Consider the following 122,204-nt stretch of genomic DNA (forward strand, 5'->3'; position numbering starts at 1 on the left):
ATGATTACAACTTCGGAGAGCCTTTCACAATAAAGTGACTGCCATTGGCATTCTGGGGTAGGCATATGACATAATGATTAAAGTATATATATATATATATAGAAATAGGATCCGCCAGCACGACCGGTTCACAAACAGTGAAATAAATTGCACACTAAAAATGACTGCCACTGGTTTTCTGAGGTAGGCATGAGATAAAAAATAAGAAATTTATTATAATTGCATCCACCAACCCAAGTGGTTGACAAGCAGTAAAAAGCATTGCACATTGAAGGTGACTGCCACTTGCTTTCAGACACTATTGCCGGTAGCAAATAGCATGTTGTCGGCGATCGCTGCCCACCTTTCTCGATCTTCAAAACCCCGTCGGCGTCGGCGTAACCGCGCGGTGCATGATGGGTAATTTTCCCCGCTAAAGTTAGCGGAAAAATTCCCAGCTAAAGTTAGGGGAAAATTTTCCCCGCTAAATTTGGCGAAAACATTTCCCCGCTATATTTAGCGGAAATTTTTCCCCAGGGAAGGAGAAACTATCTTCTCATAGCTAACTCCTTTGTGGGTTCTAGACTCGCCCAAACGTTGCTATTCTCCCTCTAGCAGACTAACCTGTCACTCAAAATTCGTACAAGAACAGCTTTATCCTCTCTCTCTCTTCTGTGGTGGTGCGAAATGGATGATGCGAGGTCAGTGCAAGGCATGTGGGCGTGTTGGAAGCGTTGCCAAAGCTTGCCGACAGTGGGAGCTCCGCAGCAGCGAGCTCAGCTATGACCGCCAGTGAGTACCAATTATTGCAGGTTAGCAGTGTCAGTTCTGTATTTCTCGTTAGCCTTCTGGTCTCCGTGAACATGCCGAAGTTCCTATGCGCTTTAATTTCTGCCTCATGCGTTTTCTAGGATCCAGGTATTCTGTATATTAATAATTAGCAAAATATTAAATTTGAAAATAAAGTATTGTTTTTGTTCACCTTTGATTATTGTGCTTAGTAATATTCATTTTTGTATTTAGATGCTGATCTGAGATTTTTATTACGTTTATTTCTCATTTCTCTTTACTTCATATTTTCAGGCTCTCTAGACAGCAACAGATTCCCGATCCGGCCCCTTAGCCAAAAAGTGTGGAGACCCCTGCAGTAGGCTAATGAAAAGATCGGTGGGTTGTACACTCCAAAAAAAGGGGTGTCATGGGGTGCACCCATAGGGGGTGTAAGTGCTTGTCACATACACTACACCCTTTGGGGGAACACTTGCACACCCCAAATATGGGAGTATGTGTACACCCGTTGGTGCGGTGCACATGTACACCTTTTTCTACAGAAATCTCACTCGAAGGGAACACAGGTGCACCGCATTCAGTGGTGTACGGCTATACCTCTTTCTACACCCAATGAAATGAAAGGGAACACAAATGCACCCCGTTCGAAGGTGTACCATTGCACCGTTTCATTAACCCGCCTCACTCAAAGGGAACACAGATGCACCCTGCTCAATCGTGTACCTTTACTCCCCTTTCTACACCTACTGCTCTCAAAGGGAACACAGAAACACCCCGTTCAGTAGTGTACTGTTACACCTCTTTCTACACCCACTGAATTCGAAGAGAACACAGATGCACCCGATTCAAAGGTGCATGGTCACACCACTTTATGCACCCGCTTGATAACTAACTTCATAAGCCTATTTAAGACATCGAGGAAACCCTTAAAAAATCTATGCGTCCCGGTGATTGCAAAAAGGCAGGTAAACAGACACACGGGATTGTTTTCAAATCTCATAGAAGTTTATTACACAGCTTATTTCGTAAACATGTACAAACTTGCAAGCAATTCGTGAAATGCGAAGACGTACGAAGAAGCTCTTACGCAACTTAGAAGATTACTAAGCAAACAAGAACCGGGTGTGAGTCTTAGGTAGTGTCTATTCTCCAAGCAGCCGGCAGAATTATTTCCACAAAATTCCACCGTCAGTCGCCCTTCATTCATCGAACGACGCTTCATCGACAGCTCAGATTAGCTTTCCTATTTTAGCTTCCCTTTTTTTTTTTCCTGTAACGAGCCGCCCCAGATTGTATCCACGAAGTGACGGGTACGGGTGGGACAGGTGGGTTAACATGTTCGTAATGAGCCGCCGCAGACTGTCGCCACGGAGCGGCGTGAACTAGAGTTCCTGTATAGGCTCCCTACGGGAGCCGGAGTTGCGCGTTCACCCCCGGAGTGCCAGCTTTCCTGTACGGCTTGCGGAGTCTGCTCCTTACTTGACTGAATGGACTTCTTCCAAAACCGACGCGCCCCATCGCCGCGCAATACCACGCAGTGCACGCTGGGAACTAGTTGGCCAATCGGTTTCGGTTTCGACTGAGCAGCTTCACCTCATGCTATGACGCCGCGACCGAAATCGCTGCTTGCGTTTTCGATTATCTGACCTTTCACGAACGTACAATACTCTCATTCTCGAGCGATACAAAACGAAGACGTGGGCACTTTCCTTGGTTTCCGGTCCACCGGACGTACCAGACGTGGCTTAGTCACCTCACCCCACGAGTGCATCTTTGAGTCCAATTTCAATAATCCCGTTAGTACCAGTAAACTACAACTGAAACTTGGTCACCTGAAGCCTTACAGTATTTTGTTTGCCAAACGTCCGCTTCTTGTTACTTCATTGGGCGAAAAACAAGCCGCATCCTCACAGCAGTATCAAGGTTGAGCCCAGCGTTGACGCATGAACTTTTAAGTAAACGCCATAAATTCGACCTCACTACTGCACAAAAGTTACTATGATGTCTTCCTCGTGTCATCATATATCTCCCATTCAAATTTTATGCTGATAGAAGATTAAGTTTTTGCAAACGCTGAGATCGGCTAGCTACGACGGAGGCCCCAACAAGCGTCTCCTACTCCTCCCTAAGCCTTTTTGGACGAGCTTTTACTGACGCCCATGATCTGTGCTGAACGGTCTGTCTGAAATTATCTCGGCATACTCAGGCAGGAAGAAAGAAAACACATAACAAATATTATGGCCATTAGCAACCGTCAAATGCGCTTTGAATAATTTCGTTCGTTTGGCGCACCGCATAGGGGTTCATATCCGTCCGGTGCACTTCCAGCGAACGGTGCGAGATTCTCCACACAAGTGCTCGACTTTTGCTTTCTTAAAACGGTTTGTATGTGCGAATGTGCCTATATGATTGCAGGATAACTTTACGCGCATACGCGATGTTGAATATTAGTGGAATGCAAGCGGGTGGGGACTTCGTTTCGGTGCAGTGCTGCGGGTCAGTACCGATAAGAGACAAGTGTGTTTAAATTGAGATTCTTCATGGCGCTTCCGAGTTTTACCCAGCGTACTCAGGATTATTAAGAAAAACAGTAATTGCAAAAAAGTTATATTTCGTCTAAGCACACGAACTTACTGACCAGCAACACTAATGTAAAGGTGCGAGCTCGATGTATGCATGCTTATTGGTTGTTGCAGCTTGTTGACTCGTACACAAGCAATATCCCCGAGCTTCGCAGCGTCGAGATTCTCAGCAATGGCTAGTCCACATACCTCGAAACGCTAACAGAAAGGCTCAAGTACAAAAATACAACGAGCATGTACTAAGACAAGCTATAAGTCTCGGGCTTGTGCTAAAGCTTGGAGGTCTGGCCATTTAGGTTATGTTTAAAGACCACAAATGACGCTCTCAGGACCAGAAAACATGAGATAACGGCCATTAATAGTCCACGCTATGTGTATAATCTCTTGTCGACGTGTCGATCGAAACCGAAACCATGCCACTTTCTTCCCTGGCCAACTAGTTCCCAGAGTGCAACGTGCGCCGTGTTGCATGCAGGGCTTTATGGAAGTAGTCTAATAGCGGTGCCGCGCGTTCGAGGCGCGCGGCGCGCTCTAAAGCAGGGGAACGTACGTCGGGGCGCGTGCAACGTCTACTTTCCTGCACGGCACTTGATCCGGCTCCTCACGTGATCGAATCTCGCCGAATAGCGGCGCGGCGGCACGTGGGAAACAGTCTACAGATGCGCAACTCTGGTTGCCATAAGGAGCCTATGCAGGAACTCTAGCGTGAACGGGTGGGCGGGGTCGGTTAGCACGCGCCCTCAGAGATACACGCGCGGAAAAAATGTCCATACAGCGTGCGTTTTGCGTAACGAGTGACGATGAAACGTTAGTGTCGATTTAACGTATATACAAGACGTGTATCAACGAAAACGTGTTTTCACAAAACGGCAGGAGAATAAGAAAGTCAGTATTCTACCTGCGGTTGTCACATGATTATAGTCAGCTAATGGCAGGCGACTGCTGATAGAATTTCGGGGAAATTATTCTCCCGGCTGTTAGAAATTAGACACTGCCTAATTCCAGAAGTAATCCGGAACGGAACGGTCAATTGTTGCAAAGAAGTAGGTTGCAGAGCACTTACGATGTAAACGCCGTACTCGAAATATGTAATCCGAAATATATATCGACACGGGCACTGCAGAACACCACAAACACAAAAACGAAAGGAAAGGGGTCCGTGAAGACTCAACACAATGTAGCAGACGCAGTAGTTTGTCGAAACGAACACTAAACTCATCACATGAATTCCTTGGGCTTTTCTGAAGAACTCACTTGTTGCCGATATACGCTTAGGACTTTTCAAACGCTAGAAATCTTGGTACACTCGAATACGTCGTCGCGAACGAAATCTACGGCAGCCCCGCTGGTCGCGGCACAGCACACAAGAAACTAGGCCGGGAAGCACCAAGATCGAAAAAGCTACTAAGTCATCCGTGAAACCTGCACCTTCTTCCATGTTTTCAGCTTAGGGAGAGAGAAAAAAAAAGAGTATGAAAATTGCAGCTCTTTCAAGGCCAAAAGAGGGGCGCCCTCGCAAAGGCTTATCTTCAGTGGCAACCCAACAATGAACACAACGATTTGTCCCTTATATCCTTTTGAAAGTTCGACCCAGCTAAATAAGCTCGAATGAGGGATATGATGACGTCAATTTCGTTGCATGTGCAAGTTAATAGTGCAGTGGATGCTATCCGTAGCCTTGGCCTTCAGGCAGGTGCAGTGCTGTGCCTTATCTCTAGCTTGGAGACTGTAGTCACGTGATCCTACACGGAGACCCGATTGGCCTAAAACCAGGGTTGTAAAAGTTCCTTAAAAAATGTACCTAAGATACAGTTACAGTTATTCATACGAAAATGTACTTAGGTACTCACCTAGGTACTTGCTTAAAGATGTACCTAGGTACAGGTACAGTTACTTTCAGGATACTGTCTTTATTATTTTTTTAATCCAAATTTCTCCAACTATTTGGAAGTAAAGCTTTTTATACTAAGGATACACTCGAAAACGAGCTCGATAAGTGTGCTTTATTGGCGTCAATGCGATGCCCACATCGGTGTTGAATCCTCACGTGCCTTGTCCCCACGCTCCAATTTGTTCACCGAGGCCACAGCTTCCACTGTTTACCATGTCACACCAAAACCGCCGAAACTCGCTTATTGAAGTTCTTGCCCTCAGAGCCGGTGCTGACGCCGACGGGCCCAGAAGACGTCGGCCACATGAAGAAGCGCATGAGTCGAGTGCATATGAACCTTACCTTCGCGACGACGAGCGAAAGGCTTCAAGCTTCCTCGTTTTATTTTTTCTTTCGTTTGTCAGAAGAAAAATTAGTTTTTTTGTTTTTTTTTTCTTTCAGAACTTTTTCAGTTTTGATAAGTGCAAATTTTGAGTACGATTTATTGAGTGGAAACGGTATTATATACGCGATGTTACACTGATGTACGATTGTAATTATAATTTATTTGCAATTATATTTTATGTTGTATTTATGGCAAAACAGTGTCACCACAAGGACAAGATACGGACAACAGAAAAGGCGCACATCGTTCAAGTTATCTCCTTCCTTGTATAGCTGTCAGAGGAACTTCAAACACGTAGTGAAGTCGATTTCGGTTTGAGATGAAAGAAGCAGGTCGCTATTTTTTCTAAACGGAGTTCCGAAGCGATTAAATAAGTTGGTGTCGATAGAACGGCATCGCTAATCCACCGTTCGCTCAAATGAACACCTACATTCACTAAAGTGTGTCGTTCGATGAAACATCATAGGCGGGGCTTCGTTTGCTAAAACGTCGTTCGATCAAGTCAGTGACTCCGATGTCGTGTCCAACTCAACGTTAATCACGGCACATGGTAGTGTGTTAATATTTCAAGATTTAGAGTTTCTACGATTTTGAAGAAGTGATTAGAAAAGTACCTGTAAAAAGTAGCTTCACTTAGTTACAAGTCACTGAAAAATGTACCTAAGATACAAATACAGATACCGAGAAATGTAAGTACCTAGGTTTGTATTTCAGGCACAACAAACGTGCATAGATACCGATTTCCAGTTACTTGTACCTAGGCACTTTACAACCCTGCCTAAAACAAGCATAGCGTCCACTCTAGTGTCAATATCGAGTGAACAGGATAGCTGTATACTTCCTAAGAAACTGCCAAACCCAATAAGTGACCCCCAAGGGGGAATCCAAGCACAAGCTGATCGGGGCGCACGGCTAGCGTGGGGGTGCACTGATACACCTAGAGGAGTTTAGGGGAGAGGAGGATGCTTATTGTCGGTGTACAAGTACACTGGCTGGGCGACGCAGGATGCATCTTTCAGAAAAAGGGTGCATGTGCGCCCGATGCACCCGACTGCACACTTTTTTTCTCAGAGTGTTTTTCGTGTGCGCAACCTCGTTCCACTTCTCCGTCCCGGTAAAATATTCGCTGCGTATTTTAAAGTTCGCTGTAGGTGTCCCCGTTGTTGCATCGTCGCCAGAAGAATTTAATTGTATTATTCGTCAGCAGCTTAAAGCGAAACTCGAACTGCAAGGTGAGAAACGCCACTTACTTGAAACTAAACATCTTTGACAGACGCCTGTCTGGTTGGGAAGTGATAATGGAAAAATATTTGACTCCAACCAACAATTAAACTCGGACCCAACGTTTCAAAACCAGTTCGGGTTCTTCTTCAGGGGCGACTGATCTCGTGCGTGGGAGCAGCCTCGTCTTCTTTGGCGGTATGCATATTTTTTAATCGCGCTTCCGCCTTTCCATCCAGTCTTTTTCTAATCGCGTGTCGTAGTCCGCTCACATAAACAGATGGTAAGGTACCCATAGATCTGTTGATATTTCCTGGTGTATTTTGGATGTGCCATGATTTAAGGTGATGTCTTTTTCGGAGATTGGTTTCAACATCAAGAACGGACGCGTTCGCGAAGTCTATCGGATAATCAAAGGTGTCACAGTGCTCCGCACTGTGACACCTCTTCGCTCCGGGCCTTGTCAAACTACTTACACCGGATAATTTCGCCTCTCACTGGAAGAACATCCACCTATGTCCGCAATGCCGGTGACTTCGTTGAACGCATGTCGGAAGTGGAGGTCATCAGGGACCACTGCATAGTGTCGTTCGATGTCGTGTCCCTCTTTACCAGCGTTCCAGTACACCTGGCAGCCTCCACAGCCAGAGTGGTTCTCGAATAAGATTCCGAACTCAGAACCAGCCTCAGCGTGGACGAGCTGTGCCGCCTTCTTGATCTTTGCCTCCGCGGCACCTACTTTTGCTTCAAAAGAGACTTCTACAAACAAACCAGCGGAACTGCGATGGGTGCGTCCATATCTGACACCACTGCAAATTTGACAATGGAAAGCATCGAACAACGAGCGGTATACACTCCTTTGCCAACAAACCTAGGTGTTCATGCGTTATGTGGACTACTGTTTTTGTATATTGAAAACATCACAAGTTGATAAGTTCCTGGCTCACCTCAACTCCATCGAGCCCGACATCCAGTTCACCGTGGAACGCGAAAACGACAACAGTTTATCATTCCTTGACGTACTGGTGAAGAGGCTGCAGGGGAGGAGATGACGTTTACGGTATACAGGAAGCCGACTCACCCCAGACGCTACCTTAATTTTAAGTCGCACCATCCATCGAGGCATAAGGCATCAGTCGTTGCAACACTCACGTCCAGGGCGGCTGTTATCTGTTCTTCAAAAACTGACAGCAAAATCGAGGGGCAGAGTGTGATCGCTGATCTGAGAAAGAACGGCTACCCTACAAGGTTTATCCGACAAGTCACAAAACGTACGGTTCACGCTCGCCAAAACCCACAACCAAAGGGAGCTGCGCCGCATCGCCCCATCACGCGCATCAGCGTTTCCTACGTTCAAGATACTAGCGAAGCACTACCACGGGTACTGGCAAAACAAGGCATTCACGTGGCTCACAAACCGGTATCCACTCTTGGACGGTTCATGCCAAGACCAAAAGATCGCCCCCCGAAGGAAAAAACACCGGGAATTTGTTTACCGGATACCCTGCTTAAAATGTCCTGTATCATATATTGGCGAAACAAATAACTTATGGAAAGGTTACACCAGCACAGGAACGATGTACGCAAATTCGACCGAGAACGCTATGCTCTTGCGGAGCACTGTGACACCTTTGACCATCCGATAGACTTGTAAACGGAGCGTAGGTCTATAGGACTAACATATAGTACGCTTTCTGGGGCGCGTGTTTGAATGGTGTGTTCAGCGTCCTATCCTACCGATACATAAAAAAAGACCCCGAAGTGGCAACGAATGACGCCACAGAAGCCAGAGTGTCACGCTGTCGGACGTTGCGATCCTCGCGGTCGTGGAAAGGCTGGCGGCAAGCGCGAGCGAACGTGGGTGTCGCCGTCTTCGCCGAGACCAAACTCATTGCTGCCGAAGCTTCCGTGGCCTCTCCCACTGAACTGAAGGGCGACCTGTAGCGGAGCAGGCGTCTGCCGCATCCACCATTGCTGCTGGGATACCACCAGGATCGCGTCCGGCGCCAGTGTGACACTTTTATGACGTCACAAGGCGGAACTCGAGGGTCCAATTTTTGTCTTTTTTTTTTTGGGACGCTGTAGACGCAAGTTGGGAGCGCGTGCGAGGCACTATACTTTAGTAATACTGCCCAAGCTTCGTCGCTACTCGCCACACATTGAGAACCGCGATTCTGTATCGGCGTTTAATTTGCGCGAGCAGGAATTTCACGCCAGTCCCGCGTCTTTTGCCATGGCGAAGAAAAGACCATCCTTCATTTCCAGCAACTCCTTGGGTGAACCTTGCTCGAGCACGTTTCCCGCGGCTAGAACCAGAATTCTGCATTAAAAAGAAAAGAAAAACGTATGTTAGTACGAGTGATTAGACGTTAATTTTATTCTTAGTAGGAACAGAGTCTATTTTGATCACCGTTCCATTGATGCGCGGTTTTTGTTTTTGTGGGATACATATCTTTTTAAAGAAACTTGAAATTGTAAGATTCGGGTAATGATATGGCGTAACAATAACTATATTATTTCGATCACTTTTTTTAATCTTTTTGAATTAGAAAAGAAAGCACACCCTCTATCTCGGGATAACTTTTTTTTTATTCGACACATATAAAAAAAAAGGGATCGACCGTTCCGTGCTTTTAGCTTCCACTGCGTGTTTACGGGATAAACACGCAGTTGTGGCGCTTTCGAAATTTCAAGAATGGGTGGCATAGCAATGAGGCAGACACTCAGCGTTTTTTTTTTTCTTCTTATCAGTAACTCTTTATAATAAAGCTCCAGCGTGACAAAACTATGAAACACTAGTTGTAGTTATACCTGAGATTATTCCATTCCGAGGTTAAAAGTAATTAAATTACAACTATAATTACTTCTAGCAACTTACAAATTGCTGAAATGTAAGCAAAAATGGCAGGAATACAAATACTACTGATTAAAATGACTACCAAAGTAGTCATCTAATATCCACCGAGTCCAATAAACAAGTGACGACTATTACAAAAACATCAGTCTCCTAAAAAATTGTATACATTAATAACATTTGCTTAAAAAACTATAACACTATTTTGCACTTATTTTAAAATGCGTGTTAATGTCAGGGCTGTTGATTATTTATTTTTAATTTCCCATTAATTTGATTTGTTAAACGACACCAGTGATAAATCCTTTTTACGTATACAAAGAATGCAGGTAAGGAAACAGTCTCGTTACTTCTCCACATACTCACCGCTAATATTAAGTCTGTTATTACGACGTGAAAAAAGCTTTTGGATGGTCTCCTAAAAGAAGGTTGCTTCTAGGGTTCCTTCACCAGTTAAACGAAACTGTCAGTCACAGCAGACGTTATTTTCTGACCCCCATTATCAACGACCTCTGTTTATGCTTCCTGTAGCTTCATGCAGTTTGTTTCCTTTAGTTTCCTCCACACGCATTACATGTCTGGCGCGATTGACGGTCTTTATGACATATGGTGTAATGACAGAAGACCCAGGCGGCAAGCTTCTTCAGAGGGAGCATCCAATTTTAGTGGCATAAGGGCAACTAAAGCCATCGTGTGCGAGGGGGTGTACAAACGCAAGTGCAAAGTCATTATAAAAATAGAGAAGCAGCTATTGAATTCGTATCAGTGTGTAGATTAAAATATTTTTCATCGTCTTGTTTCTGAACTTACAAAGTTCACCAGAAGTTGAAACAATTACAGCCCTTGTACGTATAACTTTGAAAAAATGATTGAAGTAAACCTTTAGCCATCAATACGATTATAAACTTCCCGGTTAGTATTATGTTGTTTTCGCTTTTCAGATTCTCATTGAAACAAGAAGTTAGCAACACATCCTCTGATTAAAGTAAAAATGTTAAGCCATTTGGTCAGCCGGAAGGCTGCCGCCTAAGTCATATGCTAGGCGAGTTTGTTTCAACTTTGAACATGATTAGAACATATTAGTGCCGAGGGCACCGTACAAAAAGCTTCCAAGGTGCTTGACTAAATCCGGAGTCCCCGCACATAAAGAACACAATACAATAATATATTAAAACAACAACATTATTGCCCAAGCAAAATGAGTGCACACTTTTTTACTTAAATAATGAATATCAATCTTATCGATGACGAACTTGTCAGGCAATGCGGGCAAGTAATGAACGAGGGATTGAAGTGCATAATCAGTACGGATATGGTGAACAATCCGCAATTCCTGGCGTAGGATACTGTGTATACATTCGAGTTCAGTCAAGTTACAGAAGCTGAGACTAAATGATACACTCTACACTTGAGAATAAATGTAAATATGGGAAACGATAGTCATACACACTGACCCCTTTCCCGATATTGTGTCTAAAAACCAACGGTTCGGCATGAGTGTCCTGAAAACGCTTGCAATGAAACTTTGTACTATTTTTGAGAATCATTGCTTTGTTTATGCAAGTTTTAGCCGTGGGCCCCGAACCAAATGGAAATAGTAAATTTGTGACCTCAACAAAGCGTGATAAATTTTAACTTTACTATTTGTAACCGAACGAGAACGAAAATGACCGGCTATACCAAATATTTTCGCAAGTTTATGAGCTAAATATTCTACACGCTCATCCCATTACATATGTTCCAAAAAAATGTCAGATGGAGTTTGTGCTGGTTTAACATTTCAAACTGGCTGCTATCAATGCTTAAGGTGCAATTTTTAACAATGCACCTATTTAGTCGTTCGATCGAACTATTATCGCACTGCAAGTGTCACATCAATATATATTATTTTATTTTTACCAATATCTTCATCAGCGTCGTAAAAATTTCACGTTTATTTCTAATCATCGCATCTTACACGATCAAATTATAGCTCTTCCCTTTTACCTCCTATTTCGCGTGCATCATCAACATAAAATTTGAGTCCTAATCTCAATGAAAACAAAATTTCAATCATTCTTCCTTCCTCGCATAGCAAAAAAATAAAAACACCTCCCCAGTTATTGCTACTAATATTGACCCGAACCTGTTTCGAAATGCTGATACTAACCGTTTCTACAATGACCCATGATTGTACGATTGTTTTATTTTGCTTTATTATTATTACTGTTCATTTGCTACAGCTTTGCTACCTGTTTTTTGTAATTTATTTATTCAGAGAAGAACCTGCCTCGCCGTGAGGCATTAAAGCAGGGGTCACATACTTTTTTTTAGGGACACAAGTAATAAAAATATCCAATAAATTTTATGAAGACTGTAATATAATATGAAAAACACCACAGAGTGCGTGAGAGCATCTTAACAATATGCCATGAACGCTTCTACCAGCAACCTATTCCACTCTTCAATGGCTGTCGGGAAAAAAGTACAGGGTGTCACAAAAGAAAATTTACACGGTCTTTTCTAACGCAAAAAATAAACTAGGCAACGCCGAACGCTCACTCTCCACCCAAAGGTAGCGCTAGAGATCACAACCAGATGCCAAAGTTTCAGCCCGATCCGATTCCTTAATCAAAAGTTACAACTAATTTTCTGAAAATTGCAATGGGAAAATGGCGGCCGACGGAGTTTTCGAACACATGGGGCTCTATGGCAGCAGAAACCGAAAACGGGCAAAAATGGGCTCCATTTTCCCATTGAAATTTTCAGAAAATCAGGTAACTTTTTATTAACTTATCGGATCGGGCTGAAACTTTGGCATCTGGTTGTGGCCTCTGCGCTACCTTCGGGTGGAGAATGAGCCTTCGGCGATGCCTAGTCTATTTTTGCGGTAAAAAGACCGTGTAAAGTTTCCTTTGTAACACCGGGTATAAGCGAAAGTATATGTGTGGCAGGGGTATGGTCTGATTTTGTGTGGGTGATCCGTTCTTCCTGACACATAAAAAGGTTTCTGTAAAACCTTTTGTTCACATAAAAAGGTTCCTGTAAAAAAGTGTGTATATTGATTAGTAGTTTATTATTGTAGATATCACTAAAACATTCTGCCTAAAAAGGTTCCTTTCTTCACTCAGTTTCTCTCAGTATATGACCTACTTGGTATAATGAAAATTTAGCACTTTAATTTTGTATCCTTTCGGGTTTGTCAAATAAATAAATTTGATGCGGATCCCATATAACTGAAGCGTATTCAATACACGGAAGAACAAATGTAAAGTATAAGCTATCCTTAACTTGATTGGAAGCCTGTCGAAAATTTCTTTGTATAAAATTTAGCATGCGCGTATGGTCTTCAGAGCTATCATTAAATTAATCTTCCATACAAAAACATTTGTCTTGATCACCTTGTCAATATATAGGATAAATATAAAATTAGTAAGTAATTTATAAATAATGCAATCGTCTGTAAACAACATTATACTTGATTGTATATCAGTGATATTATCGTTTAAATAGACCAGGAAGATAAGAGGACCGAGCGGAAAGATTTAGCTGTGGAACCCGGACTCAAATTTGACATACTAGGATTTTTTTCCACAAAGCACGGCACACTGCTTTCGTTCACTTAAATAATCCTTAATCCAAGCCAAAACATTGAAGATACAAAGGAAAGTGTGTATACTTCAATCATGCCCTCGGACCCAGAAGATATATACGAAATAAATAAATAAGCAAATAAATATGCATAGAAAAAAATGAAAGTTGTCGGCTAAAATCACATTTCATCGGAGAGATCCGAAGGGGCTGCCACTTACTTGTCACAGTCCATGACGGTATGTAGCTTGTGTGCGATCGTGATCACGGTTGTGCTTTTGAATTCGGAGTGGATGGTCTCCTTGACAAGCTGGTCCGTGGCCAGATCCACCGACGACGTGGCTTCGTCTAAGACCAGCACTTTGCTCTGTCTCAGCAGGGCTCGCGCGAGACATACCAGCTGCCTCTGTCCGGTGCTGCAAAGTGCGACGCCATGTTATCTTAGCTTTCCTGTCACATTAGAAACTTCAAACGCGTTGTACATTGGCGTTTAACTTAGTGTAGACAATAACCTAATCCCTCGTTAGCAATTTTTCTCGTCATATATACATTGAGATTTTAAGAGAAGCAAGATTTAGCGAGAGCCACGCACCTTATTATTCCTCTGCAGCCGGGGGGGGGGGGGGGGCGACATTATCCGAAAAGAACGGCGAAGAACAAATGGCGAAGCATGAAGCATGAACAAAGTCCTGCGAGCTCCCAAATAAAACCCACCGGAGCATAGGAATGCAGGAAAATGAGGAGTAAGGGATGGGACAAAGTAGTTAATTCCCACAAATTTAGAGCGGTCTTGGAGCGATTTTTTTATGGTATCTTGTTGCGCGTGCAGACCCGCGTTCATATTTACCGCACTAATGGCGCGAGCATGGGGCGCTTTTGGATCGCTCAAGTCACACTGCTCATACTTCATACAAACGACACGGCGATCCCTGCACACATGGTGACAGAATTATCTAGGGATGTGCCTCACGCACTTTCAAAGCACGTTTGCTCAGAGGGGGAACAAAACCCGGGGCAAATGCGGCAGTTTGTGTTTAGCGTCATCTGTCTCCAAGACTAGCAATCGGAGTACGTTCAAACTCCACCGAAACGTGTCGTGACCTCCATACTTTGCGCTTGTAAAGTTTTCTAAGCTGCTGGCAAAAGTGTTCCGGAGAAGAAAAAAGATGCGTTGTGGTTGATGTGTTTACACCACGCCAAAAAGGCGAAAAACTCATCGCGAAATTTCGCTTCTAGACGTGCACCCCTGTTGGCACCGGGTGTTCTACCAAGGTAAGCTTTAATTTCATTGGTATGCTTTATTAGCTCTATTCGGACCGAATTTGGGCGATATGAGGTTTTGTTTGTTTTTCTTTTTTTTTTGTAAAAAACATTATTTACATAGTGGGACACGCGCGAGGCAAAACGCGACAATTTTACATTTTATGACGAGCATGCCAATAACGTACGAGTGTCCTGTTTGTTCCTGAGCCATATTCTTTTTCTCCTGGTGCCTAGGATTGTCCGAGCGCATAAAAACAACAGCAAGGGCATCATAACGCAAAAATAATATAAATAAAGCTTTAAAAGGTGTCAGGCAGCAGCATCACTCCCTTCGCAGTGCTGTGCACACTTCTCGGAGTAGCAAAGAATGCGCTTCAAAGACGAGCCAAACGACTCGGGAATATAAAAATCAGCAGCTCTACAAAAACAAATACAAAACTTGAAAGTATAAAACAGAGAGGACGAGGACGGGAACAGGACATCTTTCATCCTCGTCCTCGTCCTCGTCGGACGTCCTCGTCTTCTCAGTTTTATACTTTCAAGTTTTGTATCTATTAACCAACACGCTCGTTTTCAATTGTAACTACAAAAACAGAAAAACAAGAGAAATGCCTGGGCAACAGAAGCCGTGTTCTTTACGACGTTTTAGGCTTCAGGAACACTTCTTTTGTACCTAACGTAGGACAGAAAAAGGAAACAAGACGGACGGACAGCAGTACTATTCTAACGTGATGTCCCCACAAGGCAAAGCTGACGCGGGCAAAGGCAACAGAGAAATGTGCAACTGAAGGGAAAAAAATATAAGTTTCCGAAAGTTCTGCGGACTGTGCGATTTATACTACTAGAGACTGTCAGTGCCTAGTTTGCAATGAGCATTTAAGCGAAGTAGCCCCTGCATTCAGTATAGATCGAGTGCATGGAATGCAAAGAGTTGGCTCATGAAAAGGGCGTTGGAGCTCACACAGTGTGTTTCAAGTGTTTTTATTGGAAAATTGAACGCGTATCAGGTTTTTATCTGTGTCTCGTTTTGCCACCACGTTGTCTCCTTTTGCCCCACAGGGCGGGGGAAACTGAGACATTGAGTTACTTTCAGATGTTGCAGTTTAGTTTAATGCTTCGAATGCTCCAGTTAAGTAATATTTAATGAGCATAACTTCAAGACATCTAAGATTATCCCCATGCCGAGTGTTTTAAATATTAAACCAAAAATTAAAATCCCAATTAAAATGAAAATGTTTGTCTCATTTGGCCTTACCTTTCCCTATGTATGGTTATAACTCACTCTATAGGCTTTATGCACCATAAGAAACCGAATATTACATTCATACCTGCCCGATTTCTTAATTGAAATTAGTGTCAAAAGATGGACTGCCTCTGAACTACCGCTGACACCAGATGGTGCCTGTACGCGAAGAGGGGCAACGCTCTTCCGATTGATGGGTGAATGGATGGACGAATGGATGGCAGTTACTCCCTCTGAATCGGGCGGTGACTGGCGCTACCTAGCCAAGTAGTGTTTTTAGTTCAACGCCGAATTTCGAATAAGTCAATTTAATCAAATTTAATTCTTCCGTTCGTTCATTTTCGCAACCATAGCTCTAATCTTTTGTTACTAATTTCTACTCCCTTAAAACGGTTTGTTCCATAGTTCTCATCGAATCCCAGAGCCCTGGAGAAGTCAGCCCCTTCGCGGGATGTTCTTGGTGGCGGAGCACCCCATATACCATAATGACGTGCTCTGACCTCCTTTCCAGTTGACGCCATCTGGTGTCAAAGGAGGCCCCAGGAGATTCGAAAAAAACCTGACCCATGCGCTCTACATGTAGGCGCGTGGCAGCCAGAAAAAGTCTCTCCACCTGGTTCAGACACTCTGCCAACTGTTCCAACAGCAGATGGTGGGTCAAAAGAAGATTCTCTCTCGAACACTCTGTTGGAACCACCAGACCAGAACGTATGGAACAATAAACGTCAAAAGTTACGTGATAGTGGAAGATTAAAACAAAAAAAGTATAAAAACAAACCCCATAAAAGACATGTGAGTGCCAAACCAATAAAAATTAAGCTGCTCAACCTGCAAGAAGGAAGCCGACTGAAATGGGAGGAGTTACAAAAAAAAATCAGTAATCGGAAGATATTAGCTATACGGAAACACAGAAGCGCACCTGATAAATGACGAAAGAACCCCACTATCCAAAGTATGAACCTGGATTGGAACAAATAGAACAACAACCCGCGAGAAAGGAGGCAATGTGGGGCTCATGTACAGAAAACGTCCAAAAAAACCGGATAAGGAACAACTGTAAGGAGCATATGTGGGCGTTCTTTGAATTTACAGGAGTGTTTGTCACATAGGACGTGAGATAGAATACATGGCCACCGCAGGCGTAGCAGAATCCTGGAATAAGAGAATATAGAAGTGCATGGAGAAAGATCTAGAAGAACGCAACATGACAATCCCAATTGTACTGATGGGAGACTTTAACTGCCATCTAGCGGAGATAAGCGGTAAAGACGAGAGCTCACAGTCTAAACAAAACTGGTAGAACACAACAATTTAAAAATAGTGAATCTGGAGGAATGCTGTGAGGGACAAATAACATGGAGAATAGACGACCAGCATTCATCAACTACGTTATCGCCACCCAAGACTTGTTCATACACGATGTCACCTTCAAGACATGACAGTATACGAGGAAAAAATGTTCAGCTGCGGAAGTGACCATAATCGGATTAAAATATCTATTGACCATGTCTAGAAAACGTTTCTCCAAAGGTTGAGTAAAGAGAGACTTCACAGGAGAGTAATCTACAGGAGAATTGGGGACGAGGCTAGATTGGTGTGATGGCTTTTAATGTTGAGTTTGCAAGAAGACCCCCGTTAACGTACAGTGAGTTCTACGTGCCTTTCATGCAAATAGCACACACTCACATACAAAAACAAACGAGAGCCAAAAGCGATAAGCAAACATTTTATTATGATAAGGAGGTGAAGGAGAAAATCAAAGTACGACAGGAATGTTCCAGAAAACATCGAACAGGCAAGAATAAAAAGCAACATAACATTTTTCGAACGTAGAGTAACCGCGCAAGGTCATGGTGTGTCATAAATGTGTACATAGGTGACTGGAATGTTTGCAGAAAAGATAGGAAAAAGAAAATATTGTTTTGTTTTTGTTTGTTGTGTTAGTTGGTGACGACCTTGGATTCAAAACTGTATATAGAAGGCTTACTGAATAAACTTATTGGTAGAGTTTGAGACGTAGTCTGACTTCTTTCCCTGCCTCTTCTACATTTGGTTGTTTCAAGGTTTTTTCACGCCCGGTCTCAGGTGTTTTAATATAATTGTATACCAAAAGTAAAGCAAATTTAGGACAACTATAAGCTTCAGAAACAAAAAGCCAAATACCTAGTGGCGACAAAACTTCTGAATATACACACTAACCATTAACTTTTCTTACAAGAAAGTTGCAACAAAATTCGTTGCTTCTGGAGGTATGTAAGATATCTCCGACCTCACAAGGAACTTGAGCACGATGCGGTGGGGAATGGAGTAGACACATGGACCACTGAGAAAGCGATCACCGAGGGAATGATTATCTACTTCCAAGGGCTTCACGCCTGCTCCCACAAAACGCCGAGGACAGAGGAGGAAACTCTCCTGCGAACTTAGAAACAAATTGACCTCAACATTCTTGAACCAATAGCGCCTAGTGAACTTCAGACATATCAATAAACTCGAAGCAGGAAAGGCAATACGTTCTGACGACATCCGCAGCAAGTTCATGAAGAAGCTTAAACCGCTAGCACATGGGCACCTCAGATACCTTTTAAACAACATGCTGGCAAAAAGTGCCACACCTTAAGCCTGGAAACAAGTTAGAATAAAACTAATTCATAAAAAAAGATAAAGGCAAGAAGGCATTTGTATGATACAGACCGTTAACCATCCTGAGTAATGTATACAAACTGTTTACAATAGTTTTGCAAGACAGACTACAGAGACTCTGCATGAAATGCAATACTTTCAGTGAGGCACAGAACGGATTCCGTAGGAACAGACGGGGCAGTGACAATTAATTCACTGTCACAAAACTAATAGGACTCGAAAACCTAGAAAAGTCCCCATTCTATTTGGCCTGTCTTGTCTTGGGAAAGGCCTAGGATACAGAGCCCCATGAGAGGATGTAGACAAAGTTGGAAGCAACGGGACTGGAAACTTAGACAGTATCGCTCCTCAGAGACATGTACATACACCGGGTGCAACGCTAGATAAGTTTAAGAGAACACTCATCGGGACAGGTGAACATGAATGTTGGCCTGCGCCCGGACTGCCCTCCCTCTCCAACACTGTTCAATGATCTCAACCTGTAACTGCAAGCCAAAGGCGAGGGTGTTGCTTTCACAACCTTTACCACCAACAAGCACATGGACAGCACCTATATGCCGGTACTGGCCTTTGCTGACAATATGCTACTGCCATTAGAGTGTAAAACTGATGTTCAGGACTCGCTCGATATCAGCACTCGAATTGGGAATAACGAAGGGTTCCAATTCAGTAAAGAACAGTCTAAGTGGATGGGATATAATTTTCAACAGCATAACCACACATTTAAAGTACAAGAGGTGCAAGTCATAGAGTTATTATAATAAACGCTAGAGGCTCAGCTAGCGCTAGTGTCTACGGGACTTCCGGTTGCAAATTGAAGCAGACAGCATGCAGTCTACTTTTCCAGTCTTCCTGTGTATTCCTGTCGGAAAACGCGTGTGGATTTTGTCTCGTTGCCGGAAAATAACATTAATAATGCCGTGTATTGACGGGGCAACAGACACAGTAGACCGGAGGACCATGGCCCGAGGTTTATTCCATGGAGCGTGGAACTAGAACGAACCTCTCGTGCTATCAAACTGACACGACGATAAAGAAGAAGAGCGAAGGAACTAAAGCGCCGCCACTATAGTCCCAGTAGCGCGCGCTTGGCGGTAACTACACAACACTCCTCCCCCTTTAATTACGTAGCAGCGCCAACGGCAGTATTATACAAAAGTTAGGAGCGAGCTTGGTATCTGTCAGGCAGACGCCGTTCTCTCGATGGGTAGCGTCCTTCAGAAGTAGATCGGCCTGTAGGAGGTACAGGATCCCGTTGCGGGATGGTGTGAGGCTGCTGTGGCCCAGGCTCTTGTACCGTGGTCGGGACACTTGACTCGCCTGGTGAAAAGACCAGGAACCCCTCAGCGTCGTCGGTGTCCGAAGGTACCGGCGTTGCCGTTGGCCGTGTTTGGCTTAAAATTTGATCGAGGTGCCGACGCCAGATGAACTTGCCTCGAGGCGTGGTAACCTGGACTTGGTAAGATACTTGACCAGTCTTCTTAAGGACGGTACTACGTAGACACCTCGGCGAACTCCTGTAATTTCGTACTAGAACATTGTCACCAGGGCAGATTTCTTCCCTGCTTCTCCTCCGTTGCTTACTTTGTATAAATTGCTTGTGGATCACTTTCCCCTCTACCGTAGGCTTGATTACATCCGACCAGGAACGCAATCTTCTGCCCATCAACAAGTTTGCTGGCGTCTCTCCTGTTTTTGAATGTGGAGTATTCCGGTACGCGAGTAAAAAGTGTTGCAATGCTTCTTCCAGAGACTCACCAGCGGATGACTTGCGTAGTGCAGACTTCAGTGTCTGCACAAACCGTTCTGCCAGGCCGTTTGTGCTCGGGTGGTATGGGGCGCTCACGACGTGTCTGACCCCAATGTTCCTCATGAACACCTTGAATTCCTCGGACACCAGCTGCGGCCCGTTGTCTGAAACGATTGTTTCCGGAATTCCGAACCTGCAGAAAAGTTCACGTAGGCACCTCACAGTGCGCTCGGTCGTAGTGCTCTGCATGGTGAACACCTCTGGCCACTTTGAGTGCGCGTCCACCACGACTAGGAACATGGTTCCGCGGAACGGGCCTGCAAAGTCCAGGTGTAGTCGTCTCCACGGTGCTGTCGGCCATGCCCAGGGGTGAAGAGGCGCTTTGCATGGATCATTACGCTGTTCCTGGCATGCTTGGCAGCTTCGTACCTTTCTTTCAAGGTCTGAGTCAATTGATGGCCACCAAACATAGCTGCGAGCCAGCTCCTTACTTCGCACGGTGCCGGGATGGCCTTGATGCAGTTCGTCGAGCACGGGCTCCTGCAGCTGGGACGGAGCAACAACCCCCATGCCGTACATTAGGCACCCTTGATGAACACTAATCTGCAAGCGGCTGTCAAAGAACGGTCTGAGTTGTTGTTCTTGCACGTGCGTCGGCCAACCCATGCTTGTGTATTCAAGCACTTGACAAAGTAACGGGTCGCGCGACGTAGCGCGTGCAATCTCTTTAGAGGACACCGGCATTGACTCTAGGCGCAGTGCATAGAAGGACTCTTCGCCCTCGCAACTATCGTCTTTCCCACTTTCGAGAGGGAACCTTGAGCAAAAATCGGCCTCTGCATTGTCACTGGATCTCTTGTACACCAACGAGTACTCGTACGCTGACAAGGTAACAGCCCAGCGCTGCAAACGTGCTGCCGCCATAAACGGAATGCCTGTCTTTGGGCCCAAAATAGTCTGCAGCGGTTTGTGATCCGTGACGAGAGTGAAAACTCGGCCTTAGATGTATAAGTGGAACTTTTTGATCCCAAAAATAATGGCTATATTGCCTCCTTTTCAAGTTAGCTGTACTTCTTTTCAGCTTCGGTCAGTGTGCGTGATGCATACGCCACAGGACGAGTGCTTCCATCTTCAGTCACATGAGACAGAACAGCGCCTATGCCATACTGGGATGCGTCGCACGCAACTTGCAATGGCTTACTTGGGTCGTAGTGTGCCAGAATCGATGGTGTTGCTAGCGCTGTCTTCATTTCCTCGAACGCTGCTTGACACGCTTTGTCCCAACACCAGCGCTGGTCTTGACGCAGCAGCCTGTAGAGCGGGCTCGCCAGGGTGGATAGTCGTGGAACAAGCTTTCCGTAGTAATTTATCATACCCAGAAATTACTGGAGCTGCTGCTTGCTTGAGGGTGAAGCAACCTTCAGCAGAGCCTCGATCTTCTCTGGCGTCGTGCTGACACCTGCAGCACTGATCACGTGGCACAGATAACGCAGCTCCTTCTGGAAAAACGCGCATTTTTCCTTCTTCACACGAACTCCACGCTCTGACAACCGCTTTAGGACTGCTTCCAAATTGGCCAAATGCTCTTCCGGCGTCCTACCGGTGATGAGGACGTCATCCAAGTAGCAACTGACGCCTTTCAGATCTTTCAGCATTGTGTCCTTGATTCTCTGAAAAAAGGCTGGTGCCGAGGAGACTCCGAACGGTAACCTGTTTACGGCAAACAGTCTTTTGTGTGTATTTAAAGTTAGGTACTTGCTCGACGTTTCAGCCATCACCACCTGGTGATAAGCCCGGTTTAAATCAATCTTCGAAAATTCCTGGCCTCCTGAAAGCGCTGCGAACAAGTCGTCGACTCTCGGGAGCGGATACTCGTCAGTGTCAAGGCAAGGATTCACGGTGGTCTTGTAGTCGCCGCACAACCTTATTCCACCGTCCTTCTTCACTACTGGCACAACCGGCGTCGCATAATCACTCGTTGTGACTGGTGTTATGACGCCCATGTCTTGCATCTTCTTTAGTTCAGCCTCGACAGCAGGCTGTAGGGCAAACGGCACGTTTCTTGCCTTGAGGAATTTCGGTACGTGACCTTCTTTTAGCGTCAGCTCTGCCCTTTCTTCAGCAATAGTTCCCAGGTCTTTATTGAACAGATTTTGGTACTCGTTCAGAAGCGCACTAAGCTTTGTGGGTTGTTCGGAAAGCGCCAAAAAATCTGACCTGGCATTCTGTTGATCCCGAAGATCCGGTTCCAATCCAATCGGATCGCTTGCAGCCACTGCCGGCCGAGCAGAGGTGGTCCCTTTTCTCTTGTGATGTAGAGGGGAAGCTCGGTCCTCTGCTGTCTGTACTGCACGTCGACGTGAGCAACCCCGACGGGCTGAACGATGTCTCCCTTGAACGTGCGCAGCTTGAGCGTCATCGGCATGATCTTTGTTGAAGGAGATATCTGACGAAACTGTTGCAGTGACATGACAGAAACAGTTGCTCCTGTGTCCAGTTCCATTTCCAAGGCAACTTCCTGCACGTTTATTGTTTTATTGGTTCCATACCAGACGTGGTCATTTCCTTCATGCCAAATGGGTCTTGAACAGGAACCAGTTTCTTCATCGCCTTACGTGGCGTCCACTTCGATTTCTTTTCTTTGTCAGCATGACACACTCTTTGGACATGCCCCTTCTTGTTACACTTGAAACAGATATCCGCAATGTGCGGGCATACCCGGCTTCCATGTTTCGCTGAGCCGCAGCGGTAGCAGTCTCGCTGCGTCACGTTCGCCTCCGCGACGGCCTTCACCTTGTTTACGTCCGAAACTCTAGGTTCTGACGCATGTGTTTCAGCGACGTTATTTTTTTCTGCTTTCATGGCTAGCGCTTTTTCGACGGCTCTCTGGAAAGTTAGCTTGTTGTCCTTTGTGAACAACACACGCTGAATGTCCTCTCTGCGTAAACCGCAGACGAAACGGTCCCTCAAGGACTGGTCAAGTGCGGCTTCGAAGTCGCAGGTTTGCGCCAATTTGCGAAATTCTGCAACGAAGGCTGCTACAGATTCGTTCTCGAGCTGCATTCTTCTGTGAAACTTTGCGCGCTCGCTGATTACCGATGGCTTCGGTGCCAGGTGATCCCCCAAAAGCTTCTTTAGCTCATCAAACGTTTTTCTTGCTGGCAACTCCGGTGCGGTCAACGACTTCAAAAGACTCTACGTTTTCGGGCCTATGAGACTCAAAAATGCGTGTACCTTGTCGTCCTTGGCGATCCGGTTGACCAGAAGAAACGACGTGAGTCGTTCCTCATACGACGGCCAGTCGCTCGTCGATTCGTCGAAGGGCTCGATGTGTCCCAATCGGCAGAAGACTTGCGGCACTTGACCCGTCGCTGCCGGATCTCCCGTTGCCATGTAGGCTTCCGCATAGCAGTTCAGCGAAGCCTCCTCGTCGCCAAGTTGTCGTGTCTTGACGGGGCAACAGACACAGTAGACCGGAGGACCATGGCCCGTCAATTCCAGCGCTGAAATGCGCTGGAATTGACGTAACGTTAGGCACATCGTTGCACTTTGAGGTCTAACTTTATCGACCGGTACGCGCAGCTGTTTGACGTGAGGGGGCACTCGAGTATGCGCTAGCCTTACATTAGGCCTAACGTTATGCCTCACGTTAGGCCTAACTTTAGGCCTAATGTTACGCTTTGAGGTCTAACGTCGTTAACAGGTATCCGCATGCAGCTAGGGCGATAATGATGATCAGAGGATGCGTGATATCAGAACGCGCCGCGCCGAGCTTCGCACTCCCGTCGAAGCCTCACCCAGCGGCTCAACAGTCACGGGTGAGCCAGGGCGGTCTGCGCGCGCACCGCCGCACTTCCTGGCGGCGTTCCGGCCGCTTCTGCTCGTCTCGGCGCCGAGAAACATGGCGGCGCCTTAGCATCTATATCGTCGGCGGCAGCATGCTCGGCAGTGGTGAAACGTGGACGTCCATCGTTGTCAAAACTCCGAATACACAACGGGCGGAACGAGCAGCCGCGCAACACGCTAGGAGACAGAACGAAGTCATTCGAAAGCGTGACGCGAAAGCGGATCGCGAATAAAATCATTTCAAGTGGTACGAAGCATCTATATCGACGGCGGCCGCAACCTCGGCAGTAGCGAAACATGGCTCTCCACGCCAGTAAACCGCAGACGAGCTAAAGGAGCGTACATTAGTCCTTTCGCATTCTTAACAAATAAAATGCTTAGGTGTCCTCGGATTTTTTTTTTTTTTTTTTGCGATTACCGCTTTATAGAAAGAAAAACTATGGCAAGTTTATTCAGTTCTTAACAATAGGAAGTAATCTAAGTAGAATTTAGCGAAAGCAGAAAAATCGTTTTATGACCCCTTTAAAAGATGTTACCACGGTTCGAAGTGAAACTTTACTGGTCGGGAAACTTCGGCGGTTTCCGTATTTAGCTATTGAAAGTGTTCCTAGTTCGTTTCCTAGTTCGTTGTTCGGCATTTTTATCGGCAAATGTTGCAATCTCATCGGCTATAAAGTGATAAGAATGAGCTCGGGACCCATCACAACCCGCCTTTCTAGAGCTATCCGCGTCTATACCACAGTGTGTCCACATAAAAGGCAATAATTTATGTAAAAATAAAAATAACCTGTTCGCAATTTTTTGTCAGGTCGATAGTTTTTTGAAGCAGATGTACCGTCCTCAAATATTCTTAATCATATGACCCTTAGGTGTCAACTATAGGTGGTGTTCCTAATCCTCCATCTTCTCGTTGGGTCTGTAGGGTTTTGGGAGAGAGAATAGACGCCCACAGCGATTTTGTCTGCACTATCTTCCCCAAACCAAGGGCCATTCGTTAGGTACTCGGAGCTATACGATGATGGATTGACTCAAAAAGTGTACAGCCTGCCTCTGTTACTTAAATTATTCCCCAGGAAAAACGTTTTCATTGCGCGACGACAATATTATAAACCAGGAAATTTAAAGACCGTAATGCGAGCTGTCTTTGTTTGACAACTTGTACTTTCCTGATACTGCACTCAGGGAAACACAGCGTCATAAAGAATGACTCACCTTAAGTTATCTCCTCCTTCAGAAATGTCATATTCGAGTCCTAAATCATCCTCGACGACGTGATCCTTCAGATGCGCTCGCTCCAGCGCCTTCCAGACAGCGTCATCCAAGTGCTCATCAAAAGGGTCCAGGTTCCAGCGTAACGTTCCAGCAAACAACACTGGGTCCTGATTGTTTTTAAAAAAAGATATAGTGCATGAAATGAGAAATTCTGTGGTGATATCTGTCTTTTATGGCGCTCTTTGTTCAAAAATAGAAATTAAAGTGAGTTAAAGAAAATACTGTCAAATTGCAATCACTGGCGCCTGCCCGCCTTGAGGACAATATTTTCATTGTCCCTGACGCCTGCTTTTCGACGTCCCCAAAGTAAGTTCGAAAGGCCCTCGAAAATGTTAAATTGACTAAAACTATGCTTTTAAATTTCAAAGATTATTACAATCACAAGCATCTCATTAGCCTCCAGAAAACCTAAAATATTGCGACTTCAGAATGCTACATATTTTAGACGCAAATTTATTTGACAAGCGAGCAGTTTAATGTTACTCATGATTCTAAAGGGGAGACGAACGGACAACAACGGGACAAACACACACAGTTGATTCATCTGGGTTTGCCACCTTGCCGTCCGTTAGTCTCCGGTTTAGAATCATGTGTAACGTTAGTCAGCTTGCTTGCACAACAATTTTGCCTTCTACCAGAATGTAAAGTTGCAAACAGACGCGCACCAAAACCGCGTCGCATCGGACCGCCGCGTGACGTAACTATTGAAACCACTAGCGACAGCGACGACTGTCATGGTAACGCTCCTCAGCGGCTTGAAGCCACGCAATGTTTTCTCACATCTGCTTCACACTTTTAATTAGCTGTTGAGGCCAAAACGCACAGTTGTGTTTTTAAGCGTTTGAGTGCATTTGACTGCGTTGAGACGGCGAGTAACCAAAATATCTCTTCCTCCTACCCTCCTACGCCACGTGCCAACCTACTCGCTGAATGAATCGGCTGCGGCCATTCAAATGAAACACGGATGGCCCGGTGAGGAGCAGACGTTTCTTGACTCAACGCAGTCGAACGCAGTCAAAGGCACTGAGACGCAGCTTTATAAGGGCCTTTAAAAATCACGCGCTGTATCAATACGACATGAGAAACGAGGCGTGTACACCTCGCCCCCCCCCCCCCCCTTTCCCGCTCTCCCAAACTTCATCACTGGTAGATCCAAGCATCGCCGCCTAGCTCACGAAAACGTTGCCGACAGCGCATTTTGCACCGTCTCAAGCACAACGAACGCGAAGCTATGCGGAGCACAAGTTCATCTGCTCCGTTTGCAGGGATTGTGAAGACGCCAAAACGTCAAGCTCCGATTGACTCCGATTACAGGATAGTGGGTAGAACTCAAAGCAAGCTACCTTGAGCGTCTCCTCACAACTATTCTTAAATCAAAGCCGATCAGAGCTCGGCGTTCTCAGGTCACCGCGATCCCCTGCTTAACAACCTTCCGATCTGTATAGCAGGCGGCGGCGCCAAGACGCCCGCGTCTGCCGCTTTGCTGCGTACTCTCGTCGAGCTTCACCCTATATGTTTGCCGCTTAGGGATGGACGGGAATCATCTTACGACGGCACCATGCGCAGATCTTCTAGGTTGTATTGGCTGTGCACATGGCGTCATCTATGTACCTGAGGAATGATGGTCATCTTCTGGCGAAGATCGTGCAATCCAATCTTCGTGATGTCCACGTTGTCCACAACTATGGACCCTGTCTTGGCTTCGATCATCCTGAAGAGCGCAAGGGCAAGGGTGGACTTGCCGGCACCGGTCCTGCCCACAATACCAATCTGAAACGAATACACCTGTCACTCCAATACTTCGCGGAGGCGCGGTCGATTGGTCATCTTCATTTAGGTTCGTCTATTTGACAATGAAGTCAAAACAGCACGGTTGAATATGGCTCATTGGTTGGACACGAGACCTGCGACATCGCTTGACAGGCACTCGGGGACAGGCAGTGTGGCCCGATATATCTGTTAACGATTGTGACCCATGGTGGAGGGAATCGCCAAGATCTAGCATTGTATGCACGCAGCACCAACACAAGCATTGATTGACACGTTGTTGTGATAACTAAAGAAGAGGCATTGGGCAGCACGAACCTGAGCCAGAACTCGTGGCAGCTTGTTATAACACGTGTTCTAGTACTAGAACTTGATAACCGAAAGGGCGAAACTTTAGAAATGTTCGCTGTTTTAGTTCTTAGTTTTGGTGATAAGATCTAAATTTTAGGAATTTATTTACTGGCTCAAAGTCTTGCCCTTTTTGGGATTGGAGGTACAGCTACAACAAACTTACGATTTTCAGAACGCAGCGCGTGTTGCCGTAAAGTGACGAGATTTCACGACATATACTGTTTCTGGATGAGTACCTTACTTTGAGTCACCTTTTGTCCGCCTTGTGCTTGGAAGTTGACGTGACGCAGGACAGGATCAGCGTCGTCGCCATAAGATACGCTGTAGTCCGTAAAGGTGAGGTCACCCCGAGAGGGCCATTCGACCGCGGGCTCCATCTCCGAATTTCTCCAGGGTGCCTAAATTCAAACGACGTACACTTTCTAAGCTCCAAGTAAAAAACTCATGGCATTGAGCAAATTCTAGTCCTACGAAAGATTCCGGAGCATAAGGGCCTTCGCAGCACGCTACAATCACGCACTCGTTATCTCGATGCACTCATATAACTCCAAAGCCGACAGGGCGGAGGAGGCGCTTTTTTGGGCCAGTCATACCTAGATGTTTTGCCGCATGATCACGCTCCCGCTCATACCCACGTGTAGAAAGTGAGGTCAGGTCATAACGAAGAAAGGCGATTGGCCGGTCTGGTGTGCCCGTAGCTCGTACCGCGCTGCGGAGTGTAGAAGGGCCTCGTCCCACCGGGCAGACAAGCGACAAACAGTGAAGGCAGACACGTCGCAGGCACGTTGTTGGCGATTCTTATATTAAGTCTACATGTTGACGACTGGCCTCAAAAGAACATGTTTATGAACAAGAGATACTCAGTCACAAACCAGTTACAGGTTCCTTGCCGTATAATGGAAATGATCAGCGGTAACAACCGAGGCGCCTCCACTCTGCAGCACACGGACTACACACAATCACACTGCTTACTCTTCAGAACGTCAGGTGGCGTTGCACTGTCACGTAACGTTATAGCCACCAAAAGCCGTGACATCACAATATCACCTCACGGTGTCACGTGATGCCTCATGGCACAGTGTAACGCGGCGTTTAGCGGAGAAGATTTATGCGATAAGTTTAGCGGAAAGGTTTTTCAGCCGCGACGATGGTACACGAATCACGCCCGGAGACCCGAGGCGAAAAGTCGCGAATAACGGCTGTCACCTAAGCAAGCTGCTTTCCTTGTCTCCCGACAGTATTTGGCGTCGGTCGCGCTGGTGAGACTATATATCAACACCGTTCAAAGCTCCATGGCTCAAATCACGCATCTTGGTTCTAGGCTAAAGAAACTAATAACGGTGAAGCTAGTTAACCGCATGACCATTTCGCCTCATTTGATAAAACTCATTCACGTATTTACCTAAGGCATCCTTCTTTAAGGCGACCAATTAAACGTTTAACTTCCTGAACTAAACGAGTTTTGCCCGCACAAGTGGATAAACACTCGTGCCCCATCGCACAGCTTGACGTTACATCTACACAGAAATATACGGAACGACGTTCCGGTATAACTAAAACTGGAATTTATTAGAGTTTTAAGGGAACGCCTAAGGGACCGCGTTGCTTTAACACTTTGTCCGTTTATCTAAACTTTTACTCACATTTAGTAGGCTTTAAAGCTTCTTAATGTGTATGATTTCAACCGCTGACTAGCAATACTCCAAATTTAGAGTAACTTCGTGGCTCTAGAGCAACTTTGATTAATATTGACCGCTTCGTAAATCTTTCTTGCACCGCCTGCCACGATAGAAACGCGGCAAGCAGCTGTCTTGCGGGGATTCTATCGGTGCCCTCTTTTCCAGCGCTCTAAACGTAATCAGCCAACGGACTGGAAACCAAAGAGTAAATTAGAAACACACGATGCGGGAAGCGGTAAAAAAAAAAAAAAGCAGAAAAATACCTCTTCCGGTAAGTCGAAGTAGTCCATGGCCCTCTCGACTGCCACCATGCTCGCTTCCAGCATAACAAGCATCATGACTGCATACGACACGTGCTCAGCCAGCTGCGGGATATTCAATGCGACAAGGCTCAGCGTGCGCGGTGATAGCAGCCGCAAGAAATCGATTCGGGAACCTTCTTTATCGTCCTGCAGAATTATCAAGCCCCAAGTGTTTTGTCTTCTGAAGCTTATTATGTGGTTAGGAAATGCAGAAGTGGGTTAGGCAGGTTTCTTTTAGAAACATTTCATTTCTTTTTAAGGCCTATTTACTTATACACCGCAGCGCGCCAACTCAGCACCATAGACGAAGTTTTGATTTTAGCTTTATCAGTGTTGTATTGACAGCGCTCCAATGCAGGTAAACCCCCTTTGCTTGGTTACACATACAACGCAACGTTAACTCAGCGCCGAGCCAGCACTACCTGTAGCGCTGATGCTGATTAGACTTTGCATTATGTTAGCACTGAGATGAATGTGTGAACCAACCTTATCAAAGAAACTGCAGAATTTAGTATTTTCTATGGCATCTCCCTGGGGGTCTAAAAAAGAAAACGAGGCATTTCTCGTTTTTACAAAAGGTCGGGTTTAGATAATTAAGCTTCCGTAATCCCACTGTACCATTCGTTGACACCTGTGTCCAATATAATTTCAATCAAGGGAGTAAATAAAGAAAATTGTGACTTTGTGACGATATTGAAAGACAAAAAAAGAAAGGTAAAATATTGCCTGGTAAGCAATTTTTACGTCAGTCGCGATTTTGAGGAGTTCAGTATGATCAATGATTCGCTTAAATTTTCAAATCGTATCATAGAAAATAACATGCACATCTAGAATGGCCCTTTAAAGTTACCATATGAAGATATCTGCATACCTGAGAGGTATCTGTAATAGGTGAGGTTATATATGACCTTATATGAAATTGTTGTATGAGGTGAAATACTAATACTTTTAACGGATGACCGGAGTAAAAAGTACGATACAGTTAGTTCTAACACAGGGTCGTCTCATATAAAATAAAATATACATTTGCAATGGCGACATAGGTTATAACATGTTACGATACTATGCATGCAACATATATGAATAAATGGCAGGTACTTCCGGCAACAATGTTAAAAGGAACAGTCAATATTTCTTCTTACCAGTGTCACGGCTCCCACGACCTTCTTTAAACCTCAACCTGTCAAACAGCACGCATTTTGGTATCTAAACTTTCCGTTCTAGCCGTTATCGAGACCATAACGTGTTGCTAAATTTGTAGATGCGTCCAAATAAGCGAGGAAGTCTGTTCCCGTTCACACTGTTGCCTATAGTGCATTCCATATATTTGATACATGGTCACATGTGGACTCTTCGTATCTGAATATACGAAGAGCAAGTGATCCAAAACACGTGTTTGGAGCATCGGAACTTGAGGAAGAGCATGCCAATGAGCAAACAAAAAAGAAAAAGCCCGATGACGAGGCAGCCAAGCGCGCGTTGCCATTTGTTGAGATCGGGCAATACAAAATCACGTGGACGCACCTGGACGGTTAACAAACGCACGAGGCGAGCAAGGAGCAGACGAACTTGCAAGCCCTATACTAAACTGCTACATTGTAACCGATCTTGTAAGTAAAAAGTATAACGCAGTTACCCGAAACACGGCGTCGCTGTTTTGTTTGCTTGTCTTGTTTGTTTTACTCTACAACTGATAAAACACAAAGAAAAGCGAAAAGAAACTTTTAGTGTTTTAGAACCAACTTACATATGGATCGTTGTAAGGCGTGCAAGTCGGTGTTCTACGCTAAGGTGCACAAAAATCAAAAGAGGATTCCTGGCCCTATTCGCTTATCAATTCGCGTATCTCTCTATGGTTAACTCACCTAACATAAAGATATTGAAGTCACGTGGCCGGCTCCGTGAGGGCAGAACACTAAACGTACCTATAACGTTACAGGCAAATGGTTGCCGTAAGTGTGTCGTCTCTTTAATTACAATAAACAAATCTTTGCGCACAAAATAAATTGGTGTACATGTTCAAAATTTAGGTGAAATAAACTGCACTCGTGTACTTTAGGAGCGACGTGCAAAGATTTGGGAAAGTTCTTGTTAAGCGAGATATAAAGAAAACTACAAGCAATACTTAGGTCTGCAGGGCGGAATCGGTTGGAACGCTAGGTACTTTCTTTCCATGATGCTGGTAACGTGACCTCAAAGGTCAAATTTAAGAGTTTCACTTGGCAAACCAAACCAGGCCATCTGGCACGCCCCAGCAAGGAATCAATTATTAATTTGGACCACCTGGTGATTATTTGACGTGCCAGCGGAATCTCAATTACGTGGTGCCTTCTCCGCAATAAGCCTCCATCAGATTCTAACATACACCATGACCAACCATTCAAACACCGCGGTTACCATTAGGTGTATTATGGAGCAACAAGGCTTCGAGGTGAACGAGCTCGGGCACGAGCTTGCCGCAGAAATCTCAATTCGGGCAACTTCATCTCATATCTCCAATCCTACAACTCCAAGATATGATTCATAGAACCTCTATGCACAAACAGAGAACCAATACGCTCGAAGAGCTCAGAGAAAACAAAACTTTACTAGAAGGTCCCTCTTACATATTAAACAGAGAAGAGAGTACTATGGTGCGCCGGGTTTAGTATCGAACTTTAATGACCGAACATCTCAAACATTATATAAGCGGCGCAGGAGGCACACCACGATGCAGTGCCTGCAGCCAGTACCGAGTAATGCCGCTCAGCCTTGGGACTGCACCAATGTAACAGCCAGAAGCAACACTGCAAGATCTTCCAGACACACTCAAGAACGGAAGCTGGGAGCATTGGGGGCTTGCTGCTTCCAGCTTCCAGGCTCGAGTGCGTCGTCGGCCCCTGTCGGGACCTAAGTAATCCTCCGGCAGCTCCTGGTTCAGCATGCCAAAGACGTGCTGTCTGAGGAGTGGTAAGACAACAGCCCGGACATGTTTTGGGGTGTAAATAAAACGTTTAGTCTCTCTTTCTTCCTTACCAGATTTGGGGATGGTCACGTAACTTTAAAATCCTCATTTAGGGCGAGTTAACTGCCGGACTATATAGCCGCATGGATGAGCAAACCGGCCCTGATATGTTAGGCCAGGGTCACGCTGATTATACATTATACAAAAAAGAAAACAGTCTGCATACAGATTCTAAGGCGAGTCAACGCGCGAACCGTGATTCGAATGCCGCATGGCAATGAGTTCGACGAGGAACTTGGCACGTGGCATTCGAAGCACGGATATTGCGAAGAGTCGTGTTTGTAGACAGTCTTTTGTATTATGTATGAACAGTATGACTTCGGCTTTAGGGGTACTTTGTTGAGCAGTTTTTATTTGGTCCAAGCATGCAAATGAGGCAGCTAGCAGTGTGTGTATGCAATCGCGAAAGAAACGTGAAACAACCTGCATCGTGTACGTGAGAGTGAGGCCTGCCATGTTGGCTTCCAGGAAATCTTTTCCTGCCACGGACACCAGGGATGCACCGATGGACAGAAACAGGATCACGACTTGTACAGCAATGATGAGGCACCTTTGCACCAGGGATAAGAAAAAATTATCATTAAATTCCAATATTTCTTTAATGCATATGTTTTTATAGGGACACTATATGTACACCAATATGTCTGTGAAATATAAATGTCATGGTGGCGCCGCGCTGATAGCGTCGCGGTGCCAGCGTGTGGTAATCACCGTTTCAAAAAGGTTCATCTCGACTTCATCAACGTGATGGTAGTCACGTGATACATTAAGGCACTTACCACTCTGACGTTACAGACGTTTTACCTATTAAGTTTTACTGGCTTACTGTTCACACAATTACATCCGTTTACTTATATACTATAATAATAAATATAAATGAAATCTGGCCATGGTAAAGAGATGGAACGCCACCACATCGTAAGGATCATCATTATTGGTAACGCAAACCCTTAACATCGAACCCAACTACGTACGCGTCTAGAGCCGCAGAATGTACGTAGCAGTTGATGTTGTCATCCAGAAAACGCTCGAGGATTTCTACGAACGGCTTGGTGGCTCCGAATGCTCGGATGGACACCGCTCCCGACACCGTCTCGCCGAAGTGAGAGAAGACGGGCGACCGACTGACGGACTGCAGACGTCGCACCTGACGGAAGGCCGGCAGCGAGGCCACCTGCACAAGATATGTACCGCCTCGATTAAGACTGCACCGTAATCTACGGCCAGCTCGCTAAACTCCATTTCACTCTCAGCCCGACCGCAGCAGACGCTACGGTCCGGTGGAGACAATTAAGAAGCGTGAGAAGGTCATCGTCACCGCGGTCATCCCGTCTGTGCATTTCCTCTTGCTTACTAATGGCGAATTCACTGGGCGCTTTTGAGCGCGCCGGGATCAGTTGACCAGATCCAGACTGGAGCATACGATCCGAACGGGGTCGCGCCGCCTACGGATCCCCAGTTGAACATGACCACTGCTCAGGGATCGGCGGATGCCTTCCCGTCGTTCAACTGCCCGGAAATCCCCTTTCCGCGGCCGCCGCGGTCGTTTCGAAGACGTTTTCGGAATCGCGGTGCTAACACGTGTTCGACGCACGAGCGGCAGGAATGGCTCAGGCGCTTCTAGAAAAGATTGCCGGAATGCCTGTAGCGCCGCAAATACCTTCTCTTCTCCTTAGTGGAAAACGAACCGGCTGTCGAGCCAAGGGGTATGCAAACGGCCATTACAAATTCTTCTGATGTCGAGACAATCTAGGAGCCCAGCCCGCGACGTGCTTCTTCTTCTTCTGGGGCGAGATGAGCGAGATCAGACCAGATGCCTTACGAGAAAGGAAGTCACGCATGTGCGCCGAGGGCTGGCCCGGCTGGCTTCCGGTTGAATCCGCCGAAATCATGGGAACGACTTTTCTCGGATCCAGATCGAGATCTGGAGCGGGAACTAATCCAAAACGACCAGTTAAACACGTCGGTCTCGATCCCGATTGCCCAGTGAAATAGGCTCGCTCCAGAAAAGTCGATCCCAGCGCGCTCCAAAACGACCAGTGGAATTCGCCATAAGTCAACCACGCAAAGCAAATGCGCCCGATCACGAGCTTTTTTTTTTTTGCGTGATTGGTTTAGCTTTACAATTAGAAAGAGAGCTGATTGCGATTCACTTTTGGAACTGCCTGATTCTCTACATCAAATTCTATTGTCGCCTTCGCGGTCGTACTTACGCTGAAACGACCTCGGAGACATAATACAAAGCTCGGGGTTCACAACGTCTTGTCTTTCTTAAGTTGTCTCCTACTATATAATGAGAGAGAGGTAAAGAAACGTATGACCTGGCAAATTTCAAGCGCCATATCATTGCTTCGCAAGAACTAAAGTAAAAGGCAACATGACGCGTGAACATCATGGACCACGTACGACTTTTCGTAAACTGTGCGTGGCTATTAGGGCCTTTTTAAAGTGCGTCTTTCTTCGCACGAATAAAAAAAAATGTACAACGCGGCTTCGGAATATTGAAAACCAACAGGGAGTACAAGTGGGGAATCGTAGGGGAAGGTGAAGAATCGGGAAAAAGCGTATTCCTCGAAGTGCTCACCGTAAGCCCCAGAAAGAGGAGCACAACGACGCCTACGATGAGGATAAAGTATGCCGACGGAAGGCAGATGACGACAAACATCAGCGCTAATGCCGCGATGTCGAGCAGGTTCATCGACATAAGAAAGGGCACCTCCTTGTCGATGAGGTCCATGTCGCGGCTGAACCTGAAAAGAACAAAGGAAGAACCCTACTGTGAATGACTGAATGAGAACGGTATGGCGGATCTGGGATAGCTGTCTTGCCTCCAGTGCGATCTCCCTACCTTCGTTAACGCTTTGGGGTTTGGTGAGCTTAAGGTTTTTATCCGCAGCCATGGCATGAAGAAAGGCAACGACGCGTGTTGGAGGCCGGCTATTCGAAAGAGCCGCCCTGCCGTTTTCACATTGTCACTGGCCAAAGTGTTCTTTAAGTAGTGTTAATTGTTTTCGGGGTTTCTATTTACTGCGATAGCATTCTTTAGCTATTGATGCGATAGCATTCTTTATCTAGTTTACCAAGTGTCCGCGGTACGCGATTTAGCTTCGAATGCGCCGTGCGTATAAGTGGTGCTCGTATGTGCCGCGAGTATGCGGAGGGGCTGCGCGGCGGCGCAGCGCCTCCGCACACACAGGCGCCGCGCTTATGCGGACGGCGTCCTAGAGCTTGTCCTTCAGGTCGTCCGAGAGGTCGTCCTAAACGTCATCGTTGACGTCGTTCTCTAGGCCGTCTTCCTGGACATCGTCCTAGACGTCGTTTTTTGGGTCGTCCTAGAGGTCGTCCTTGAGATCGCCCAAGAGGTCGTCCTAGCGGTCATTCTATTAAAGGTGGAACACTATCAATAGTACTATCAATAGTATCGATAGTCGCCCAAAATTTGCTATCGATAGTAAAAAAAACTATTGATAGACTATTGATAGTCGACTATCGAAAACCTATCAATAGTACTATCGATAGTCGACTATCGAAAACCTATCGATAGTACTATCGATAGTACTATCGATAGTACTATCGATAGTCGACTATCGTCAGTAAACCTAGCGATAGTACTGTCGACGGTTTACCATCGAAAGTTTTGCGACACTAATAGTTCGCGTCGCGCCCTCTTCTCTTTTTCTCGCTTTATTTTTTTCAAATAGTACAACTAGCCCAGGCATTTACCATTCCAACTTTGGTTCAGCTTTCAGTGACGACGAAGACCGGAGTTTGGGAGAAGAGGGGAGTAAGGGAGGCGAGCTGCGGTGTGGCAACTGTGTTCGTTCTAGTGATTAAAACTATCGATAGTACTACCGATAGTATCGATAGTCGCCAGAAATCTGACTATCGATAGGAAAAGAACTGTCGGTAGTACTATCGATGGTCGACTATCGAAAACCTATCGATAGTACTATCGATAGGTTTTCGATAGCCGACTGTATATGGCTAGGGTTCCATGCATTTTTGGTATCCGTATGCAGAAACAAAATTGCTTGTTAAAGCACTTTATTGTTTGAAAAGTCATATACGCCAGGTCACCTCGATATTCATTATATTAAAGAAAGACGTTGAAACACATGATCATGGAGAAACTACTGAGAACAATGCGCCTTCTCCCGCTCGAGTCCGGTGACGTCACTGCTTTAAACAAATAAAATCAGCAGCTTTTGTATATGTACAATACTACATGTACATATTTACTTTGAGCAAAAGATTTCACCAAAGTTGTAATTGAACCTTTGAGTGTTTATCATAGTGATCACAAAGCAGTTATCACTAGCGTTTCAAAATGATGTATATATACTGTAAATAAACATTTGGGGAAGTGATTGTATTTGTCTCTTTGTGAATCGTTTGTGGCGGTGCTGTACAGCTTCGCTCGCCAACCACCTACAGTGAGTGGAATGGCTCAAGATTTTATTTTTAAACAGATTTGGTGTTATCGGTATTTATTTTTGTTGGCGTACAAAAATATGAGAAACAATTGAAATAAAACCGGACACGCGGTCATGGGACTACCCTATTTCCAGGAAACATGCTCATGGCCTGAATACATAGAAAACGTTCTGGTATTGATAAGGAAAGGAAAGCAAGCAATAATTGTGGTATCCCCTTCCCAGCCCCCCCCCCCCCCCAAAAAAAAAAAAAAAAAAAAAAAATTAGCTTGGTGGTTCGTCCCGCTGGCTGTGACCCTTGTCGCGTACTCTCATAAAACTTGAAGAGTAAGTGAGTAGGTCGATTTTGGCATCTTAATGCAATGTTTTTGTAGACGTCACATCACCTTTTTTAGGTGAAGGGTGGTGTTGCTCGACGCTTTGGTAAACACTCCTTAATAATTCAGGTGCTGGCTTTAGCCAACTCCCAGATTTGTTTATGCTTATCGGATAAGAATATCCCGGAGCAGGCTAAAGGATAAAGTGTTAATTATTGAGAGGTGTTTACCTAAACCTCTGATTCCCTCATTTCTCTCCCCCCGCGGACCAGGCGATGTGGTGTCCATAAACACGCGCCAATCAGAGTGTTCAAGTTGGTCGGTTTACCTACTCCACAGGGGTGTTTTCATCTCAAATCGGGCAGGGTCTAATCTTTAATTTTCACGAAAAAAATATATATATATTTCGGGGGTATTTCTCAAATGAAGGAGGGCGCAAACGGCATGTTCTGCAGATTTTTCGTTCTCGAGTTACGAGCCATAGAAGCAGCAGTGGCAGAAACTAGTGTTTTTGCCAGGTAGCGTGTTTGACACCCTCTGCTGGCGCTATTGTCTTTTCTACACCCTTTTAACTTTTCCCCCTCATTTAATAGGTATTACAAAGATTCCTCGATGTATTCAAATATTTTTAGGAATTTGATTGTTTTCTAAAAAACATGTCAAACTCGTCACTCCGGTCGATTTTCGGTCAACTTTGACAGGTCATTACTTTGTCTGTGCTTCAGGTAAATTTTCTTTCTTTGGCTCTACAGAAAGCCCAAAGCAAGCCCATTATAGATATATTAATACTATTATGATCTGTCGACTAGCCGGTCCGCTACCTTCGCGTAAACGTTGTAAGAAATAAAAAATGGTGAAAGTTTGAGGTCGATTTTCTCAAAAAACACATTTTAGTAAATTTTTATTTTTAAATTTTTTTCGGACATATTAGTCGAGTACAAGAGAAAACAGTCTAGAAATGTAATATTTTTGTTGTATGTCCTCTGTTTGAGCCGCAATCGCGTGAAATGTGTGAACATTTGTTATTTTTCCCAACGTTTACGTTAAGGTACGGCTACTCGGCAGATAATAATGATATTACTATATCTATACTAGGCATGCTTACGGCTTTCTATAGAGCTAAATAAATAAAATGTTCCTTCAGTACAGACAAAGAAATGATCTGTCAAATTTGACCAAAATTCGACCCGAGACACGAGTTTGACATTTTTTTAGAAAACAATCAAATTATTAGAAATATTTGAATACTTCAAGGTATCTTTATAGTATTAATTAAATGAGGGGGAAAAGCTAGGAAGGTGTAGGAAAAAGACTAGCGCCAGAAGAGGGTGTCAAACACGCGACCTCCGACGGCAGGCGAAAACACTAGTTTCTGCCACTGCGGCTTCTACGCTTCTTAACCGAAGAACAAAAAATCTGGGAGACATGCGGTTTGCGCCCTCCTTCATTTAAAAATGCCCCCAAAACACATATTGTTTTCGTGAAAATTAAAAATTAGACCCTTTTAGTCTACTCGATTTGAGATGAAACCTCCCTATCGGGGAGGCTGAAAGGGTCCAGTTTTTAATTTTCACGAAAAAATATATGTTTTAGGGGCATTTCTCAAATGAATGAGAACGCAAACCGAATGTTCCCTAGATTTTGTGTTCTCGAGTTACGAAGCGTAGAAGCCGCAGTGGCAGAAACTAGTGTTTTTGCTTGCCGTCGCAGGTCGCGTGTTTGACACCCTCTCCTGGTGCTAGGGTTTTTTCTACACCCTTTTAACTTTTCCTTCTCGTTTAATAGGTACTATAAATATACCTTCAGGTATTCAAATATCTCTAATAGTTTGATTGTTTTCTAAACAAAATGTTAAACTCGTCACTCAGGTCGAGTTTTAGTCAAATTTGACAAGTCAATACTTTGTCTATACTTAAGGTGAATTTTATTTCTTGGGCTCTATAGAAAGCCCTAAGCATGCCTAGTACAGATATAGTAATATCATTATGATCTGATGAGTAGCCGCTCCGCTACCTTCACGTAAACGTTGTGAACAATAACAGATGTTCACACATTTCACGTGATTGCGGCCCAAATAGAGGACATACAACCGAAATAATACATTTCTAGATTGTTTTTTCTTGTAGTGAACTAAAATATCTAAATGAATATTAAAAATAAAAATTTCCAAAAATGGCGTTTGTGAGAAAATCGATTTCAAACTTTCAACATTTGTTATTTCTTCCAACGTTTACGTGAAGATAGCGGAGCGGCTAGTTGACGGATCAAAATATTATTATATCTATAATGGGCTTGCTTTGGGCTTTCTGTAGAGCCAAAGAAAGAAACTTTACCTAAAGTACAGACAAAGTAATGACCTGTCAAAGTTGACCAAAAAGCGACCGGTGTGACGAGTTTTACATGTATTTTAGAAAATAATCAAATTCTTAAAAATATTTTAATACGTCAAGGTATCTTTACAATACCTATTAAATGGGGAGAAAAAGTTAAAAGGTTGTAGAAAAAATACTAGCGCCAGCAGTATTTTTTCCTGACCCACAAAACAACCATCGCATCGGAAGCACTGCTGTACGATAACAGCCTGGGCAGCCGCTTGTTGTCTGAGGCGCGCAGGGGCCCTCCGGACACTAGTTTACAGACGCCGGTTTGATGCTACGGTGACCTCGAGCGCATGTCGGGTCTGCGGAGGCTACGATGAAACGGTGGAGCACGTTGTGCTAGATTGTGCGGGACTTCAGCCTTCCCGGTGCCCACGCCTGCAGAGCCCCTTAGTGCTCGCAGAGGCGCTGGGCTTCACAATTACTGAAATCGGCCGCAACCAAGCAGACTACTGTGATGCACAAATCTCTGCAGCTACGCAGATAAAGGGGCCTTCTAGCGGCCGGCATTGGCTTGTAGTGGCCACTAAACGAAGATTTGCAGACTGGTGGAATAAGATCCACCTCAGGGGGCATTAAGACCTCTTCGCTCCCAGGCTTGGGCACGAACTTAGTTCGCGCTCGCCCGTTTCAAAGGGAACAAGCCGCATCCTCATCATCATCATTATCAGAGGGTGTCAAACATGAGACCTGCGACGGCAAGCAAAACACTAGTTTCTGCTGCTGCGGCTTCTACGGCTCGTAACTCGAGAACGAAAAATCTGGGGAACATGCAGTTTGCACCCTCCTTCATTTGAGAAATGCCCCCAAAACATATATTTTTTTCGTGAAAATTAAAAATTAGACCCTTTTAGCCTGCCCGATTTGAGATGAAAACACCCACAAGCTCTTCTGACTACGCTTCCGGCCAACGAGAAATAGGCTACTCAAACGTCCATATTCAGAGCCAGAATTAAGAACACACGCATATATCGTTTCGTCCACACATGACACAAGCCCCATTGGGGCTGTTAGTGGGTCCTGGAGCGAATCAGTGAAGCGTAATCACCTGTTGATGATCCGTCCCGTAGACGTTTTGTCGAAGAAGGAGATGGGAGTCCGCATTACGCTTTGCAGGAGCTGGTTGTGGATCGATGAGGCCGCTCGTATTGCGCCGAACACAAAGACGACGGAGAATATGAAGTTGAATACGCTCATTCCAACCAGGATGGCTCCATAGCCAACCATGTACGTAGCTCTCAGGGAAGGGTCTGGGTGCGAGGACCACTCGCTGAGCCACAGGCCTGAACCATACTTCGCAACAAAAAAAAAAAAAGAATGGGATTTTGCGTGTATTTCGCACGTTTATAATGTGATGGTGGGTCTAATTCTATCACCCACTTGACTGGATCATGTTAAACTAACAACTTATTCCGTGAAAATTAACGTTATGACATGAGTTGCGAATACACATGCCTAGATTTTTACTTTTACAACCTTTTGCTATCTGAATCATGGAACTGGAAATTAATTTATAATCTATCTGCATTCAAGCTTCTCAGAATTTATTTTTTTGTCCGCAATCTGCATTTCAGATTTCTAGAAACAATACCAGTTACATTTTGAGTTCCACAATCCAGATAGTGAAAAGTTCATGATGTAAGAATGTATAAACAAGTAAGACGAAGACAACGCAACCGCATAATTCATCTAGAAACAGACTTAGGAATTCTAAAAGCGAGCAACCGGTTAAATTCGGGAAAATTGAGAAAAGGGAAAGTAACTGAGAGGAACAATGGAATTTACGATAAAATAAAATGTAAAGTAAAGTTGAGAAGATTCATCTTTGATTAGAAACATTCAACTTCAGTCATCGCCAGACGCAGTGAGAAATTATAAAATATAGGTTTTGCTCTTTTAATGGTGTGACTCAATGATCTGACGGCCGTATCTGCATATGTGCTCCCCCCCCCCCCCCCACACATACACAGATTTTTGCCTGCTCGGTACGAGGCCTGCATGATAGAAATCAGGTGAGGCCTTGTAAACTTCATTGTAGTGCTCCCGGAGTCGGTGATTTGTGCACCTGCCAGTCTGACTTTTGTTCAGGCTTCCGGAGATCAAGGAAACGGAGTACACCTTCGCTTCTCTGCATGTCATAGATAATTTATTTTCATGTTTAATGGTGCATAAACAGAAAATTCGGCTATTATTAACTCGGTAGCAAAAATGCTCAAAGCGTATACGGCAAAAAAAAAAGAAAAAAAAAGAAAAGAACAACGACATTTGTGTTGGACCTTGTTGCCATGGATTTTAACGGTTGAGCGGAATTGTACAGGCAAGGATTAACTGCAAATCTCACTTTTCGTTTTCTTTTGAGGCAGAGGGCTGGTATTTAAGCCAGAGAAAAAACTTCTTTAAGACGAAGCGAAGAGGGTCGACTGGAAAGCCAGCCTGAACAAGCCTCTGATGCTGACCTTTAAAACTGCCTTGTGAAAACAAGATGCACGGCTTCGTAGAAGATGATGAGACCAGTAATTTGATGATACCTTTTTTAACCGATTTTGAGTGAGCACTAGAAAAAGGAATGAAAGGTTGCACTGACCTTTGCTGGAAATTCAAGCAAATACCAGAGGAACTACTACGAAGCCGCATGTCGATTTACAGGAGCCCTTCGTTCGGAGGTTCTTTCTTCGTGAAGAATGAAAAGAGCACCAGACGAGCAAGCAAAACATGATTCAGGATGAATAATTAAGTAGTCATCGATGAATCTGAAAACATTCTAGACAGGAGAGGAGTTGTCCGTATGCGCCATTATAGCGCTATTAAGGGATAGAAGAAAAATCTCGCTGAGAACAGGTTCGAGACAAGAGGCAAAGCAAACGCCTTTCTTTTGGCAATATATCTTTTTTTTTTTTTTTCGTGTTCAACTAAGGTTGACTGGTGGTAAAGATAAAATAAGCCAACAAATCTGTTAACAGAAACACCCAAGGAATTCTGAAATTCAACGGCTCCGTGTTCGGGAATGTGGTCAGGGATTGAAACGAGCAGGCCGGTTTGATCTAGGTTGAAATTTAAAAAAAAATCGAGTGAGGCCAAGAAACAAATAAACGCAACTGATCCGTGAAATCGATTCGACTGAGTTAGACGCTTTAAAAAAGTTGGGAGAGGGGGATGCGTGGGAGATGTCTTTGAAAAAAGAGACCTAGAGGTTTTTGCCAACAACACCTTTCCGACACAATACTTCTGAGTGGGACACCATCTTTTTGAGGCTTTGCCTTAAGGTACACGGAAAGGTACCTTAAGGTATACGGAAAGAGACAATGTCATGAGAGACGAGAGACGAAGACTGGAGTTGAATTTCTCAAATCAGAGATGATTCTGTCAACTTGATTGGGCTTTTTGGCTTATTGTATCTTCCCACCTTCTTCTCGTATTTAGTTTCCCTTTCCTAGATTTTCCCGTATTTAATGAGTTGCTTGCTTTTGGAATTCATATATGCATGTTGGTAGTTGAAAGGTGTAGTTGTGTCGTATTTGTCTTACTTGTTCATTCTTTCTTCACCCTCGACCCGCACCAACACGCTCTTTGTCTATTAATACCTATGTTATTGAGCCATGTTTCATACAAATCCCAACAGAAAGTCCCTGATTTTTAATACAGCCGCCTTCCCTTAAGCTCCTTGCTTTCTTTCAGAAATCAATATGCTACGTCTCAGATTTCGTTCCCTCGGCCTTCACCTCCTTAAGAATCTCTCTCATCCCGGAGTGGCCTTGGACCCTGGATTCTACTGCAAAAACTGTGCATCAAGCAACTGCAACATGCAAATCTCGAGGAAAGCGATTTCTCTCGAACTGCGGCTTTTCAGAAAGGTCCCTCTCATTTACATGACGAACCATTTCGGAACACGTTTCCGTTCGCACCCTTCGTACCGTTTTCTCTTGGACGCCGGGTTTTGCCTTTTGGAAAGCTCGTGGAAAAATTCATTGCTGGGGTCAACGTTTTTCCTACTGGATCAACAAGACGAAGTTAGACCCACCAGTGCTACTGTGCAACTGGCACCTCTCTGCTGACACGATAGATTTGCTCCCCAAAAGTTTTAAGTTCACCCCTGACCTTCCTACGAAGAACGTTGACCCACTTTCCTCCGAGCACTAAGCCGCCGCAGCAATACCAGAGCCTTAAGGCAAGGTTTTCTCGGCTCGGCGATCCGTGCTGTATACTTCCACCCACCCCTCGGGCAAGTCCCGGTGCGAGGCACTGTCAAAGCAATTCGCCAAGGACACCTAAAGTTGTTAGAGGCTGACAAGACTGGTATTTCTGTTATTTTATAGCAGGGCGTCTTGGCCGATAATACGAATATTGCCCTTTCAAAGAATTGTGAATAACTTAACTCACGGCCGTCCAGATCTTCTGGATCAAAAGTGAAATTGCTTTATTTATCGTTGAACCTCCCGTCACTCTAGAATCCCATCGCTGGCCCCGCAAAGCAGTATTTTTCTTTTTTTAGGCAAAAACGCATAAAAATGACGTCCCTCTCAAAAGTATTGTGTTGGAAAGGGTCTTTTCCTGCAAAGACATCTCACGCATTTGCATCTCCCAACCCCTTAGAGTGTCTAACTCACTCGAATTTATATCGGCCATCGGTTGTGTTTATTCTTCTTGCTTGCATCGCTCTAGTTTTCGCCTTGTCATCGAAGACATATATTTCAACCTAGATCCAACTGGACATCTCGTTTCAGTCTTTGACGCCATTCACGAATATGGACACGTTGATTTTCAGAGTTCCTCTGGTGTTTTGTTGACAGATTCGTTGGAATATTTCATCTGTACCTCCAGTCAACCTTTGTTGAATACGGAAGAAAAATTCATCTAAAAAAGGCGCTTTCATTCGCTCTTTTTTCGCACCTGTTCTTAGCAAAATTTTTGGCATATTTGTTGATAAAGTTTTAACGGCTCGTAAGAAACAACTCCTCACCTGGCTTCCACGTTTTCAGATACGTTGATAACTACTTAATAATTGAACCGGACTAAAACTCACCTGAAAGTATTACAGGCGCTTTTTCCGCTTGCTCGTCTGGTCTTACCTTCACGAAGGTAAGAACCTTCAAAAAAAGGTCTACAGTACCCTGCGGCTCATGCTAGCTCTTCTGGTGTTTGGTGGGCTTTCCAGCAAAGGTCAGTTAAACATGTTCCTCCTTTTTCTAGTGCTCACTCGAAGTCTGTTAAACAAGGTACCATCAGATCACTCATATCATTGTCTTTTAAAACGTCAGGTCAACATTTTTCACGAGGGAGTTTTAAAACTCAGCATGAAAAGCTTCTTAAGGCCGGCTTCCCCGTCGACCTTCTTTTCTCTGTCTTAGATAGGTTTCCTCGCGGATTTGAATGCCAGCCCTCTGTTTCTAAAAATACAGCAGATTTGCAGTCATTCCTTATGTGCACAAGTCCGCTCATCGCTTAAAATTCATTGCATCACGGTTCGATACGAAGGTCATGTTTTCTTGCCCTATGCGCCCCCAGCAACTTTACCAAAAGGTTGCTGGGGGCACAGGGTTTTAAGTTTCTGCACCGTAAAACATGAAAAGAAGCTCATGCATGCAAACGAATTAAGGTGTACCCCATTCTATCCAGCTGCGGGAGTCAGTGCATTAATCAGACAAGCAGGTACACAAATCACCGACTCTGGGAAAATTACGATGACGTTTCCAAGGCCTCACTTCATTCCTATCATCCCATAGTCATGCACGCCAGTTCCTGCACAGACTGCAGGCCTCGCTTTCAAGAAACAAGATTACTTTCTTTGTGTGTGTGTTTGTGGGGGGGGGGGGGGGGGCGGGGGCATCACAGCAGATATGGCCTGCAGATCATAGCGTAAATTATCGTGAACAGCGCAAACAAAAACAATGCTTCTAATTTCTCACTGCTTGTGACGAAGACTGATGTTAGATTTAATTTCTCAAATCAAAAGGGACTCTGTCAACCTGACTTTGCATTTTAGCTTATCGTATTTTCCAACCCTCCTCTGATTGTTACTTCCCCTTATAGGAAAGACCAGTTCAAACTGGTACCAGTTTCAAACTTGGTTATTGCTCCAGTTCGACCAGTTGGATAATGGTTGAACTGGTCGAGGTGGTTGGAACTGGTCACACTGGTTGACTGGTCATGGCGGTTGAACTGGTCACACTGGTTTACTGGTGATGATGGTCGAACTGGTCATGGTGTTGAACTGGTCACACTGGTTGACTTGTCACGCTGGTTCGACAAAAAATATCTTCATTTGTTCAGGCCACCACTGCGGTTCGTAAATCTTTATTATACACAAGTGTAGACACAATACGCCTACTACAAGTATCAGCTGAACATACATTGAGCGCATACACATACACGGCACATACAAACATCAATATAACAGCACACTAACCCGAGCACTAGTTACGAGCTCCGCATTTGTGTCTTTTATACTGGTCATTTTGAACGTACGACATTTCTCGGTGACCACCTAAGCAATTTTTTTCCCAGCGTGTTGATTTTTTCCAACAATGTCGTACCTCTGAGAGTATTTTGAATAACTCGGGGGATGAATCTCTTTGTAAAAAGAAAACGCTCGGACATACCGTAATTAATTGAAGGCCAATAAATAAAGTGAGAAAGAGGGGTCAAACTGGTAACCAGTGGGACCAGGTAGGCCAATCTGGTGACCAGTTCGGCCAACCTACTGACCAGTTAAGCCAATCTGGTGACCAGTTTGACCACTCTGGTGACCAGTGAGGCCAATACCGTGACTAGTCAGGCCAATCTCGTGACCAGTTAGAAGGCAATCTGGTGACCAGTTAGATTAATGATTACCAGTTAGACCAATCTGACTACCAGTTGCACCAGTTTGATTTCCTGTTAGACCAGTCTGACCAGTTCAAATACCAGTTTGAGCAGTTCAAATATCAGCCTGACGAGTTAGATTTTCAAACAGGTTTTTCAATAGGGGGGCCCTTTTTTCGATTTGCCCTGATTTAATTTGTTGCTCGCTTTAGGAATTCCTGTCAGTTGCTATTTAAATATGTGGATGCGTTGTTAACGTGTTACTGGTTTATTCTTTCTTCAATCCTGACCCGCACCAACACGCTCTTCGTCCATTAATAGTGAAAAGTTATCAAGGTTTTTCTGTACGGGTATAAAAAATACTTTAGGTCCTCAGTTATTTTGTTGCGGTAGTTTATGAATTGCGAACATATTAAGTAATATCACTTCAGGTGTCAAAACTGACTAAAATACGTCAGTTAGACCACGTGAATAACAAGTGCTTATATAATTGACATAATTCATATCACTATAAAGCGTGGAGCTCCAGAGGTTTGTGCAGGAGTGCTTGCACCAAGGTGGAAAATATGCTTATAACGTTAATTTCGCTTGCTTTCTTTAGCAATGACAAAAGGGGGAGTAGAATTTATTATTCCATGCACAACTATTGTACACACAATAGGGGTGTGCTGTATATAAAGAAAACGTATTCTGCGGAGCATGTGTAAAACCATAAACTATATCTGAGAAATAACTTTTTTTTCGTGAGCCATACTTTAAAAAATAGATGCAAGTGAACACTCTATGATACATGCTTACCACATCTGCTATATTAAGAAAACGTATAAAAACGATCTTTCTGCAACAAATAAAGACTCACTGAAAACAATTTGCAGATCGAAAATTGGTTATTTTTGTTTTTAAAAAGGTATAATGCTCGTTAGGGCCGACTGGTTATACTTTCAGACACTAATGTTTGTAATGCGACATTAGGGTGCTTCCCATCATATATCTTTAAATAAAAAAATACATGACCTGGGGGACAACAGGCTTTTACCTTAACCTGCGCGTGTTGCCTTTGAGGCTGCAGGGACAAAGTGTGATTAATATTTCGTGCAATTATTGTTACTTGCATCTCTTAAATTGAACTATAAAATTATTCGCTCATCCTCTTAATGACACCTCTAATACTAGCTCTTATAAAGTACAGCGTATACACCAACGCTTCAATCAAAATTTGGACGGTCGATATCAATGGGGTTCTTAACTTTTCGTGCTAGGAATTACTGAAAAGGTGCCCGATGTTTGGGGAAGCATTCACTAAAATTATGGAACAATTGGCTCATTTGATTAAATCAGAAAAAAAATAAAAACAATTTTTCCCATCTTTTCGGTTTCCACTTAAATAATATTTTGTCACTGTGGCGCTTATTTTGGCCCCATGAAGTAAACAATGGGTAAGCCAACTGCATTTTTGCTTAATATCACCGCCATTTCTGTCGTAATAAACGCCAGAATAGCCCAGGACAATTTGTTGGGTAAATTTGAGAAAAAACCGCTTTGATCTAATTTTAGAATAGACAAGATCAGTTTTTATTTCTTTTCTCTGGACCTTTACGTCTTCGTGTATTCATGCTTTTGATTACTGAATGCACCACTTTAGGCACCTCTGTAGTTGATCCCAGAGCGATACGTTGAGAAAGCGTTTTTTCCGGATCGCCCAAAGTGGGATCGAAGCGTTAGTGTACACACGGCACAATTTCTCTCCCTAATCTAAGCAGCAGCAATTTTATGGAACGAGAAATGCACCAACCTCAAAACAATATGCAACAAAAATTGCCACCGTTGATGGCACAATAAACTTCCAGCCCGTCCGCATGAGGTACTCAGAGTACACGTCCCACTTGACCTGTTAAAACATTGACAAGCATTGGAGCTTTTATTCTTATTTTTACAAAGCGCATGAATATAACAGCCACAAACGTGACAACTCCCAGGTCAGAAATATGTTGCATAAAAATTTAAATATAAGATCTCTAAGAAAACATCGAGTTTGTATTATAAGACATTTTTTGTTTAGGTTTCTTATATATATATTTTACCCAATTTTTTATATATTCGGCAAGCGAGAGACAAGGTTACAGTATTCTGTAAATTAATGTTCTGAGACCGGTTATATTGCTGTTACTGATCAAGCATTATCAAATATAGCAGCTCTTTTATGACGATGAAATATCTAATAAACTGTTAGGACCGCTGAATGGGAGAGTTGGTGGTTCATGTTATTTACCGTTACAAAGCACAGTTCTCGTTCTTAGTGCATAAAAAAAGAATTGTTCATTGTAAGTAGAAGAAGAAGATAACCAATTCAAAACCAAGAATTAAGTCAGCGCTGAGAAACTCTATTATTTTTAGTGTGCCTGTGTCCGTGAGTGCTTTTCTTTGGTGCACTGTAACCTTAAATAACACCCAATAAACACTGAAGGTTTAAACTGGTTCATAGAGATATAGCTTGGATATTAATGTAAAATAAAAACAAAAAGTTATTTCTATAGTAGAATCGCTTGCAGCTCCAACTTCGCGCGCTTGATAATATTTTATCTGTTTAATATTTCGGCCGCAAGGCCACCTCACTTTTTGAGACACGCTTCCTTTCACGTCTTTTCCGCTGGGTGGCGTCACCTCCTTTGAAAATGTGAATACTACATAAGCTAACGCTAACACGCCGCCATCAAGAGCATTTTGATTTAAAAAAAGTCATCGGGTTGATTCTGCTTAAAATTGCACTCCTATATCTTTTATATATATTGAATAATAAGCACATGTGTAAGGAAAGAAGCGATCGTAGCTCAAGCCCGCTCGAAACCTTGTTGAAAGTAAAGAATCCCGAACTATATATTTTACAGAATTAAACTTTCCCGTGCTTCACAATGAACAAACCACATTTGTAGAAATATTTTACCAACAAGGCTTTCAAAAACATACTCGAATAACAAATATTTTACACAAATAAGTGACTGGATGGTGAAGAAGGGCAAACTTACGCTTCCAGTGTTCGTCTGTTCCTCGTCGTCCAGCTTCAGTTCATCAGTGGAAGTTTTCTCCACCAATTCTTCGTTGGCGCTAAAAAAGATTTGGGCATTGGTATAATGTTATGTATAATTTATGAGGATATATAACAGATTCTTTACATTGTCCTTAAATGTAGAAATAGTTTTATCTATCATATTTTGATCCTTAAACACACATCTCGTGCCACACCATTGTTGACATTTTTGTGCCACACGGTAATTTTCAGCTGTAAACTTAATCAGAACGGAAAAAGATCGAATCATTAATATCGTATTTTGTTATCTGGTAGTGAAAAATAAACATCAAAATGTTTATGCGCTGCATTAGAAAATAAGATCCTGCAGATAATTATAACATACTAAAACAACATTCGCATTGCGTCTTGCTTTACAAAGAAGAGCATGCATTAATACATTTCAGTTGTTCATTAAAATACGCATGCTAGCATTGGACATTTATTGTTGGATATACTTTCACAACTAGTCTAGACAAATACAATGTTGCTAAACAAAGCAGTTGTACTGGGCTGGTTTGGGTGTCAACAATAAAAGACAAAACCAGCACACCAGCGGTCCTTCGGCAATTTATGCTATGAAAATATGCGATGCTGTTCTATTCTTTATCCTTCTACTTTCTTTCACACGAGAAAATAAACACGTCATTTCACTAATAGTTATTGCAATAAACGTGCAATTAAAGAAGGACAAAAATAAAACAACAACATTTGTCTGAGAACACGCACCTCTCAATTTTATTTCCGGATTTTAGATTTTGACTGCTCGAAGATTTCTTGACGTGTTTCTTGAGGAAGGCGGAAAAATCGCTTTTACTGTTCTTTAATAAGTCCCTGTAGGTGCCTTGCTCCTTGATGCCGCCTTTGTCAAGCAGCACAATCCAGTCCACTTGGGAAAGGACAGTCACAGAATGGGTAACGAGAATTCTCGTCTGGAAAGGTAAACATGCAAAAATAAAACAAACAAACAAGCTATTGTTAATTTCAGGACCTGTTCATAATCTTTTTTTTTTCTTTTCATGACATCCTTCGGCATACAAAATTATTTCCCAGATTGTTAAAACTTTCTGAGCAGATTATAGATTTTTGTTCTTACTGGTGTACTCCCTATTCCCTTCATTCTCAGCCAAAAGCCATGGTTTTGGCAATAAATTATTTCAAAAATAAATAGAAGATTACCCCTTAATGTGAAAGACGGAGGTATAAATGCATGGTTTTCTATTTCTTGCATTTCAGCCTTATATAGTACGGACTCTACGAACTATGAAAAGACGAAATAAATCTGAGCCGGTGCAAACGTCGAGCAATTGCTTTTATTTAATTACGGTAACCTCCGGCATTTAGACAAGATTTTCTACGCCAGCAAATCTGCCTTAAGAAACATGCACACAAAGGTTACACAATGATATATTTAATTGCCATATACATACCGAAACAAACTTTCACAAACGCCTCCCGAACGGGCTTCAAGGCCCAGATGTACGTCCGATTTTACCTTGGATTTCAGAATGCCAGAAGGCCCCACAACGTTTTCGAAGAGATGTGAAGCCACGTGCACGTCCACGGCGCTGAACGGATCGTCGAGAAGGTAGACATCTGCATCATGGTATATCGCTCGTGCCAGGCTGATCCTTAACTTTTGACCGCCGCTCAGATTGATGCCCTGCGAAAAACACCACGTAGTACCTTTGAATAATTACGCATCTACATTTCATAATTCACGTACCTTCACTTTCTTGGAAATGAACACATGGTGAGTTTGTTCAAACAAAGCTCATCAGTAGCAAAACAAAGCTATAAAAACTCAAAAAGGGACGTTCTGTTAGACAAGGTTTTGTTTATTTAGCAATACTCAAGGACAAAACAGGTATTTTAGCGCGAAATCAACCACCACTGTCAGCCTTGCTCGTAGCTAGCTTTCGTTTGCTCCAAAGTAAGTAACGTTCATAAAATAATATAATGCTCATAAATGTTCGCAAGCTTGCTGAGCATATTGGTTTTCAGAAACCTTCGTTTGACAAAAGGTTTGAGTAATATGTCCACGGAAATTATATAACGCTCATAAACTTCAGCAGAGCATAGGCATGCAGAGAGTATTTGTGGTTCAGGACTGGTCACTGGAGTTTCAGTTCCAAGCTTTGTTCTCTGCACTTTAATTCACCGGATTATTTTTCATAACGCTGTGGTAATGTCACTAACCGGTAGTGTCAAATTTCACTGTCAAGTAACCTATCTTGGTGATATATAGTCACTGATAGCCGAAGAAACACAGGGATCATCTCAATATTGCTTCGCAGCCAATCAGATTGCGGCATTAGCCGATAAGTACGACGAAGAACCAATCACCAAGCAAGATGCCCGAATAAACATAATAAACGATTCCCTTCGTTCATTAAGCTGTCAGTGACAACGGTGAAGAAAGAAACAGTGATTAGAACTTCTCCGTCAATTCACCTATAAAATCCGAGACATTGCGTTCTCCAAAGCGATTGGTTCATCTGATGAACACTCCTCGAACATCATTGAGCAAGAACGAATAAATTTCTCTCAGGGCGAGCACGCACCAGATCAACTATAATGCAACGAAATAAAATGTTTTTTAGCCTGATTATGCAGCAACACGTGGACAGATGTTCAGTTTTGTTATAGTGAATATCAATGCGGCACAATGTGCGTTGGGCGCAGGTTCCGCTCAGCACGCTAGTTCTCGGCAGACCTCGTGTCCCTGAGAGATACACTGCCTCGACAAAAAGAAGATTCGGGCTACAGCTGCAGGTGGTCACCGCCGTACCTTATCTCCGACTTGCGTGTTCTCCCCCGCGGGAAGCATTTCCAGGTCCGGCTTGAGGGCGCAGGTCTCCAAGACCTTCTGATACCGTTCTTCATTGGCGGTGTTTGTAAAGATGATGTTCTCTTTCAACGTCGCGTTCTGGATCCAGGATTGCTGCGCAACGTAGGCCAATCGCCCCTGGAAACCGAAGATGGTAAATGATTCCAAAGAAAAGAAACTAGCAAGAAGTCAACAGTGGAAGTTAACCATACAAAACATAAATTATGTTCCAAAGTTCACCTTTAAGAGCAATTCTTGGTATGCAGTCGAAACAGCAATTATTTGCTGCGCTTATAATGGTTTAACAAATCAAAAGGGCGTAAGCTGTCGTACCTCAATGACTTGCGGTCTTGGTGCAAAAAAGCCTTATCTTTCTTTCTTCTTCTGCTGGTACCACATGTTAGTTTGAGCGTGATCATATCTCTCATATCTTAGTGGTTGAAGGATTAAATAAAAAGCGATAACTGTTCGGAGCATTCTTAGTGTATTACTTAATACTTGGCGAAGACTGTCAGTGAAAAGAGTTAATTTTATTATCTTTCTAGAGTAGCCCATGTTTCCTCCCATGCACAAAGTAAATGGTGGCGCAAAATATATTACAGGGCTTTTTACAAAGCAAGAATACGCTATGCATCTCCGAAAGCTCATTCTCGACTTAAATGGACACTAAAATTAGTCCTTAAAGGAACTTTTTGGGGTTCTTCTGCTTGTCCATATTTTGCTCCCAAAAAAGTTATTTTAAGCACACCCTAAAAGCGTTCTTCGTGAAAAACCTATAAGGAGTTCTTTCAAGCTTCTTTTTGTGTGTGTGTGTGTGTGGGAAAGAGTTCTTCAACGCCCAGTTGCCTTTGTAGTGCGCAAGGGGATGATAGTGCTTGAGACGAAACCGTTTTCCACAACCTGAAAGAGTTGTTGGCGCGTCAAAGAATCTTTAAAGAACAGATTTTTAAAGTGTACACTTTAAAAAAGCATCTGTTCTTGAAAGGTCCTTCGACGCCCCAAGAACTTTTTCAGCCCGTAAAGACGGCTTAAAAATGCACGGGCTTGTCTGCCTTGCTTGCAATCGTCTATAAAGCGCGGTTTTTTCCCAAAAATTTCCGTCAGCACGGTTTTTTTTTTCTTCACATAAAAAACCTTAACTGTGAAAATTTGCGACGTGGGTCATATGTTTTGTTAGATTCGTTGACGAGAATGAATGTTGAAACTGTCTCGCTTTTGTGCACATATCGCGACCACATCACACGTATGGGGGTTTATCAATCAGCTGTGCTGTTCGTCCTTAAAAAATCAAGTACGGCATATATACCAAGTTTGTCTTAATGCGAAAGAATTACATGCCCCATCACGCGAAAATTCGGCGTCGTTGGCATTGCATTATTGTAGCCATCACACCAGGAAAAATTTACCTCCCAGCTGCAGCAAGAACTCAGTCGCATAAACGGGGCCAGATGCATCTTTATTGAGAAAGGAAAACAATGGATTACCTGTTGGAACCGGTAGCGATGTAAGTGGGACCTATATACCAACTTTGTTTTATTGCGAAAGCATTACATGCCCCATCACGCGAAAATCTGGCGTCCTTGCCATTGCATTGTTGTAATGATCACACCAGGAATAATTTACCTTTCAGCTGCAGCAAGAGCTCAATCTCATAGAGTGGGCCAGTGACAATTTTATTGGAGAAAGGAAAACAATAGGTGACCTGCTTGAACCGATAGCGATGCACCACCTTTTTTTTTTGTGCATTCAAGCACTGAAGGAATTTGATAGAACTTGCACAGGGTGACAAGCTCAGGGGTTCGAATTTGTTTTTTGTGCTTAAAAGAGGCCAAGTGCAGAAATACCTGTTTAGCATTTTTTACTGTATTTATTACTTTAGCTTTAGCTGGTCATAGTCACGTGTTTAGGCCGAATGAAGTTAACGTTATTTAGCAACATTATATTGTTTTGGAGTCGGATGGATATATTTTAAAAAGGGAGCTGAAAGTCTTATTTTGAGCACGACGGTATGAATTGAATCAAGAGCTATGATGACACATTTCATAATTATTTAAAAAGGAAGAGTTACAAGGAAGATACCTTTCATTTGTAATCAGGCGAGAAGTTCTCGATAAGCATCAGAATGTCAGCCCATGCTTCGCTAAAAGGAGGCCTCTTTAGGGCCCGTAAAAAAGCCTTGAGAAAGCGAAACCACTCGAGTAAACATGGACTTTGGCTGGGGTGCGCACTGAATTGTCAAAACGTAATAGCGTATGTTAGGGCAATTTTATGTTGTGTGTGTTTTTATTGTGCCTATTACGTTCCAAATTTACAAGGGTTGTAGAGCGGCATTTACAACAACTTCTATAACCTGATTGACACATTTTACTTCTTGGTTCGCTTTGTTCCCATTCACATTGATCCACAATGTGTGCGATTTTGTAATTTAAGGAGTGAGTGAAGTTTTTATTTTTTTATTTTGTTTTCCTTTCGAGGGTTAAGTCAACATGCTCTTTTATTTTCCTACTGCCCAACAAGTAACACTCAGCATTTTATATTGTGGGCACGTTAAGCCAGAGCTTTCAGGACTTCTTTTCCCCGCAGCACGGCAGTTTGATTGACAGTACCTAGACCCATCTCAGCCAACAACTTCAATCCAAAGAACAAATGAGAAAAGGTCTGGTTCTTTAGCAGTGATAATTGTGGTTTTGAGATGAATAGTATATTTGCTATTAATTAACACATTTTCCTATAGCAGAAAATATAGAAAACAATGTGTTTATTTCAAACTGAAAACCTCTTGAATAGTTGTGGGTACTAGTCACCGAAAAAATGCACTTTGTTTATAAGCATTTTCTGGTGGTATTTCTATCGTTTAGGCACTTGTAATGAAGAAGCCATGTGTTTTTTCCAGAATCCAGCTCCACCCCAACAGGCTGTTTTTTTTATGTAACCACGGCAGGACGAAACAGTTTCGACATTCCTTTATTCGAAATTCTTATGGACAGATTAGTCCTGGCATAAGGTATTCGCTACATCACAGGTGCATCTCCCGTCTCTTGTTCGACTACTATTTGATGGCATCTCATTCTGCAAAGGCTCAGAGAAGACATCGCTCTTCAATAATACAAATTATTTTAAAGTAGAGAGCCGCCCGTGAAGGTGCTTTAGATGCTTAACGTTTAGGTTAGCTTTATTGCGTCTGCAGGGGCTTCACGGTGGTTTACTGGAAAGTCCGGCTTTTCTTTTTATTATTTTCATTTATAAGTGCACTGACAAGTGGCTATTTGCTAAGAAGTTTTCCTGCTGTGAGCATTATACAAAAACGGTAACATTTTAGCAATGTTGTTTGAGTAGGTAGTTCAATATTTAGTTGTTGCCACGCACTGACGTCAAAGAATGGGGTGGCTCACAAAGAACTTACGTATAGGAAAAGGAGCTTGAGAGAACTCCTCAAGGTCTTTTTATGAAGAAGTTTTTTTTAAAAATCGTAGAACTCATAAGGGTTCTTCATAGTAAACTGATTCAGTGCAATATGAGCAAATAAGAACTTCTGAAAGGTGCTTGAAGAACCGTTTACTAAAAAAGTGTTTAAATACTCTTGTATGGTTTTCTATAAAGAACTGTTTTATCAAAAAGTTCAAAAGGAACTCTTCAAAGGTTTTCACAGAGACCTTTTGCATCAATAAAGGAGCTCGAAAAAGCCCGTATCGGTCTTTCACAAAGGTACTTCTTAAAGGGTACCGAAAATAACATTTTTAGGGTTCAAAACATGGACAAGCCGATGAACCCTTAAGATTTCTTTTATGGCCCGATCTATTATAGAGTGTATAGCACTATCGGTACGAATCAGACGTCAACGTTTGAGAACAAACACTTATCTCATGTAAAAATTGTGATTTTTTTTTACTTTAATTTTAAGTGAAAAAAATGGTGGCAGACGGGGCTCTCGAGTATATCGAGCTGAGTGACGGCTGTTACAAAAACCGAGTGAAAAAGGGTCCCAATTTCCATTCCAATTTTCCCCCAAAAAGAACATAACTTTTCAATTTGATAACGGTTTGTCCTTAAGCCTTGGCATCTGGTTCGGACCGCCCGTGCTACATTTCGTCGGATAATGAGCGCGAGGCGATGCGTAACTTTGTTCGACATTATTAAAAAGCAGCGCAAAAAGGACGTGATAGACCAGGACGCCAAAATTAGAAGGAAGTAGAAAACAATCTCGTACCATAACGCACTAGCCCAGCAATCGATCATTTTACGCAATATGGTAAAACACAACAGCAACGCTGAAATTTTATTTTGGATCGACAGGCTATATATATTAATTATAGTATAAATCTGTGTTAACGCTTCAGGCGATTAACTGACTGTATCTTTTATAATAAAATTATTAGCCACTACATAAACTGCTGCTAAAAACACATGAATTAGTTTACTGTCCAACGCCAGAAAACTGTAGTCACCTAGATCTTACGAGACTCAGGGTGTGGCGAGTCACGCGTGCATCTCATTATAGTTCCATGGCCAATCAGATTTCGGCATGAGCCGATCACAACGCCCAGGAACCAATCCCTAAGCAAGAGGCGGGAACGTCATAAGCCACGCCCCGCCCTTGTCAAGCTGTAAGAGTCTATATCCATACTCCATTCAGCCTCAAGCTGACAAGGCTGTGATAGCTACACGCTTGGCGGACCAATCAACGGCCTCCCTTTCATCAGCTGATCCCGCTCTCCGCGTGTGGTTATTGGCGGGAGCAAGATTGCGTGGTTAAAGATAGACGTACGACTGATTCACCAAACGCGTAGCGTCCACCGCACTGTCAGCTTAGGGGTGAACGAAATATTGACGATAGATTGCGCTTTTTGTTTTTAGAGCGCAGCTCTTAGGCGCCCGTTTCCGGCTTGAGCGGCGTCGCCGTTGGCGTCGCCGTCGGCGTAACCAAGGTCATCCCAAGGTCACGTGACCCCCAGGTCACCCCAAGGTCACGTGACCTCTCCAGGTTACGTGACCCCCAAGGTCACCTCAAGGTCACGTGACCCCCAAGGTGACCCCCAAGGTCACGTGACCCCCGAGGTCGCGTGGTCCCCTTCCCAAGGTCACGTGACCCCTCCCAAGGTCACCTCAAGGTCACGCGACCCCCAAGATGACCCCCCACGTGACACCCCAAGGTCACGTGACCCCCAGGTCACGCCTCCCCGAGGTCACGTGACCCCCCTCCCCGAAGTCCCGTGACACCTCCCCCCCCCCCCCCGAGGTCACGTGACCCCCCCCCCGGAGCATATTAAAGAATGAGGGGAGGAGAAGGAGAAGGAGGAGGGGTCTACCCTCCCCTCAGTATCTTTCACTCCTCCTCCTCAAGAGCTGCGCTCCAATTCGGCGTTACAGGGAGTTTTAAATGGCTTTCACTTTTTAGAGCGCAGCTCTTAGGGGCCCGTTCCCGGCTTGAGCGGCGTCGGCGTCGCCGTCGGCGTCGGCGTAACCAAGGTCACCCCAAGGTCACGCGACCCCCCAAGGCCATCCCAAGGTCACCCCAAGGTCACGTGACACCCGAAGTCACGTGTCCCCCAGGTCACGTGACCCCCCCCCCCCCCGAAGTCACGTGACCCCCCCCGGCCGAGGTCACGTGACCTCCCCGATGACGTCATCGTCACTGATGACGTCACCGGCATCCGCATCGCCATCGTCATCATCACTGATGACGTCATCAGTGGCGTCACTGATGACCTCACCGGCATCTGCATCGTCATCGTCATCATCACTGATGACGTCATCAGTTACGTCCTGATAACGTCACCGGCATCCGCATCGTCATCGTCATCATCACGGATTACGTCATCAGTGACGTCACTGATGACGTCATCTACATCCGCATCGTCATCATCGCTGATGACGTCATCGGAGTCCGCATCGTCATTGTCACTGATGACGTCATCAGTGACGTCACTGATGACCTCACCGGCATCCGCATCGTCATCGCCATCATCACTGATGACATCATCAGCATCGTTACGTGACCCCCCAAGGTCACGTGACCCCCCCAGGTCACTTCACCCCCCAGTACCCTTCCCTCCTCCTCCTCAAGAGCTGCGCTCTAACTCGGTGTTACAGGGAGTTGTAAACGGCTTTCACTTTTTTTAAACCACATCCGGACGCCGAGGGCAAAGGGTGTTGCGGAATCGGCAAATCTTTAGTTGAAGCATGCGCCCGATTGCAAGGTCTGAGCCCCAGTTTGTCTTAAACACTAGCCACGTAGGTATTTGTGAAAAGATAACTTTGTTTGGCTGTTAACTGTAGTCCCTGCTCTTCGGGTTTCCTCGAAACGAACCACTTCTTTTATTAGTGCGCAAATTTCTGTAGCTCTTAGATTTCCTTTTTGTTTCCTTGTAAATTCTGGAGAGTTCAAAGAATAACTTTTACTCTAAATAGAAGGGCTCGTGGCATAGACTGTAGACCCACGGTTGCGTGTTTTCGCTTTCCTGAAACGACCAGGTGACTACCGATAAACCTTTTTTTAAACATGGGCATTTACACCATAGTCTATATGCCAAGTGTCTCGGGTTCATTCGGGTGCGGGGCCAAGTGGCCCACGCCCTAAACGTTGAGGGACAAGCCGTTGGGGGGGAGGGGGGGGGAGGGGGGTCTGAGGGGGATTATGTTTTAGGACAAGATAACAATAAACAGCAGTGGTTTTCTCCTAACAAATTATCCGAGTCTCTTAGTGTCAGATTTGAGATTTTCTAGAAAAGGGACTTCGTGATCTTTGCTTTTCGTAATCTTGTAACCTTAGCTTTAATTTCTTAATGCTACTACTTTCTTAAGCCGATAATTATCTGATAACATAATTTAAAATTACACCGCACCCCTAACTTCTTTCATTTTTCAATAAAACAAATGCGGAATCACGCTTTCATTTCCACGTCGCTCAATGTTCTATGGAATTGGTATGTTCAACATTTCTTGGAAAAAGAAAACAACAAGAAAACTGCACACGACGGTTGCTGTTTACCTGACCATTTTTATAGCAGCATTATAAGGCAATTTTTTGTGTTTCATTGTTACTCTTCGACTCCTAGAAACCCAAGCTCAAGCTTTTCTTTGCTCCTACTCAGCAAGAGTTCGTGCAGCCGAGGTGCGTCCTAAAGAGGTCGCGCTTGCAGCATACAGAGTAGTGTGATTGTCGCGCGGGTGACCAACGTGAGAAATAGCTCAGAAGCAAAAACTAATGCAAAACAATACTGAGCCGAAACAAAAATGTAAGAGAGAAAAATATGCAAACATGTTATAAGTGCTGAGCTACGTTTTTAGTGTAAATGAACTAAAGACAGAAGACCATTATCTATGACTCATATGCTCTCGAGACATGGGAACTGTGGCTCACAGACGCTTGATGCTCGGGGCCGCGTCCCAGCGAGGCGCGGGCCGCTTGTTTTTGAGACCCCTGCTATATGCGGTTCTATAAACGAGGATTGCTGAATTTGAAGTGAGGGAACATGCCTCGCAGCGTGTAGACATCATTGTGTAGGCCTACGCCGATTACGGTACACTGCATAAAGGATTTAGGCAACTGGCGAACGGATCGAGCCACGGGGGACACAATAAAATTCCTACTCGTAACTCTTGCCAAACTAGGCGAGAATGAGTCGCTCACGTGTACGTCGACAGACCCGGAAACTTTCTCCAATGAACCGAGGATGGCTTTGAGGAGAGCCGACTTCCCGCAGCCCACGGGACCCACGACTGCCACCAGGCTGCCTTTCTTCACACTAAAGGTCAGGTCCCGGAGGACCTCGGGTTCCTCTCTCGCCCAGGTGAAGCTGGCCTGCCTCAGGCTGACCGCATCGCCTGAAGAGGGGCAAACAAATTTAGAAAGACTCTATTTACGTCTTGGGAAAGGAACCCAGGGCAAAGCGTACACTGAGTAGACCTCAGGGAAGGGCTCAAATACCTTTCTCTGGATTTGTGCCAATTGCCTCTTCGTCCAGCTCTCCCTCTTCCAGAAACGCAGACAGTCTCCTGAGAGAGACCTTACACTGCGGGGACACTTATATTGAATCAGTACTAGTCCTAAATGGGTGGTGCAATGATATCCAGTTGGAATGTTTTTCACTTTATACAAACTTACTGGAACTCATGGGACCTAAATATACTCGCATTCAACGCCATTGAACAAGAAACCTCTTTGGTGCGGTGTAATTTCAAGAATAAAAGCGAGCGCTTTCTTTCAGTCTCTCCATAGCAACGACGTAGTTTAGAGGTCGCAGTGTCCCCTAGTGACGATATTTGAATGCGGCTCATAGATTAAACCTTAGCATTTCGAGAGCACTTGATATGACCACGCGATAATCAATAGCTTCACAAGTATTCGGGTGGTAACCCGTGTACTATCGCTTCAATGACTGACGACAATATATCCCTACCAAGTTCTGGAACTGAGCGCGTGTACTGTGCTTTGCCAGCTCCGGCGCGTTGCGATAATAAAAATCAGCGGCACATAAGTGGCTCCAGATCACGTGGTCGCTTCTCCTGGCTGCGGGTTGAAGGAGAGAACGCTGCTCGTTTTTCTTTTATTTATGTTTGCGGCAACTATTTCCCCAGGAAAAAAACTAACCGCGTTTTATGGGTTATGAACGTCAGATATTCGTTCTATGTGTTTTTTACGCAAAGTACAAAAACCGCCTCCCCTTTAAGCTTACTCAAACTGATTGACGCCATTACACATTATTTTACACTGGATTTGAGACAATCGCCTTTTCGTCCAGCTCTGCTTTTTCGGGTAACAGAGACGGTCTCTTGACAGAGAATACATACTGCATTGACATTCACATTGCATCGGTTCCAACGTTAAGCTCACTCCTAACTCATTAACGCCTTTCAATATTTTTTTTTGGTTCTGGTTTTGTGACATTTAATTGCATTTTCGTCCAGTTCTGCTTTTTTCCGAAAACACAGTCTCTTGAGAGCGACCACATGCTGCAGGGACATTTATATTGGATAAATTCTAATCTTAAGCTAACTCAAACTGATTGACGATTTTTAATATTTTTTCACTGGATTTGTGACAATGACATTTCCGTCCAGCTGTTATTTCTTGGGAAACACAGACAGTCTTTTGAGAGAGGGCATTATACTGCAGCATTTATATTGGATGAATTCTAAGCATAAGCTCACTCAAAGCGATTGATGCCTTTCAATATTTTTTTTCTTTAGGATTTGTGACAATCGCATTTTCTTCCAGCTCTGGTTTTTCTGGGAACAAAGACTGTTTCTTGAGAAAGATCATATACTAGCGGGATATTTTCACTGGATCAGTTTCAATCTTAAGCTGACTCAAACTGAGGGAGGCCTTTAAATGTTTCTTTTTTGTAGTTGTGACACGCAAGTCTTCGTTTAGCTATGTTTTTTGTTTTTTTCTGGGAACGCCGACTATCTCTTTAGAGGGACCACATACTGCAGGGAAATATACATTGGATCAATTTTCATCTTAGGCTAACTCAAACTGATTGACGCCTTTAAATATATTGTTTTCTGGAGTTGTGCCAATCGCTTCTTCGTCCAGCTGTGCTTTCTTGGGAGCACAGACAGCCTCTTGAGAGGGACCATAATATGAGGGCTGTCGTATTGGTTCAAACCAAATCTCAATCTTATGTAAGCTGATTAAAGCCTCTAAATATCTTTGTTTTTACTAATGCAAGTTATTCAAACGACCTTCAACAGAAAATATTTTTCTATGACCTTAGCCATATCTTTACGCGATTCGGATGCTAGTTTGGTAGATGTCTCGTTCGGGATGGGGCATTACCCGTTCATTTTTACATGTCAGTGACGAATTACTTTGTGAACATTATTCAATTAAAATGTCTGCCAAATGTTCAAAAGAGTAAACAAATATATTGAAAAACATAGTACAAATTTTATAAATCTGTTTTTTTATAAACAATTACGCTTCAATGAACGGCTTGAATCTTGTAATGAGAAAATATACTTCATCTTACCCTTATCAGTCTGGAAATTGCATCAGGCAAAGTGTACATTGGGCCGCGCAGTAGCATAAAGAGGGAGAGGCAGGTGAAGGCGATGGACGGAGTGAGATGATTGTCTTCGCTCAGCATCACAAAAATGCCGAATGATGCCAGCGCAGCCTACAAATAAAACAACAGAATATTAACCAGAGCTACGTCAGATTTCGTTACCGACTCTAGGGCTAAGAAATGTAGCCCCAGTGTTGGTTTTACTAAAATCGAGAGAAATCCCGAAAAACCCCGAATTCAAGCAGCCATTGAATAAAGAAGATTCAAGCTTCACGAGGAAAACGTTTTACACACAACTTTATTTTTAATTTACCGGGAACATACTGAACTGTGTCCACAAGGCTAATTTTTACTTCTGGTACCGCACACCTTATGATCCGATAAACACCGATGTTCTGCCCGGCAACTAAAAGCGACACCGCGAAAGAAATCTGTGGGAAGAATGAACGCCGAAAACATGAAGTCCTACTTATATTATAATTGGAATTGATTTTGCTGGTCATCAAAAGGACCTTTCGGAGGCAGAACACAAGTTAATGTTTGTGTACGCACCGCATTAGGTGTCGCAGCCCAGACAAATGTGAATGTGGACTGCAGGAGAGAGTATTTCTTCACGAAAGACAGTTCTTCGGAACGCGTTCGCTTCACCCTCTCCATGAAGGGGGGCTCCCACGCGTTCAGCTTGATCACCTGAAGAAAGAGAAAGATATGTGCGGACACTGCTTATATATAAATAACACGCGTAGAAACAGTCGAGCTGGATGAACGTCCAGCATTTCGAAAAGCCGAGAGGCTGGAAGGGAAAAAGATACATTTAAAATAAAATGCCCGAAGCACTGCAACGTTAAGAACCATAGGGCGTCGATTATCACGTTCACAATTTTTGCACACCGTGATGTTTTCCTCGGCGCTCTTATCATCTAATGCTCTACGTTTATTGGTTTAGGAACCGAGTATGAGATTCTTGGTGCTTGCCACACCATGGCTATTGACTATATACGCACCGTACAGAAAAAAAACAAAAAAACTCTGACTTTGCTTTTGATACGCGAAACAGCCAATCACGACAAACAATAAAGGTTCCGAGCTTTATTAGCGAAACTGGGAATAATACCGAAGGTCTGACAATAAGCGAGGCGCCTATAGGAGCAATGAGCAAGTTTAACGTCATGCGCGATGTCCCTGTACACTTAACATTTTTGTTTTCGTTTCACTCCCACCGTATTTTGAGTTGCGTTATTCGCTGGGATACTGCTCGCCGTAATTGGCTCTCTCTGTTTTGCAAGAAAGCGAACATTCTGAGGATGACCTCTCCCAGAAGGTTCGCAAAGCCAAATCACTGGGATTAACAGGAAAATGGCAGCTTGGGTATGGCGATGTCCAGAAAACGCTTCAATTTATTGCAAATGAGAGCTTCAAAAAAGACAGGGCGCAGCTCATCAAGTTCGCGGGGTTTGTGCTTCGTTATTAGGCGTTCTTATCCGCTAATGTAAGAATCTGGTTGGCTGCGGAGCAATATTAAAATGCTCGGGACTGGCCAAGTCCCGCATTTCTCAAGCTGTCACTGACGATAGGAATACGAACTAACATAACGTATGATCATGTGATCATGTGAATTGCGATGCTTTGGGACACATATCAGACTATCCCTGGGCGAAAGTGTTCTTTCTGCATGGACGCCGTTCGCCAATGTCGGCAAATGTTCCACTTTTATTATTCTCGTCTCGAGTGATCAAAAGATGTAAGTCGCTGAGAAACAAAATACCTTTATTCCGTTGAGCATTTCAGTTGTCTGACGAAGCCGTGCATCCTTCGAGTCCATTTGCCGTTTCTAAAATACAAACAACAAAAACAACGTGTGTTTTTTTTTAACCAGCACTTAACTTGGTACCGTCTGCGGCGCGGAGACGAATGTCGGGAACGCCAGGTGCAGTGTGCTCAACTGTTAAACATAACGCGGGAGCGGTGGCCGAAAGTGATAGCAGAGCTGTCTAGCGATTAAATCAATGATGCGGCAGACAACAAGCCGGCTCTTCTTGGGATTGTCGCCATTTCCCGATACAATTATCGCACGACCTCCTCGTTCTTTTCTTTATCACCCACGCTTTAAATTTTTACTTGTTTTTTTTTTAGTCACATCTACGCATTTACCATGCCGGGCTACCAATTTCGGTGATCTTGCAGTTTCTCTAATAAAGGTCACCTTCATTAAACAATAACAACAAGAAAAAAATCAAAATCGATTTTTTTTATCGCCGAGTCACGCATCGGTGATTGTTTCGGAGCCGGGAGTGTAACTCCAGAAAACAACAGCGGCATAAGCTTCCAGAGTGAGCCGGTAGATGGCGCACGCAGTCTCTCCGGCCACCGCTCCCGCGTTATGTTTAACAGTTAAGTACACTGTACTACCGGTTCTATAGTCACTGTCGGAGTGAAAACTGCACGAAGACGTTTCAGTTGTCCCGCCTCTAGCGCAAGCTTTCTGACTTCGATAACGCATCGGCGACAAGTGAACGTCGAGCGCGCACGAGCAATTAAAGCATGCCGGTAGGCTATGAGAGCATGCTGGAGGCCGAGAGTCTGAGAGAGTCGCCCTGCTGTTGTCACCTTTTCAGTGACCATAGCAAACAAAAGCGACCTTGCAGGCGACGGCGAGCGGGCCAGGGCAGGCGAGCAACTCCGGTACCCTCTCGCTATATTCAGTGCAGTTTTGTTCATGTTACACAAAACCAGCGATTGATTACAATTACAATCACTCTTTGTTAAAGGAATATTTATCTGTATTACCTGATTACTTGAGAAGAAAAGTAATTGGTCGTTACTTGAGAAAGTAGCAGTATCTTCCCGATTGATTCAGATTTTCAGCCGGTTTGAAGACTGGTCTTTCGTACTGTTCAATATTAGAGTAAAATCACCAAATTATAGCTACTTATATTCTTAATTCACTAATTTTTTGTAAACCATATTCCTCCAGGAGACATGGTTCGAGTAGTTCTTGGTTGGAAACTTGTAGGAACAAAGGGGGCTATGAGAAAGAGGGGGGAAATAAGTAGCGGTTACAAGTAATTTTTGTACCTCTAAGAGAAATCAAGTTACACTTGGAATTTATTTCGAATAAATGCATTCAAAAGATTCAAAAATTACTTAAAAAATGCATCGATTACCATTAATTTAGTTTCTTGTAATGAGTACCGTACAAGTCTGCATTTTAACGTGGTAGATGCCACGGTGGTTAGGAGGTCCGCACAGTATTTCGCGCGAGGCGTTTGGAGGGTTGTTCCGAAAAGGTATATTCGAAAAGAAGCTATCGAATTCTGTGCAGGCCCTTTCACACACTTACAACTGGTCACGACCGAATCCGTTACGACCTCTTGTTATCTCTTACGACGAGAGAACACAATGGCGCCCTCTCTTAAGTAGCCGTGGAAACCTTGCGATATTTTCGTAAACTTTTTTTAGCGCAACATTATTTTACTATTGGCTCGGAAAACCTTTGACAATAAAATAAACGACAATTTTCACACTGATAGTACGTACATTTGATCTCCCCATTACTGCGAAAAATTTTCCTCTAGTGCAAGGCAGTTTCCATAGACACCTCATAGATGGCGCCAGCGTGTCAGTGTGTTCTCTCAGTGTAAGGTATCGCAAATGTTCGTAATGCACTCCTCCATAAGAAGTGGCAAGTGTGTGAACCAGCAGTAAGGTGGGAGGATGGGCGACTCCCCCGTGCAAGATCAGAAAAATAAAAACAGCGCAAAAATGAATGCAAGGACAAGTAGAATACATAGGAAACAAACAAAAACATAGAAAACGATAGTCGTTCTAGTCAGGGCTGTGTTTGTCTGTGTATTCTACTTGTTTCTTGTGTTCAGTTTTGCGCTGTGTTTATTTCTTTGCTATTTCTGCGCGAACCAGCCTTGAGTATGTGAAACTAATGTGAAAACCTAATGTCTGCAGGCCCGAGTGAAATAGGCCTGGGAAGGAAGTGTTAATGGGGCCTGTTTAGTACCTGGTACTTGTCACAAAAGTGGGCAACCAACGTCGTCGTTAGACTGCTGGCAAGCATGGTGGCTACCGTAGCCAGGCATGACGCACCAAGGTATTGCCATAAAAACACCAGAGTCAAGACTATCCGGAGTGGCACATCCCAGCAGTTGTGACAGATCAATAAAAACTGTCCCACTTGCTCAACATCGACGGACATCAAGTTCACAATCTCTCCGGACGTGTACTGGTGGCGGGAACTGCTCGAGATGCGGAGGACCTGCGCCAAGAAAGCAGGAAAAGGGTGCCAGAAGATCTGTGTACATATAACGGTCGGATATTAAATAGCTAGGCTGCAATGGAAACTTCAGTCTTAAGTAACACTCTTGAGGCCGTATATAAGCTTGTTCTGGCGCTGACATCTTTAGGGTGTTGCAGTAAACCCGTAGGGGTGTGATGCACTTAGAATATTAGGTAACTTCTTAAGTATGTTTATTAGCACCCTGAGGGTGTTACAAAATACCATTTGGACGCTACCATAACACGCTAAGTGCATTACAGCGAGCACTCCGAGACTTTTTTACCCAGCTGAGAAGGGTTAGGGAAGGCACAACATTTAGAGTCCTGGCAAACAAATTGAAAAATTGAAAAGGGAGATATGGCACTATTAGCAGCATCATAGAGCTATTTTTTTTTACTAGCAGCAAGTCTACAAGCAACACGTACCGTATTTAGTTGCACACAAAACCCTGATCGCTGAATAACTAAAAAAAAAAAGTTATTCATTCGCAGGTGACCATCCCTGAATTTACAAAAGCTCTAAGAATATTGCGTGGCTGAAGTTTCTATTTCACATAAAGCGAAATATCCCGAAGGTCGAGAAATATGTTTCAAAGTTAAAAACATTTGTATCTGCAATACTTATTCAATATTGTCGCTAAAATAACCGCTTCTAAGGCTATTTCAAGCGAGTGAAATGTCACCTGCACCCTTTTTTATAGCAACATTTCTCCACATCTTTTCTACATCCTCCAAAAATTAAAAGCATACAATAAAATATCACCCATGTTTTGCAATTAAAAAAGGTGTATTGCTCAACATAACGGTACTGAAACGGTCTAGGCATGCGTGAAAGTCTCTAGAAATTGCTTTTTTACATTCTTAAGAGTGTAAAAAGTATATTTACTGCCTTGAAAAACATATGCAAAGGAAATGCATTTTTTTTAAACTGCACATATATAAAAAAGCACCTCATAAAACAAATTTACAACGAAAGAAGAAAGGTGTTTAGAGCTATATTTAAGGTATGAAACGAATTTGTAGCCTGCGCCTGCGGGAGCCCGGGGAAAAATGGTTGCAAGAGCTGTAGAAGAGTGGTGAGTTGGGCTATTTGGTAAGCATTATACATGGTAAGAGTACGCAAGCACAGTGAGGAAACATCACAAAAAAGCAAGAGACGGGATAGACCAGGGTGTAAGATAGACAGGTGGGGAAACGGCCCATAGGAACCTACCGCAGCGCCGTGACCCGATTGTGTACTCGTCTGCTTGCGGGTGGCTTGCGGGTACCCCCGATTTGCGACAGATGGCGCTGCGGCGAGAAGAAAAAAATCGGAATCGAATTTGCATGGAACTCAATGGGGAGTGCGCAAAATAAACCGAGAGCACGACAGTCACGAGAAACCTTCTCCGTCAGTTTAACCGGTCGCCAGCGTTCGCCCACCTGAAGTGAGAGTTCGCGGTGCTCCACATAGATGGCGCCACAGAAAAAGAGAAAACCGAGGGGGACACAATCCGGTCGCTCATTTGGCTCTCGTTTCACCACCTGTCTATCTTACACCCTGGGATAGACGCTGATCAGCGTCTATCCTGTCTTTTATATTCTTCTAGCTTCCTCGCGTTGCTCGCTGACTTTAACCATGTATATAACTGCAAGAGTCGCGTGGTTCTTGCGCACATTCGGGAGCTTCCTATGGGCTCTAAAAGTTTGTTATTAATCTTTGTTTTAAGTGCAACAATAAAACGAAGATTAATAAGTAACTTTTTCATGAAAGCTCCCGAAAGAGCGCAAGGACCATGTGATAGACCTGTGCTCCGGTCAGAAATTGACGGCGGCGGCTCGCGGCGGTGTGTTTCCTTCCGGCGGCAGTGTGGCAAAACGCGTTCAGCCGGCTGAGCGCCACGCTCAGCGTGAGGCGGCGGCGGTGGCGTGGATGTTCTGGGATTTCGGCGGCGCCGAACGGATCCGGCGACTTGCGGCCGCGGCGACGCTGCGAGGCGGCGCACGGGTCTACCGCGTGACTAGTGGCGGATCCCGCGGACGCCAACTACCAATTCCTTTTGACCAGTAAATATAGCTCTCAATTTTTTTTTTCGTTTTGAAGTTTTATTTTACGACGGTCTTTTTCAATCCAGGCTGCTTAAATTGCTTTTCCTTTGCACATGTCCTTTAAAGGTGAATATTTCTTAGTGTTTGGTGTCGGAGATTTTTTGAACGGAATGGGTATGAGTTTTTGCTTGGCAAGGCTCGAACACGACTCCACTACCTTTTGCGGTGCTTTGATCGCCCATGTAATCTAGACAACTTTCAGGTGCTAAATCAACACAAAAAGTAGAAAGCTTTAGTTAAGGTCAGTGCAACTGGATGCTCCTTCTGGCACTTTAGTTTACTCTAAGGAAAGAAAAACGTCGATTAGTTTTCGTCCAAACAATGTGACTTGACCGAATTATTTTAAAAATGAAAGTAATCGATTTGTATTTGTTTGTTTGCAGGACATATAGTGTGTTGTGCATCAACTACTTAGCAAATCTGAATTGTTAATAAACAGCCCTCTTCTGCTGTTTAGTAGGTATAAACACCTCGTCTTAAGTTTCTTTTTTCGAAACTTGTGCCTCGATAAATTAATACATACGCTAAGGTTTTTAATTGTGTTTTGTAGCTCTTTTCAGTCTGCATTGTGGGAGCCATTATGTAGTTGGAATCCTGCTGAAACAACATAACATTAGAGTGGGCATGGGAGCGGCAACACGACGACAGTATCTCACGCTCTGCGTGTTTTCATCGTTCAGGTTTGGCCGTGTCAGCTGCGAACTCTTTTTGGTTTGGTTCCTGAAGTTTGTACCCTATCGACGTTTTCTGCTTAGGCATCACGGAATCATCGCGGAAGTGACTGTTATTTATTCGCCTCGTAAAATGACCTTCCATTCCACGCCTCCCGGCGATTCGCCAGGGCAACGTCATCGACAGCGCCATCAACGGTCATCAACTCGTACTTCAACGGCTGGAACGACGCTTGCTCTTCTAGTGGGCGTGGGAACGGCAACATGATAACTGTGCCTCACACTCTGCGTTTTTTCATCGTTCGGGTTGGTAAGAAGCCCCCCCCCTTTGCACGCGAAAAAAACTAGCGTCCTATTTTTGCTTCTGTTCCCATGCCCACCTGTGCTGCTGTTTACAATTCGCGATTGTTGCGATGTTGTTACATCACTACTGCTGCTTTCTAGTGATCTAGAAACCGACACGAGCCCCCGGACGGACCTCGCTCTTCGGCTTGATTCGAACGCTTCGTGAGAACCTTCTTTGGCATAAATGATGCCTGCTTCAAAGTTTAAAAAGCCGTTCGCAAAGATTTGGAAACAGGTCAGGCTGGTTTGATTAAATGTGTGGACGAGGTTTTCCTCTCTCTAGCAGAAGTGCATTGTTGGCCTTTGCTTTGCTTTTTATGTTTTTGCATGGTTGTTGTTCTTGTCCACCCCCTCTGTAATGCCCTCTGGGCTCTGGGGGTATTGAAATAAATAAATAAAAACGAAACCAAAAGTCAATGGAAAGTCGAATAGCTGGCATAGGAGCTCGACTGTCAACGGTCGAATCACAAACAATCGTCCTTGACGCTGTTTCACAAGAATTTGCAGTCATGCCACAAACCGTATAATTTGTACAAAAATAAAACACTACACTGCGTGCACAACTCAAGGACTTTGAATAAAGATTGCGTCATGACAATTCTACTTTTCATACCGTTTCTGATTTGCTGTTTCAGTCGTGTTCTTAAACAAAAGAAACTCTTTATCAGCATGTACCTCCTTTCAGCTAACCCCGGAAATCCTTGAACGAGCGCACCGCTTAGCAGTTTTTCTAGCCAACAAATGCCGACCGATCATTGTTAAGTATTCATCTTTTAGGTTTTTAAAGTAAGAGAGAAAGTGCTCGCATTACACCCTAGCCTAAAATCATCGAGTGTTTCGGTCTGGGAAGACTTTCGTCCAGAGGCGCGTCTTATCAGTAGAGACATAACTGAATTTGGTAAAAAGCAATCTTCGGCTCTTCAGTGAGATACAAGAAGTAGTACGTAGAGAAGAAATGTTGCATGTATGACGCTGTTTCGGATAGTGTTTCTAAGACTCCTTTGACCAATAACACCTTCGATGCCCCAACCGTTAATATCCCCACCACGAATGAATCGGGTGGAAACACGTATTCATCACAGGAAACTACCGCATTTACCCGAGTAATAGCCGCACTGTTTACGAAGAAAACCTGAGGGTTCGCTTTTCCGCGGAGCAGGCAGATTTCCAATCACCGCGATTGACAGCATGATTACAGCTGCTTACAGAACAGAGATAACGTCCTCGTGTGAAGATACAATCTGTGAAGATTGCATTTGTATGGACAATCGTGATCTCGATCTGGTTATTCACTATGTTATTTAGGCGCAACGCAATAATTGGCTGTATATTTGTTCTGTGGAAAAGTAGACGCAAGGGGCCTTGTTGATGAATAGTGGGGCTATTACTCGAGTAAATACGGTAAAAGGCGCAGTGGCACACCAACTACGCGTGATGATTTGTCACTGCTTTTTAATAACAGTCAGAGTAATATTAATGAACAATATAAACTTAAATTTGTTATTCATTTCAGTGATGCTTTGATTTTCCTGTTAACTGAAATTTGGTTATCGGCGAAGGTTCGGAACAGCGAAATATGTTATGGTCGAAAACGTTTCAACGTCTACCGTTGTAATAGAGGGTCTTAAAATGTATGTGGTGTACTGATTGCGGTTGCTGAGACTCTTAGTTCGTTTAGTGTACATTTAGCTTGTGAGTTAGAAATTACTTGGGTGTGCGTGATAATGAATTTTAAAAGGTGCATTCTTGGTGATTGTTACTGCCCCCCCCCCCCCCCCCCCCCCCAGTGTAACACTAGTTTGGAAGGCAAGCTAGACGATGCTCTCAATGTTGTATTAACGCGATTTCCTGATTCCTCGATTTTTCTCTTTGGTTACTTTAATTTTCCCAGTATCACCTGGTTAGATCAACACCGCACTTTGAATTGATCTTCATCCCAGTGCAAGGACTTTCTTAACATGTGTTTTGATTTCAACCTTAGCTAGTTAATTACAGGTTAAAGCATACTTGATCTGTTCTTAAATAAGTGTCCTGATCTTGTCTCATTGAATTCATGTTTGTCCGGCCTTAGCGATCACACAGTCATGCACTTCATTTTTCAATGATCAAACAACTAAACCCACATAAAGACGACAAAGGTAATTATTAATTATAGTGAAGCCAATTTTTCAGATAAGAATAATTAACTTCGCACATTCATGGATATATTTTGCTGTCATTTGACCAGCTGGCGGTACAATCCAACTGAAATTTGTATTTAAAAAAACGTTGAAAGGCTTACTAGTATCTACACCCATGCCGCGTGATTAAATTTGATGCACAGTCACATGGTGTTACATAACTCTAAAACGACTAGCAAATAAAACAAAACGTTTGCTACGTGCGGCAAAAGGCTCGTCATGTGAAAGCCGTTGAGCAACCTAGAAAGCAACTTTCTAAAACTACATGGATGGTATTAGCTAGGGTACACTTACCTCTTTTACTACAACGTTACCATAATTACTAAATTAAAACCCGAAACAATTTAGGAATACTGTAGACTGTAAGCAAACCTGCTTTGTGCCAATAACCTACGAGAACAGCGAGGTGGTTCCTACCCGTACGAAAACGTCAAATATGGCCCGATATATTTTATACATGGCCATATATGATAATATAAGCAGTCAAATATGGCCATATACCACTATATACGCGAGCAAGTACAGCTAGATATCGCCATATAAGTGAACAAATGCTGCTATATATAGCCATTTGAGTGCGTAAATACGGCCATATATCGTCATATACGCGTGCAAATATAGCCATATATCGCTGCATAAAAGTTCAAATACTGCCATATACGACATATATGGGTACAAATATATCCCATGAGAATGATATCTGGGCCTGTTTCGATTGTGCAAGCAAAACGTCATTTGTAATCGCCAAGACACTAGTTGATGTATCTATATTGCATGAGTTTCAAGTAATTGTTTAACTATTGTTAACATCCTCAAAGTAAAGTTAATCCGGTAATTTTGACCAATTAATCAATCGCTCATTTTGAAGATTAAAAGACAAATAAAGTTTGGTTAAATGTTTGACGTGTAACAATATGACGAAGTGCATAAGATCGGAAAGCGAGTAAATCAAATAATGGATTTTAGATCGCAGCCCTTAGGCGCCCGTTTCTGCGTTAAGCGCTGTCGGCGTCGCCGTCGGCATCGGTGTAACCGCTCCGCTAAATTTAGCGGGAAATTGAATTCGTGCTAGTATCACGTGATGCCAATTTTCCCGCTAATTCTAGCAGTGAAACTAATTTTGCTCAAGTTTCCCAGATAAAATATAACGGGGAAACACGAACCGTTAGCTTACTGAATTTGCAAGACGCTACTTCGTCGTGGCGAATCATTTTCCCTTCGAACGGCTGCGAAGCCATTGTGCCCGGAGTACCCTACGCAGCATCTTTCAAAAACCGTTCGCGCAGCATCGCAACCTTTCGTTTGCGTGCGTCGGCGATTCATCGCGTGTTGAAAGTCGGAAGATATGCTGTCCGTGGTGTCTTTTACGTGTAACTCTTTTGTAAAAAGACAGAAGTTTAAAAACACGAACCTAACAGTGTACACATAATTTTAAATGTATTGGTAAATATATATATATATATTTGTGAACATTGTGCGCATAAGCTAGTCGCGCTTAAGTTTTCATTTAAAATTACATTTTGGGCTGGACAGCTTTGGAAGTTCAAAAGCTGGACTTCATAGAGCTGTCCTGTTCACTCGGTATTGACAGCAGGGTAGACGCTATGCTTGTTTTAGGCCAATCGTGTCTCCGGTTAGGGTCAGGTACTTACACTCTAGAAGCTGGTCATAAGGCAGAACATGGCACCTGCCTCAAGCCCAAGGCCCACACATAGCATTTACTGCACTATCAACCATGGGTACAAGTGACAAATCCTCTCGTTGTGGTCATTGTTGGGATCAGGGCCAGGTCCTGGTTGGGATGCCCAGAAGATAAGCCTTTTGTGTGTGCACTCCCGTTTTGGCCTTTCCCTCTCTCCTTTTCTCTCTGGTAGAACGTGAACCCTTGCCGAACCAATCAGCCGTAGGCTTTTTATCGCTTGACTCCGCTCTCTGCGCGCGGGAAATGTCGGAAGCGTGGTCGCGTGGTGTGACGGATGACACATTAACCGTTGGCGATCTTGGAATGCGTTCTGCCGGACCTAGTTTGGCGTGTGTTGCGCCCTGTGTGGCTGCTGCGGATTCTGCTTCTGCAGTAAATTCGAAAAGTATTACCCGTATATTGGCAACAAGCGATTTCTTCGAAGAAGCCCAAGAATGTTTTGTGATGCGTTTAGTGTTCGGTTCTACAAATGACAGCTTGTGCTACATCGTGTTAAAACTTCATGAACACCTTTTTTCTCATTTTTGTGCTTGAGTGGTTGTAATGCCCGTGTCAACATATATCTCAGATTACTGCTTTCAAGTCCAGTATCGTCAACGTAAGTGCGCTGCAATCTACTTCGCGACAATTGATCGTTTTTCTACAGGTACTCTTCCATTATACCTCTAGAATTAGGCCGTGTCTATCCTCTGGTAGCCGGGAGATTAATTTCTCCAAAATTCTGCCAGCAGTATCCTGTTATTGACCGTCTGAAATCATGTTACAACTACAGGTATAATACTTTTTTTTTCCTAGCATTTCGTAATAACACGTTCCACGGCCACCTTCTCGTGGATACCCGTTTAATGGACAAACGTTTCGTCGCCATTAACGTTTCATCAACATTCGTTAAGCGAATGTCGATGAAACGTTAATGCTTTCCCTGGGAATTATGTTGAGCGAAATCAGGAGCTGCGTAAAGCGCAGCTCATGTAAAAATTAATAAAAGTTGGTACATGCTCCATATCCAATCGGTATTTTTTATATACAGATGAGAAGTCACTTTTGGTAGATATTCGTAGAAAACAACAATATATATAAAGGTTGCCTTATTTAATGGGACATATCTGGCCTTATATGTGAGGCAGTATGCCTCTGTTTGGCAAACTCAGATATCGATATATAAAAAATTGGGCAACTCTGGTCAGATATGCCTCATATAAACTGATGTGCTTTGTATGGCCAGATATGCCCAATTTTTTATATAACCATATTTTTTATATAAGTCCAGATATGCGACTTTAGTAAGGGTAACAATGTGTGTGCTAGTTTTTTAAACAACACGTTTTTAATGACTTTTCTGCTGTTGGAAAACCTCCTAATCCTGAAATTAAGTAAGCTTTCTCCCAATGTTCACAGCAATATTCGATTCTGCAGGTATAGTTAAACTAATTGACTTTCTTAAGTTGTTTTCTTCTGTGGGTGTTAACAAAATTAATTCTAAATAACTTAAAAGCGCTAAATGTACTTCAGGATTCTGGCGAAACGTTTTTAGCAGTATTTAGATGCTTCAAGTTTACCTGATGACTGGAAAGAGGGGAGAATGGACCGTAAACATAAGTGCATGCCAAAGCATTCGACTAATTACTTCCGTCCAATATCGCTAACGAGCGTTCCCTGCAAAATATTAGAGCATATTGTTTACTCGAATCTTGTCAATTTCCTTGATTCAAACGTCTTTTTTTAATCCATGTCATCACGGTTTTTTAAACTTATTTTCTTACAAAACGGAACTTTCTTCTTCCAATCATAATCTGCATACCCTTCTGGACCGTGGGTCACTGGCGGACTGCGTATTCCTTGATTTTGTCTAAAGTTATCAATCATTGCTTTCAAAATAAGTAAACGTAATATCGAATGGAACGTACTTATTAGGATTGAGTGTATTTTCCATCATCGCTCACAATTTGTAGCAGTCAATGGCTCTAATTTTTCTGTAACCCCCGTCAACTCACGTGTTGCGCAAGGTTAAGTTCTAGGCCCATCACTCTTCCTCGTATATATGAACGATCTGTCAGTCTACATCTTCTTTTCTGTTTTTTTATTTGCCGGTGATTGTGTAGTTTACCAATAAATAATAACCGATAATGACATCAGCTTTTTGAAGTCTGATATAATCTCAATAGCTAACTTGTGCCGCGCATGGCTAATGGAACTAAACATCACCAGGTGCAAATTCATGCGCGCATCCCGTCGTAGCACACTTTCGCCTATTTACTACGTTAACATCATGCAATTGGAATCCATGCAAATATAGAAATACCTTTGTCTTCATATAATGTCTAACCTGTCATGAAACATTCATATAGTCCTCGAAATTAACAATGCTAAACAGGTGCTTGGCTTTCTAAGGAAAACTTTTCGTTCGGTTCCCTCATGCCTTGAGCTCCGTTTCTATAAATGCCTGGTTCGATCGAAGCTTGAACACGCGACCTCCGTCTGCGATACCAGCATGGAGTACCTCATTCAACCATTTGAATTCATTTAAAACAAATCTGCACGTTTTATTCTTTCTAACTATCATCGCACTTATAATATAACCACTATGAAGCTATCATTATCTTTGCCTATTATCTTGCTTCATGCAAACAAATTTCTCGCTTGTTTTTTTTTTTCATAAAATTTGCTATTATTCTGCCCTGCGTGAAGAGTTACCAACATCCCTGTCATATTTCCTGTCAATTAGATGATCAACATAAGATCGGGGTCCTGCCTTGAATCACAAATCCATTTTTTTTCTATTTGTTCATCCCTCACACTTCTGTGGAATGAAACCACTCACCTCCCCAAATGGCAACCTTACCTGACCCAATTGATTTAAAAAATGATCTCTCTTTTTTGTTGTTTTCTGATTTACCATAAGTGTATTTTTTGCCCTTTAGTCTGTTTATGTGTTTACCACTCCCCTCCGTAATGCCTTTTGATCCTGAGGGTAAATACGTAAATACATAAATAAATAAATAGTTGTCAACACGCTCTTCAGTTAATGTAAACAATTTCCAAGGCTGGAATGTTTCCACAAATTAATTTAAACTTTTAGCCACGCTGGAGGTTGTTACTACAAAGGAACATTACATTTCTGTCCATATCATACGGCTCATTTCGAGTTGACAAAACGTGGCGACATTCATTAGTTCTGCTACAGGGGAAGATCACTAATATAATAATCAAGAAATATTCAAAATGTTTGGTGTGCTCCTTGTATTTTAGGGTAATACAAAATAATAATTTCACTTACTATCTGGCACTAATTGGAATAAACCAAATGCACGTGACATGACTCATGTACAGCATTGTTTATATCAGCTTTGGATAAAGGAAGTTTTTGCCAAGCAGTTGTACAAGTCCTCCAGAAAAGGTGAACCCCATTGTCAGAGCTCTAGTTAACTTTGGTTAAGATAATTAGAACCCTGGACTAATAATACAAAGAAGTAGGAAACATGGTCTATCATTGGTTGCCATTATTGGGAATCATGATGAGTAACTGGATAACTATATTAGAAAAAATTGACCCATGTTTGAATTGGAATTTTGGAAAATCAGGAATATAATTGGTTAACAATATTGGAATAGAACGGCGTATGATTGGATACTAATATAATAAATTATTGCATATTATTGTGGTACCAAGGTGGAGAATCCCGGCATAATATTGAATACCAATACTATGAAAAAAATACCAGTCGATACCAATACTGGAAATCCAGGCGTATTGGTATCCTTATATACCAATGCCGGAAATTCTCGAGTATAATTGGGAACTGTTACTAGAAATCATGCGTAATATTGGTTACAGATATTTGTATTTGAATGGACAACATAGAATGCTATTATTGGCATAATGGTGGAAGCATCCTTAAATCATCATTGACCTAATATCAAAATTTTAATGTGTACAATGTTGGAGCGAGTTGCGCTCCAATATTCTGTGTTTCTACTTTCATGCACAACACTCGGCGAGCCAATCAGCGCTACGTACGGAGGCAGCTGAGCGAATGACGATGCCGAAACATATGTTTAGACCAAAAAGACGCAGTCTGAGTTGGGACATTAAGTAATGCAAGCGTGACGTTTTGCATTGCTTTATGTCAAAACTCAGTCTGCGTTTTTTGGTCTAAACAGATGTTTCGGCATCGTCATTCGCTGAGCTGCCTACGTAAGTTGCGGTGATTGGATTTCCGAGTGTTGTGCTTGAAAGTAGACGCACAGACATTTTTAGAGTGTTGGGTATAATATTCACATACGATCAACTCAGTATTCGCATAACAGTGCAAGCAACAGATATCATCATCGGCCAAATATGGCCATTTTCGCTGACCCAACGTTGGAACGGGTTGCGCCCAAATATTCGGTCGAATATTGGAATCCAATCAATACGATGTTGCCCTAACGTTGGGTGAAAACTGCTATGCTACTTGAGGTTATTTTGTTTTATTTCGGAATAAAAGAGTAGTTTAGTAGAATTACCTTTTTGTACAGGGCGCATGTGAGTGCGGACTGAACTTTGAAGGCTCCAAGCGCCATGATGTAAGTAGCGTGCGCATTCAAGAATCCGCCGACAAGCTGAGAGAAGGCGTATGCCGAGGCGTACGCATAGCCATGCCAACCGTCCTGCTTCGTTTCGATGTATACCAGGAGGTAGCTGAAATGCAAAATACATTTGGTGCATCGCATCAAAATTCATAACATTTATGTGAACCAGTTTTGACTGCCTGAGAGCACGCACAAAACGGAGGAACAAAGAGCGCAAAAACCTCAATATATTCTGAAGGGGAAGCACTGTGACCCACTGGTCCGACTCCCGGGATGCTGTTCTTGGGGCGTTTTCCGCTCTTTGCCGTCTAATGGTGCATTCACACTGGCGATTGAGCTGCGCTTGCGAAGCGGTTGCGGACGCGGTTCGCGAGCGACCCCGTTCAGGCACACCGAGACGCGGTTGGAGGTTTCTCGGCGACCCCGAGGTGATATTTCAAAACTTCTGTTTGGCCAGCCCTGTTTTACAATCTAAAATTCAGTTCAATCTACAGTGCAAAGCCAAAATTTAGACATCTGTTTCGGGCTGTTTGCACACTAAAGGGGCTGGAGTACTTTGTAAACAAGCATGGCATGTTTTGCAGCGAAAGCATATAATTAAAAACCAAGCGTGTTGATAAGGTTCAATTTTACACAGGAAAGAATAAACAAATAAGACGGAGCACGAAACACGACATCACTCGACTAGCAACAGCAAGAACGAAACGGAACGACCCCCAAAGGCGTCTGCCCATCTTGGAAGGAGAGGGATAAAACATGTTGAAGGAGAGAAAAATTTCAGATGGAAAAAAATATAAAACTAAAATTCATGAACTTCGTGTTTGAAAATTAGACTAAAAGCTTAAAACACAGAATCACGTCGGTGATTCTGTGTTGAAGTTGAGGTTTCAAAAATTCAACTTCTGTCTTCGTCAGTAAGAGGGAAAGAGCGAAAATGTTGTTGCTCACCGCACCCATAATAAATGACTCGATGATCTCTCTCCCAAATCTGCTCTTTTGGATCCCTAAAATTATTGTTACGCGAAAGCAAGGTGTGCAGTCAAACCGCATGCGACCATGAGCAACTCGGGTGAATTGACTCATAGGAGGCCTTTGAAGCCTCCAGGTTATGTTCCCTGAGTTTGGTGGTTGACACATCGGCCTGTTCGACCAATGTACAGACTCCCGAAGCTCTGCGATATCGAGTAAACATTCTTGTCCTCACGCTTAACAAACCTCTTGGTGTGTGTGACATGTTGCACAACGGGTGCAGTGTCGCACACGCCATCAAGTTCGTTAAGCGTGAGGTCAAGAAGGTTTATTCGATCTCCGTGAACAGCGGGATTCAGTGCATCGGTCAAACAGGCGTATGTGTCAATCACCGACTCAGGGGACATAACCTGCAGGCTTCAAAGGCTTTCGATGAGTTATTGCACCCCATCGTTTTTCATGGCCGGAAGCGTAATGACTGCACACCTTGCTTTCGCGATACCACAATTCTAGTGGGCCATAAGAGCAGATGTGGGAGGGAAATCCCCGAGTCATTTTTATGGGTGCGGTGCGCGACAATATATCTGCTCCTTCACTGTCAATGACGAAAACGGAATTTGAAATCTTTAAACCTCAACTGTGATACTGTGTTTTCAAGTTTTTAACATAATTTTCAAACACAAATTTAATTTATTTTATTTTTATCTCTTCGTGCGTTTGATATTTTCTTTTATATCAAACTTTTCATGCGAGAGCATTAACCGTCCCATGGAGCGCAGCCGGCGTTTTCTGTAACCAGGAGAAACGGCTCGCAAATTCTCTCCCAAGCGGCAAATAAAATTATTGCTACGCGTCATAGTTCGAGGAAACGCCACTCCAGAGAAAAGCCCTCTTCCTGGCGCTGCGGCCCGCACGCCAGTAAAAGGGAGAGGGTGGTTCGCGCGCGGCTGCAGAGGCTGGCGTAATGGCGACCGCAGAAGCCAGGCCAGCCAGTGCGGAGGATAGGGGGACGCTCTGCTTGTAGTAATGCGCTGCGAGTACGAATGCTTTCGCGTTCCTACACGTAAGCAGTCATAAGTGTCCTGCTGTAATATTTTGTATCCCTCTTCTTCCAAGATTAGGAGACGCCTTTCGGGAGCAGTTCTGCTCGATTCTTGGTGTTGCTAGTTCAAAGATGTCATGTTCTGTGCTCTGTACTATTCATTTATTATTTCATGTGTGAAATTGAAAAAAAAAAAAAAGTGAGATGAACCTGCAAACCCACGCCGACGATTTCCTGGACTTCACCAACAGGCCAAGCCCGGCTAGGGGCGTCCTGCTGACTCAGAAGAGGATGCCACGGTCCTTTCGTGGAAGTGTACCCTCCCGGCGTAGATAGCTGACCCTGTTTTCGGGACAAGAGGCCCTGCATTTCCTCTAGGGATGTCGCGAACCACCCCAGGTTCGATTTCGAAAGGTTTCGAGATTTGTGAAGCGAACTGAGGTTCGATTTCGGAAAAATTTGATATTTTCGTACCGACCGAGGTTCGAATTCGAAAAATTCGCAACTTTCAATCACAGTGGAGTTTCGAATTCGAGAAGTTCGAAGCTTTCATGGTTTCTAAAATTTCGAATTCGAATATTTCGAATATTTTTTTACTTCAGGTTCGATAAATCGAAGATTTCGAAATTCTTTGGAAATAAAATTCGAAAACTTCGAACGCTTCGAATTTTTATAGACATGAAGTTCGAACAATTCGAAGATTTCGAAATTTCTTTCTGCATAAAGTTCGAAAAGTTCGAAGGTTTCGATTTTTTTAACGCTGAATTCGAAAAAGAAACTTCGAAGATTTTGAATTCCTTTCTAGTCCAAGTTTTCAAAGTTCGAAGTCCGGTTTTCAAGTTCCTCCACAGTTTGTTTCAAATAACGTTTTCACGACTCACTGGTTTTCACAAAATCAAGTTTAGAAAAGTTAGGGTGTGATATCTAGATTCTGCGAAGTTGTTCGGGCAATTAAATGAGACGAAGAGTGTCCCGGATGTGCTGGAATATTTGCCAGTGCAGAGTGACGTGTGACCATAGATCAGTAATTGTGACCGCCAGCCCGGTGGGGGGGGGGGGGGGGTATTTAATTTGCATCATGCAGTATTGATCACACGAACACACTGTTTTACGAGACTCATCCAGTTCGAAACGGCCAGGGGCGAGCAGGAGGTTGAGGCTCAGAAAAACCTTGAAGCGACCTGGCAAACTACCTCGCCACCCCTTACACGCTGGTAGTAATCCGATCGAACGCAGCCCGAGTAACGCTGGCATACAGTAAGTTAAGTTTGTAATCCTTCTGGAGTTTTATTTACCGGGACGGAGGAAACGCCGAGCAAAAAGCACAGAAGCCTGCACAACTCGAGGTCGAGGAACGTTCTACCATACCAGTGGCGTCGGTAGAGGAAAAGCATGGGGGAGGGGGTCCAGCCCCCCCCCCCCTTTTCAGATAGTTCCGACTGTTAAAGAAAACAATACGGGGAAAGAGGGCGTGGTCGAGCTTATTTTAATCTGAAATTATTTATGCATAATGCCGCGCGCCAAGTAGGCAGCGCGGCCGTAGCCTAACGGTTATCGCGCTTGCCTCCCACGCGAAGGGCCAGGGTTCGATCCCTGGCCGCGGCCACGCATTTTTGTTGACACTGTAATGTGATGTTCTGGTGAAATCGAGAACCGTCTAGCTGATTCGAGGTCAGAATGTTCTACGCGTCGAACCTTCTACGTCGAATGCTCCAGAAGCCAACGTGTGTACAAAAGCGGCTCCGCGGGCAAGCCGGAGCCAGTTTCGCCTCAGCGTTCGACTCTGCTGCTACGCCGACTTCGACGCCCGCGACGCTCTGTTATTACCTTTTATACCCTTTTATTTTTGGCACAAGTTCGCCACATTAAACGTTTATTTATTCCTGTTTATTTCTTGTTTATTGGTCACCACTCGTGACATTTTGGTGGAGGTGCGGGGTACCGCATGCCCGTGCAGCGTTCCCCTCCCAGGGCCCGCAGTGCAAGTCCGATTCCCGGCTCGGTGAGAACACCACTCAGCGCGGAACCTGAAACTCGGACCAGCCGCCGCACCAAGGGAGAAGATCCGGAGTACGGTTTGCTGCTGGACAAGCCCAAGCCGAAGAAGACGCCGATGGCCAACCAGTCGCAGAGCCCCGTCGCTCCTGCCGTCGTCTACCTACCCGTCGCTCCTCGGACACCGGCTCCCTTCCACGGCGAAAGCCACGAAGACATCGACGACTGGGTGCAACAGTACGAACGAGTGGCTCGCCATAATGGGTGGACACCGGAACAGTGCCTCCAGAATGTTTACTTTGCCTTGGAAGCAATCGCGCGGAACTGGTTCGAGAACCATGAAGCATCAATCACCACCTGGGAGCAATGCAAGGCTGAGTTGGGAAGAACATTTACCAACCAACACCGAAGAGAACGCGCCGAAGACCTCCTTCAAGCGAGGGTTCAGGGCCCTAATGAGAGCGTCGTTAGCTTTGTCAAAGATGTTCTTCGACTGAGCAGCCGCGCGGATCCTGACGCCCCAGAAGAAAAGAAGCTGAAGATCCTAATGCGGGGCGTGAAAGAAAACATCTTCGGGGGCCTCGTGCGGAGCCCGCCTACCACTGTACAAGGTTTCATCACTGAGGCCACCAACATCGAACGTGCCCTTCACGCACGGGCCTCGCACTACCAGAGACTTCCCGGCTTCGCTGCCCTCTCGACGTCCAGCTGCAGCATCCCGGACATCCGCGACATCATCCGGGACGTCGTGCGGGAGGAAATCAGGAAGCTGCTACCTGCTGCCACAAGCCCGGCTACGCCCTCAGTCGCCGATATTGTCCGGGACGAAATTCATCAGGCGCTGCAGCCAGAAGTTCTCGTCGGCGCCACTCCCGAACCGCTCACGCTGAGTTACGCCGCAGTTACCCGACGACCATCGCCCCCAGCTCACCAGTATACGGCGCCACCCCGACGTGAGCCTCCAGCGCCGGAGTATTCCCGACGACAAGAAGATCGGGCGCACGTCCACCCAGAACAAGCTGCGCCGCGAAAGACCGACGTGTGGAGGACGGCTGATCGACGCCCGCTCTGCTACCACTGCGGGGAAGCCGACCACATCTAACGCAGCTGCCCCTACCGTCGACTTGGGCTGCGCGGTTTCCACCCGAACGACCCACGCCCGAGGTACGGCGAACGCCCTCGCGACATCGAGGAGTACCTCCGACGCTCGCCCTCCCCAGTGTCGTCTCTTCGCCGTGGAGCCCGCTCCCCATCGCCACGACGTTCAGCGTCCCCAGTGTCACGGCCCCGCCGAGAAAGCGTGTCTCCCCTGCGTCGCCGGGAAAACTAAGTGCGGCAACGCCTGGAGGTGGCTTTGCCGAAGACGACCGTAGTAAAGAGCCTCCAAGAACGACGGAGCGCTCCCACTCTCTCGGCGCTACGGATCACAACGACGTCCCTGCATCGGTGTCGAACAACCTAAACGTTATAATCGACGGCCACGACGCATCGGCACTTGTGGACACCGGGGCAGACTACTCGGTCTTGAGTGGGAGGCTCTCCAGCCGCCTTCGAAAAGTCATGACGCCGTGGGAAGGACCCCAAATACGAACCGCCGGAGGACATCTCATCACACCAGTCGGGAGATGCACTGCTCGCGTCGAGATCCACGGTGAAACGTGCCCTGTCAAGTTCGTCGTTCTGCAAGACTGTTCGAGGGACGTTATCCTCGGAATGGACTTTCTCTGCGAGTATGGCGCCGTCATCGACCTCGGAACAAACCGGCTGACGCTACGAAAACCTGCTCCACCAGCGAAGGAACCCCAAGTGACGTCACCCACGGTCCGAGTCCTCGCAAGCCACGTAAACCTACCACCGCGGTCGAGTGTTTTCGTACTTGTCGGGATCGATGAAGCCTCCTGTGGCGAAGTTCTTCTCGAGGGAAGCCTCCAATTGCTCCTGGGAAGAGGCATAGGCGTCGCAAGGGGAGTAGCTGAACTTCAGGATGGGCGGACTGTAGCCCTCGTGACAAACTTCCGAAACGAAACGCAACACCTCACGAAAGGTGCAGCCGTGGGCCACGTCGAGAAACTCCGAAACCCCGCCGAAATCACCGCGATTACTGACGAATCCTCGCCGCCCCAGCAAGACAGTACGTCGCCATCGCAGCTCGACATTGACCCTAAGCTTCCGGACCCTAAACGGCGTCAGCTGGTTAACCTCCTCGCCGAATACCGCGACTGCTTTGCGACGTCGTCGAAGGTGCGCCAGACCGCGGTTGCCAAGCACCGCATCGTTACCGAGGACGACGCGCGTCCTGTGCATCGATCGCCGTACAGAGTGTCCGCTAAGGAAAGGGAGGTGATCCATCAGCAAGTTCAAGAGATGCTGAATGACGACATAATTCAACCTTCAAGCAGTCCATGGGCCTCTCCAGTCGTGCTGGTTAAGAAAAAGGACGGAACTCTTAGGTTCTGCATGGACTACCGGCAGCTCAACACGGTTACGAAGAAAGACGTCTACCCACTCCCCCGCATCGATGACACTCTAGACCGGCTGCGCCACTCTCGATACTTTTCATCGATGGACCTGAAGAGCGGCTACTGGCAAATCGAGGTCGACGAACGGGACCGAGAGAAGACAGCCTTCGTCACACCGGATGGACTGTACGAGTTCAAGGTGATGCCCTTCGGACTATGCACGGCGCCAGCAACTTTCCAGCGTGTCATGGACACCGTACTGGCAGGGCTGAAGTGGCAGAGTTGTCTCGTCTACCTTGACGACGTCGTAGTATTTTCAGCTGACTTCGACGAGCACTTGAGACGACTCCGAGCTGTTCTTCAAGCCATTCAGACCGCCGGACTCACACTCAAGCCGTCAAAGTGCCGGTTCGCCTATGACGAACTGAAGTTCCTTGGCCACGTGGTTAGTAACGAAGGCGTCCGCCCAGACCCCGAGAAGACTCGCGCCGTCGCGGCATTTCCAGCGCCGACAGATAAGAAGGCCGTGCGAAGATTCCTTGGACTTTGTGCCTATTATCGATGCTTCGTTCGGGATTTCGCAAGGATTTCCGCACCACTTACGAATCTCACGAAAGACGCCGAGAAGTTCGAATGGGCCGAGGAGCAACAGCAGGCATTCAACGAACTGAAACGACGACTCCAGGTTCCTCCTGTGCTTGGACATTTCGACCAGGATGCAGAAACAGAAATTCACACGGACGCAAGTAACGTGGGACTGGGCGCAGTACTAGTCCAAGTGCAAGAAGGCATCGAGCGAGTCATCGCCTACGCAAGTCGGACATTGTCCAAGGCGGAGAAAAATTACTCCACGACTGAGAAAGAATGCCTTGCGGTCGTCTGGGCAATACCGAAGTTTCGTCCGTACTTGTACGGGAGCCCGTTCCGTGTAGTCACGGACCACCACTCGCTCTGCTGGCTTGCGAACCTGAAGGACCCGTCAGGACGCCTCGCTCGATGGAGTCTTCGACTACAAGAGTTCAACATATGACAGTGGTCTATAAGTCAGGCCGCAAGCACAGCGACGCCGACTGCCTGTCCAGAGCCCCCGTCGAAACCCCTTCCGGCTGCAGCGACGACAATGACGACGAGTGCTTCCTAGGAGCAGTGAACACCGACGATATGGCACGACGTCAAAGGGACGATCCTGAGCTGCGCGCATTAATCGAGCACCTGGAAGGGGGCAGGAGTACCGTGCCACGTGTCTTCTCACGAGTACTGCCGACCTTCGCCATCCGACAAGGTGTACTCTACAAAGAGAACTTCGGCGACAACAACACACCGTGGTTGCTGGTAATTCCGAGTGACCTTCGAGAGGAGATCTTCCAAGCCTGCCACGACGACCCGACATCCCGACACCGTGGTTACAGTCGGACACTGGCCCGTATTCGTGAAAAGTATTACTGGCCGAAGCTCCCCAAGACCGTCCACCTATACACACGATCATGCCACGAGTGCCAGCGACGCAAGAAACCGCCGACGAGGCCGGCCGGACTTCTGCAGCCCATTTCTCCTCCAACTACACCCTTCCAGCAGATCGGAATGGATCTACTTGGTCCTTTTCCGACTTCGACGTCGGGGAACCGCTGGATCATCGTCGCCACAGATTATCTCACGCGGTACGCCGAAACGAAAGCTCTTCCTTCAGGGACTGCTGTGGAAGTCGCCAAGTTTTTCATCGAGTCCATCGTCCTCCGGCACGGCGCTCCCGAAGTTCTGATTACAGATCGCGGATCTTCGTTCATGGCCCAGCTGACGCAAGAGATCCTTCGTCTCAGTGGCACCGGCCATCGTCGAACCACTGCATACCACCCGCAGACCAACGGGCTGACCGAGCGACTCAACAAGACAATCGCCGATATGATCTCTATGTACGTCGACGTAGAGCACAAGACGTGGGACGAGGTGTTGCCCTACGTCACGTTTGCCTACAATACGGCGGTTCAGGAGACCACTGGATTCACCCCTTTCCAGCTGGTACATGGTCGGAAGGTAACGACCATGCTGGACGCAATGCTGCCCCATGAGCCATCTGACAATGAGAGCGACGACGCCCAGGCGGTTGCTCAACGCGCCGAAGAAGTCCGCCAGCTCGCCCGGCTCATGATTCAAGACCAGAAACGCGTCGACGCGGGCCGCTACAACCCTCGTCGCAGGGACGTTCACTTCCAGCCCGGAGACAGGGTGTGGGTGTGGACGCCCATCCGTCGCCGCGGCCTCAGTGAGAAACTCCTGAAGCGGTACTTTGGACCATACAAGGTACTTCGTCGCCTCGGCGAGCTGAACTACGAGGTGATGCCCGACGGAACAAGAACATCATCACGCCGCCCACCACGACCTGAAGTCGTCCACGTCGTGCGCCTGAAGCCGTACTACGCTCGATAGGACTGTGGATCTTATGTGTTTCAAGTAACTCTTTAGTTTGCCGTTCTTTTTATGTGCTTTGTTTTGTTTTGTGTTGCATCGGGGCGATGCACTTTTTAAGGGGGGAGCAATGCCGCGCGCCAAGTAGGCAGCGCGGCCGTAGCCTAACGGTTATCGCGCTTGCCTCCCACGCTAAGGGCCAGGGTTCGATCCCTGGCCGCGGCCACGCATTTTTGTTGACACTGTAATGTGATGTTCTGGTGAAATCGAGAACCGTCTAGCTGATTCGAGGTCAGAATGTTCTACGCGTCGAACCTTCTACGTCGAATGCTCCAGAAGCCAACGTGGTACAAAAGCGGCTCCGCGGGCAAGCCGGAGCCAGTTTCGCCTCAGCGTTCGACTCTGCTGCTACGCCGACTTCGACGCCCGCGACGCTCTGTTATTACCTTTTATACCCTTTTATTTTTGGCACAAGTTCGCCACATTAAACGTTTATTTATTCCTGTTTATTTCTTGTTTATTGGTCACCACTCGTGACAATATATGTATAGCTACTGTCGCTCTTCACTGCATAAAAGATTGCGAAGATGGTCATTGTTAGAAACTCGTTGTCAGAAGGCACTACTCGTCACATGCTTAGTGGTTCGAAGTTCAAAACTACGTCTTTTCGACCTAAATACCTGTGCCAATTGTAAAAAAAAAAAAAAAAAAAAAATAAATGCGAGGATAAAAAGCTGGAGAAAAAAAAAACTATCAAGACTTTGCCGGAAATGTTGTATTCTTGCCTATTCAGAGGTTCAGAACTTTGAAACAAGTTTCTTTTACCAAAATGTTTACAGGCTAAAAGAAACACGTCCCAGGAACGTGAAGCAAAAAAAAATATTTTCTTTTAATGACTTGCTGAACTTGAACACTATTAGAAATGTTTTCCCATGGGTTAATTTATTCCTTAACGTGAAAAAACAGTAAATACATTATTTTGTATTCTGCAGATGGCAATGATATGTACTGTCTGTGGTGTTAATTTAAATTCGATACCTCAAACAACTCAGACGAAAATAAATATCAAGTTTAGGGCATAATTGCATGTAGATACATGTTTGGACATTTCTTCGAAACTCACGTTGAACAACAATAATCACATCTTAAAACGGCACTCACCTAGGCTATCATAGATCATTCTTAAAAAAAGTATAACATCTCTACCATAAATAGCTTCGGCTACAGCGCGCTTCAAATCTGGCACAAACGATAATCGTCAAAAACCCGTCGTCCTTCCTCGCCCCTTCGGGAATTTATTTCTTAAAAACTAAGCATGCCAGAACATTGCAACAAACGGCTTTGTCTTTCGTAAGGAAGGCATAACCGCGTGTAAAAGTTCGAGAAAAAAAATTACGAATGTACCTCAGTACTTGAATTCAAATGAAACCGTCCGCCAATCTTTCGAAGTTCGACGAACGTCGAACTTTTATCCTAAAAACGTTTGAAGTTCGTCGAACTTCGGACTTTTCAGGATTCGAAAGTTCGAAACTTTTCGAATTCTCTTGATAAATAAGGTCGAAACTTCGAAATTCATCGAAGTTTTTGGTCAGTCAAGTTCGGGTTCGACAAGCATCGACCTTGGCAGCGCAATAAGTTCGAAAGTTCGAAAAAGATCGAATATTTTAGCGTAATAAGTTCGACGGTTCAAAAAGCGACGAACTTCTTAGCTTAACAAGTTCGAAAATTCGACTTCCGTCGAATTTTACGATGTAGACCATCGAAAAATCGAAATCTTTCGAACCTTTCGAACCGCTTGATTCGATCATCGAAACTCCGATTCGAAAAAAGTTCGCGGCATCCCTAATTTCCTCCCTCGTCGTTCGCTTTTTTCTGCTTCTTAGAGCGCGGTTCTTAGGCGCCCGCTTCCGGCTTGATCGGCGTCGCCGTCGGCGTAACCGCGAGGTGCATTATAGGACGCGTGACGTCACTGGTGACGTCACTGATGACGTCATCAGTAACGTCATCAGCTAACGTGAGCCCGGCGAGGTCACGTGACCCGGTGACGTCACGTGACGTCATCGTCTTCATTATCACGATGACGTCATCAGTGACGTCATCAGGTCACGTGACCTCTCTGAGGTAACGCGAGCCCGGTGACGCCACGTGACTCCCGTGAGGTCACGTAACCCCCATGAGGTCGCACGACTCCCGTGAGCTCACGTGACGCCGGTGAGGTCACGTGACCCCTGGTGAGGCTACGTGACCCCTGGTGAGGTCATGTGACCCCGGTGAGGTTACGTGATCCCCGTGAGGTCACGAGGGTTACGTGATGCCACGAGAGTCACGTGATCTCAGGGTTTCGCCGACGCCGCTCGGAGGGAGGAGTAGCACGCAGGATGAGGAGGAGGGGTATACGCTCCCCTCAGTGCCCTTCCCTCCTCTTCCTCAAGAGTTGCGCTCCAATTCGGTGCTACAGGGGGTTATAAGTAGGTTTCGGAGTTTTCGGCTTAAACCGATAAAAAACGATAAAAGTACGCCGAATTCATTTTCAGAAAATCGGTTTTAACCGAAAAAGGTCAGTTTTTTTGGTTCAATATCTTCGATTTAAACCGATAAAAGTACGCCGAATACATTTTCTAAAATTTAGTTTTGACCGAAAAAGGTTACTTTTACCTTCCAGTTGTACCGCAGAGCCGTGCCAAAAACGTGGAACGACGGTGTCTATCAAACCGTGTCTTAACATAAGGGATACACGGATGCCATCACGACGTTTTAGTTTAATGTGTGCATCATCGATCGGAACGTGAAATCCGAAATGTCCCATGACTTTGCCATGTACGAGCGTGATGTCAAACTCGTTGTAAGGAAGACTGACTTGACGTAAGCTCTGCATGTAGTCTTGTGCTTCAAAACGCCGCACCGTGTCCCTTTTGGCGCTTGCATTTGGTTGATTGGCCGATTTTGGCTCAGGCAGCGCTTCATCTTCTCAGCCTGCCAGTGTCCAGCGTTAGCGCTGAGAGGGCATTCTCGAAGCTCAGGGTCATATTAACAGAAAAGAAAGAGTGCGGGTCAACGAGGAGAAACTAGAAGAGTACATGTGTGTGTACTATAAGATCACGTAATCCTGATGTACAGAAGGTTAAGTTCCATGTTTTTTTGGGCACAGGCTTCATATCTGATTTGTTTGTACTTCTGTGTGTGTTTTTTTTCTTGTTTCGTTTACAGTTGCACACATTTGCCAAATAAAGTGTCCATTTCTTTTTCAATGTGTCTGTGCCGTTAGTCTTTGAATTATCACAAATATCAGAGCTACAACGATCATCTGATCCGGTGTCCGTTGCTGTTTATTTTGTATTCACCGAAAAAAGCCGATAAACTTTTGTAAGCATAAATATACACCAAAAAAAATTAATTTTAAAATAAACACCGAAAAGAGTACGCCAAATTTGGAGAAAATAGAAACCGAAAACGCGGAACCCTAGTAATAAGCGACTTTTTTACTTTTTTTTTTTTTTTGAGTAGGGAGCGGCATTGGTGGTGCGCGGCATGTGTTCGGTGCTAGCCGGTCATAATTCGATTGTTAGCGGACTCCCTTCTCGTCACTCACCCGTCGATTAAGCTCAAATAAACATCGCATGGATTACCTATGCATCCTCTGGTACGTACACTTTAATTCTTGACAATATTCCCTTTATATATTTTGGTGATACAAACGTCACAGCACGAGGTAGCGCAGCTATCTTCGGCGCCCACCTATTCTGCGGTAATGCATGTGCTATGCAGTTACGCTCCCGGCCGACTCTATCGCCCCTCGCGGTTGCCATACAAGTTGTCGAAAGCTTTCAACAGATTACGTTACCGCCGTGACTATCACTTCGGGCGATCGATAGGCGGTTCCAATGGTCAACTCGCAAATACGAACAATTAAGCCAGTGCAGCGACTGACTTTGGCACCCCGAATAATAAACCAACTAGCTTACCCGGACCAAACCACTGGAGCGAAGCCAGTTAAGGTAACGAGTACATGCACCGAGAACCCGAGGGAGAGGAGCAGACGAGAGTGTGTGGGGACGTCAGAATGCTCAGCTCAATAGTTGGAATGATTAGTGGGGAGACCTAAAGCTTCGCACTCGTAGAACGCGTTTGAATGCCAAAGCCAAACGCTAAACGCCCGCGTTCCTCGTTCTAACGCGTTCAACGAGTGCGATGGACACAAAGACAACTAGCTTTTGGTGTACCCACTAATAATTCCAACCAGACCTTGGAGTTGTGACGCACCTCCGCGCTTTAGCAGCTCTAATCTCCTCCCCTCCCTCACTTTCTCGTCACATTATTTTCGCGGCGGATTCAGGTGACGACTGCGAACACGCTTGTTCGCTGATTTGTCCGGTGCAACGCTAGTACTATGCAGGGCCTAGGTCGCCTCACCAGCGACGGGTGACATCTCTTTTCAAAAGTCACAGGCTTCACAGCAGCGTCGTGTTGCGATTGGCTGCCCTTTGGCGGTTCGCGAAAGCGGTTGGGAGGAGTAGGTCTCGAAGCGGATGGCAAAAAGGCGCCCCGACCGCGTGGTCCCGGCAGCTTTGCGGTTGAAATCATGCGGATCCGCTGTGCGGTTGCGGATGCGCTTTCAGTGTGAATGCGCCATTAGTCTCACTTCCCGTAATAACTGGAAAAAATTTTTTTTTTTTGTTTTGATTGGTTTTTTAAGACCTAACTCTTGCGGGCGATATAAACGATAAGCAGCAAATCCCCAATATGCCAGCTAACAAAATAGCTAAAAATTGGTAACAAATTTTAGTTAATTGGGCCACTAATTGCTTACTCACACTCGTGTCCTGACGTCCGAAACAGTAGAAAACATTACTTCAGGATTTTTTTTCAGAACCCTTTTTGTTTTTAGTATTTGCCTTATTAGAAAAAGAAAGACTTTGAATAGTCCACATGGAACTATAAAATCACATACAAGTTGCTGAAGCGACGAGGCAGAGGCGTTTTGTCTTAAAAGTCGCAATCAACTTTGTTGCTGGTTTCATCTTTATGTTTGCATCGATCAAATTATATGAGTGACCATTTGAATGGTCCGAGTGACCTGATGAACAAAAGCCTCTAAGTTTGACATGATGAACAATTTGACATGATGAATTTGACATGATGAACAAAAGCCTATAAGTTTGTTTAGAGTAAAAAAAAAAAACAGAAACTTTATTTTACGCTGTCGATAACAGCGCATAAAAAAAGTGCGCGAAGGGAAGGAAAACAAACAAGGCAAAGAGGTGCTAACTCAGAACTGAGATACGTAACCGACATAAAAAAATAGAAAACAAGCAGCGAAATAAAGCTAGGAAAAGAAAAGAAAGCGCTGTAAGAAAAAGGGGTAAAAAAAGGAAGTAAGGTAAGTGGTTTTGTGTGCAATTTGTTATTCTGTTTAACAATCATAAACTCGCTCTGCTTACCAACGTGCTATGTTTTCACAGTTCACGTTCTCGTAAAAATTGCAAAAGTCAAAAACCGGCTATGTAAAGTTAAACAAAAAAAAAAAAACAAAAAAAAACGCAGCTTTGATTCGAAATGTCTCTCAGAACTCAGATATTCCTATTTTTTTATTTTTTTGCTCTTGTTGTCAAGTTGAATCATGAGGTTCTAAACTAAATGTTTGTCATTACGATACTGCATCTCAACCAGCCATCAATTTTAAAGTAAAGAAAATATACCACTTGTTTAAGAAAAAGGTGTTTTCTTTTTTTTTTCTTTTTTATGTATTTACGCTCCCCTTTTAGATATCCTACAGGAGTCTAACAGTACACACTAAAAATTTCAACACCTATGTTCGTGTTAAAAGGGTGTTTTTCCGAGCTCACACCCTTCCCTACACCATTTTTACATGATTTTTGAATATTCAAGGGTGTACGGAAAGGCCTACACCCTTCGTACATCCTTTTTACACCTTACGGCTACCGAAATCGTGTTAAGAGGGTGTTGCGGTGGTACACCCATGATTTCCGAATCGTCGAACTCGGAAACCGCCGAATTGCAGACATACGCGCCGACAGCAGAAGTCAAGAAGCAGCCTGCTCAATTTAGAGGATTTCGTGAAGTTCAAGTAAGCACAATGGGCAGCTGACATCCAAGCCAAGCCAACGCTCAAGTTGTTTTCAAGCCAGATGAATGCCGGCGTTGTGTACAAGCTCCTTGGTTGTTTAAGGGGTATTCACACGAGGGAGAAATCCCGGGGATATCTCCCCGGCACGCGCGCATCACGAGACGAAAACGCGAGGCTTTTGCACATCGCAAAGCCTGACGTTTTCGTCGTGGGATGCGCGTGCCGGGGAGAAATCCCCGGGATTTCTCCCTCGTGTGAATACCCCTTTACGTGCAAGCGACCACGAAAATAGCGTCGGTTACTCACGCACTTCTGCTCAGAATGGTGAGACCACATCGGTTCTATTATGATACATTCCGTCTCATCCTGAGATGTACTAAAGCGAAGGCTAGACGTGCGAGACGGTTCGGGCTCACAGCTTTACTGTGAGCCTGTACCGTAAAGCTCGGTTCCGACACTTGCGTTTGAGTGTGTTTGTCTGCGTTGCGTTTAGAACCGAAAACGAGTCACCGGCACATCTGTGCTTCGTATAAAGCGTGGATTCCAATTCAAAGAATCATCTTGGCACGCGATATAAGCAGCAGGGATGTCCTGGTTTCTCGCAGCCGCAACGCGGTCAAACGCAACTGTTTGAACCAGGCTTTACGTGGTTGTCGTGGGCTTGTCCCTTGCGCTTTATTCTTTCGATTTTAAGTATTCATTTTCAACTCGCTCGCTTTTACCAGTACTAGTAGATACTCAGGCTGCACGAGGGTTCGTGCAGTGCGACCATCTAGCGATGCTATGAGCTTGTGCTCGAGCCTTGGCTTTAATGCATCTTAGTGGGGAAGGCAATCATCGGGGATATATGACACACGATGATGCCAAGTCTGTTCACGGCGGACTCTCGTGCTGTTCTGATTGGAGGAGAAGGGGCGTGTAAAAAATTGGCAAATGGAACATGGTTAGCGACAGCGCAAATATATGTTGGAAAAAGTTCAGAACGTTGAAGTGCAGCAGCCTGAAACTTTGGAGTTAAGCAATTAGAGAATCATTTGAAGACATCTTTAGAGGTTCAGCCTTCTCTGCCCCCACACCAATATCGAAGGCTGCTAGGATATTGGTTCAGGCTAAGCCCTCTGTCTTTCAGTCAGCGAACTCGAGCCGTTCCACCTGACCTTGTTATTTCATAACAGATATGATAGAAAATGGAATGCAGATTTTCTTTACACGGCCAAAACATAAAGTGTTACCAAATAATACCTGCCATATTCATATTCTACATTTACAGACCGGGGCTGCCCCGCCTGTGGAGGGTGAAGATGCGAGCAGCCTCGAAGCCCACTAACAGTGGCTGTGTGCTGAGAGCGAAAGCTGGTGCCTGACGAAGGCCAGATTGATCTTCGAAAGGATGCGACTGCCTGCAAATGGCTACATGCGTTGATATTGATGGGCATATAGACTGCACAGAATGCTTATTCCTACCTGATGGATGCTAGGAGGGTATGCATTCCATATTTTTTTACTGATCTCTACAACAATTGCTAAATTACGCTTCCCCGCTCCGTGATTGCGGCTGCCGGACGACCATCTTGGGACACGGAAAATTAACCTTTTGGAGCGTTGCAGAGGCTGGTTGGCAGCGTGCTGAAGACATGTTTTTTGCTCGTTTGTCGTCATTGGGAGCGTTAAAGTGGCCCTGCAATAACTTTTTGACTGGTTTTTAATTTGGACCGAACCTGAGCGCACTGAACGTAGTAATTTAAAGAAACTTTTCTCAAATTTCGCTTTATTTTAAAAGTTATAGGCAAATTAGACTTAGAAAAACAAGCAAAAAATAACATCCTTCATGACGTCGTAGGTCCTGGTTTGAGTGGCCGTGAAGTAGTGAGCTCATCGAGCGCTCACGGCTGCCGCACTCAGTGTCGACGGCTCGATAGGGTGCCACTAAAGCACGTGTTGACTAGGCTGTATGAAGTGGGCGGCCAGGGCAGCTCGCATTGCATTTGCCGCGCGATTAAAGACTAATTCGGCATAACACTTCATTGGCCACAAACGACGGTAAACACGGGGTAAAGATCAGTTCAGAACGGGAGCCACTTCGCGCTGCCATACCGCCAAAGTGTCAAATCGCCAGCCAAGCCCGCGCCGAAAGCCTTGGGAACGCTCGGAACCGGTCGGATCCTCAAACCGGTATACGACCGCAGCGCCACCGCGTACATCCGGGACCTTTCTAAGCCCATTGTTCGTCGGAGCCTCATCCCACTACGCCTTTCTAGTACAGTAAAACCTCGTTATAACAAAACGGGATATAACAAAGCAATCATAATTCCCCTTTCTTGCTAATAGTGGGAAGAAATGGACATTGGCTATAACAAACTAATGGTTATAACGAAATAATTACAACCGCTCCTTCAACTTTGTTATAACGAGGTTTTACTGTATGCGCCGTTTTTTTCACCGCTTGGTGGCGTGTTTGTCGACGGGTCTTTTCTTGTTTCCGTACTTTATAAAGTGCATTTGTTTCTTTTCTGATCTAAAATACTGAACAAAAACTACTTTCATACATAATTGAAACAATTGGCGACACTTATATTTTGTATCGACTAAAAAAAAAAGCTTTTAGCGACTCTGACCAGTAGTAAGCCCAGGACCAAAGACGTCACATATTCCGCGCTTTCGGCAACGCGGGTCGCCCTCGTAGGTGGAGGAGGTTTCCGCGTCGTCCCGTTAAAATATGACTCACTGATATTTAGTTATTCTCTCCGTGCCCGCTGGCTTACCCGAACCCAAAGAGACGTGGAATTGCAGCTCCCCTTTAAGTCCACACTCCTTTACTCCTACTTTGACGCTCCGGGTTTCATACTCCAGGCACAGCAACTAAACGGCGCATGGCATACAGGAGCGCGACACACCGAATCTATTGACAAGCCGCACAAGCTCCTTCCCACCGCACGGTTATGACGAACCTGGCATCCCGTGGATACGGGTGGGAGAAGCCAAAATTATTTCGGTGGTAAATTAATTAAAGCCAGTGTAGAGCGGCAGGGTACAAAGTAAAAGAGACGGCGACGTTATGAAGTTTCTACGAACGTTTAAGTATTTCTGAGAAGTTTGGAGACTCGCTTTGAGCACGTGCGGGGAAAGGCACCTTGGCTGATCTATTTATTGACCGTGCAAGCTGTTTATATTTGAATTAAAGACAACATGCTTGAACCCGTTTGTCGACGCACGAAACCCTCACACTTGCCAGATATTTCGTGGTTCCGTATTGCAGCGAGACGGAATGCGATGGAAGCTGTTGATGTGCTATGCCGATACCGGAACACTGTCGATCAATAGATAGCACGTCAATTCGTTTCAGGCGAGACATGAACATGATGTTTCGGCTTTCCATTCGAAGTATCTTGATTCTCTGGGCAAAGCATCCTAGAAACGGCAGCGCTCCGACTGTCTTCTCATCTCAACAACTTTTCTGTCGCTGTGCTGTCGGTAACCTTCCGTTCAATAGATGAATTCGTTTTCAGGCGAGATGCACGAACAAACCTTTCCCGCAATGCTAACTGATGCTTCGGCTTTCCAATCTTAGTATCTTTATTCGCTGCAGCTGGACTAAGCAGTTTAAAAAGGGCAGCCGTCCCACTGTCTTCTCGGCAACTTTTCTGTCGCCGAGCTATCAGCACGCTCGTTCGATAGATCACTTTGTTCTCAGGCAAGGCACATGAACAAACCTTTTCCGGAATGCTAATTGCTGTCTTGGCTTTCAAATCAAATTGTTTTTACCTGCTGGATTAACCACTAATGACTGAAAAGGAGCAGCTGTCCGGCTACGCCTTTTGTTTCAACAATCTCAACAATGGCACAGCCATCTTGTTTGTGGACGTGACATCACGGAGCGCAAAGAAGTCACTTGTGCTCCAAGAAATGCTCGGAGCACGAAGAGCACGCTCGAGTGTCAGTCTCCGGCGGCGCTCCCCTCTGTTTAGTGAAAGGAGTGCCAAACGCTCGCAATGTGTAAACAATAAGAATTTCCTTTGAAATCGCATAAAAAGTTTTGCAACAGCGCGTCACCGCAAGAAAAAGGCACAACTTGTCGAACGTCGAGTCTTGCCGGTCTTGCGGCGTGATCAAAGCTTCCTTGGCCTGCCAAACTGCTGCGTCTCTGTGCCTTTTCACGCTTGGATACTTATCAAGAATCGATGCCATGGCAGAGCTTTGAAGGTATGTCGCACATAGGCGTCTTCTCTATCACCCAGCTGTTCCAGCGAGTTGCTATCAATAGGAAACGGAATCGGTGGTTGCTATTATGGATTAACCATGGCTATGTTTCAAATCTACTCAAATGGATCACATGACAACACAAATAGAGCAATGCTGTGGAAGAAGGTAGGTTTTAGAAGGCAAAAGTATGAAGCGGCGATATCTGAAGTCTTTCAAACGTGGCCCGTCCATATGGTTGTGTGCAATCTGTCGTCGTCGCCATAGCCTCCTACCCCTCCTTTGTCGCCACTGGATCATGCCCGCTTCTGGACTGCAAGTGCCGCAAGTTACAAATACAGTCGTAAGAGTAAAGTAAAATGCTGCTCCAGAGGCACATGCATCTTCATGCTCTTTGCACTCACGAAACAAATCCACACGGCGTTAATTCTTGATCGGTATCGAAGACAAAGATGCAGCACTGTGGCATGCCAAGGAAGCTTTGATCATGCCGCCAGAACGGTAAGACTTGCGTTAGACGAGTTGCCCCTTTTTCTTGCGGTGCTGAGCTTTCGTAAAAATTTCCACGTGTTCTCAAACGCAATTCTCACCGTTCGGGGTTTGAACAAACTTCTTCGGTAAATGACAACGAATGAGCAGAAAACATGTCTTCAGCTTACTGCCGCCCAGCCTCCGCAACGCTCCAAAAGGTTGACTGATAATCTTTGTCTCAAGGTGGCCGTCCGGTGGCCACACCTGAGCTGCAACGACCAAGCGGAGACACGCGATCCAGCAAATAGTCGTGGAGATCAATGGTATTGCTTGCACGGCGTACTATTAGTCTTCAGAGCAAACACTATAGTGTCGCTGCGGTCGCCACGTCTTGATTGGGTCAGGTGTACCGTGACGTCTGGTGACGGACTCCGCTTCGCGTTCTGGCATCTGGCTGGCTTCCCTGCGCCCGTTTCCTCACGATCGGAGGTTTGTGATCATGCTGACCTACTGTTCAGCGCTGCAGTCCAATTTCCAAAAAGAAGCTGGTATCATATTCTACCACCCGAAAACTTCGAGATTAACAAGAGCATGGACAGTCAGACTAAGGATGGGAAAGGCACCGTCAACATCGGTCGTTGTGAGCTGTAAGCACGTTGAGAAGCGGGGCTTCATTTACCCAGTGTAAAAGGCGCTGGGTGAGACTTATGCCGACAGAATTTTCATAGCTTTTCCAACCGTGTTTGTCACGTTTACCCTTATAATTGGGTTATAAGTATGTAAAGCTATCGGTGGAGGCAACTCCGTCGATGAACCCCCTCCGCCCCCTCCACACGATATAAGGCGGTTGTGCAAGGGGTTGTGGAAGCGGCGGTGTAAGTGTTTCAGACACTGAAATTCTGTTCTTTGCAGATTCATGAGTTAAGCACAAGACACATGCGCGAAAAATCCATCGAATCCGACGTCCGATCCGACAGTACGACTGCCTCATCCGAAAAATTTGGTCGCTTCAGGCGTCAGATCGGCGATCTGACATGCGTCAAACGCGCCAGATAGTTTTGCACGGCGGACGGATTGTCGGATGCGTCCAGCCAATGACAGCACAGCTAGCGCGAACGTCATGATGACATACTTGGTCTGTCGGGACGTATAAGAAAACGGGACGGGCGACAGGAAGCCGGACGCGTGGATCCCGCTGATCCATTCGAGAAAGATGGCCCCGGGCAAAGTATGCACGCGCTAACAAGAAAGAGCTCCTAGCTTCGCTCGTGCGAGCTAAACCATCAATCTGGGACCAGAGATCTATGAACGCGGACCTCCGCTGGAGTGCTTGGAAGTTGGATCTCCTGGGCGGAGCCGAACGGATCGTTGTGTCGCTTGCAAGATCGGAAGTGTGTGCGTGTGTCTCAATTCGGAGCGGCGTTCGGACTGTCGGATCGGACGATTCTGCCGTCCATTTGTCTCGCGCTTTAGGAGAACATCACACCCCGCTTTGCGGGCATACAAATGGCATTTAAGTCAAAGGCCTTTGGGCGGTCTCACTTGTAATTTTCTCCCCATGGCCCAGAATATATTTAACATGTTGCCCGAGCAGAGTGCAGTTTTTTCGCTGAGACGGTTTTGTTTAGAAACAAAGTTGAAAAAAACCTCTTAATTTATTCAAATCATCAGCAGCGTTGATTGTGCGGGATGTAAATATATTGCAATGCTCCTGCAAGTGTGGTGGCATTTCTTCCTTTTCATATACCATCTGTGATTCATGCACTGTCTGCCCTGGAAACCATGCTCGGAATGTTGGTTGAAGTTTCGCCTGCAACTACAGACCATGCCTCAATAAGGGCGCATATAATAATTCACATTCCCTACGTAAAATGCGCACAAAAAAAAAAAAACTGAAAGTAATATGCCGACAGTTAACGCCGTCTCGGCCTTTGTAGGGCGAGTGAGGGGGTAAATTTTGTCCTCAGCAGGACGTCACCCCGGCTCGCTGTAAAAGGTCGCCACCCAAACTTCTCGGTGCTAATACTCTCACCATACAATGCACCTGTTATTTGTTTGGCCCCTGGTCATGAAATCATTCTCAGTTTGCCATTCCATCTCACCGAGAGCCCGATTTTGGTCATTGAGGTCTCAACCGGCTTGCACAGAAGAAGTATTAGCGAGTTTGTTTCACGGCACTCGTGCCCAGGCGTGTCCACCCGCAGCGTGAAGCGGGTTCGTTTCAGCCGGCACTCCACAAGTGGTTGCACTCTCCGAGTTTGTTTCATTGCTGACACCCCACGCGTGCATGCACTCGCTGCACTGAGAAAATCGAGATTGCGCCAAAATGCAATCCCGTCGTGCCTCGCTCCGGCTAGGCCGGCAAGGTGCTGGAGCAGATGACGACAGTTTGTCTGCTACGATGTGTCGCAGAACTGAAAGGAAAAAAAGTAGATTTTCTGATAGAAATTGCGTCCCGCGGGCGACGGAATCAAACGCGAGCTTGAACTGTGAGCGTCTCCTATTTCATGAAGGAAGCAGTTGACAAACTGTGCTTTATTTGGAGGTTTTAAGTCGCTCTGTTGCAATAAAAACGCTGTAATATACCACTGTGTAAAGAAATGCTCAGAAAAAATGCATCAGCGGCCCCCGAGATGTTTATCACCAACGTGTGCGGGTGAAAAATTGAATATTTGTCGACAAAACTGCCCCAGCAGAAACTTTGACTGCCCAATAAGCATCAGAGAAAGCTAAATTTAGTGATTTTACCCGAGGCTTGGGCAACATCATCATGTTTAACATTTACGTACTTCAGCTAACTTGCCCCGTCATATTTTGTTCGAGAAAGCTCTCGTTCTCGACGCCCTCACCAAAGCTAATATCTGATCCACCTGTAATGACGATCGAAATCGAAAAGTTTTGCTGGGTATTCCAGCAGACTAGTTTTAAGGCGTACCCTCTCAGTGGTCCACGCATAATGCCATGCTGAAATGGATCAAGCTTCTGCTCGGACAGCATCATCCATTTTCTTCAGTGTAAACTGTTATGAGAATTGAAAGATCGCAACCAGCTGCTTTGTAGACAGCTGGTTGCGGAAATTTACGCCGTCTGTAACTATCCCTATGACAGCCGTGTTGCTTGAAGTGATCGCAACTATAAACTAAAGGCTGCAGCGACCAACGTTTGTAGATAAACGTTGGTAGCGACTGTACTCTCGCATTCCCACCCATCACTCCGAACAGCGAGGCGCTTGTTTCGGTTTGAGGTCGGTATTCTTTCTACAACATAGATGGCGGCAGCATCAGTCTTCCGCACTTGGTGCATTTGGCGAATTCGTTTGAGTCCAGTTCTCAGTGCAACACTCTGCGAGTGCGATGCATTCTGGGAGAGAACTCGACCGGTGCCAGTGCGTGTTAAACGAACTCGCTATAAAATACCGCTATTAGACGCATCGTCTGCTAACATGAGGGAATAATAATGAGTTTGTTTGCTACTAGGTAGGTATCATTCTCTGACAGAAACCAAACGACGAACAGACTGGCAAGTCATCTGCGAACAGAGCCAAAAAGGGACAATCGTCTGCTATGAATTGTTTGCTGCGCAGAGTGAGATCAAAAACTAATTGAAATATGGAACATCGGCTATTTTACGGATGCAATTGTCCTGTGCTTCGTTTGGCTATGCTGATTTGTTTTCTGGCTGTGTGTAACTTGACACCCACTGGGGCTAAAACAAGAGCTTGGGACAAGCACCCACCTTACCACGATATCAATCTCACTATCCGAAAGAGTATTGGATTTAATTACTGAGTGCCTTTTCCATTGACAAGAAGGCCCCAACATTTTTTTAAGAATGCCAGTAGGGTTTTGTTGTTGCATCTTTATACTCGCAACTCATTCACTTTGCCAATTTCGTTTTTCTAGCCTGGCTCAGCTGGCAAGCTGAGCAGCGAGTCTGAAACTGTACCAATATTGTTTCCGGTCAGACTGTCCATTATTATTTATTGTTCTTCCCTGCTATTGTGATATGTCTGCACTGTAGTCATGACAGGGGCTTGAATGGTGGCTCCTACTTTCTACACATGGGTCCTAGGAAACATTTTGTAAGTGATGAGGTGCCCACAATCATGGGCGTCAGCAAAGTGGCGGAAAAGGGGGGGGGGGATTATTCTGAAGGGGTGTAGCTTTCAAACCTATAACTTTGAAAGAAAACAAGGTTTGCCCCCCTCCCCCTCCTTTTCCTGCAAAAGTACTGCAGATGTCCATGCCCACAATCTAGGCCAACGGTTCTGGAAAGAGGGTTTGTGGAACCTCTCCGCAAAGGCATTTTAGGAGTCCGCAAAACTCTGCCGGCAATAATTGTTTTTTTAAATATGATTTGGGGCAGTGAGTTGAGCCCAGTCCGGCCATGGCACATTCACAGCTACGGGAGAAAAAGGAATCTACAGAAGAATACCTCTTTTCACTCTTCCCCCTTTTTATTCTTGGTAAACACGTTTGCAGTCCACCCCCCCCCCTTCCCCTTTTTTACACTGCCTGGCATCTCCCATCACTTCTGCCAGTCCAAAAAGGGTTTGCTTGCCACGATTGGCGGTTTCCTTCTTTTCTCTATAGCATCCTTTCTGCTAAAGTGGAAAGAGTGTAGACGGAGCTTCTTCCCCTCACCGTACCGTCTTAATCTGCAACATACTATACTCTCGGGAAAAAGATAATAGCCTTGTATCTTTTCTGCCGCCACAAATGCTGTGCTTAGCATGTTTTTGGCAGAGGCTTTTGCTGCCACCACATGCCACGCTATGAAGTGGAGTGCCACGGTGTGTGCGTGCCATCTGTCGCATAAAGCAGTGCACTTTCAAGCTGCGTGGATGCAATGACGGCAGAAAAAACACAAGCAGAGCGGACAATACAGAGCATGTTATTAACAGCACTGGCTAATTCCCAATAAATCACAATCTGAATCATTACTGTAAAACCATTTATTTTTGCAAATCGGTCACGGAGGACATAATCGCGACCACTAAATTTTGCGAATTATAGACGCCTGCATTCAAAGTCTTAATGAGATTATAAAAGCAATTTCGAAAGTTTATTTGACGTCTGAAATGGGCGTCAGGCTCATCTCAGACACTGTTGACCAAGTTCCAGCCCGAACAGAAGTTTGTGTGCCGCACCAATCAATTAAACAGTTGTGGTAATATTCGCGCGGGGACGATGCCTGAGACCCCTCCCAAGACGGCGGCAGAAAGGTGAACTAAAGTGCGCCGTCAAAGCGTGACGACAACGGGCTCCTCGTCAGGCGACTGCTTCAAACGGTTTAAACGAATGATGCGCTCTTGGTTTACAATTCGGTAGTGAGATGTCATACAAAAAAGTAATTTGAATGTTGGATAATTTTTTTAAAGCTGTAGTTCGGAATTAATAGGTTTCATAGTGTGTATAGGAATAGGTTCCATAGCATGTGTAGCGTGTGGGATGATAAGGAAGAAGACTTGTGGAAATAAATGACAGCTGTATGCTGTGCTGGTTTTGAGACGGTGGTGTGTATGTTCCTTGTTGTTTCCTTGTCTCAAGGAAACAAAATTTTGACAGCAAATTTTGAACCCTGCTAGTGCACACCTTTCTGATCCAAAACTGACTTCGAGACCCAGTAGGTTTCAAAGCCGGTTTCAAATAAGAAAACCAACGCAAAAGTCAACTTCGAAACCTGGGATGTTTTGAAGTGATTTTTGGCGTTAGTTCCCAAAAAGATATGTCATCAGTTTGGTGGCCGGGAGCTAAAAGCATTTCATGCTTAAAATCATACTCATCAGTGCGGCCTTTATTATTCTCTGACTGAATCAATTCTGCTTTTATATGCAGGAGGGAACCATTTGGCTTTTCGAAGGCTTTACTGTGGTGATGGCGGCCTACTGGCTTTTCGGCTTCGCCCATGGCCAGAAGACGTACAATACGAGCTGCCTTCTTGAGAGGCTTTGTCTTATTCTAATCTACTCACAGCTACGGCCACTTGCAATCAAGGTGATTATTACAATCAAGAAAACACCTATAGCCTGATTGCTGATCACATAGTGCAATCGCCAAAGTCTGTGAAACTCCTGCCAGGATTGTTCCGATTTTCGAAATCATTAAATTGTTTGTTTTTCTTGAGATGGCAGCTGCAAGTTGTGTGGCTCACATACCTAAGTATGCTTCAATTCATGACCAGCTTTATTCGTTTATATTCATCACATTTCTCTAGTCCTCCGTGTTGTTTCCTAGTCATCAAACTAGGTATTAGGCACCTGTATGGAGTAGTTACATTTTGTTTTTACGTTCTTATCACAACGGTTTGTGTCACCCTGTCTGGAATTCATCACCCTTACTACGAAATGTCAAATTAATCTCACGTTGAGATACTTTTTAAAAGTGGAGATGACCGGCATTAAATGTTGTGTTTCTTTATCACTCCTGTTCATACTTTGTATATTACTTCAGTCAAAAGACACCACCAGTGTTCAATATGCCCCGTCCGAGCACAAGCTTTTCAGCCTGGATAAGGTGAGCGTGAGTGAGCACGTACTAAGCAGTACCGAAGGTAATGAGCGTGCACTGCTGCATTTTCAAAGTTTCATAAATGCTCTTTTTTAGAAAAAAAATAAAAGCCAGGCATTGTTGTGGTATATTCATAACATTGTGGCTTTCTTGAAGAATGCGGGCATTCTGAAGGTGTTGCCGAAGGCTTGCCAGGGTGACAGCGCGGTCGAAGGCGACAAGTGCGAGCTAGTACGCGCTCTATCGCAAGCTCTTGTTCTGCGAAAGCGCTTCTCAAAGTCGCTCTTGCACGCCTGTAGCCTTTGCTGCTCTACAGTGGTAATGGTAGGCAACTCCGGCTGACACAAGAAATCATCCCATCGCTGCCACACTCCGTTTCCCTTTAAAGGGCTGGTGAACCGAAATTTGGATTTCAGAAAACGATGCAGAAGCCGTAGGCGGGACGCTACAATCCCTAAAACACTACTCGTAGTCACAAGGCGATATCTCGAATGGACGGCCGTATTTTTGGAGAAAGAGGTCGAGATTGAACGAGGCCGATGAGGCGCGTGACGTCGAGATATCTCATTTTCTCCTCTCTCTGCTTCGCCCCCTCAAGGCAGCGAGGTGGAGAAGACGCGAGGTCGTTCCCTTTCCTTCTCGGCGAAACAAGACAAACAAATCTGTCAAATGCGCCTCCTATTTTAGAGCGCAGCTCTTAGGGGCCCGTTCCCGGCTGGAGCGGCGTCGGCGTCGCCGTTGGCGTCGCCGTCGCCGTCGGCGTAACCAAGGTCATCCCAAGGTCACGTGGCCCCCAAGGTCACCCCAAGGTCACGTGACCCCTCCCCCAGGGTCACGTGACCCCCAAGGTCACGCGACACTCAAAGTCACGTGACCCCCCTGAAGTCACGTGACCCCCCGAGGTCACGTGACCCGCCCCCCGAAGTCACGTGACACCCCCAGTGTCACGTGACTTCGGGGGGGCATCCGCATCGTCATCGTCATCATCACAGATGACGTCATCAGTGACGTCACTGATGACGTCACAACATCCGCATCGTCATCATCGCTGATGACGTCATCGGAGTCCGCATCGTCATCGTTACTGATGACGTCATCAGTGACGTCACTGATGACATCATCGACATCGTCACGTGACCCCCCAAGGTCACGTGACCCCCCCCGGGTCACTTCGCCCCCCCAGTACCCTTCCCTCCTCCTCCTCAAGAGCTGCGCTCTAATTCGGTGTTACAGGGAGTTGTAAACGGCTTTCACTTTTTTAAAAATAAGGTCATCCATTCGAAATATCGCTGTATGAGTGAAGTTTTGGTGTTTGTAGCATCTTGTTACACGCTTTTGCCGCCGTGTTTTATGGAATCCAGATTTCGGTTCAACATCCCTTTAAGTGCAAGTGAAACTGAAATGCCAAGAATGAGCACGTTGTCCTGAACGACAGTTGCACTGCACAAGCGCGCATGTTTAGCAACATTCAAAGCATGGAGCTTGCTCTTAAAGCCTCTGCATCAGGCTTCCTGTTGCAGCTCGTGGTACCGAAGCAAGCTTTTGGGCAGACACTTTTTTATAAGCAGAAACTTCACCTGGCACCGCAGAGCTCCGACCGGTACTCGGAGTACTTAGTTGCGGTACTTTAGATAAAACAGAAGGGCAACAGGTGAAGTAGAAACTTCACCTGCACCGCAGTGCTCCGACCAGTACTCGGAGTATTTAGTTGCGGTATTTTAGATAAAACAGAAGGGCATTGAGCAGTGCAAACTCCGATTATTGTCAGGTAAGAAGTATTCAGTTGCAGTAATTGTTTTGCTTTACATACAAAAAGGCTGGAGTATGCTTAAATGCTGGGCTAGCAACCAATTGCTACCAGGGGCCCTATGCTACACGACGGGACCAAGCGGAATCAAGGGACCGGGAGCCATCCAGCGACCTGGATGCAAAGATGGGTTCAGCTTCCACGGGATTGGTGCCACCTGGATCTTGTCCCAAAGGGCCAGCAGCAGCTGGATAGCCTCGCATTGCGATGCGGGGATGGGGATGCCGAGCGAGCTCGGGGCATGCCGCCCACTCAGTGTGAGGGCCAGGTGCTCCCACTGACTGGCTAGGTGCATGTTGATGAGTTCCTGGAAGGTGTTGTTTACACTTAGCCGCAGGAGCTTGGCGTTCGACGCGTACGGCAGCACCCCCAGTGCCAGCTAGTACCCCTTGCGAATAGTCACGTTCATCTTGCCCTTACCTCTCGACAGCAGGTTGAGATACGGATTTGCGCAGGCGATGTGGCTCACGACGAGTGGTTGGGTCAGCCGGATCAGGTCCGACTCCTCGAGCCTGTGTCTGTGACTCGTTATCCTTCTCACCATGCGCATGACTTGCGTGGTTGTCTTGACGAGTCGGTCGACCGTGTACTTGGCTCCGCCGTCCCGCTGGAGGTGAAGGCCCCAGGATCCGAACCCGCTTCACCACCGGCACGGGGGTACCATCCTTTAACGTGAGGCGGATGTCCGCCTTCTTCTTCGGGAATTGGCTTGCCCGCGCGGAGGAGCAACAGCTGAGACTTATCGGGGGTGCGCTGGAGGTTGCCGGCCTCGAGGTAGTTCTGCACCGTCTCAATGACTTCTTCGAGGAAGTCTTGCCTCCCGCTGTTCGATCCCGACGTAGCTCAAATCGTCAGGTCGTCCACATAGAGTGGCATAGAATGTATGCTTCATCCGGGGAATCCGTTCCAGTAGAGGAGGCGGCTTGCACATCGCCAGGTAACAAGGTGGGTGACAGGACCGAGCCTTGCCGATTGCCCTTGCTCGGTATCGGGATGGTGCTTGTGCGGATGGACTCGATTCCGATGATGGCCATCCAGTTGCTCAGGAAGTCCCACACATAATCATACATCCGGGGCCCGCACCCAGTTGAGGCCAAGTTCTCGAACACCGGCGTGTGACTGACGTTGTCAAAGGCGCCCTTTATCTCCAGGGCCAGGACTGCCCGCGTTGTCGTACAGGAGATTCTGTCAAGGATATCCTCCTTGATCTGAAGCAGGACATCCTGCGTGGAGGTGTGACCAGAACCCGAAAATGGAGTTCATGGTGGCACTGAGTTCAATACAGGATGGTCCCCTCAAATATCGCTGTAAACAGCTCATCAGGGCATGGGCATTTAAAAAACTGAAATAGAGTGTCCAGGTCTGTGACGCTCGGCGGTATACCTGATAACCTCTATTTCTTTTGGATCCTTTTCAAGGGAGTATATTTTCCACTTCGGGCACTTTTTTTGTTTCTGGCACTTACTACTGCAGGAACTGTTTCACCCTCACTTTCTTCTTTGCTTTCACAGCACTCATTTGATGTTAATGTGGAAGGGAATTGGCCGGATTCCTCTCTTCGTTCCTACGTAAAATGTGCTGGCGTCCAATACCTGCCACAAAAAGGGTACTTAAGATTCCAAAAATAACTAAGAGTGTGTAAACATATGATGCCAGCATTTCTTTTTTTTTATTTCCAATGAGCAACATTATATTATGCCAAAACTCTCCCTAAATGCACACTGCATTTCACAGCGCGCTAAACTCTGCCGGAAAAATCGGCGCCTGCACGCAAAGGGGCGTCGTTTCCTCAGCAGTGTATTTTACCTTGTGAAATTTTAAGGCGCTCCTTTCCTTTGCAGCAAGAACATCCTTAAAAATACTAAAAATGCGTTCGCCACGGACGACCGAGTCTTCCGCTGGCAAACGCTGTCGTTTGCATACGATACGCCTTGAAATTTTCACCCCATGGTCGTTCAGGCGCCGATTTTTCCGGTTGCTTTCCCATACCTTGAGCCACCCAGAAACACCGCGCGCCCCCGTAGATAAAAAAAGAAAAGAATGGAACGGCATTAAGTGTTTTGTTTACTTACCGACTTTATGCGTGGACCACGCCACGTTGCGCTGCCTGATGCACCCGCGTTTTGGAACTAATTCAGTTGACAGTTCCCTCCGAAGATGAAGCCACTGAAGCCACGGCGGTAATCAGACTGGTAGGCTGCTCTCTTTCGAGCGGGCGGAAGAAGACTACGAAGAATTCGGCAGCGAACGGGCGGAAACTCGATTACGTACAGCGTCAGTAGTCGACGCTTTGTTTTCTCGATTGCGTTCGCGGCGTTCACCGTGGACTCGCGCACTCGGCCGTAGCCGAACGGCCGAACCAGCTGGACGGCTGCCGGCGCGCGTACCGACAGCGTCGCCATAGCAACCACGCCGCGAGTGTGGTTGCCAGACAGAATTCACACGATTTTTTTTCTCGTCACTCACGTTGAGTTACTAGAAGTTAGGCGCGTATCATTATAATACATTATGCTGCAAGAAGTTACTAAGGGATATGTGTATGTACCTACCTAAGACAAATGCAGAAAAAATATTATTGAAAAATAAAATTGGCGTAATCTTTTCATATCTTGATTAAGACTAGCGTGGTCACTGGGCTAACCGATGCGCGAAATAGGAGGGCATATATACCGCTCGGGGTACTTGTTGGTTTGTATAAGTAGGATGTATGTCATTCCATTTTCGAACGCGCGAGCGCACGGAGGTGAAATCATGAGCTCCGAAGGAGCCGCGGTGATACTGTTTTTCCCGGCTCAAGTGAGTACAGGTTTTTGTTGCCCCAGCTTCCATCAGGTGATTCAATGAAGAAAGCGGTCGTCCTTCACTGCGACATGGCCGGGAGGCCATACAGGATTGAGGATTTCCGGCAACCGCTCGACGAACTGGTGGTCCTCAGGGAGGTAGCCGGAATTGGGGCGTACCAGATGTCCCATGTCTGGCTGCTTGACCTGAGGACCGACGCGGCCAAGCTCAAGCTGGTAAACGCAGGGCGGCTCGCTGTCAAAGGACGCACCTGCATCGTCGTGGACCCCTCCAGGCAAGAGGTGCGCATCAAGCTGCACTGGGTGGCGTTCGACGTGTCGAACGACACCATTCGCAAGGCTTTCTCGGAGTACGGCGAGGTGAAGGACATCGCGTCCGATCGCTGGAAGGTGCCGGGCTTCGAGGGAGCCGAGTCTACCACCCGGATAGTGCGGCTGGTACTCCGGGAGGGTGTCAACCTTGACCGCCTCCCCCATCAGCTGCGAATAGGAGGCGGCTTGGTATTGGTCGTCGTGCCTGGGAGGGCCCCAGTATGCCTCCGGTGCCGTAGGACGGGGCATATACGTCGAGACTGCCGGGCTCCCAGGTGCTCCGAGTGCCGCGCCTATGGCCACGAGCGTGACGACTGTGTCCGCTCCTACGCCCGAGCCGTGGGACGAGGAGTCAACGAAGACCACGTCGACGACATGATGGACGAGGAAGAGGCGGAGAGAGCGGCCGCGTCCGTGAAAACCCAGGCCGAATAAGCCAAGAGCGACGACGCTTCCGACACCTCCCCCGAAGTGAACAACACCGTGCTGCCGGACAAGCCGTCGACTACGGCTCATGCAGATCCACCTGTAGTCGAGCGCTCGACGGTACCTCCAACACGGAGCGCCGGCGGGGAAGCTGGTGCTTCGCCATTGCCAGACGAGGTCTCCATCACGCCAGAGATGGACGTCGAGCTGGGCCCTGCGAAGCGTAGGCTCGAAGACGTCACGGACACGACTGGTCAGGAACTTCGGCTGCGTCAGCTCGAGCGCAGGTGGAGAATGGTGTCGGGCGGGAGCGGAGTGGATGGCCACCAGCGGTCCGGCGCAGACTGAGGAGGACCACGCGACAAACTGTCGCAGTGAACGGCAGTGTAGGCGGTTTGGTCCTCACTAACCCATGGTCTCCTTACAAAGTCCTGTCCGAGTAGCGACCCTTAATGTCCGAGGCCTCTCAGATCGCAGGAGGCAGAGGCAACTCTGCCGTCTAGCAGTCGAACAGGACCTCGACATCATCGCTGTGCAGGAGACCAAGGTCGAGAGTGAGGACCAGACCAACTTCATGGTTAGACCTTTTTCGGCGCGTTACGAAGTGTGTGTTAGTCACGCGGTTGGGTCGTCAGCGGGCTGTTTGTTGTTAGTGCGCCAGAGTTTGGGTGCAACAGTCGAGGCGGTGACGACATGTGATTCAGGGCGCTTTGTTGTATGTAATTTTTCTCTTTCATCGTATGATTGGAGGGTCATTTGTGTGTACCCCTCCAATAGGGTTGATGAGCGGCGGGAGCTTTTTGATTTCATGCATCAGTATTGCAAAAGTGATCGCCTTATTATTTTTCTTGGCGATTTCAATTGCGTCTGCTCTGCTGGGGACAAGTCCAGCTCAACGCCCTATCGCGATTTAAGCACCGAGAGCCTTCTGAGGTTAATCAACGAGTCCGGCTTTGATGATGTCGGGGAATGTTTGAGGAATGGCCGCGAAATCCAGTACACCCATTTCCAAGGGTCGAGTCCCGCCCGTCTAGATCGAGCGTACGTTTCTTTAGATTTGATACCATTATGTTTTGAATATCGCGTGCACCCTGTTTCCTTCAGTGATCACTGTCTAGTTTTTTTTTTGTATGCGTAGTAAATCCCAAGCCAGGAAAGTCTTCAGCTGGGAATTATGGAAATTGAACGCGAAACTGTTGGAGGATGACGTTTTCGCTGCCGAAGTGCAGGCCGCAGTTGAAACACTGGAGAGCCAGAAAAAATTAGGGTATGGTGTGAGATGGGAGCTTTTTAAGCAGGAAATAAAAATGAAAGCGTTAGAGCGGGCAGGCGTACTTAAAAGCACTGAAAGGAGCAACGAAATGTTATTGCGTAATAATTTGCGGATACTGCTAAAGGAAGAGACTAAAATGCCTGGGGCATACAAAGATGATATTTCTTGTGTGAAAGATAAACTCGAGATTCTAGATCGGGAACGATATTGTGGGGCGATTGTTAGAGCCAGAGCCGAAAGATGGTCAACAGGCGAAGCGCCAACTAAGCGTGCGCTGAGCCTCGAGAAAAGATATGCTCGGCGTAACGAGATAACGGGGGTAGAGAGGAACGGGTCACTTACGACCGATAAGGAAGAAATCGAACTCGCATTTTTCGAGTATTACAGTAGATTATTTGCGTCCTGTCCAGTAGATGTCCAGCTTTTTAAAGATGAATTTTTGGGTTTCATGCCGCGCATAGATGACGAAACGAAAGAATTACTAGAATCGACCATCAGCGTAGAGGAAGTGGTCTTTGCAATAGAAGCCCTAAACCCGGGAAAGTCCCCTGGCCCAGACGGCCTAAGTGCAGTTTTTTATAAGACTCAGAAGCACGAGATTGCCGCAGTCCTAGCCAAGGTATTCAATGAAGCATATGATTTGAATATGTTGCCTCCATTTTTTATGTCGTCGCACACAGTGTTAATTCCCAAAACAGATGACGCAGTTAAGTTGCAGCACGTCACAGCGTATCGGCCGATCTGTCTGACTAATGTCGACTACAAAATTTTAATGAAGATCTTAGCAAGGAGATTGCAATCTGTAATATCGGAAATAGTAGGGCCCCATCAAACTTGCGGCATTAAAGGAAGGACTATTTGCACCAACATCCACAAAGCACGCAGTGTTCTGTAGTGTTGCGACGCAATGCGTACTTGCGTTGCGATGCTCCAGGTAGATTTGGAAAAGGCTTTTGATCGCGTGCCTCACGACCTGCTTTTAACCATTCTCGATCATGTAAACGTCGGCGCTGTTATCCGTGAAGGTGTCAGCATGGCGTACAACGGTTGCTCGACGAGACTTATGGTGAACAAGTCGGTTGGAAAACGTATAAAAGTGAATCGATCCGTCCGCCAAGGGTGTCCTTTGTCACCACTTCTTTTTTGCGTTTACATAGAATCCCTTTGCATTAGTATTTTTAAAAACAGTACTATCAGTGGTTTTCAGCTTCATGCGACCGAAGTTAAAGTGTTAGCGTATGCTGATGATATTGCAGTGTTTTGTTCCAACCGCGAGAGTATTGTTCAAGTCGTTCACACGCTTAAACGTTATTGCGAAGTCAGTGCCAGCTCTGTTAACTGGGCCAAGTGCCTGGGATTTTGGCATGGAGAGTGGAGCTCTACTCCTAGTTCGTTTGCCGACATGCAGTGGGTGACCACCCCCGTAAAATATTTGGTAGTGCCTCTAGAAAATTATCGCGATAGCGAACCCTATTGGCGACGGCAGGTAATGGAGCTTCGCGAAAGAGTAGAAAAAAGTCGGAGGTATGATCTGTCTATTTTTGCACGGGCCACAGTTTGCAATTTGTTTTTTGTCAGCAAACTGTGGTACGTTCTACAAGTTTTGCATTGTTCGCGGGTAAATGTGCAGAAATTGCACCGGGTATTTGCAGTGTTTATTTGGGGTTCCACGTGGGAGCGATCGAGTAGGACGAATCTTTTCCGGCGCGTACGCAATGGGGGGCTTAGTTTGACGCATTTGTTTTTACGTCAGGTTGTTAATCGGTTTATGTATTTTCGGGACATAAGTTACCCCTTTTTGCGCACCCTTTGTCAAGTGAGAGTTGCAAGCAGGTTGCCTGAGTTGATTGTTTCCACGTCATCGATGTCGGGTGGTATTCACGGATATTTAAAGGAAGTTGTTGCCTCATGTAAATTTCTGTTATCTCGTTTTTCAGTTGGGTATTTGAGTGAGGTTCCTCGGAAAAGATTGTATAAGGCTGTGTGCGATACTGTGTTTCCTGTACCTCTATACAGAGCCTTATACTGTGCAGGCCCAGGGCAAGATGTCTTGAAGCGCGTTAAGCGTATGGTGGTGCCCGCAGGCACCAAGACTTTCTTCTTTACATTACATTCAGGTACACTGCCGGTCAAGACATGGCTGAACGAGAGGGGACTTTTTGTACCGTGGGGGGATCACTGCTTTTTATGCGAGAAGCCAGAGACGGTCAAACACGTGTTTCTTGAGTGCTGGGATGGGGTCTTCTTCTGGGACGTCCTCCAACGTACCCTGAAGAAGGACCTCCCCCTGGATGCGCATGGAATCCGTTATCTATCGGTTAAAAACGAGGAAGGTTTTTCCTTTGACCTGGTTATGCTGTTGGATCTGCACAGTATTTGGAAGTCCCGAATGGCTGTACACAACGCTGACAATAATGTGCGGGAGGCGCGGGAATATTTTCGTGAAAGTGTATCTTTGTTAGTTGAAGTCAACAGAGCACAGAAGTGCGAGCCTGAGTGGCTTCCGCGCATTGAGGCACTTTTGTCCATGAAACAATTTTAGCCTCCGACGCCAGTCACTTCGGACTGGTTTAGTTTAGCCTTGCCCTGCTTCCTATGGTTTGAGCGATATGCCATGCCTATTTGACAATGTAAAAAAACCCGGCAATAAAGAAAGAAAAAAGTAGGATGTATGTACTATTTGTTGTGTGTTGTGCAATTGATCGGTGCTTGTATCCCCGTGTGTATGTACAGTGTTATGCGTATGTCCATGTCGTGAGTAGATGTAACCGCGCGGCGGGCAGCAAAAAAACTGGTTTTCTTTTTTCAAATGTTGATCCCTTTTTTTTGTGTCGCTAGATGGAGGTTGTCGCCGCCCAATTTGAAAAGTGTGGCGGTTGGTGATCTATAACTATTAGAGGGCTGGATGCCATTAGTCCATCCGTCGTGTTCATCGCTCCGAGTTGTTCGGTTCCATCTGGTAGCTGTGTCGTCGTGTTATGCTGCCTGATTGCAACAAAAGGAGGTTAGGCGGCTTCCCCAGCGCGTGTTCTAGGTGCTGAATGCCGCTGTTCACGCACAAACGTTCATGAGTGGATAACGCACTAACAGAGGTGAGCACAGGCAATAGTTAATCGAGAGCCACACGGAGCGCGAGTGCGATACCTCCTAGCCGCTGTCGACAGAGGGTGTCGGAGCGATTCGTTGTCAACTTGTCGTCCACGGCAAGTGGGCATTTTGTTCAATAAAGCCAGCCTGTCAGTGTTTTGTAAAGCTATCCCTTCTTTATAAGCGCTTCTGATGCGATGAAAATGCGACCGGCATTGAGCAGGCCGAGCGAGACTTCGGTGACAGTCTCGGCTGTTCAGTCTCCAGCGGTTTCGGCCTTACTCGTATTATTTGCGGTGTTGGCGCTTGGGCATAGAGATATTTGGAAAGTGTTTTGCGCCTACAGATGACACCAAACGAGCGTGCGAGCCGTATGCTCTTGCTCCGGCGAGAAGCCGCGTACGGCTCGCCAGGCTCGTATCGCCTGTCGCATACTGGCCGCCATATTGTTTTTAGGGTGTTAGCAGTTAACACGATTTTCACCACCTCCGGCGGCTAACACCCTTACACGAATAAAGGCGTTAGCCAGAGGACGAGCCATTTACACGAATAAGGGTGTAAAAATTTTAAGTGTGTACACTTGAATATGGAACAAAGATAGCGCAACATAAACTACGCATTACCGAACGCTCAATCTAGCAAAAGATGCTGCCCAATCGCGATTGGGACAAGATGTTTAAATTTTAAGACTTTTAGTTACCCAAACCAAAAAGTTAATAAGCGATTTTCAAAAATTTCTTTCGAGAAAACGGCGACCGACAAAGATCGCGAATACAAGAAGGGGAATGAAGGCCGCTATTTAAACAGCGCCCATTTCCTCAAAGAAAATCTACGAAATTAGCTCTTTCGCAAGACACTTTGGCATTTGGTCCGGATTGCTAGCGCTACATTAGAAGAACTCTGAGCGCTTGGTGATGCACAGCTTATTTTAACGATATATGAAAAAAGAAAACATGGTTTTCTCGTCATTTAGATATATCCTATGGCAAAATGCTACGTCAGTACTACTCACCCCAGCATCAAAGGAGGAAGGAAGTTATTTAAAACCCAGCAGGATTGAATCATTGCTGATGCAAATACTTCCCAGTGGCATACTTCGAACAGAAGTGCCGAAAGTGACCGCCTCTTTTGATCAAATGTGTAAACGACTGCTTCCCCTTCATCCACATGTTTCCTTCGAAAGAAAAAAAAAACGCATTATACTTTTCTCGAAACTCCATCAAGCAACATTGGCGGTCGCCATTTCTTGGGCACGAAGCGCGTGATTGGGTCCGATTCCTCGCCGAACACTGACGTCAGCACTCGTTTCCAATGGGAACTGAGCCGAGTTTACGCCGAACGCTGGCGTAATCCTATCGTCCAATGCACGCTCAGAGTGCGTGCACAAACTATGGCGTCCTCGGACTTTTTATGCGCAGCAGTTACGAGATGAAGGGCACTCTTGAAAATAATATATTCTAAGATATCACTATTTCTGTGTTAGGAAAGTTAAAAATAAAATCTTAACGTGGGTTGTTGGCCGTTTGTTGCTTAATTGGTCATTAAAAAAAAAAAAAAAAACAGAGCTCGCGATTTAAGCGCAATCTGTTAGGTATAGGTTCCCAGCATGAACCCTTGTTTACATGAAACCTATGTCCAAGTTAAAACATTACGTTCATATTGACGTTCCGACGTGTGACTTGTAATCGGTATAGATATAGGACACTCTAGAAAAATTAAGAAGGGCGACGCAACATTTAAGTTTAAGATTTGCGTCATTACTTCTTTCGTAAATAGGGCTCTTTGTGAGCTACCCACCACAATTCAAACATTGGAACCTTAATTGTTGAAATCGTTTTTGCTCGATAATACGTCAGAACACACTATTAAAAACCTAAAATTAATTTGAGAAATAAAATGAAGTATAATGACTCGCAACATTCATTCGTAAGACATCGAAGACATCGTATCAACCATAACCCGTATCACCTAATGTCATTTTTCGTGGGACCATAGAGAGTAACTTTAGCTCATTTATGTTGCTAATCTCCACAAGGGCGCTCACTTCAATACCTACGAAGGTTTACGTTCGCTAATTTTTGACTCTTTTATACGTCGAACGCCTCTTACTTGAATATTTGTTTCTTGGTCGTTGCCTCACGAAAAGCCGCCGAAACCCTGGAGGCTTTTAGGTCTTCACCGAGCAGATTTAACGAAGACAGCTCTAGCTGATTTCGATATCCGAGGAGCACAATCCTAGAAAGAAGAAGAACACACGTTTATTTCCCGTTTTTTGAGCCAACGATAACTGTACTAAACTCCGCTTCACATTAGAAAGATTTAGTAGATCGTTACGACACTTCCGATAATCACGGGCTTCCCCAGGAATTGAAATTGGGGGGGAGGGTTAGGGAGAAGGGGGGAGCATTGAGAATAGAGGAGTTGTTGCGAATTAAGGGCGTGCTTTCGAAAAAATAAGAGGGGGGATGTACACTCCCCCCCCCCCCCCCCCCTAGAAGGTGTGTAGGGAAGTCACTGCCGATAAGGGCATTCGATACCAATACGATGCATGCGCAAAGGCGGTGGCGGAGTATCGGGTGGCGTTATCAGAGTCATCGGGACGATCTACTAAATATCTATTAAGTTGGACCGCAGCAATCGCTACGAACCGATAGGGCCAATCAATCAATGTCAAAAGTGCATCGTCATGACGCTCGTCGTCTGCGCATTTGATCTCACCGGCTAGACCAACGACGCGGAGCGCAAGTTCGTCTGCGTTTTTTGCAGGGGTTGTGGTGGCGTCAGAAAGAGGCCGAGCTCTGATTGGCTCTGATTAGATGATAGTGGGTAGACCTCAAAGCAAGCTGCCTTGAGTTCTACCCACTACCATTATTCAGAACCAATCAGAGGTCGGTGTCTTTCTGACGTCACCAAAACCACTGCAAAAGAAGCGGACGATCTAGCGCTGCACATTAAGCCAAAAAAGAAACCTGCGCAGGATTAGTGCGCATTTTGTGCGCGTTATTGTTTTAGACGGTAATAGAAAACGCTCAATGACGGCGAGCGCCATACGATCATTCGTTTTGCCGCTGCTCAATCGTGTGTATCGAATGGTAGCCGTCGTTGCGGTCGGACGTCATGTGAAGCAGGCATTAGACCAACTACGCTCACTGACGTCACGACCCCGCGGTGGCGCTTTCTGTCGGTACTGCGCATGCTCAAACGCTACTCCCAAATTCGGTTTCTGCGTGAGCGCAGTGCCCGCACCTGGTGTGCGCCAAGCGGGCTTCTTTGGAAACACTGTGTCGGGATGTAGCGTTGCCACGAAACATGATGTTCAAACCTGTCGCGTTAATGAAACTTACGTAAAAGGTGAAACCATCGTGTGTAATGTTTTCACTATGAAATATTTTGAATCTATTTATACACAGATGCGTTTTTGATGATTGCCTAACAGCCCCCTTGAAATCCAACTGAATGCCGAATTTGTGGGCCAGGAATGTCGGTTCGTATCATTTTCAACGGAAATAAATATCTACGTACGTGTAATATGTAACTCATATACTGTAGAACGTATCGGCGCTTCTTAACGACACAAATAAAACCTTTTAGAGCGCCTCTCCGCAATCTCTTTCTAAAACATAAATAAAAAAAAATAAGTTCCATAATTAAAAAAATTAAGGAAAAGTTTTGTAAAATGTCTGGTCTTAAAAGCATCTCAACTCGCAGAAAAATAAAAGCTTATGCCTGGATGTGAAACGCACGTCATAGAATGGACTTTGCCCGAATAAAAATAAGTTCGTAACATTTACGTCCAGGGTCTCAATTTCCACTTAGGACTCCTAGGATTTGGTGAAAACAATCTCGCAACGTAAACAACGCGCTATATGTTGTTGTTGTTTTATTTTTAGGAGGACGGGAGAGGAGAGGCGAGACTTTCATTTCTGGCATACGCGTCTTCTCTCTAAACACTTTAAAATAAAACTGCAATTGTTTTATTCGTTAGCCGATGGCTATACACACAGCTACCAAGAAGGCATTACATAAAATGGAGGACACTGGCGAGTGTGTGGGAGTATCGATCACGCGAGTCAGTGAATATGCAGAGACCAGAAGATTCGACATACTACAATATACCCCTGGGCGAATTAACATTTTGCTTACCTCCATATATATGCAAAAACTAGTTTCGGGAGTAAAGTCCATCCCCTTGGAAAGCAATGTGACTGAAAATAAAACAAAGAAACGCCATGTTATAGCATCTGATAACTTAAGAAAGGCAGGGCGTCGCGAGTGCCAACCGCCTTCTTAGTTCAGTAGTTATACACCTTTTCCGCGTAATCGTCGCCATCTTGCGTGTTGCAGCGATAGCCGCGCCGTCTGGCGTACGGTTGTTGTGCGCCCATTTCGGTATGCGGAAAGCAGCGTTGTTCCTAGCTCCCGCGTTACCTCCATTGACCCCGTGCATCGTACCTTCATTGTTTTCCCTTTAGTGAGTTCTTAATTTGTTTGGTATTGAAAGTGTGAATTATTCCTGTGTTCTGGCGTGTTTATTCGCCTTCATGGCGCCTGTTGTTGCGCCAACAGCGCCAAGAGGTTCGTCGCCAGCGTCGCCGGTAATCGAAATCGGAGGCATGTTCACTTTTCCTGAGCACGTTTACCAGTGTTTACTCTTCGCGTGTTTTTGTTTGTGAAGAATGACAGCCTTCTGCGAATGACTGACGGAGGGTTTCTATGCGCGAGCGAGGGCGACCCTGGGCATAGAAGTATCATCGTTTAATCGTAGAAATACTCACAATGGGAGTTGGCGACGCGGGCCGAACGGTTTATTGTTATGGTGCACCGTCGAGGTACGATCGCTAGTTACCGGGACGTCTCTACTTTGTATGACGCCCAGATGCGTCGGAACTATTCAGGAGATGGGGGTAAAAGGGGGGGGGGGGGGGGGGGAGGGGAGGACGACGACGATTTTGCGCCCTCTTTTCGTATTGTTTCCGTTAACGTATTTTAACGGGCGTCGCTACCAAGCGACACACAAAATTATAGTGCACATCCTCGTAGGAATGAACGGAATGAAAAACAAAACTTGAGTAGCCAATAACAATCATTACACCCAGGGTCTTACATTTGCACCTTTGCACCACAAGCTGCAAAATTCGTTCTACATTTGACTTGTCGAGGCCTATTACTGCACTTGTAGATTTCCGTTTCTATACTGCCTATTTGCTTTTTTTATGTGCTGATATTGCATAGCTTCCCCGCTGATATCAGAGGGGAAGCGATGCAAAATGTATACGTTACAGCCGCATTCGCTTTGCGACTTCTTGTGTTCGGTCCACAATTTGTCGCGCGGTATCTTCCGTTTTCGGAAATTGCTGCTGCAGCCAACTATTGCGCAGTGGCAGCCCGATAACCGAATATGCGCGGACATGATACATCGACGTATTAACCCACCTTATTACAACTCACTTCGCTGTCAAGGGATTCAAAACCCATTTAACGCGCACCACTTCAGCATCTTGCCAGCCGGCTAGGCCTGCTCCCGCATACCGGAAGTGTTAGAACCGGAAGAACTATTCCCGCTGTGCGCCGAGTCGCCGAGTCGCCGAGTCGAGGCTACGCACGTTACGCGCTGGGTCGAGGTTAGACGGAAAAGGTGTATAGCAGTCGTGCGGTAGGGTATAAACTGCCCCCCCCCCCCCTTTTTTTTCAAAGAGTCACATCTGTAAACTGGCGTAGACATTCCTAATCCCCATTTGAATATGTCCGTCGACGCTCACTTAATTAAACAAACACTGAAATGCAAAATATATAAAAAAAACTTAAATAGGGCACATATTTATTTTAAAAAAATCTACAAACAATAACTTTATCGTTTATATCTACTTCCTTAGACACAATTTAGGTGAAGGAAGCTCTAGTCTAGGCTAAACCCGTAACAAAAGCTACTTAGCTAGCTGAGCTCAGTTTCTTGATTGTTCACTGGCTGGACAGATGATTGTCACGTTGAATAATTGTTGTAAAATTGTTTCTCCATGCCATGGGTAGTCTTTTATTCTGCAAAATTTTATGTTCGCGAAACAAATAAAAAAGAGTGATTACTGTTTTCAAAAGAAATTACGAGATCGCCTTTTCTGCTTCGGTTTCAAACGGCAACAAATAAGGGTTGCCGGTGTTTGCGGCGAGTGGTTTATACATGATTCCCCCCCCCCCCCCCCCGCCCCCCCCCCCCAAAAAAAAAAAAAAATAATAATTTACAAGTTTTTTGTTTTTTTTGGTTTAAGAATATACTACGCATTGCCGAACGTTTGTTCTTCGCCCAAACCTACCGGGTAGCGATCCAAGACAGCTGCCGAAGTTTCAGCAGAAACCGTTATTAATGCGAAGGCATTAACTGGTCTTATGGAGAGAGCTGACGTCATCAGTTTGAAGCGCGTGAAAACGGCTCCTGGTTTCCGGCGCCTTCGGTTCCATTGGCCGCTGCGCCACGGCCTCCGAGATCCCGAAGCGCGCGCGCCGCTAGTACGCAGCAGACGACAAAGGGAGCGAACGAGCGGCTTGCATGCTGTCCTATATTCACAACTCAAAACAAATGATTAGGTGTACCTCGAGCTTTCTTTTTTTTTTTTTTCAAAAGTTATCAGTGACTTCATCAAATTTTGAAAGGAAAAATTTCGCTCTAAGGTGTGAGTTTACAAAAAAAAAACGGGGCAGAAAAAAAGCCCTATTTTTCCATTGAAAGTTTCAGAAAATCACGTATTAACTTTCAATAAAATAATAATTGTTAGTGCTAAAACTTTGGCATCTCGTTCGGACTGTTAGCGCTTCATTTCGGCGGAGAATGAGCGCTCGGCAATGCATAGGTGTAATTTTGGGCTGAAAAAAGCACAACAACAACTCTCGTTGTTGTTGTTGTTTTCGTTTTTTTTTTTTTTTTTTTGTGAGGGGGGGGGGGGGAGTTCTTAAGCTTTTATGAGTGCGAGTTGTTTCGCGTTCACCGAGATGTCTAGAGAAAGATCTCAACCTAAATAGTTTGCAGCGCGCCTTCAGAACTGCTGTGCGGGAGCTTGTCGTAGCGGGACTGGCATGGCGTCTCACATCGACTATTTTTGCTCGATCTGGCTTGATTTGTACGTTTGTGCGTGTTAATGCTGAATAAAGATTTTAGCTCCCGTAAAAGCAGCCCCGCTGCTCTGTATATTATAACCCTCGTGGTTGCAACCATGGTTTGATACCGAGAAAGATACCTACACAGGTACGAATTTGCGAGCCATTTTGCTGGAAGCAATCGGGTGTTGGCCTTGCATAAGCTTTGTCTAGGTATGTTTTTGCCACTTCGCTACGGAAGGCCCACAGATCTAAAGTGTTTAGCAGTGCGCATGGCTTGCTCGATGAAATATTTCTACGTCGCGTTTGAATTGTGCGTTATGACGCTCCCCCAAGTTGTTCGAGGACTGTATGCAAGAAAACCAGGACAGAAGAGCTGAAAGGACTGCATAGTTAATTTGTTGTTTTTTCTACTCCTTTCGGTCGCTTTTCATTGCAGATTAGGAAGGCGTTGACCGACGCTTGTATGGAATCATGGCTAGTGCCTGACAGAGCGCTAGCACGCCGCTTTCGTGGTGGCATTTTTCAAGTTTTGCAAACGGTTTTAGGACGGGGGTGGAATAGTAGATAGAGGCAAGCGATGGCGGACGCGGACGCGCTACTTTTATAGCCGCGTCTTGCAGGCGTTTCAGACGTTGATAACCGGTGGTGGAATAGCACACGACGCCGGAGGCTGCCGCGAGTCTGCTTGCAAGACAAGCAGACTGTGTGAGACGCCGGACTAGACGCACCTGACGTCGCGACAGAGAGACACTATGCTCGTTCGATATTTACAGGCACCTCCTGCACCGGTCCAGAAACATTTAGGGAAGAGTATTTCCGGTATATAAATTGACCCCGTAATTGATGACATCACAACGCGGCGCTGTGCTCCAAACAAACCATTGCTAGGGGCGTTGTTATAGACAAATTCATGAGGACTCGACGTGAGGTTACAGTTTTTTTTTTTTTTTATAGAAAGTAAGTTATTTTTTTTTGTAAGCATTCTGTCTTGTCAATATCTAACCATGAATACTTTTTCTGTCATCTCAGTACAAAAAGGCTCTGATAAGTAACAAAGTTTCACAACCGGTTTTGTCTTGCTAGCAGACGACATGATTACGTGTTTGTTTCTGAGGGAGTACGCTACTGCGTTAAATTAAGTGTGTGACGGGCGACGGAACTTGAATTCTCGGGGTCAACTTTCTGTTAGAATTCTGGAAGCGAAAAGTGCCGG

At 45.3% G+C, this 122,204-nt stretch overlaps 1 protein-coding gene across 1 annotated transcript; it reads right to left on the reverse strand.

Annotated features, from left to right (window-relative positions):
• Positions 1-8,996: 8,996 nt before the first annotated feature.
• LOC8050782 (multidrug resistance-associated protein 1) lies at positions 8,997-118,079 on the reverse strand (the record flags this gene model as incomplete). The annotated part of the gene is given in 25 exon segments (XM_040207301.2): positions 8,997-9,167; positions 13,493-13,687; positions 25,229-25,395; positions 26,900-27,058; positions 27,658-27,804; positions 29,349-29,450; positions 32,815-32,941; positions 33,366-33,565; positions 34,976-35,141; positions 40,568-40,812; positions 48,110-48,205; positions 49,341-49,419; positions 50,111-50,313; positions 50,877-51,044; positions 52,173-52,349; positions 59,842-60,035; positions 60,139-60,223; positions 62,186-62,332; positions 62,774-62,911; positions 63,987-64,052; positions 66,234-66,488; positions 78,001-78,175; positions 114,915-115,076; positions 116,012-116,137; positions 118,046-118,079. Coding segments are annotated over 25 exon segments (3,725 nt in total), but the record flags the coding sequence as incomplete, so codon positions are not given.
• Between the last annotated feature and the right edge of the window lie 4,125 nt (positions 118,080-122,204).

This window comes from Ixodes scapularis, unplaced genomic scaffold (assembly GCF_016920785.2).
Source record: "Ixodes scapularis isolate PalLabHiFi unplaced genomic scaffold, ASM1692078v2 PGA_scaffold13__105_contigs__length_92229423, whole genome shotgun sequence".
Taxonomy (NCBI): Eukaryota; Metazoa; Arthropoda; class Arachnida; order Ixodida; family Ixodidae; genus Ixodes; species Ixodes scapularis.